The 144,179-nt window shown below is 30.4% G+C and overlaps 11 protein-coding genes across 28 annotated transcripts; 6 read left to right on the plus strand and 5 right to left on the minus strand.

Annotated features, from left to right (window-relative positions):
- The first annotated feature begins 3,170 nt into the window (after window positions 1-3,170).
- On the plus strand, window positions 3,171-9,520 carry LOC105205312 (MATH and LRR domain-containing protein PFE0570w). Of its 3 annotated transcripts, none has more exons than XR_005575772.1 (7): window positions 3,171-3,565; window positions 3,886-5,596; window positions 5,706-6,670; window positions 6,974-7,087; window positions 7,401-7,548; window positions 7,750-7,943; window positions 9,037-9,520. XR_005575772.1 is itself a non-coding variant. In XM_011174662.3 (6 exons), exons 2-6 carry the CDS (start codon window positions 3,898-3,900, stop codon window positions 7,818-7,820), a joined length of 2,997 nt encoding a protein of 998 aa, XP_011172964.2. In that variant the 5' UTR covers window positions 3,171-3,565; window positions 3,886-3,897; the 3' UTR covers window positions 7,821-8,620. The 3 variants fall into 3 exon arrangements, 1 of the variants encoding a protein (XP_011172964.2); XR_005575771.1 differs by lacking the exon at window positions 9,037-9,520 and adding an exon at window positions 8,329-8,618; XM_011174662.3 differs by lacking the exon at window positions 9,037-9,520 and having other exon boundaries at window positions 7,750-8,620.
- LOC105205327 (insulin-degrading enzyme) lies at window positions 9,373-20,800 on the minus strand. 4 transcript variants are annotated; one of them, XM_039454605.1, is made up of 14 exons: window positions 20,673-20,800; window positions 17,018-17,217; window positions 16,141-16,641; window positions 15,846-16,048; window positions 15,233-15,484; window positions 14,716-15,105; window positions 14,328-14,437; window positions 13,779-13,923; window positions 12,680-12,790; window positions 12,485-12,605; window positions 12,118-12,324; window positions 11,528-11,820; window positions 11,139-11,348; window positions 9,373-10,952 (listed from the first exon to the last, which is right to left on the minus strand). In XM_039454605.1, exons 1-14 carry the CDS (start codon window positions 20,741-20,743, stop codon window positions 10,719-10,721), a joined length of 3,048 nt encoding a protein of 1,015 aa, XP_039310539.1. In that variant the 5' UTR covers window positions 20,744-20,800; the 3' UTR covers window positions 9,373-10,718. The 4 variants fall into 4 exon arrangements, with proteins under 4 accessions (XP_039310539.1, XP_039310541.1, XP_039310540.1 ...); XM_039454607.1 differs by lacking the exon at window positions 20,673-20,800 and adding an exon at window positions 20,062-20,397; XM_039454606.1 differs by lacking the exon at window positions 20,673-20,800 and adding an exon at window positions 19,805-20,055.
- A 1,530-nt stretch (window positions 20,801-22,330) lies between these two features.
- Window positions 22,331-55,115, plus strand: LOC105205328 (GTPase-activating protein skywalker). Of its 5 annotated transcripts, XM_026134626.2 has the most exons (12): window positions 22,332-23,008; window positions 42,039-42,508; window positions 42,851-43,039; window positions 44,377-44,501; window positions 45,086-45,232; window positions 46,155-46,289; window positions 46,717-46,935; window positions 48,707-48,736; window positions 51,492-51,578; window positions 53,650-53,808; window positions 54,137-54,366; window positions 54,592-55,115. In XM_026134626.2, the coding sequence occupies exons 2-12, from the start codon at window positions 42,142-42,144 to the stop codon at window positions 54,731-54,733; spliced, it is 1,830 nt and encodes a 609-aa protein (XP_025990411.1). In that variant the 5' UTR covers window positions 22,332-23,008; window positions 42,039-42,141; the 3' UTR covers window positions 54,734-55,115. The 5 variants fall into 5 exon arrangements, with proteins under 5 accessions (XP_039310546.1, XP_025990411.1, XP_039310545.1 ...); XM_039454612.1 differs by lacking the exon at window positions 42,851-43,039 and having other exon boundaries at window positions 22,331-23,008; XM_039454611.1 differs by lacking the exon at window positions 48,707-48,736.
- On the minus strand, window positions 54,455-92,308 carry LOC105205313. Of its 4 annotated transcripts, none has more exons than XM_026134624.2 (16): window positions 92,105-92,306; window positions 81,109-81,289; window positions 80,080-80,193; window positions 78,950-79,423; window positions 73,441-77,713; window positions 72,621-72,690; window positions 72,421-72,492; window positions 68,766-68,958; window positions 67,901-68,017; window positions 67,201-67,377; window positions 66,746-66,913; window positions 66,371-66,463; window positions 65,078-65,120; window positions 63,872-63,984; window positions 63,331-63,461; window positions 54,455-54,729 (listed from the first exon to the last, which is right to left on the minus strand). In XM_026134624.2, exons 2-16 carry the CDS (start codon window positions 81,244-81,246, stop codon window positions 54,696-54,698), a joined length of 6,210 nt encoding a protein of 2,069 aa, XP_025990409.1. In that variant the 5' UTR covers window positions 81,247-81,289; window positions 92,105-92,306; the 3' UTR covers window positions 54,455-54,695. The 4 variants fall into 4 exon arrangements, with proteins under 4 accessions (XP_025990409.1, XP_039310543.1, XP_025990410.1 ...); XM_039454609.1 differs by having other exon boundaries at window positions 81,109-81,305; XM_026134625.2 differs by lacking the exon at window positions 54,455-54,729 and adding an exon at window positions 61,413-61,792.
- Window positions 92,309-93,069: 761 nt separating this feature from the next.
- LOC105205314 (signal recognition particle receptor subunit alpha homolog) lies at window positions 93,070-98,087 on the plus strand. 2 transcript variants are annotated; one of them, XM_011174664.2, is made up of 8 exons: window positions 93,070-93,315; window positions 94,005-94,374; window positions 94,793-94,834; window positions 95,000-95,141; window positions 95,351-95,489; window positions 95,866-96,398; window positions 96,775-97,189; window positions 97,596-98,087. In XM_011174664.2, exons 1-8 carry the CDS (start codon window positions 93,199-93,201, stop codon window positions 97,719-97,721), a joined length of 1,884 nt encoding a protein of 627 aa, XP_011172966.1. In that variant the 5' UTR covers window positions 93,070-93,198; the 3' UTR covers window positions 97,722-98,087. The 2 variants fall into 2 exon arrangements, with proteins under 2 accessions (XP_011172966.1, XP_039310559.1); XM_039454625.1 differs by lacking the exon at window positions 94,793-94,834.
- A 361-nt stretch (window positions 98,088-98,448) lies between these two features.
- Window positions 98,449-100,777, plus strand: LOC105205316. Its single transcript, XM_011174666.3, has 3 exons — window positions 98,449-98,598; window positions 99,144-99,315; window positions 100,584-100,777. The coding sequence occupies exons 2-3, from the start codon at window positions 99,153-99,155 to the stop codon at window positions 100,661-100,663; spliced, it is 243 nt and encodes an 80-aa protein (XP_011172968.1). The 5' UTR covers window positions 98,449-98,598; window positions 99,144-99,152; the 3' UTR covers window positions 100,664-100,777.
- Window positions 100,778-100,796: 19 nt separating this feature from the next.
- LOC105205315 (bromodomain adjacent to zinc finger domain protein 1A) lies at window positions 100,797-114,142 on the minus strand. Of its 3 annotated transcripts, none has more exons than XM_026134583.2 (14): window positions 113,475-114,142; window positions 110,800-110,938; window positions 110,495-110,709; window positions 110,003-110,213; window positions 109,685-109,914; window positions 108,924-109,597; window positions 108,267-108,743; window positions 107,235-107,728; window positions 105,671-106,447; window positions 105,369-105,586; window positions 105,111-105,289; window positions 104,826-104,939; window positions 103,339-103,690; window positions 100,797-102,762 (listed from the first exon to the last, which is right to left on the minus strand). In XM_026134583.2, exons 1-14 carry the CDS (start codon window positions 113,585-113,587, stop codon window positions 102,588-102,590), a joined length of 4,368 nt encoding a protein of 1,455 aa, XP_025990368.1. In that variant the 5' UTR covers window positions 113,588-114,142; the 3' UTR covers window positions 100,797-102,587. The 3 variants fall into 3 exon arrangements, with proteins under 3 accessions (XP_025990368.1, XP_011172967.1, XP_025990369.1); XM_011174665.3 differs by having other exon boundaries at window positions 100,797-102,774; window positions 113,475-114,141; XM_026134584.2 differs by lacking the exon at window positions 104,826-104,939 and having other exon boundaries at window positions 100,797-102,774; window positions 113,475-114,141.
- Window positions 114,143-115,136: 994 nt separating this feature from the next.
- Window positions 115,137-120,173, plus strand: LOC105205317 (nucleolar protein 56). The gene is made up of 3 exons (XM_011174667.2): window positions 115,137-115,328; window positions 115,770-116,338; window positions 117,386-120,173. Exons 1-3 carry the CDS (start codon window positions 115,326-115,328, stop codon window positions 118,284-118,286), a joined length of 1,473 nt encoding a protein of 490 aa, XP_011172969.1. The 5' UTR covers window positions 115,137-115,325; the 3' UTR covers window positions 118,287-120,173.
- A 3,993-nt stretch (window positions 120,174-124,166) lies between these two features.
- Window positions 124,167-135,710, minus strand: LOC105205319 (telomere length regulation protein TEL2 homolog). Its single transcript, XM_011174668.3, has 8 exons — window positions 135,670-135,710; window positions 130,629-130,708; window positions 130,411-130,532; window positions 129,629-130,005; window positions 128,463-128,673; window positions 127,822-128,347; window positions 127,557-127,703; window positions 124,167-127,214 (listed from the first exon to the last, which is right to left on the minus strand). The coding sequence occupies exons 1-8, from the start codon at window positions 135,708-135,710 to the stop codon at window positions 124,390-124,392; spliced, it is 4,329 nt and encodes a 1,442-aa protein (XP_011172970.1). The 3' UTR covers window positions 124,167-124,389.
- An 832-nt stretch (window positions 135,711-136,542) lies between these two features.
- Window positions 136,543-142,126, plus strand: LOC105205321 (rho GTPase-activating protein 19). Of its 3 annotated transcripts, none has more exons than XM_011174670.3 (7): window positions 136,543-136,772; window positions 137,039-137,208; window positions 137,283-137,492; window positions 138,436-138,812; window positions 138,882-139,241; window positions 139,353-140,102; window positions 140,217-142,126. In XM_011174670.3, exons 1-7 carry the CDS (start codon window positions 136,558-136,560, stop codon window positions 140,946-140,948), a joined length of 2,814 nt encoding a protein of 937 aa, XP_011172972.2. In that variant the 5' UTR covers window positions 136,543-136,557; the 3' UTR covers window positions 140,949-142,126. The 3 variants fall into 3 exon arrangements, with proteins under 3 accessions (XP_011172972.2, XP_011172974.2, XP_039310561.1); XM_011174672.3 differs by having other exon boundaries at window positions 137,042-137,208; XM_039454627.1 differs by lacking the exon at window positions 139,353-140,102.
- LOC105205320 (U6 snRNA-associated Sm-like protein LSm1) lies at window positions 142,093-143,585 on the minus strand. Its single transcript, XM_011174669.3, has 3 exons — window positions 143,273-143,585; window positions 142,533-142,717; window positions 142,093-142,436 (listed from the first exon to the last, which is right to left on the minus strand). Exons 1-3 carry the CDS (start codon window positions 143,328-143,330, stop codon window positions 142,263-142,265), a joined length of 417 nt encoding a protein of 138 aa, XP_011172971.1. The 5' UTR covers window positions 143,331-143,585; the 3' UTR covers window positions 142,093-142,262.
- Between the last annotated feature and the right edge of the window lie 594 nt (window positions 143,586-144,179).

Below are 144,179 nucleotides of genomic sequence, written 5' to 3' on the forward strand. Positions count from 1 at the left end.
GAATTTCAGCTTCAATTTTCAGAGCTCGAACTTGACTGATGCACTCGCAGCCTAGACTCAGTTACCTGTTAAAGATAGAACTCTTTCAGCTACAAAGATGCGCAGAAATTACGGTCAGAACTAGGGGCTGACTGATAAGTCTCCTTTTTCAGCATCATGATAAAGGTGTCTGTGAATATCAGTTGCAAGTGTGAAGAAATTCGGAAAGCGAATTAAGAGTGAACTTTTGACCTGATATAACCTGGGTCTTTCACTGGCATTAACTATGATGAGCTAATATACGAGGATGACGAAAAATTTTACTCAGAGCTTTCCTTTCAGTTCAAAGTTCATTGCATCATATATCTTTCTGTGAACTATATTTACTGAAGATGTTAGAAATTCGGAAAACAATTTTTACTCAAAGAATTTGGTTGTGTCTTTAGTGCTGCTTTATCGATGAACAGTATGACCAAAGATCAATCGGGAAGATGACGAATCCTCGCCTCAAGTGGTGACTGATATAAGTCTTTCGTCAGAAGACTAAATCATAAAGGTATATATCTTCTGTGGGCTATCAAGCTGTGAAATTCGGAAAAAAAAACATTTGACTGAAATAACTCTTTCGACTTTCACTTTAGCGATTGAATCCACTATGATAAAAGTTAGAACTCTTCTCGGGCATATCAGCACGACGGAAGAATTCACCTGCTATGGTATTTGATATCTTTCCTTTCGGTTCGGAAATTTCCATTCAAATAATGATAAAAGGTATATATATCTTTCTGTGGTAAAGATATTGAAGAAGTGAAGCCAATTTTAAAATCAGACTTTATTATTCACTATCTTTCTTCTTTTCACTTTGCTTGACAGATCACTATGATAAAAGTTCTTCTCGGGCATCAGTACAGACAAATTCTGCTTCCTTACTCGTGTTTCGAGGAGGTGACTGATCTTTTTCAGTTCAGAAATTCCATTCATCATATTAAAGGTCTTCATATCTTCTGTGAACTGTCGGGAAGCCAATTTTATATTCCTCTTTCGTCTTGACGGTTTACCGCGGATCAGAACTCTTCTCGGGGTACAGAAGACCATTGAACTGTTCTCTGAAAATTTTCCTCAAAGCCCCTAGAACTTTGTTTGTTCTCAAGTAAAATTTCGAAATTTGACTGATATATGTCTTTCCTTTTTCAGTTCAGAAATTCGATACATCATTATAAAAGGTATGTATCTTCTGTGGGCTATCGGAACACACAGATATTGAAGAAATTCGGAAAAAAACCAATTTTACTCAAAAATTTCGATCTATGACTGATATAACTCTTTCGTCGTTCACTTTAGCGATTCGATCCATTATGATTAAAGTTAGAACTCTTCTCTGGGCTATCAGAACACAGAGATATTGGAGATATTCTCACAAAAAAATTTTCCTCAAAATTTTCGAACTTTGACTGATATAAGTCTTTCCTTTTTCAGTTCAGGGATTCGATACATCATGATAAAAGATATATCTATTCTTAGAGGTATCAAAACACAGAGATATTGAAGAAATTCGGAAAAAAACCAATTTTACTCCAAAATTTCTAACTTTGACTGATATAATTCTTTCGTCTTTCACTTTAGCGATTGGATCCACTATGATAAAAGTTAGAACTCTTCTCGGGCATATCAAAACACAGAGATATTGGAGAAATTCTCACAAAAATTTTACTCAAAAATTTCGAAATTTGACTGATATATGTCTTTCCTTTTTCAGTTCAGAAATTCGATACATCATTATAAAAGGTATGTATCTTCTGTGGGCTATCAGAACACACAGATATTGAAGAAATTCGGAAAAAAACCAATTTTACTCAAAAATTTCGAACTTTGACTGATATAACTCTTTCGTCCTTCACTTTAGCGATTGGATCCACTATGACAAAAGTTAGAAATCTTCTCGGGCATATCAGAACACAGAGATATTAGAGAAATTCGCACAAAAATTTTATTCAAAAATTTCGAAATTTGACTGATATAAGTCTTTCCTTTTTCAGTTCAGAAATTCGAAACATCATGATAAAAGGTAAATATCTTCTGTGGGCTATCAGAACACAGAGATATTGAAGAAATTCGGAAAAAAACCAATTTTACTCAAAAATTTCGAACTTTGACTGATATAACTCTTTCGTCTTTCACTTTAGCGATTGGATCCACTATGATAAAAGTTAGAACTCTTCTCGGGGATATCAGAACAGAGAGATATTGGAGAAATTCGCAAAAAAAATTTTACTCAAAAATTTCGAAATTTGACTGATATAAGTCTTTCCTTTTTCAGTTCAGCGATTCGATACATCATGATAAATGTTATATCTCTTCTGTTGGCTATCAGAGCACAGAGATATTGGAGAAATTCCCAAAAAAAGCAATTTTACTAAAAAATTTCAAACTTTGATATAACTCTTTCGTCTTTTACTTTAGCGATTTGATCCATTATGATAAAAGTTAGAAATCTTCTCGGGGTTATCAGAACACAGAGATATTGGAGAAATTCGCAAAAAAAATTTTACTCAAAAATTTCGAAATTTGCCTGATATAAGTCTTTCCTTTTTCAGTTCGGCGATTCAATACATCATGATAAAAGTTATATCTCTTAAAAAATTTAATTTTTTCAAAAACATAATTTGAAGACATTTAAATAATAAAGAATTATGCAAAAATAAAAAGATGGTATATTTATTCGTGGAAAGACATTTATTTCTTCTTCATCATATGATGCGATGTTAATTACAATTATTTTTTAAGTACTGCGTAAAATGAATGTTTCTTTATTAAAGGACCAAATTCTCTCTGTTACTATTAAACATCTTTTTTAAGTTAAAATATGATTGTGCAAAATATGGTCATATACGTATTGATATGTATTAATATCAATGTTAATGTAAATAATTCAGACTATAATAAATAAAAAATTACACGAAAGTAGACGTAATTAATCATTTGTGCACATTCTCGACCCCTGTTCTGGATGCAACATACGCGATACGCAACAGATTTTATTTGCAGCAAAATTGTTGTTAGCACGGATAACAACCTACATCCATTTCTCGAGAGTTGGATGTGGGTTGTTGTCCGTGCTAACATCCACACTGTTTTTAACTGCGGGTTGCAAAATGGATGTGACACGTAGTTCCCATTCTGACCAGAATAGATGTGCGTCACTAGTGTACGGGAGTTTCGAAGCGTTATAGAAAAAAGGCCGCCGTGGCCGCCACGCTCTCAGGTTCCTCTCTGGCGCTACCACAGTATATTAAACAGTATATTACACAGTATATTAAACAGTATATTACAGATATACTGTGGCGCTACTCAAGTACTCGTAGAGCTCTAGCTAGCTACCATCATAGAAATTGTTGGAGCAATACCAGGCAATACGCATAACGTTTTCTTTAATCCTATCGTTACTCATGTGGAATGCAGATTTTCTCGTTAAAGGAGTTCTTATTTTTGTGTGCACTTCAATTGTATGGAAATTCAATAAAACTCGAGACAAATTATTGCAGACAGAATAACCGACCGTGAAGTGGTTATCGGGAAATGTTTTGAGGTTAGCAAATCTATCGTTCTTTAATTTTTCGAAAAAAAAAATCAGTCTGATATTAAGAGCTATAATCAGTTTATTTTTCATGGAATATCTAGGGTACGCTGCAGCATTTCTTATTCGATGTTGTCATATGTTTCATTATTACTGCTAACTGTGTTTTGATTCCGCCTGCTTGCAGTCGGCGTGAATTTTTCGCAGTATCAAGCGACGATTTTATCTCTTTCATGTGTTACTAACAAAAAACACTCAGTGGCAACAAATTATCTTCGAATTAATTAAAAAATCTATATGCTCTAATATTTGTTTTTTTTTTATGGTTTTAGATGTAAATTAAAATGACGCACGCTACGTGTTCCCACGAAGTCATTACATGGAAGATCGTAAATAATTCTGTCACAAGTAGAATAATCAACAACTCCCTAATACATAAATTTAGCCCATCGCAAAAAATACGAAGAAGGACAAAAGCGCTCAACGCCGAAATAAAAAAACAATACAGTGGTGTGAGGGAGTACAAACGCTACGTGGATCTGAAGACTAAAGTCCTGAGAAACTGGACAGATGACACTGACACTAGTGATAGTAACAGTGATGTTGACTACGACATTATATATAGCTCGCCATCGAAACAGACCAATTATGTGCGCAAAAATTTTGAAAAGCTTCAAATTTTTGACAGCGAAGAAGACTGCAAAGAAGTGAGCATCAGACATAAAAAGAGGAGCAAACAAAAAATTGTAAAAAATGATAATAACGTATCATTTAACTTGCGTAAACGAAGACGCTCGAGTATCTTGGATAATGAAGGAAACATTTTGGAGGATAATAATCATTGTTTTGAGACTCAATCTAATGAGCAAGCTCTTTCTTTATCTGATTCTCAAAATTGTATGCCATCTACTGTAATAAAATCTAGAAATAAATACACAAGGCGGAAACACAGAAACTCTGATGCAACGGACAATGAATTAAGTTCAAAAGATAATGCGATAGTCAATAAAACAAAACGTGTAAAGAGAAAAAAAATATGGAATGACAAAGATCATATTGCGACAATAAAGGATACTGATACTGAGTCAAATACTGAATTTAATTCACATTTAGACCATCAGTCGTCTCCATCTCAGTCAACTAATGTAGACAATAGTAATGAATTAAATACCCATGTTAATTCGGAAGATAGCAAACGCAATAAGTTAACAGCAGTAATTAACGAAAATTCGATAAACGCAAAGAATCATGACAATATGCTTGTGAGTCGCAAACCAGTATTGTTAAAGAATGTTAGAAGGAACTTGATACCTGCATTAGAGAAAGCTAATTCTATGAATAATGATAAAGATGTTAAAACAGATAAAAATGTCGAAGAAAAATTGAATTATGATCAGTTATATCCAGCTATCCCAATTGATCAACATAGTACACCATTAAATAAAACACAAACTGAGAAGAAAGATTCATTACCGGATACTTTGTCATTGGATCAGCAAAAAGATTCTGGAATTGATGAAGACTTGGAAGATAAATTTGTCAATATCAAAAATTCTAATAACAGTCTAATGAAACAGAATATGAAAAAAAACATGGAAAAAACACCTTCCTCTCAACGACGAAAAAAGATTGACAAAGTAATTGAAACAGCAGAAAATTGTGAGGAGAATGTAAAGGACACACATTCAAAATTTAACAATGACATTTTAGAAAAACAAATTAGTAAAGAACAGGAGTCTTCTAGAGAAGAAAACATAAAAAAATCTCTCCAATTAAGTCAAATTGATATGACTATAGAGACTAATCAAAAAGATAAGGAAGACAAACACCTTGTAAAGATGACAGATTCAGATGATATTCAAAAGCAGCAGTTGCTATCTCCTAAACAAGATTATACAAAAGATGTTCATTCAGAGTCTTATGATCATATTCAAGAGAAAGAAGATAATAGAGAAATAGATAAGCCTGCTGAAGAAGAAGAAATATCTCGCGAATTAGACAAGGTCAATAAGGATATAGAGGATTCTTCACTTTATTACAAAGGTAAGACGAGTTTTCTAAAACGAGACAGTTTATGCGATCAAAAACAATAATTTTCTCCTAAGAATTGTAAAAAAATGTGCAAATTTCAATTCTTACAATAATATTTCAGAAGAACGAGATAGCGAAGAAGAAAAGGGGTCTTCTGGAAAAGAAATGACGACTTCCCATCAATTAAATCAGATTAGCAATGCCACAGAGATTTGTTCAACAAATTATGAAAATCAAAAGCATTCTGTGAAATCGCAAAATTTATGCGATAGTAAAAAGCAACAACTATCTCCTAAAGAAAATCATATAAAAGATGTATGTCTGAATGAAGAAAAGGAAGAAAAGTGTTCCCTTCAATTAAATCAGGTTGATAAGAATACAAATATACATTTAATAAGTCAAGAAAATAAAACTTGCGTGGAAGCGGAGACTACCCATAATACACAAAAACAACATCTCTTACCTAAAGTTACATGTACTGAAATTCTTAACAAAAGATATAAGATAATAGACAAGAAAGCTATCGAAGGTGTTGAGAAAATTGATAATGTTAATAACAATATAGACGCTGCTGAATGTACTCCAAAAAAGAATACATTAACACATTGTCCGAATGTCATCAATAATCAGCAAGAAACAGTAATGTTTGAGGAGGAAAATGATATAGCATTAACATTGGAAACAGATAATGAAGAAGATAATGTAAACTATATGTCGCCTCAAGCTAGAAAACGACTTCAGCAGCAAGCGAAATTGAATTTAGTTGTAAATACTGATTCCAGTGAAAGCGATGACGAACATATAATCACTAAAAACTCGCGAGAACAAATTTACACTTCGGATACGAGCCATTGCAACGAAGATGAGTTGAATGATGAAATTAATGAAGCTTCTAAACAAATGGAAACTGATGTTTTAGGCAATGAAGATATTTGTGAGGACATTTGCAAAGAGGCTACGTCAGTTCCTGCAGAAGTAGTAAAACAGGATTCAACAAATATAAAAAAAGGAATAGAAAAGAAAGCGGTGTCAACCGAAAGTTCAAGCACACAGCTTAATATCTCTAGTCAGTATAGACCACGCAATGTAAGTATGTAATGTAACTTTAAGTAATAATAGAATTATATTTATTATCTCAAAATGTATGTTTTAATAAAATAAAATTGTATAAATTTTTTCCCTTTTCTTTCTATTAATTGAATATATCTTTAGACATATAACGAGATAGAATATATTTTGAAATTAATTCATTTAGAACAACTAAAAAATGAAAAATGAAAAAATTAAAGCAATAAAAAAATAAATTTTGTATTAATGTTCATAAATATGAATGCAATTTTCAATGTACGATATTCAGAGAAATATAATTAGCCTATTATTACATTTTAGTTACAACAACTAATTGAAGATGAAGAATTACTTGTAGAAACGATGCCGGCAAGTTTTACATTGGTCGATCTTTCCGAGGACGAAGACGCTTTTATTTTAAATATTCCAAGCAAGGTATATTTTTTTATTTATTTATTTTTTTTTTTTTTATAAATCCTTTATTTTTTCAGAAATGAGACTGCACTATTTCTCTTAGAGAAATGGTATGACAAGTACTTTTGTGCAAGCTGTTAACTTTAATATTAATTATCTATTGATAAATAAATTTAAATAACTGATTCAAACAATTGAACGCGTATAATTATGCAATAGATATAAATTCATTTTTCAAAACGGAGACGTTAACTTAAAATAAAAAAAAATAAAAACAGCTTAAAATAAAAATATTTTTTTATATAAATCAAAGTTAATTCTTAAATTATTCTAGGCAATACAATGCAACTTGCAAGGTCAAATGACAATAACAGAGAAATCAATAAAATTTAATAAAAGTAAATACAGAATCGTTTGCAGAGAAGCGGGTACTACATCTTGCATTTTTGCTACTGGTAACAACCGGAAACCTTATAAATTAGGTATGTAAGTTCTTTTTTAAATAGAAATATTATATTTCACATATTTAATTCTAAAATCAAAGTTAATAAACTTCCTAAATAGAAACAATAAAATAATGAATTATTTTCCAAAACATTTTTTAAACATATTTATATACTTTTCTATTTATATATCTTTTATTCAGACAATTTTTCTGTAATTGATTTTATTTTATTTTCCAGTAAACATTAAAAATATCGGTACTATTACTCTACGAGAAAAATTACAAGATTCAGAAAAACCTGATGTATGAATTCTTATAGTATTATTTCTTCTGAATTGATTAAAATCAATAAAAAAGATTAAAGAACCGACAAATGGATAAAGTAAATGAAAGTCTCAAAGCATAAAAAGTGAAAACGAAAAGCAAATTCAGGTAAATCAATTATTATTACAATGTATTAAATTAAAAAGAAAGATGACAAAAGGCTATAGAAAACAACGGCCATCAAATTGAAGCTAATTTTAAATATGAACAAATTTGCTCCCATTTTAAGCTAAAAATACGATAATACTTTTCTTTCAATTTCATTATTAAACGATATATAAATATCATTATATGTAATAAAGTAATTATTCGGATCTTATACAATCAATCAAAAGTTTATTTTATATTTTTCCTTTTTTGTAAACTAAGGAAAATTAATAATTTCCTTAGTTAGATAATTAAGGAAAACTAAGGATAATTAATAATAAGAAAACGGAAGTTGCATGAATCTCTTTATCAATCTAATATAATTGCGTAAATAATATTCTTTCAGAAGTTGAATATCTTGCGATAAAGAGAACGATAAAAAAAAATATTTTTTTTTAATGTTTATGTTCAATATTCAAATACTTTACTTATTGTTAATATTAATAGCAATAACCCAAAATAAAGTCCCAATGGAATACATTCTTATGTTTAATTTACCAAATGTATACATCTATATATATATGTTGAATTAGTAATATAATATTTAGTGTAATATCATTTATAATAATTAGTATGTATTAGCTGTTATTTGTAAGAAAGATGAATATGAAAGATGTAAATATATAAAATTTATTTACTTATCACTATGGTATTATTTGGCCTATTATCTATATATTGTTTTTTTATAATTCATGAAGTGTGTGTGTATATATATATATATATATATATATATATATGCATACACAGAATACCAAAATATTTTACAATAATTTTACAAATAATTCTAATTATTTGGAAACAAAAAGTGTGTAATTAAAGGGGCTTTTATTTTACTTATAATTCTTGGCGAATATATTTAAAAGGATACGATAAATTATGGTTATAATTAATCGTATCCTTTTAAATATATTCGCCAAGAATTATAAGTAAAATAAAAGCCCCTTTAATTACACACTTTTTGTTTCCAAAGTTAGTTATTCATGAATTCGAATTACGGATGCCTTCGAAATCGTAATTTATACTTCACGAACTTATTTTACAAAATATTTTTCAGATGTATCTAAAATGTCTATTATACAAAAATATGGAAAATCGGATTTTTGAAGAAAAAAATACAATTCAAGAGATGCATATTATATTTGCAGTGTAGGCAGTTTTACATTAAATTATTGTTCAATATATAGATTAATATAAAAAAGAATTTTGTAAATTTAAAAATAATTTTCAATGATAAATGTTGCACTCTCATATATTAGAATTTGAAAATGTAGTTATTTTTAATTAATTTTATTTCTTTTAATTTAAAAAAATGTTTAAAATAATTATTTTCGAAAATGATTTAAAATATGAAATACATTAATAGAGGAAGGAAAGAGATAGTAGAATACCATTTTGCTTTTTTAAATAACTCTGTAAATATTAACGCGACACAATTCTTATCAACCACCAGTTTGTTAGTCATAGAGTTCTACCAATCACTTTATAAGTAGAAGTTTATCAAGTATATAGAATGAACATAATATACAATTTGTTGAAGAGGAAAAAAAGGATACAAAAAATGAGATAAGTGTTATGGAATATTAACAACTATAAAAGGCGTTTTTAATTATAAAAAAAGCAAATTAATAATTCTCATATATTTTACATATTAATAAGTTCACAAAACAAAGTTTTGTGAACGTTTTGTAAAATATATTTTTTACTTGAAAAAAATTTGTTGCTTAAAAAAATAACTTTTTTAAATAATGTCTACTAAATATTATGCAATGTCCATTATAAGATAGTAAAATCGCAAGAACGGTCTTGCGCTTGTAATGTAAATGGCTCATAACCATCTCTCACTACATGTAACTTTATAACTTATAACTTTTATATGCCAAATTCACACACATGCATACATTAAATTCAATTACATTATTTGAAAGCCACATTCAAGGTCTTCAAGTTAGACTAAAGTTAAAAAATTAATATCTAACATACTTCTTAAAATTACGTAGAAAGTATACACTTGTAAAAATCGCTGCTACCTGCAAAACTGAAATTCAACTTATATAAAAACGCAATGAACACTAATGACTGCTAACCACCCTACAATGTTTAAATAGACTGTAACGAAATAATTTTAACAATTATTCTTAGAATTCAATGTGAATTATATGAGAATTATACATTTTTTCGACTTATTTTAGTCCACTATAGCTGCATATGATCATTTGGTTATTTCTTATTGAAACACCCTGTATACATCGTGACTAAAAATTCTCGTTTATTTATCAATTACGCAAATTTGCAAAATTTTGATAACATAATAAAAATTCAATTATGGTTCATAGTAATATAAGCTTTTTTCTCAATAATGAACTGTATAAGTATCTATGTCACGATGTATAAATTTAATACATGTTGGATTTCTCAAATATTAATTTACGTTAATTGATTATTTTCTATAAATAATAAATGTAAAACACGTTATTATTTTCTAATGTTACTAATTATAAATAAATGTATTCATTTAATTCATTCTATTTCATCTTATTATTCATTTTATAATTTAAAAAAGTGTATAAGCATTTATAGTATCATGTTTCATTTAAACACACTGCATAGTGCTAAATTTTGCAAATATTAATTATGCTAATAATTTATTAGTTTCTACAAAATAGTTTGTTAAAATTTTCCTCAAATTATGCATATGAACAAATTTATTCACATAATTTACTATTAGTTTATTTTTTTTTATAACTTAGATGAGCGTATACCCTTTCTGGGAAAATATGTTTCGAATGGTTTTATTAGAGGATATAGAGGTTGACTATTTTTAAATGATATGATATCGTCGATTTTCTTAACTTCTTCACTGGTTGATAAATCGGTGATTTCCCCATTTGTGATATCGACTGAATTACTTTCCTCTGCCGTGGATATCACATGTATCGACAATTTATGTCGAGTTTTACTATGTACATTTTCCTAAAGAAATATAGATATATTATTTATTTTTTTCCAAGCATCACACAAAATCGTTTTTTTTTTTTTCAAAATTATATATCACGCAGAAAAGTTATTGTATATTATTTATGTATTTTTTCATAATAAAATATTTTTCTTTCGATTCATGAACGATATATATTCTATAAAGAAACATAAAGTAATTACCTTAAAAAAATTAAGTAATTGCTCCCGTGTTATCGACCTTAAGTAAGCCACTTCAATATTTACTCGATTGAAGTTATATTGTTGATTGACAATTTCATTCCAATAGAATGTGCAACGAGCACTCAACGTTTTCGGTTTCTCCAAACGTAATGTAGCCAGGGCTTTCTTATGTTCCTCAAATTGTTCTTCTGGCATGGTAGATATGTAATCCTAAAATATAATAATGAATGTAAGTTTTAATAAAAGCAGTATAGTCTCGTATCACATAGTAAATCGAATGATATAATCATATGACAATGTTACAATATGTACAATCGTATAATAAATTTAAAACGAAAACATTTTTATTATTCAAGATATTAATATATCATATAAGCTCTTCTACTTACCAACATGGAATCTATAAATAAATCGATCCGCTTTTCCACATATTGCGGATGTTTGTCGCTCTGTACTAGTACTCGCAAGCCTTGCGCTCCGTTCATTCTACGTACATTGCTAGCTACTATATAACCTAATTGCTCCTTCGTTCTTAAAATATTGAAGCAGGGTTCTGCAATAATTTGTCCTAAGAGCTCTACGAGCATATTCGATTCCGTTGATTGTAAACCTGTTGGATGGTACACCATTGTACAAGAACTTTTATGTAATTGATTTTCCGTTTCAAACACATAATGGCAACCTACAAGAATACGAACCATTACATATTGCATTTTGGATCATATAAACTTAAGTCATATAAGACTTAATCCAATTTTTGAAATCAAACTTTTTTTTTGGATAAAATGCTACACAAATTAAAGTAGTTATAAATTTTTTTTTTGCCGTAATGATCCTAGTGTCGATAAAATTTTAGAAGACAGAAACAATAAAATTCTTCATGTTAAAACTACATCCTTAATATAAATAAATTGAATTTCTTAAAGTATATTAATTTTTTTCAATGATCATAAATGAGACTTAATCGTGCCATACTTACCATCGTCTAGTTGAATTTCCCGATATAATACTAGTTGCTTTTGTAACAAAGGTATTAGATGAGGCACTCCACTTGTCAATTTAAACTCAATTAGTTTAACTGTATCTTTAGCTTCCGCTTCAGTTATGTTACCATGTATTAGGCACTCCACATGCACATTGCCAAGTAACTCTGGTATAAACCGCTGAAGTCTATCAACACTTAGATCTATATGAAAATTTTAATTATAGTATGGTTATTAATGAATGATATATATGATTGTGCTAAAAATTTTTAAGAAAAAAATATTTCTTTAAAAAAAATTATTAAGATATTTTTAATAAGGAAAAAAATATTTTTTAATATAAAAAATATGAGTTCTACATACGAGCAGTAGATTCCAACAATTCTTCCTTAAGCCAAACTTGTTCTGTTAATAAAACTAATAGATAATAGACTGCATGTTTATAAGGCTGTTCAGCAGTGAAATTTTTTAAGTTCCTGATATGCTGTAAATCATTTCTACATAAATATACTGCTTAACTTTAAAAAAATGTTTGCTTATTACATTCACTGTACATACGTTTTCTTTTAAAATTTCAAATCTTTTTGGATCAACCTTAAAATTGATCATTCGATCCATGATTTTTTCCAACAGCACGCGTTGTTTATGATCGTAACCGCCTATAACAAGCTAAAAAAATGATTAATCTTTTTTGTGAATTATGTATACTCATTTATAGAACATTTAATAAACATTATTATAAATAGAATTAAACAAATTTTTAAATCAAAAATAAATAAAATAAAATTTTTGAATAAACAAATATTTTATGAAATAGCATTCGTTTTAAACATTATTGATATTAATAAAAAATTAATAATTTATTAATGGCAAAAAAACTATTTAAATAATATAAAATATTTTATTGTTACTGTTTTATATATGTATATTTGTTGCTATAATAATCACTACCAGAACCACATACATCAACATATATCAAATGGAATATGATGACACCACATCCAATTTACTAAAAAGTAGAGTAACTCCGATATATACACTGCACCGATCGAAAATTTATTTTATCAAGTTATATTTAAAGAAAATAAACTGTACCAATAAAAACTTTATACTATTACTATAAAAAAATTAGAGATATGAAATATTTATTTTCTTATATTTGGAAAAAAACTTCAAAAAATCCTTGTATTTTTTATGTATATCACAAGTGGTAAGATTTATGACTATTCATGAGTGGGACAATCAAATTAGGATAGAGAATATAAACGTTAAACACTTATATTTTCATGTACTCCATCCTTTACTATCTCTCTACATTTATGTATCATGAAATAAACCTTGTACATTTCCTACAAAGAAAGTAATTATTTTACGTAAATTGTAATACATCGCTACGCCATTCATAACATTGACAAATTGATTCGACTCAATGGTTTGGTTTAATATTAAGAGCAAAAAAACTAAAACATCACAATACTAATATAACGTAAAGACACATAACAGAGTAGTTGCAAGCAAGTTATCTCTACTCCTATTTTTTCTGAATTTAGAATTGCGGCATAAATACCAGAAGTTACCCTAATCCATAATGATTAAATTTTTTATTTTGATTTTCAGTTATGAAGAACAGACTAGAGAGAAACATACATATACTTACTGTTATTCCATACTTAGAATTATCAAGTTCCCATTCTAAACCAGCTAAAGCAGCAGAATATGCATATTCATTAAAAGAATCACGAAAGAGCTGAACAAACATGTGAGTCAAATTGCAGCTAAGTGGATCCATATAGGCAAGCGGACTGTAAATTAAAAACAAAACAAACCTGTAGATAATGAGAAAATGCATTTTCTTTTTATTACAAAAAAAATTATAGCACTATTTGAATTCATTAGCATAAAGAAACATCTTTAACAGAAATATTTTTAAATAACAATATTTGGAAGTAAATAATACAAATTCAATTTTGGTTAATTTCTTTAACGATAACGTTTACAAAGATAATCATTTTATTATTCTAATTTTATTCAGCACGTATATCTACTATTTTCATCATACTATCCATCTCAACGATCTAAATTATTTCTTTATTGCAATTTGTACAAATTACCAGAATATCTCAATATTTTATCACGTAAAATATTTCAATATTATATACTATTGTTAGGATAACAATGATCTTTTACAATTATACTTGCTACATACCTGACGAAATCGAAGACCATGTTCACTTTTGGTACGAGAAATTCATCGTCTTTTTTATACCAAAGTCTTACAAATGGTGTATCTTCCGAAATAATAGGAAATTTTTCTACCTGTAAAATTTCAGCTCTTAATATATGTAGACATGAAAATAAAAAATGAGATCAAAAGGGCAATTCCGTATGCAAAAACAAACCAAAAGTGTAAACAAAAGTCTTGCATCATATCTTTCTTATCCATACCACGATCGTATCGTTTTGTCTTATATAAATTAATTTTTAAACATCGATGTATATTTTGTATGTGGTTTACGTTTCATAAAGATTTTGCTTTGAATATCATAAAATGGTGCTTAAAGATTAATATTGCAAAAAATGATTATTTTAATTACTTTAGTGTGTGGTTTGATATCAAACATAGCGGGTATAAATTCATTCTTTTGAGGTAATTTGAGATCCCCATTAAAACCGACATTATTCCACATGTTCATCGTTTCCTCGGATATTTTCTCTTTCTTATATTTGGTGCCGTACCAACTTTCAGTTTCATTCGCTATATTTTCGTACGCTTTTGCGGCTACATGAATCCTGACATTTTGCGGTGTCAAGTATTTCATTATATACTTGATCAAGTCTGGCCGCCACTCAGTGAAAATACGTTCCGCGCACAAAACATGGTTCATGGGATATTTTCGCAGCGCTTGAACCGTAGACTTCACGTAATTATGAGGCAAACACTTTTCCTTAAAACGAAAGTTTATATCCGCGATATCTCTATATTCCTGAAAATATAAAATTGTGTTATTTCATATATGTTATACAATAATAAAGTACAGAAAGTCCAGAAAATTACAAGACTACAATTTTCTGAGTATTCTACATAAGATTATATTATATTTCATTAATTACCTCGTAGATCCATTCGATCGGGTCGTTCGAGTTAAGCATATTGATATACTGAAACATCAAATGAACAATATCCTCAATATGCTTAATACCTTCTTCAGTTAGATCCACAACAACATTGAAAAAGCTGAAGCCTTTGGCATCACTGGGACGTTTTCCAGATGCCAGGGAGTTACACCAACCCCTGGCTTTTAAAGCAGATAATAATGAGCCTTCTCCTTCATGTCCAAGTAAATGAGAAACGTAATCCACAGGCTACATTAAAAATGTAATAAATATATAAGCATCAAATTAAATATTATATAATGAATGCAATTAATGTAATTAAAATGTAACATTAATAATCCCAATTAGAGCTAAAATTTATAAGAATATTCTTATAATTTTTTGTAATATGTATAAAAAATTTTAAGATACTGCATATAATTATATATATATATATATATATATATTTATATATATATATATTTATATATATATATATATATATATATATATATATATAAAATATTTAATGTGTTAAATTTAATACACGCATATATTATACTTATATTGAAAAAGAATTAATATAATATTCATGTAAAGTGTCAAAGCCAAAAAAAGTATATCATATTACCGAAGACTGATAATGCTGCTGCATGTCAGGTAAAGGAAACGAAATGTCTAAATTTCGTGTATCCTTTATCGGAACAATGTACCATATATTACGAAAATGTTCATCTTTAAATGGATGTTCAGGCCATGCTGGAACTTCAACTTCTTTGTTTCGTACCTCACAAAAGAGTGGTACTACCATCGTTTCAAGTTCATTCAAACTCTCTAAACAGAAAATTTACTCGTTGATGTAACATATAATAAAAGCTTTTTAAATGTTCTTATCATAAACAGGATCTTATAAATTATCCTCGTACCTTTGCCAAGAACACACAGTGTCATAATATTCGCAGAATAATATTTTTCATGAAACTCTAATAGCCTATTTCTAACATTAATACCCTTTTGTTTCGGTATTATGTCTAACGTTTCTCTATTGCCTGTACCAAATTTCGAAAACGAATGATCTGGGCTTGCAGATGATTTATCAAGCTGATCAAATCGCCAAGTATCATTAGCTAAATTTTTCTCATGTTCCAAGTTTATGGCATTCAACTCCAGCTCAGTCAATGTCTCCGTGAAAAGAGGCGCTAAGAAAAACTGCGCAAAACGGTCTAAAGCACCTCCTAATTTCTCTGGTGTTATATCGAAGTAATAGGTGGTGTGATCTGTATGTGTTTCTGCATTGCTTGCACCACCATTCTGTGACAGATACATGTTGTAATCATTCTGCTGAGGATATTTCTCCGTCCCTAAGAATAACATATGTTCGCAAAAGTGCGCTAATCCAGGGAGATCATCTGGATCACACATATAACCTGCAATTTATTTCATCTTGAATTAAATAAGCCTTAAGATAGATAATTTGACAATCATTCATCAACACACATTAATAATATTGATTAGCTATATCATTATAAAATATCATTAAATTTATCCAGGAGAAAATGTTAACAATATTACAGAGCGATTCAGAAGAGAAGAATAAATTAAAACATTGAATTCATAAAATACAAAATTATTAAGTAAAAATCACAAAGACCCAAAGATTAACACATAAAAATATGTTAAATATATTAGAAGTTATTTATCTTTTGTTATCTATATTTTTTATAATTTCTAATGTACATACAAAATGATTTTATATGAAGATTCTTATAAGAATTGTTAGAAATAGTGAAATAATATAATTACCAGTATTAACGTCCATTGCAACAGCACTCTTGTCAGTTTTTGGATCGCTTATCAAAAGAACTTTCATTTTATTAGTAAGTAGTAAACCCCTGTACAATCGGTCGTCATTTTGTGACTTTACTATATGATCGTATCGCTTTTCCACATGTTTATCAACATTAAATTGAGACATTGAAACCATGGCTTCAGAAATTTTATTTCTACACATGAAAAGAATACAAATAACTTTTAGGAATAAATTGACATGAATTTGTTAATCTATTATATTTATACATTAATAGTGTTCAACAATTTTATAACTAAAACAACTTTTCAAAAAAATTCTTTGTATAATAATCTTCCAAAAAGTTTTTTAGTAACAAAATTTAATAAAGTATAAATATTGAACATTAAATATATTAACTATCTATAAATATAACATACAATATTGTATAAGTATAAACTAATGCTCTATGCATTAATTTGTATTTATTATGAGATTCATTTACTTTTCAGTTTACTAATTTGTCAAGACAAAATATTCTCTTTATTCAAATCAAGTTTTCATTCAATCTCTTTTTATGCTAATAGCGCAAGCGCAAAATAACATGTAAATGATTTATCTTTTATTCATTTCCTCATTTCAATATGGTCATATGATAAATACAGAGTAGAAAAATGAAACATGAAAGTGAAACAAAAAACATTAGACAAAAAATGTTCATAAAAATTTTTTACAGCATTGTTTAATATTGTAAACATATATGTATATATAAATATAACATATATATATATATATATATAACATATATATATATATATATATATATATAAAATATTGAGCACGGGTTGTATTTCTTTTTTACATAAGAAATATAACCTGTGCATAATATCTATAAGATCTTCAAAGAAAAAGCATTCAATATTGCAAGACAATAATACATTATATTAAAAAAAAATTTTTTTTTTTTAAATAAATATTACATAGTAAAACTTGTATAACAAAAACTAATTCGTCTCTGAGATATAAACATTTAAATATTTTTGTGTAAGTTAGTATGACAAAAAGAATTCAAATTTTGGAGAATTCCCTCAAATCCCTAACACTCTGTTTGCATATCACACAGAAACCAATAAGTCAGTCATAAACTAACATACAAAATTATTCTCAGAAATAGTTAAATTTTCCATCTATATTTATTATGGTTTTTTTCTCAATATGATATACACTATATATCATATACCAAATGCTTTTTCTTAACATTCAGTATAATACATGTAAATAAATATTGTTTGTCAATAATATCAATTTTACAAAAGTTAATAATATTATACATTTTTCTAAAATTTAATTTGCTATATAACTCATATGTTCAATTGTCAGTTATTGAAATATTACATGGATGCATTTTGATATTTCCTGAAGAAAAAAATTCCATATGAATCAAAATGAATCCACAGTAAGAAGAATGTCACATAGCTTTGGAGCACACTCTGCACATTACATTTAAAAATAAATAAAAGTAAATGTTAACTAAATGGTCCATTAAAGTATAAATGTCATTGATGATTAACTAACTCCAGAATATATTAAAATCAATTTAGCTCTAATAATTTCTGTCTCTTTTTTTCTTTTATTTCTCCTGTGATGGAACAAATTCTAATTGCAGCGATTATGACAACTCATACAAACAAAAAACTCTTGTGGATCCTGCAAGTGATATAAGAAAAAGAAAGAAAAGTAAAATCATACATAGCCCTATTTGGAATTCAAGTTACCATTCTCAAACTCATAAAGGAAAAGCCAAAAGTATGTAACTCACAAATTTTGGAAAATTCAATATTAAGATATACAGTTTGATATACAGTTGTACAAGTAATATATAACATTCAGGTGCCGATAGATCACAAGATTGAAGTTACAAAATCTCTTAATCCAGAATAATTACACATGTGTGTACTAGGGTGGGCCAAAAAAATCGACTATTTTTTTTTTCTCTTTATACTCTGAAAACTTGGTTGGTAGAGACCTCAAAAACATTCTCTCTAAGTATGAGCTCTTAATTTTAATAGGAAAGTCCTCCACCTCTCAGTTTTCTATTTTTTTTCTTATTATGAGGAAGAAAAATATATATCTCGGTATCTACTATTTGAAAAAAAATATTTCGTCTCATATTTTCGTAGGAAATTGAATTCTCTACAAAAAAGATCTCTTACAATGTTTTCGTATACCTCACCGTTCAGAAGTTATTAAAGGTTAAAATTTGATCATTTTAAGGTAGATTTCTTTTTTTTTATGAATTTTATAACTCCTTAACAAAAAATCATTATGATACACGCAACTCATGGTTTTGTCGGAAATTCACTGCTCTACAATAATGGTTTCTTATGATTAGTCGATTAAATTAACTGTTCAAAAGATATTCACCGTCAAACTTCAATGCACACTATTTTTAACAGTTTTTGATTAATAATTCAAACAATTTCAATTTAATTCATGAGTTTCGGGGAAATGTTTACGAATTTCAGTTTCTCTGAACATGAAAATGTTTTAAACCTTTTTTCTAGTTTTTTTTATAAACAGTATATATTGAAGAAAAAAGAGATTACCAGTTATTCTTGAATAATAAAGAAAAAAATCTTGTAGCTCTTTGACCTATTTGGATCTAAATGTTGTATATTACTTTTAAGACATCAAATTTCTATGTCTTATCAAACTTTCTAAAACCTGTGAGATACACACCTGGATTGCAGGATAGCGTATGGTTACGCGGTCGATAATCAACTATTAAGTGAGTATATTCTTACTCGCAGTTACAAGTCTCCGTGAAGGAGTTCTCGTCACTTTGATAAAACGACGTCATCGTGAAAAACTTGACGACAAAACTTCGCGTGGAACGATACGACACGGGCAAATTTACCGTTTCGCTTTTTTCTTTCTCGTTGTTATCAAACCTCGACACGCACTCTGTGGTATGAGATACGTGTGCGGAGCACGCGCTCTCTCACAAGCACGATACCATCATAACAAGGCAATTAACAATGAGAAGATTGTGTATTTGTACCTCGTAGCAAAGAGAAAAAAAGAAGCCACTGATAAAGGACGAGTCACTCAGTGCCGTTGAGGTTAGATCCAACGACGCGTCAATGGATCTCGAACGAGATCTCTATGGCCCCGGATTTCAGACTTCTAAGAACTCGAACGAGATCTCGTGGCAATTATCTTGGTGTCGCTGCAAAATCACTAGTGATCGCTAAGTCAGCTCGAGTCAATTACGTTAAGCCACGCAGATTTAACGATCGACATGCGTTCACGGAGCAATGACGCGGCAAGTGAAAACTCAATATATTATTATACGGCAAATGGTGTAGTGACCAACCAGGAATCAGTCTTAGCTTCACATGGAGTCTCAGTTTAATGAGCTTTCTACAATAAGCCTCAATCGGTGTCGTAAGCCGTAAGAATTGATCAATCACAGTCGAATATTCTCTCCACATTCGACTGTGATTGGTCAATTCTTACGGCTTACGACTTATGATACCGTCTAATAGCTTGTAGGAAGCTCATAACTGGAGGCAATGTTCCTGTCAGGTGCACGTAGATATCAGCAAGCATGCGGACGGTACACAGCAAGTAGCGTACATACACTCGAGTTTGCAAAGAAACGTTAGGTACCTGAAAAGCAGACGAGACTGTACGGCGGATATGAGTAGCACGCGGGATTTTAATGCGCACGTGGCGAACATCGGATAGCGAATTATGCAAGACGCAAGGTTGGATCGTTGAAATGAAGAAATCCGACTGCACGCGTCGATTGTATCGACGAGAGGCGGCAAACCAACGAGGTTTGAAGTTAGCCGCGCAAAACTTACAAGGATTCTAATCAATTCGTAAAAAAAACCTTGACAAAATTAACTTTGATTTCGGTTTAACTTGATTTCACAGCATCGAAATTTTTCAGAGATGTCGCAGAAATATTTCAACTTAAACAAATGAAACATTTCGTAAAGGTAGTAGAATATATCTGTAATATATTTTTTTAAATGTTTCTGGGATAGCAAAAAATTTGCAACTTTTGTACTTGAAATCTTTTCAAAAATTCCTAAAAAATTACTGAAAAAAATCTGAAATCTTTCTGAAATATTGCTAATTGTAATCTCCAGAATATAAATTTAAATATTATATATATCCGATGTACTTCAAAACACCTTTGAGAAACAATATTTAAATTTATTATATTCCAAAAATTACGATCAACAATGTTTCGATTAACTAAATTTTTTAATTAAAATCGGGAAGGGCCTATAGACGGTCATAGCAAAATATTGATGAAATAATTATAAGGAGTAACAAGTGTTTTTCTTTCAGGACGTTCTTTGCAATATTTGAATGCTTATCCACTATTTTACTCGCTTTTGCAATTAAATGCTAAATATCTTCAGAAGAAATTAAGTTATTTACTACTCTGGTTATTAAATGTATCACATTCGATATAGAACGCTGTGATTTAAAATTTTAATTACCTTATTACGTGGCACGTAATGAAGTAATTAAAAATTTTAATTACAACGTTCCAGATTGGCTGGATTGTTATTTGAAATATGATCATGTTTCCTCTGACTTATATCTGATTAAACAAAATATCAAATAACATTGTTATTAAAGCGCCCGGTCAGGAACGTGTTTTAAAATACACGGGTATGTGTGACACGTGTATTTATTATTTATACTTTAAGCCTATGTTCACGATACTAGAAATCGGTCCGATATTTCAGATAGAGAGCGAATTGACCAATCGCATTTGAACAATTTGGTCAATAAAACAATTAATACAATTGATTAATTATAATACAATTAGTAAATTTTCTCTCTGTCTGACAATGAGATTACGAACTAGCATTATGGATAAAAGGCCCAAGGATTGCCAATCCTTAAGCTTAGTTTATGCAAGCTGTAACTGTAAGAAATTGGCCAATTACAGTCGATTATTCTTTTATAAATCGATTATGATTGGTCAATTTCTTGCGGTTACGGCTTGCATAAACCTGGCTTTAAAAGATTTAGAATTTAACCAATCAGAACAAAACAAATCAAAATTAAAATTATCTGATTGGTAGAACTACAATTTTCAATTCTTCAATCTCCAATGCGTAATCCTATACTGACTTTATGCACACCTAATATACGTCAATATGCTTTACGCATAATATAATATTTATATTGTGATTTTGACGCGCGCGCAGTTTGTCTATCGATCTCACGTTATGATACCGCGTTAGTACGATCACGCGCCGCGAGGCGCGACCGTCGGTGCGGCCGCAGCCATCTGCGCGCAGTGGCCCTTGTACGCGCGTGATGCGCGGACGTATACGCGTCGCGATTATAGCGTGCGAGAGAGAGAAAGAGAGAGAGAGAGAGAGAGATCGAGCTGCTGCGTCGTCGGTCGCTGTGATCGCTGGTTTCCGCGGCAGTGCGGTGTGTACGCGCGAAACGACTTGCGATTTCGACGGAGATCCGGAGAGGGATCGCGGGGGCACGCGTTAAACGTGCATCGCGGGATCACGCGCAAAGTAAACACAAGCACGCACGCACGTAGGCGCGCGCGCGCGCGCGTGAACGAACGAAGGGACGAGCGAGCGAATGAACGAGCGATCAGGCCAGACAGGCAGGCAGGCAGGCAGGCAGGCGGACGTAACGTACAAAGCAGCATCTCGCGATTGAGTGTAATAGTAAGTCGTCGGTCGATCTGCTGTCCACGACGATCGAATCGTCCGGGGGCGACAGGCGGAGTGAAGACTCCGCGTACGCACGCAGGCTACCACGCGAAGTGAGAAACGTGCCGATCGGCCAAGCGCGACGACGTTCGGGACGTTGACAGCGGCAACTCGCACTCGGGTGGGCGCACCGCCGCCGTCCGCGCCGGTGGCTCGTCCGCACCGTTCCTCGCTTGCATGCCACGCTCCGACGCTCCGATCGGGGCTCCCTGCTGGCGTTTCGTCGTGCTGCTCGAGGTAGGCACCGGCTATTCGCCAAGACGTATCTCGCCCAGACCGGCGGCAGGTTATCCGCCGCCGCGGTGGGACCGATTATTTGACGCCAGGGTGTTTAACGCGTTACCGAATTCTCGTGAGCATTCTGCACCGTTTCGCGTTTACAGTGCAACGTACGCGCGTCTGAACGCGTTTGGTCACAGAGATACGCGGGAGAAAGCGAATGCGGAAGGGGCGCGCTCGCATTCGCACTAAAATACGACGTATATCGTAATTTGTAGCACTGAATACGATATATGAGAGGGAGAAACAAAATTAGTTCACCGGGGTCGATCGCCTGATTCCGGCTCAGTTGCACTTTTCGTACTCGGCGCTTCCGACCGAAGCGGGGCTTGGATCGTTCCGGCAACGATTAATGACGTAATGATCCTGCCAGGTGCATCACCAGTTATGCGTGTTGTTCACGAAAATTAATTGCGCTACTTTATCGCGCAAAACGATCCGCGTTTCCTCCTGAGCCGAAAATGCTATTAAAGTGATAAAAAGTAGTTTTTATATCTCCAGCTACACTTTCTACACCAATGACCTTTTTTTCTGCAAACATGCTCTTGGCGTCAAAATGATCGGGATACTTTTTCAGTAAATATCGCAGCATATTTGATGTGTAACAAAATTTCTTTCTCGGGGCAGATCAAATATTGCTGTTGGATATTGAGTGAATTTTGCGAGAGTTACTGAGCTCAACGTTAAAAAAAGAAGTGTTTAATTTTAAAATATGAAAATGTTTCATGTCTCTTTTTTTTTACTTAAAAATGTTCTAGTTTTATACGGTGTTTAAATTTAAAATATTAAAACATTAAAAACTATTTGAATATTGCAACTTTAAACGTTTTAAATATAAACATCGTTTAAACTTAAACCTTCTTTAATATTAAAAAAACGTAGACAAAAATAAAACATTTTACTGTCTTAAAATTAAATAGTTTTTTTTTTTTTTTGAGCGAAAGAAACGAGAAATGTGTGATCTATTTTTTTTTTAGTATTATTATATTTATTATATTAACACTTTTATCTTATTATTACTTGTTACACTTATACATTTTTCTTGTAAAGGCCACATCATCTTTTCCGTTGTACTTTTTCTCTTCAGAAGGAGGGGGGAGAAGGGGAGTTAATTACGAATCACAACTTAAAAATTACAAAAGTGAACGTATTTACTGAAATATTAATAATTTTATTGCTGAGTACCTAGTGAATTTGCTCACTTTTGTCATTTTCATCAAGTTGTATGACCCCCTGACTTTTCACTTTGCAAAAAAAGCGAGTATTCAAATAACAGAGAGTTTAAAAAGAATTCAGGCTTATGTCATTAATTCAAAATTTATTTTTAGATGCAAAAAGGAACTTTTCAGAAAAAGAATTCTTTTCGCATCGCAAAATAAACTCTGAATTGACATAAGTCTAAATTCCTTTTGAATCTGCATGCTATCTGGGTACGCATGTGTTTTGTCTTCAGCAAGAGTGCTCAGATGCTCTCGAGCTATACTTTTTTTTATTTTCAGTACTTGCGAGTATGCGAGGTGTCCTAGCGAGTAATCGTTCAATTTTATTTTTCGAAGAATTGAGGAAGATGTATTGTACATATGAACAGAACGTTAATTCAAACCAGGTTCTATTTTGTCGTACAGATCACACTTTCGGGTATCTAAAATCACTGGAACCGGGAGAGCTAATCTGTCTGTTCCGGAATCGCCCCTTAATCTCCCAACTCTTATCGTAACGAAACATGCACGGAACTAAAATGTCATCGCTCGCTCTCCGTCTCTCATGCTTGCCCTCTCGCTTCACGCATGGCCACGCGGTCACGTGGCAAACGCATAGTGGGAGAGCGACGCAAGAGGAGACTTCCACTTGACAGGGGAACAGCTGTTTTAGAATAAAGGGGAAAAAGTGGGGGGAGCGATTCAGGATAGAGGTTCTACCGTAATATCGAAAATTAAATTTCGAAATTAGGACATCGTAATTCTCATTAAGCCCAACACATTCACGTCACGTACAATTGTCAATTAACACCGGCTTAATACTAAATTTTGCATACGCACATTCAAAAGATGTCGGCATGTGTGGTCGGTTTTAAAATTGTTCGAGTAGTTTGTACCGTCGATAATTCTCGAAATCTTGCACGCGTGATAGAATTTGTTTCGTACACACAGAAAAATATTAATGCTACAATTAAGAAAAGCGATTACTTAATTATTTTTTTTCTTTTAATGATTATCGTTAATGAAGAGCATTTTTTTGACAATACCCTTAAAATATACTCGTCACAAATTTTAGAAAAACTTATATTATTATTTTTATTTTTATTATTATTATTTATTTAAAAAAAAAGAATTTCTACTTTTGCGTACACACAGAAAATTAAGTTAATTAAAACAATTACTCAATTTACTTATTTTAAATAACAGTTATCTTTAACAAAGAATATTTTCTTGATAATAGTTTTAAAATGTACTTATAAATTTTAGAAAAACTCAGATACTGGAAAATTGGTGTTAAATTTTATATATATAATATATTGCACATTTCAAACGGAATCCATTCAAACTTTTGCATTAATTTAATACAAGATAAATATGTTACAAAATAATATAATTATTATGTAAGAAATTAATTTCAAAAATGTAACACTTCACATTTGAAAATAGAGTATGGAAACACGTTTCTTCAATAAAATTAACATTTTTATTTTGTGTTAACATGCACATTTTATTCATTTATCTTGGATTTTATGTTGTAAAACTATATTATTTTTATGTAATTTGTTTATTCACTCATAAGTGTGTTCTTTTAAATTACTAAAAGAAATTTTAAATATCAATTTAACACAAAAGGTGCAAATAACATAATCACATTATATTAAATTAATACTTTAATATATTAAAAATTTAACATAAAAATTTTAACAATCCGGTTTTAACATAAATACAAAACGTTGTCTATCGCGTATTTAAAAGAATTTATATTCTTTTGAAGAACATTTTAAAATTTTAACGACGAAAAGTCGTTGTAATAAGCAAATCGAATTTTTGTTTAAAATAAAACAACTCAATATTCTTGATTGAAGTATTAAATTATTAGTACTGAGAATATATTTTGAATAAATTTGATGCTTGTGATGAACTCAGTACTTGAATAAGAAATTTTTAGATATATAAACGTATTAAATATATAAAATAAGTAATATTTAATTAATTCAAGTAATTTACAGTGTTTACTTTTCTTTATGAAAAACATTTGTCGGTTTGTTCTTTGTAATTGAATTTGCTGTCGTCCATCTTCCTCGTTTTCTCTCTAACGTTTAGCTATGAATCTATTTTTTAAGAGCGAAATGTATAGTACGGCTGCGTAGAATATGTCTCGTTTCAACGTCGAAAGAGTGCCGCGCGCAGCATACGACAGAGATACGACAAAAACTACATCTTACCACCTTGAAATCACGTAACGAAGATTTCTCGGAGATCGGAAGATTCGATACGAAAGCATTATTTCACTTATGTGATGACTCCCAGCACGGTGGCCGAGTCAATGTCGTTAAATCACGATGATTACGGCATTGGTCTTTATTGCTCGGAAGTAGGCAGTTTTCGTTTCAGGGACTTTCGTTTATAGGTACAACGAGACGGAGAGGAACGATACTAGGGCTGTTGCTCTAACGTTAACGAGTCGTTTCACGCTCTTGACGTTTGGTAATGGCCATTTAGCACTTTCATGTACCGGATGTAAAAGAAATCACGCGTCACAGTTTCCGCACGTGAATTTTTTTCTTTCGCTTTTACGTATTCGTTCGTCAAACCAGATGGGAGGTTTAGGACAGAGGTTTATAATAAAAATGCATGTTGCATTAACGGTCACACTATTAAACGCTTTTAAATTTTCTTTTGATGAGAAAGAAATTCGGAAAAAACTAAACACGAAGCTCCAACAGTAAAATATTTAGCTTATAATTAAAGCAAAGCTAACTAAAATTTAACAAATAACCCAAATAATTGACGATGCCTAAACGGTCATAGTTATATCTCAATGCTGAAATAATATTTCTTAATTTACATACAATTTCTAATTCTCTTGAACTGTGTGTCGTTTCTTTTGCTTTCAAATACAGTTCTTAAATTGAACTAAAACTAATATCACAAAATTAAATTGCAAATTAATTTAATATTACCGATGTCAACAGGCATCTCTACAATCTCCCCATATTCCAAAAAAATTGTATGTATAGTTTATTACTTCAAGCTTTACAATCGCCAAGAAGGCACTTGGTTTACAAAAAGTTCTTAACCATTCATCCATCCACACTTCCTATCCCTGAATCCTACTCCATCTTAAAACTAATATTAATATCTACTCCAAAATATTACAAATTTCTTTATTATTTACATATTATATATTTTATACATTTCAATTTTACTTAAACCCTAATGACTGACCTCCGACTAGTTTTGTGCCGCCTTAATCTAATCCTTATCATATTACATTATCTTTTTACAAAATTACTTAACTTAACCTATTTACTTTTTTTTACATTTTTTTTCTACCTTTTCTCCTTTCTGTTCACCTCTCCTCTTCCAATTCCTTTCTTTTCCCCTCCTTCTTCTTATTCATTTTTTTTTCTGTTAAAAAAAAATTGTAAAGAACTAGCAAATAATTTATGATTTGGGAATACAAATACATCATAAATTATTGAGATGGAATCGAAAATACTGACTTTATTCGTGGAACAAAAATAATATTCATAAATTCATAAATATTACATTAATGTATGTGCCGAGTATTTATTTACTGTGCTTTAAATCAAATATAATTGATACTTATCGCTTCCAACAAGACACGACTCTAAACACTGTTATAGAAAAACAAGAAAATGATTATTGCATGTTAAACATTTATGAAAAGATCGATTTTGTTCAAGTATCTAAATATTTAGCTGGATATAGATTTGAAACATAATTTTATTAGTCCATCAAAATAATTGTGATGAATGTTCAAGCATGATAAGCAATGCTGCAAAAAATTTTGACATTCTAATAATTTAGTTTGAGAGTCCTACATAATTATTTTGATGATTTAACAAAATTATTTTCAGATCTGTATCCATCTAAAGTTTTAGATTACATTAGCAAAATCAATCTTTCTGTGTTTATAAATTTATTTTGCTGCCATAATCACCGATTGTAATCCAATTACGAATTCAACGATCCAATTCTGGATTCAAAGTTGAGTAATAACTAGTTAAAAAATAAAAAGTTAAATAATAAAGTTTAAAAGGTTTATAATTTTTAACTTAATTTAATTAATTTTAAATGATTTTTTACTTAAACTTTAATCTCTAGTTTAATCTCACTAGTTTAATCTAAACTATTATTTTTAAAACACACAAACTTTATTAACTTTTTTTATAATTTAAAAGTGTATCCATGTAATAAAATGTTATAAGCAGGGTTGGCAGGAAAAGTCCAGTAAGGGCAAAAAACCATTGTAAATTCCGGATTTTACCGTCCCAGACTTTATCCCATAAACTGGCAAATTGGAATAAACTGGCAAGAACTAAAAAAGTGACTATTAAATAAAATATATTTATATGCAAAAGAAATATTTTTGCTGTAATTTTATAATGAATCTTATATATATATATATAATCTTATAAGTATATATTAATGAATTTTATATAAACCAATAAAATAAACCAATAAAATCTTTCTAAATTAATATATATAATTAAATGCCAAATAGTATTATATGTAATAGTAAATAATAGTAGTAATTAATAGTAATAATAATAATAGTAAAAATAATTAAATAGTAAAATTTTATGTTTATCAATGTTTACCAATCATTAACGTCTTTGCGTTCGCCATTTAACATTTTATAAGAAAAAACTAATTTATTTGTTACGTCAATTCCTAATCTATTACGAATTTTGTTTTGGATGAAACTTAGGTTGGAGAATACTCTCTCTATTGACGCTGAACTTGCTGGACAATTATGTAAATGCATGACAAAATTAACAAAATCTTCGGGCAAATTATATTTAAAATAAAAAAAATTATATTAAATTATATTTAAATTATATTTAATTATATTTAATTGTATGAAATTATATTTATTATTATTTTTGCCAGTTTTTTCCGGAAAATACCATTTTTTCCCGGAAAATACCGAGTTTTTGCCACTGGCATGGACTTTATCAAAAAAATGTGGAATTTTGCCAACCCTGGTTATAAGAGAAAAAAATATATTGTCATAAAAAACGATATTTCTTTGTTATTTTATATAAACTTAATTTACAAATAAAATATTAAATTTGTTTAATGATCCATATTATAATTGTTTAGAATAATCTAAATTAAAAATGCAAATTTCTAATTTAATATAAATAATGCTTTTCAAAATTAACTTTTAGTTTAAGTTAATTTAATCTCAAAGTAACTTTTAACTGGTTAGTTTTTTCATGTACATACATTAATTTTATAAGCCATTAATTTTAACTTAGTTAAAAAAATATATATATTAACTTACCCAACCCTGTCTGGATCTCACTTTACCTTTGTCCGTTCGGATCAACCTTGCATTTTATCGCAAGGTAAAAAATGTCATTGAACGTTTTGTGCTGTCTCCTTAACAATCCAAAGCGCGCCGAAGAAATGGGAATTTTATTCCGTTATTGGTGCTCGGGTTGCATGAAGCTGCGTTATTCGCGACGCGGATTAGCTGGCCGATCTCACAGCCGGTCTCGTGTATAACCACGTGTGTCGATGGTTATCCAGAGCGCGAAAGACCGCGACTTCGCGCAAGGACATCTCACGACATGCGGTTCGCCGGGTCTTTCCGTTCTTTGCAAGCGTGAAGCTATTGAACCATGCAAATTAACTATGTAAATGTAAACGAAAACGATACGTATCTCAGACGCTGCTTCAGGGAAATTGTTCGCTGAGTACAGACGCACCAGGCACTGTTAATGTACGTAGTCGTACGTGCGTCTGCAAGATGGATTAATTATTGGTGCATTGAGAAAATAAAGTTAACTTGACTAAATTTGTAACTCGATTAAATTTTTTCAGTTCAAGTATTTATATATTTTGACTTAAATGTTGCACATAATATATTTGAATTTTTGTTTATATATTTAACTTAACTACATAAATACTTGAACTGAATAAATTCAATCAAGTTGAAAAATTTAATCAAGTTTTTTTCTCAGTGTAGTGTAACACCGAGGAAAGGTCTATTCTATTTGTTATATTATCCACGTATGCACGATTATATCATCCGTAATTTTTTTTAATCCTTTAGCGATGCGAATAACTTCGAAGTATATATATCTACGTATACACCTACACACGACGAAGCTACAAATGCCACGAATTCGCACGCAATCGGATATATTCGGAGCACGTGCTTCCCATCTAAATGTTCGCGCATCATGTGACGGCTGATTGTTCAAGAGATATTATTATTTTCAGTTATTATATTTAGTGTATATAAATTCATAAACAATAATAATATAATAAATATATAATATTTATTGTTGTTCATTAATTTATTTCAAAAGAACTGGAAAATACAATACTTATTATTACCATAATTTGACATATTTTGTTATTATTCAGGGCTGGGTATATTTGAAATACAATTTGTATTTTTTATTTTGAAGAGTTTATCTATTTTGTATTTAAAATACCAAAAATCCTTGACAACAAATAAATTTTTCTTGTATGACACAACGATGCCAATTTGGAACGGAAACAAATCAGTTAATTTGCTCCGGTTCTCTTAACACATCAATAATTTTGCCTTTATTAGTCAATATAAAAATCTTGATTAAATTGTGATTTTTTCCTATAAAATTCAATTACAACTAATAAGTATTTTTTAATTGTCTTCTATTCAGCTGACTAAAAATCAGCTCAAAATTTCCGCACAATGTTGTAGCATTTAGCTTGAGGAAGTTTAACATTATATATTATCGTAATTAAAAAAAAAGTATTTTGTATTTCAAATACTTTAATTATGTATTTTTCCCAGCCCTGTTGTTATTATTATTATTATTATTATTCAACAAACATTGATATGTCAAATTGCAGAGTATGAACCTTCAGCTGTTTTGATGTAGCGTTTAAATCATTAGTTTAAATAGCCAACAATCATAATGCGCGAACATTTAGGCAGGAAGCACGCGTCGTGAATGTGTCCCGATATACGTGTAACTTTACGCGTTTATGTTATCCTTTATTTTTACCTTAAATTCTAACATCCGAATATATCTAATACTTCGACCAAACTCCGATTAACTTAATAGACAATTGATTTACCAGATAATATTTATATAACTTTGTTTAGCTTAGAAAAATCAATTTCAATAGAATTGATTTTTATGCAATTATTAATTTTTTATTGCTCAACACACGGAGAGAAAGATTAAATTATTGACGGCGTTATTATGTATTTAAATATTCCTGCTAGGAGCAATTCTGTTGAATTAATTGCCAATTAAATTAATCGGAGCTTGCTCGAAATCATCCTCGTCGGATTTCCGCACAGTTCACGTGTGTCGTTTTATTTCAAAGTGTCAAGTTCCTCCAGTGTCTCTCCGACCTCCGGCTCAACGCGAGCGCTCCATAATAAATATTATTAATCTTCTTGAGGGGAGTTAAATGCGTACGACACTTCGTTAACTGAGCAGGGGAGGGGGGAGGGGGCGGCCTAGCGTCGCCGTTGATGAATTATTCAGCGTGCACAAATCCTCGAGAAGTAGAATGATGATCCTCACGGAATTGTCGGACCTCCAAGGCCGAACGCCGAGACGACGAGACGCGCCGTGCGCGCCGTTTGGCACTTGCGAATTTTCTCGAGCGGCCGAATCCTCGACCGCTTGGATTTCGCGCACTGAAATTACACGGCATTGCGTAATCGCGCGCGATCGCGCGCCGCCGCTGCGTTGCACGTTACTGCTCGTTGTTTATTGCTCACTTCACCCGCCGCGCTCATCCGTGATGTATATAGTCGCGAGTGATGCTGCGAGACACCGCCTAGAAGTGCGCCTTTTATCTCGGGGGGATTTTTACAGCTATTTATAGAGAACATTAAACCTCACCGACGACCTTGATCTTGGGATACCATTGTGCGAAATGGAATTCTGAGTCAGCTGCATTTTAAATTAAGCGTGGGTGGCTGCTCGTTTCGGAAACGTGTCACTTTGTGATGACGTAATTTTTACCTCACTTAAAATTCATTTCTTTTCAGTATTTTCTACGTGAAATTTAGTATGTAGGTACATGAAAACGTACATGGATTGCTGAGTAATTAGGTCAAGTTATTGTTGCGTTATGTTAGGCTTAGCTTTTGAAGTTTGTTTCATATACAGGGAGAAAGGACGACATAGTATACCTTGCTATAATATTTCGAAGTATTTTATAAATATCTCAGCAATTTCCGTTTAATGCAAATTTAGTTTAAGTTTCCATAATATTCGTATAGTATATGGTCGCTCCGAAACTAATGCCTCCTACTTATTTATTTACACGGAAACTACAACAGATACAAAGAGCACAATAACTATTTAATAGAGCACATTCTCAGTTACACTGTGGTGACATAGTTATTATCTTTGGCTATGCATTTTCGCCAATGACGAACAAAAGCTTGCATGCCACGCTCGTAAGAATCTGCAGCGGAGGTGACCTAATGTTTCACAGCTGCTAGAACGACGTCGTTACGTCTAGGAAAATGTCCATCTTTTATCGGCCCAAACAAAAGTTAGAAGTTCTAGACTGTCCTACCACATCCGCCGTCTGGATTTGACGGATTTTTACGAGCGTGGAATGCTCTTAACTGTTCACCATTGATACAAATTCATTGGCATAGCTAAGATTGGTAACCAGTGTTCATCGTTGTCTATTTAAAATTATCTAGACGATCATCTAGATAAAGATAGTTTTATCATATTTTTATCTAGATTATTACAAGTATATCACTTTCATCTTTATCTTAAATAAAAGAAGTGTTTTTTTCAAATTATCTAAGATAATATGGATAATAAGGATGAAATACTGTTTTTATAGACTCAACCTCCAAATTATCATTTACCTTAACGAGAGAATTTTTCAAAGTGATAACGAGGTTGCATTTTGAAATTTACTGCCGGTACAGAAAATCTACAGCATATGCAACGTAAACTACAGATTTTTAATGACTGTATATTGGGACGCAGCCTAGATATTGCACAGATCAATAATATCGCGATATAAAAACTGTTCCAAATCTATAAATCCGAAAACTTTTATAAGGAATTTCGTCAATCATATAATGTGAATTATATGTATATTCCATTTTTTAACTTTGATTTTTATTTGCATATTGATTCGCAAAGAGGAATATTTTTTGTTAGATTAAATTATTTTTGAAGAACTTTAATTCTTAAGAAATATAATATTGAGAAATAAAAATACGAATATGTCGTTTTTATATTTTAAATTGTTTTGCTCAATAGCAATATTATCTAAAAATTGATGTAAATAGAATATGTAATTTTACCTTTATCTTATCTTATATAAATTAAAAGAAAATCTTCTTTATCTTGTCTAAGATACGTTTACATGTAATTTATCTTATCTTTATCTAAATAATTTTAAGTTATATAAGCGCAACATTGGTGGCGACTTCTAAAAATAGTGTTTTCGTAGCTAAACACGTATTCTATTAAATAGTATTATTGTGTTCTTTGTAACTGTTGTAGTTTCCATGTAAATAAATAGGAGGCATTAGTTTCGGAGCGACCTATATAACTTGAAGATCAAAGTCATTGTTAAAACAAGCGTGCATGTGCGTGTGCGTACGCGCACGCGTGTATGTATATGTGTGTTTGTAAGCTCTGTAAATGTATATAATTAACTGTATGTTTAGAATATTTTTATTATTCATTTATATTTATATTTTTTTATTTTTAATATCGCTTAAAAGAATATCGCAAAACAGTTGATTTATACTTTTTTTAAAAAATACAAATTATTTGAATACATTAAATGAAATACGTATTAACACACGAATTTTTATTCAAATAAGTTTATAATAAATTTGTTTAAAAAAAAGTTTAAATTATAATTATTTTACGAAATTCTTCTCAGCGATGTACAACATTTCCCTTGTACAATTCGTTTGTGTGTGTGAGGTGTTTATAAGATTGAACAAAAGGTCGTAGCAACCCATGTATTTAAATAAATTTATATACATATATCTAAACAATTATTTGAATTTCATTTTAGAAACACTACGATTTTTTGTTATATGTATTACATATAACAATAATATAAATTAATTGTATTATTGTTATTGTTACGTACAAGGAAAGCAAGGAACGTTTTCATCTGATATTTACCATTTTTTTCTGCAAAGTTTACATATTGTTAACACACAGTTTCCGTATTGTCAACTTTACTTTTAATCACTTTTCCTCTCACATTGCTCTCTTCACTGCTTTACGTTTCCTGGACACGCGCAGAATGGCAAATGCCGCACACACGATCAATTTGGAGCGATTAGAAATACGAAATGACGGGACACAAATCATCAATTTTATCGTTTTTCCGAGGAACGTGATGTTTCAGGGTCTTGCATGTTTTTCTTTGCAAAATTTGGTCGAGAATGTAAGCACCGGGGGGGAAACGCTCAGCAAATAGGCACCCCGTTTCACTTTGCGTATTCGACAATGCAATGCGTGCGCGTTTGCCTTTGCCTCCGCCTTTGATGCAATGTATTTATACTATCAAGTGGTTCGGAGCGCTCGGGTCTTGCAATAATATTTATCTACGGCTGCAACTGCAAGCCCGCTCATTCTATATATACGGGATGTCCTAAAATCGCTATTCTCTTTCAACCACAAGTTATTTAACAACGGCGTTAATTTTAGAGAGGATATTTAACCTAATTTACTATCTCCATCATATTTCCAACACCTGTACGATTTTTAAATAGGACGAGAGAAATAAAGAATGAAAAAGAGTATAAAAACATAATAAATTGATAAAAGATCGGAGTAATAACAGAAGAGGCGATAAAAATCTGAATACACTAAAAAGTGCTTTGAACCGCTCGGTATCTGGTGTCACACATGTACGAGTAAAAGTTTTCACTTTTGTGTATCTACGATAGCATCAAATATTAATACCTGAAATATCTCCAATCTGTATTATTAAATCGCTTGTGTCGTCACATATGGGTATTGTATTGAAAGAATTGAGAAAAGATCGCAAGATTTACTCCGTGAAGTCTCTTTGTGGAGGCCACATTATACGCGCGCATCTCACGAGGTGCACATGGTAGGTTGATAAGCGCTGAACGCATGTTGCTGGCCGAGAGATAACACGCGCTTTTTATTAATAACCGTTAAGCATACCGAGATTACATAGCAGCTCGTGCTCTCGCATCTGGTCGAGCTATTTTATTATTAGCAACAGCTCCCTTACCGTTAATTATATGTCATATTATGCATTCATTGTCTCCTCTTAGGCCATTCGCGTGTCTGACAACAGGTCATTGCCTGAAGTTTTTTTTTTACGAGCCAGATGACGCATTTTTATTCAGCGCGAAACAATTACGAACTTCGTAATTTTATTCGTGCACGGCCGTTCGCATACTTTTGAAAACAAATACGTGGTACATCTTACAATTAAATTATTAAATTTCTTGAACCCCGTTTTCAGACTTTGTCTAAACTTCGATTAACCTAATTGGCGATTAATTTTAACTGAGACTGTGTGCAAACAATATGCAAACTTCGCAGAAGAAATGAGTAAAATTATGGAAAACTTTCTAAATAAAGCTACTTGCTTTTTAAGGAATACAGTCGACACTTTTGATACAAATGGACACAAATGGACACACGCTTTCTATTTAATTCAAACTCAATCGACACTCTTCGACTCTACTTGAGAGAAGTGTATTTTTAATCGATCGAACAATATTAGATTATTATTTTATTATTATACATATTTATTTTTATTTATTTATTTATATCCAGCTTCCTACTTACGGAAAAAATAACACTAGCGGAGCTGATATGGTGTAGCGGTATAGCAATTTGTCTTATAATTTGCAGTGATTTGCACTACTTGCTCAAAAAATCATTATTACTATATCTCAAATTTTTATTTCTTGTTTGCATCCAACACTCCAAAAATGTTTCTTTTTCGTGTCTTTTACGTCTGTGCGCAACTTTGTACAGTTTTATATGCCTACAATAAAAATGATTTAACAGAAGAATAATTTTTTAAAATAAATGTTATAAGGTTATGTAATAAAAGTTATTAACTTGACTAAATTTTTCAACTCGATATAATTTTTTTAGTTCAACTGTTTACGTATTTAACTCAAATACATAAAATACTCGAACCTCCGTTTATACATTTAACTTAATTACTACCTATATTTAATTTAAATACGTTTGAACTGAAGAAATTCAATCAAGTTGAAACATTTAGTTAATAACTTTTTTCGTGGTGTAGAAGTGCTGCTTTAAACAATACTACTGATTGAATTATAATTACCATTAGGTTTGATTGAAAATGTTCTTGATGATTTTTTGCACATTATGACGTTTATATCTGCTTTTGCTCAATTCCATTTAATGTGCAGCACGGAGCAGCACAGGTAGCACTAAAACCGCTATAAATATTCCTACATCATAACTCAAAATTACTCTCTGACTGTTTGACAGGAGTATGTACGTATGATATATATTCATACGAAGAAGGTAAAACACAAGGTTAAAAATTGAATGATACGTAAGACCTATACGATATTAAATTAATCGATCAAAATATAAATATAAATGTTCTCTCAATATTTCAACGAACAATCACAATAAGACGATTATGAAGATGGCTTGATGTCTACTATCAAATATATGTGATTTGTTTATATATAAGATGCAAATTAACAATATTAACGATATCCAAAATGAAGACATATTTCTTAAAGGTGTCATTAACATATCTTTTAATAGATACACTGTATAAAGACATCTTTATACAACGTATCTATAAGACCTCTTAATGACATCTTTAAAGTGTTTTATGTGCCGATTTGGACGTGTTGAGTTAACTTATTTGTTATCTTTTTCTAGTTCTAAGAATTAGAAAAGATAAATGAATAAATTAGAGTAAGATTAAAGTTAATTTATATTGGAAAAAATAGGTATAAGTCGTGTTCTTTTTTTTTAATATCTCAAACTTTTGTGTTTATGTGTAATAATAAAAAAATATTTTATCATTATGTAATAAAATATTTTTCAAAATATATCTATACTCTTGCAGTTAAATTTTTTTTCTAGGTTTGTAAAACTTTACAAGTAGTTTATAAAGAAATATGATTTCTGATATCTCAAATGATCTTTTAAAAAGTAAAGATAAATCTTAAAAATGATTTATGAGCAAAAAAGATTAAACTTATTTAAAAAATTAGTTAAAATAAATATCCATTTTATTATTGTAATTATTTTTACTTAATTTCCTCCAATATTCCAGTTTTCTTCTTAATAGAATTTTCAGTTTGTTGAGAGCTTCAAAACATTCATAAGAAATTAGCGATAATAAGAATATCTTTATATTTCCTTCGTCGTTGATCTGTTATTCGAACAAATGACTTAGATTGCTATCAAAGTAAACGTCAACTGAATTTTGTTTAACGACACAGTTACCAATATCGTGAAACGTTTATAATTCACAATTATTTTTGAAGAATGTTTTCATATTATTACATTGTAGATCTTCACAAGTAGGATAACACAAAGTAAATGATGAATTTAATTTTTTTTACATTTTTTTCTCAGACCACTTTCATAATTACTGGCACGTATAATGGGCGCACTGCGTCGTAAATCCCTTACCGCATGAATTTACATGCCATTCGAGGCGTATATTCGTAGCGCATCTGCTCTGCCTAAATATTCGCGCCTCTGCCTAAATATCCAACGATATTTTGATAACAATTAATTTCTTATAGCAATAACACAATATATATTTTTTATACAAGCGCATAAAATAAATTCTTTTTACAATGTTAATATTCTTACATTTTATTACATTACGTGAAATTAACACGAAGCATGTGTCCCAAATATAGTATGTCCCGGTATGCATGTAGATTCATGTGTCAAGGCATTCGCGCGCGTGACCCCATGTGTGCCACTTGTGGCGCGAAGGGTCCGAATCACTCGTGCGGTAAAGCAAAAAGAAAAAAAAAGGAGGGAGCACGTGGTATGCCGTATATGCGTATATATTCGCCGCACTTATTTACGTTGGCACCCTTACAACAAGAGAATTGATTTCGGTCGCGTGATGAGTTAGCCGGGCGAGCGAGCGAGCGATGACAACGTCAGGCAGGAGAGAAGGATCGTCGTTGCAATACGATAGCGACAGATGTGCATTGTAAGCGTTAAAACATTATCTCGGAGCTCGCGCGAATTTACGAGATTCAAGCGATGCCGCAATCACGTGCTTACTGCTTAACCGTGTTGCGGAGCGAGCGAGAAAAGGGTTGAACCGTGACACTACCTGTTGCCGTTCTAAAATAAAATTGTCCGTGTCTTTTAAGTAGCGACTTCTATCCAGTTCGAATTAATTTAATCGACGATTAGGGAATATTCTATTTAGTTTGAAGAATCATTAAACATTTTTTTATAAATTTTATAAATTTTTATAAAATTGTTGACTCTGAACTGAAAACATCTAAGGTATTGGCATTTTACATGTATGTTTATTACTATTTTTTAACTTTATAAAAATTTATATTAATTTTTAGTTATTAATATAAAACAAAGTTATTTATTAATGCTGCCTAATTTAAACAATCTTGTTTATATTATCCCAGAGGTTGTTGATCTTAAATTATCAATCCAAGGTTTATTTTGATTTACACAAATGTGGTTGTCAATGAAATTAGAATAAATCATTTATTGCAATGTTGAACAAAATGGCGATCAACTAAAAATGAACAAAATTTTGCAAAAGTTTTAAAATGTTTGCGAACTGTAAAAACATTTTTTAAAATATTAAAAAATCCTAGTTCCAACACAAGTATTGCAAATGTTTGCTTCAAGACAGAAGTCGAACGATCGGTAGTTTCTGAGAAAATTTCGAGATAAGCTTGAAAAACATGGATTTGAGGAAACGTGTATTTAAAATGTGAAATCGCGCATTATTTGCACCCATATGCCATGTTTTTCAAAACGTGAAAACAACGATAAGCTGTTCGAATTTCATTAAATCATTTTATGACTTATTCTTAATATAAAAGTTTAAAAAACTGATTTTTAAAAATCGATTGTTTTTTGCTTATCAACAAACTAGAATACTCCCTTACTTCAACCAGCAAAACTGCTCACAAATTTCTAATTATATATTTTTTTAATTTGCCGCAACTCTAACTTAATCTTTTTCCTCGGGCATCATAAAGTAATTATAGACATTATATTGGCTCGAATTTTCTTTGAATTGACAGAATTGAAAACTCTTACAAGAATAAATATCGTAAAACTCAACTTACATTTAAAATTAAAAAAATTTAATTACGATATATATATATATATATATATATATATAATTTTTATTTTTTATTTTTTATATATAAACTTGAGTTGAATCTGTATTTATTTTTGTGTGTACTTTAAATAAAAAAAGAGCTTTTAATTTTGTAAAGTCAGTTTGCAGAAAACTCGAATTTGTAATATTGGTAATTTTATCATTTTAACATCCCCTTAAATAACACAAAATTAATAATTTTGATATTACTGTTGCTCATATTAATGAAATGAAACATTACTCGAAAGATCAATCATTGATTAAGGAAATCAAATACACTGTAAGGCCGATATTCATAGTCATAAATAATTTCCAATATTTGATTGAAAGCGTAATTAATTACAAATCCATATTCTATTACGCTATTCTATGAAACTGTAATTACGCTTTCAATCAAAGATTGAAAATTATTTATGACTATAATGACTACTATAAATACTGGAAAGAATGTATGTATATTACTGTTCGTACACGCAAACGTATTTTACGTGTGAATTTTAGACAAAAGAAGCAATTAGAGTCATGATTAGTACAATTTGTTACGAGAAGGAAATAAAAAAAAAATGTAATTTATTAATAATCTGCAATGTAGACTAAAATTAGGTAATTTGATAATGTTTAAAGTATAATACAATTTTTCTTATCTTTTACAAAATTTAAAGAAATAGGATAAATATTTTGTTTCTTATGATAATGACATCGAATATATTTTTTGCCTCAGCTAGCAGCATTCTGTAAAGTATAACTTAACGACAGTTCGGTATCATTACAATGTCGTTCGTGGATATTATAACAAAAATGCTGCGTTGTAAGAGAATAGGCTTAACGATCTATTTTAATCTGTTAAAACCTAGAATCGCGATAATTTAGGCTTCTCTTAGAACGCGAATGGATCATTTATGATTCTTGTAATATTTTAATAGGTGAACGAAGAACGTCAAGATTTATAAAAAGTCGCAAAATTTCAAAGTGCAAATTTAAATTAACTTGAAAAGAAAGAACTATCTGATGAGTTAAAAATGACAGACGTGGTTTTAAGTGTTAAGTCTCTACGCGTTTTTGTTTTAAATCCTTGTAACTCGAGTCCTAATCAAAAATCTTAAATCGCATTTGATATTTAGAAATAAAAGAATTACATTTACCGAAAATATAATCAACGACAAGATAGGATATCCGGAAAAAAATATGTAAAGGTTAAAAGTGATAAGAAAGTAAGAGAACCCTATCATTTGTTGATAATATTTAACAAATAAATAATTTTGTTTTTCTTTTTTTTAATAAAATAATTTAATCATTATTTGAATGATTTATAATAAAAATTCGAAGATAGTACAAACTTTTATCTCAAAATTTTTATTGAATTACATAAAAAAGAGAAAAAAAATTTTACACACATTTTTACTTCCTTTTATCCCTTACATAATTTATATTTAAGTAAGAATTATTTTAAATAAATTATTTAACTAAAAAAATAGGCGAAATTTATTGAATATTTATCAGTTAAATGGCAAAGATTTCTTTCTTATGTTTATCTCTACTTTATGTCTTATCTTTATATCTTTTTTCCAGACATTCCATTTCATCGTTGTTTAGATTTTCGGAAAAAGCAACTCTAAATTATAGTTTAAAAAATTATTATTAGGACCTGAGTTGCACAAGGATTTAAAACAGAAAATCATGCAGAGATATCATGGAATTTACTGGATTAAAAATGATTATGCGAATAATGAAATTCTTACTCTACGCACATATTATTTATATGAACATAAAATCTAAATGATAAATTTGGAATAGTGAAACAATACAGCAAAAATAATAGAAAATAAAATGAATACGAAACTTTAATTATATATTGTTATATATAAGTAAAATACTATGTACGTATATATACATTAAGCTTGATATCATTGTGAAAAATTATTGCACCAATTTAAAAAAAAAAAGCATTTTAAAGCTAAACAAGCGCCTATTTTAAAATATTTTTTTATTTATTTTTGTTGAATGATGTTATTTCATAAAGTTACAGTTCTTTGTAGTAAAAAAACACAAAACACTGAAAAATACCTAGTTTCCATTTTATATAATTTAAGAAAAAAATATTGTTGAACCAAAACTAAAAAATTTTTGAAATCTTTTTTCTTTAAAATGCTTTTTTTTAAGTTATCTATTTCAAGAGTTATCTATTTCAAGTTTCTTTAGAGAGATATTTAATTTTTCATAAGATGAGAGATTAGATTACATCTGTAACAAAATATTCATATCATAAGATGATACATCTGTAACAAAATATTATCAAATTTATCTTTTGTTGCTAATTGTAAGGTAAATTTAATAGTACTATTTGAAAATCCTATTTATCTGTTCCAAAAGTCTTCGAATTAACTCGCTTATACATTTGAATCTTCTTCATCTTTCAGATGAAAATTGAAACATCCCAAGACATGACGTAGACAGTGGCAGGTGCGTGAAAAATCGCCGCAACGGCCGCCATGAAGAATCTCGTGCCGTAGTTGTTAAGCGATGTTAGTGACTGCCTCCCCAATGGACAATTCGCCGAACACGCTGTCGGTGGTCGAGGAGGAGGCGACGAACGTCACCGACATCGACGACGCGTTTCCGCCCCATGTTGACACCAGCAATATTGTTATCCAGCCAGAATCGCCCACTAGCAAGAAACAGGCGCTAAAGACTTTCGCTGAGGTGAACACGTTGCTGCAAGCCGGCAGAAAGCGGGAGGCGAAGCTGATCATTCGGGAGAATGCCTGGCCACTTAACAACGGAATCAGAACGCAACTCTGGCCAGCGCTTTGCGATCAGCACGCGCTCGGCAAAAATATGCTCGATGGATTCTACTGGGACATGGTGAACCAAGTCTTTGGAACTACCGGTTAGTAAATGCATCCTGAATTTTTAACTTGTACGTTTACTTTATATTTTTCTGTCGGAGCATTTGTATGATTACTAATGAGTTATAGACGAAAATGAGAGTAGCGTGATTAAATTTATTTAACTGCTGCGCACGTTTGTGACGTTCTCAGCTTAGAAATGCTCATGTGAAAATATCATTAAATCCGAGTAATTTCTGCAAAAAAAAATGCAGAAGACGTAATCAAGGCGCGATTCAAGAAAGATAAAGCCGCAAGTGATAACTTCATTTTTCTCGGTACAATCCAATAAGAAAGTTATCTTGATTACATCCACGTAAAGTTTCGAAATGTTTTGTTTGCAGAATTGCCAGAAAAATCAATCATGTTACCGCCGTTCGTCGATAGTACGCATTGCCTATCTTACAATTTGACAAGAAAAGGCAGAAACGTGGCGGACAGAATCGTATCTGTACTGGGATATGCTTGTCCCGATATCACGTACAGCCCATCCCTTTATCCGTTAACTGCACTCCTCTTGCATTTTGTGCCAGGTAAATCAATGTTAAAAAAAAATCAACATTAAATTAACAATAATTTAATAATAACTTGACACAAACATTATTTTTTGTTAAAAATATATTCCATCTTATATTCAAAATAATGAAAAAAAAATTACAGATTCAAGGCCGGACCACAGCTTCTTGCATAGCTGCATAACAATGTGCATAAGAGAATTGATGGGTCCATTAGCACATGCATAAGGAAATGGACCAATCAATTTCATTATCCATATAGTTGTGCAACTGTGCAAAAGTCTGTGCTCCGGTCTTTATGCATTATGTTATGTAATTTGTCAATATATTAATTATTATATTCATTTACAACACCTATTTTTGCTCGTTGTTAACCCTTGTTTTAGTTTAATGAAAAATTACAGATTGTTTTATATTGCATTTAAAAGTAATACAAAAATTAAGCGGTGATTTTTTTGTCTGGATCATAAAATTTTTTTTTAATAGGAACGTTTTTTGATGGACTTGTAAAATAATAATAAAAATTTGAAATTTTTTATATATGCACTTTAGATATTCAACATGATTTATGTAAAATTTTATTGCGATTGCTCAGTTATTTTATAAACAAAAGTTATTTATTATATACCGAATAATTAAGCTTAGATAAAATTGTAATAAGCTTGTAATAAAATTTTGCATAAATTATCTTGAATACTTATATAAAAAATTCGAGATTTTTCTCATTTTTAAATTTTAATATTATAACAATAAAAAATAATAAAATAAATAAATTATAAAAAAATATAGTGTTTAATAAAAGTAGAATGTTATAAAGCAATTTTCATGTAGTTTATTTGAAGTATACGTATTATCACATTTTTAAAATAAATGTAAAACATCCTTAAATAAAATATTGTTGTAATAAGATCGAGTCAAAATTGACATTTGCATTAAAAAAAAAAGTATATTTAACAAGGCGAGCTGCATATATAAAATCAATAAAAATTTAATGTCTACACACATTCAACTTGATTTTACAATTTTTATTTTTCTCAAAAAATAAATCTTGAACGGAATGAAAAATGTTATTTTAAATTTTCAATTTATTCTGCAGTAATAATTGAAAAATTATTAGTTTTATTAATATTAATTATTTATAAAATTTGTGAATAATTATAGTAATAATTAGTTTTTGTATTTATATAATTTATAGTGTTATTTTCATTTAATAATTATTTGTGAATTAGATTTGTAAATTTTATATTTGTTAATTCAATATGTTAATGCCTAAAGAAAGCATATTTACGATAAGATTTTTATTTGATACTCTAATAAACTGCTACTTATGTTATTTTGGGAATGTTATTTTTCAGAGGAGGAATGTTACCACTGTATGGCTACTTTGGTAGCTGCCAAAGAGAAAATGTTTATCACGCAAACCAAACTCCTTTATGAAGTTACGTGGAAAACAGTAGAACAAATCACTAAGAAACATGTTGTAAGTAATAAATTCCTACCTTTTAGATTTCAGACAATTATATTTGTCTTCACTTGAATGATTTATTTCTATTTTCCTTTGTAATCATCTTAAATATTATTTAAACTTTAAATATAAAACAAATAAATATAACATAAAGTGATAAGAATGAATATTTTCTGTTTATATATGTTTACTGTTCGGATATGATACCCTATTTATCGTACAAAATAATCACGATTCTAGAATTAAAAACTGACAAAAATTGCAATGTTTAATATTTTGGACTATACGACATTTTATGCAAGATATCCTGTATTTTTCATTGCCTCACTACCTTATCTCATGGTAGAATAAACTTCTTTATCTATGTATCTATCTCTTTTTCAATTGATATTACTCCAGATCGATATATATATATATATATATATATATATATATATATATATATATATATATATATATATCACTAAAATGGTATAAAAGAGATATAAACTTTAAAGTATAAAATTATTTTCAATCAAAAATTTACAAACAATAGATTTCTAGTAACATAAATATATAAATAATAAATAGTATTTATTTTTCAATTTCACGATTTTCAGAAATCAGCTGCTGTACATTTAGCGAGGCATTGCTCCGGTTCAAGGGCAGAAAGAATCTACATGGACTGGATCTGGTGGATTCTTCAACTTCTTCCATTTCAACATCTAGTCAGGGTTATGGACTGTTTTCTTCACGAAGGCATTAAGGTAAGTTTACATGTTTATTAAATATAATTGCTAATTCTATCAGCATCTTTTATAAATTGTATTCACTTACGATATGGTGTTTACTTATAATTAAAAATTTGAGCCTTAAATTTAAACAATTTGTATAATTAGGACATAATTGATCAAATTGTTTAAACAATTTATAATATTTAAAAGTTTGACCTCTTAGATATCGAAAGTTCGAGTGAAAATAATATTTTTTACATACCAAACTTTAGTTAAAATTTAAAGTTAAAATTAATCTACATTAGTAAAATAAACAATAAAGAGATAGAATTGGTATGCCATGCTTCCGTACACATAAAATTATGGGTTGATAAAGTGAAGTAAATGTATATTTTCGTGTTCTTTATTTTACGATAAGCAGTTGTACGAACTGTTCGGCTATAAATACCTAATTTACATCCTAAATGCTTATACAAAGATCACAAAACAATTTAAACTTCGAGAAAGTTTGAACTTATGTTAGTATCACTCGATTACTATAAATTCTGAATTCAAACTAGTTTGAACCGTACGCTAACCAGAAAATTCCGAACTTAACTTTTGACTCTGCTGTGCATTCAAAGAACCAGTCGGGAAACAGCACGTGAAACCGCCCATCTATCGCACATATGAGAGTGCGAGAAAAATTGGCATTTACCCAACCGACAGATAAAGATCAACCGCATGTTATGTGTACTGTGCAATGCACTTATATTCTAGGAATAGGACAAATGTTAAATTTGATGTTTGAGTCGATGCCAACAGAAAGTTGTTTTGCGAGCATTTTTGAGCATTAGCTATATCATCCTAAAATTGTTCTTTTTAGACATATGTGCGATTTATTAAAGTATTATGCTTTCATAATTATTATTATAAAATTTTATTATTATAAAAGTAAATAATTCTTCTTTTGCAGGTCTTTTATCGGGTCGCTATGGCTATAGTTTTATTATTTTATAAGCACTCTTCGCCTCAAAATTCCGAATGGATGAAAGAGATTTCGAAGAATGGTATAGATGCTGCTTTGTCGAAGTTCTGCAGACAAATGCCAGTGAGTAATAGAATCTAAAATAAATTGTGCTATCGCAAAATAATTATCAACTATTATAAAAACTAAAGGAATTTTACTGAAATGATATAATCTATTATGTAATATAAAAAATAAATTTTGAAAAGTACAAGAAAACTAATATATTAAATAGCAAAAGAAAAATAAAATGTTACATTTGCTTTTAAATAAAAGTAGTTTAAACATAAAATAAAATAAAAAAATATATATGTATACATAGATAAATACATCAATAAATACTTATGTAAACATGTATAGATAAATATATAAATACATATATATTTTACCTAGGAGTAAATTTATAAATCGTAAGCAAAATTTTTGTATATCTTTTTTGCTTGATTATGTGATTTTACGAAGCTTCAAGTTTGGAGAATGCTGTAAAAAATAACTCATCTTCATCTTATAGGTGACACCCGCTAAATTTCTGCGCACTGCTTTTGGGATACGCGGACTCAGCTCAGCATATATATCACGGGTATTTCTACGCACTGAAATGGCTCTTAAGAGCAAGAGCGTTCTGTCAGGATCCCGATCCTTGGCCAGATCACGCTCGACAGACAATCTACCCACCAGCCAGTCTCAAGTCAACATTCAGATGATGTCACATACACTCACAATACGAGAAGTACGTTGTTCATCTATCTCTTCCTTTTTGTTAACTCAATTCCACATTTATCGGAATCTATTGATAAAAAATTTGCTGACGTTGACGTATCTATCAATCACAATACGTGAAAGCATTTGTAGCTTGATGAATATTTATAAGCTAAAGATTAAAATTATAGTTTGACAGGCAGGATAGTAATGATAAATACATCCAATCACTTTCGTTAAATAGAAAAATATATTAAAAATCGATAATTTTTAAATAATTAATTTTTAGCATGTTTTTATATGATCTAATATCGTATTTCTATATTTTTATAATTTTAATTATATTGTATGGTTGTACTTAAAAAAACGCAGAGTAGATCATTATTGTAATTGTTTAACTTTTAAATTTTTTAATGTATTTATTATAATTCCTAAATATTAAAATTTATTAAAGAAGTATTGATGTTATTTTTAAAGTGTGTGTCGTTAAATTTCTTCTGAATTCTGTTTGAAATTTTATCATTAAATTATTTATACAATATTATAAATTGAAGAGCTTTTTTTAAACAAATTTAAAAAGAATATTGTATAAACATTTAATCCACGTATTTATCTAATTTATTTTTAATGGAATGAATATATCAACATTGAATAGTAAATTTAAATAGGACATGTTAAATCTAAACTATTTTCTACATAAATTTCGCCAAAAGCAAAACTCTTGTGAATCCGAAATTTGCTCGCATAATCGTAATTTTAATTGACAGAATTTTTACAGGCACAAATATGAAGTATTTATATTATAGTTTTATATAGTATGCAGTATTTTATTATTTAAGCATATGTAACTATCCCCTTTTACTTCCTTAAAACGAAGGAGACAATTTAAATTATTAAATATCACTTGTTATAATTTGTCTTTTTCAATTTGAGGAATGAAATGAGTTGCTTATGCTGGGAAATATTTTATATAATTTCTTTTTGTAATGAGAATTGAAACCAATATAATTTCGTTGAGTTCGATTTTCGATGTTACAGATATGCGAGAAAAGACCTTATGCCGATTATCGCGTTTCATTTACACACGGATAAACGTAAGGATCATTATTGCATGCCTACGATATCCAAATCTTAACTCGATGAAATTTCAGAATGCTCAATAAATCGTGATGCAATCAGAAAGACAGCAATTTCTCGTGGGAAAAAAAACGAAAGATATTCGATAAATACCTTTTATCAAATTTTATTTTTATTTCGATTACGTTGTTTCCGAGAAAAAGACAAAACAAATTGAGAGCATAAAAAGAGAATGAGAGAGTAACATATATATATATATATATATATATATATATATATATATATAAAATTAATAAAAATTAATAATCTTAATTTCATAAAAGATGAGATACAATGATTGCAAATGTAATGATATATGTAATGATATCCTGGCATTGAAAATTTGATACCTCTTTAATTAATTGTCATAAAAAATTCCAGTGTTTGATATATATATATATATATATACATATATATATATCTATCAATGTACGTTAGTCTAATAGATGCACTTTTATGTTCAAAGCAATTTCTCTTGAAAACTACACAATCTACAAAGTTTGTTCTTTTAAATATTTTTTTCTTTTTACGAAAAATTGTTTTTCTAAGATCGGTTGTATTGCAATTTACTGAATATCCTGTAAAATGGTTTCAATCTCCGCTTTGTACAGCCCAGCGTGTTAAAGTAGTCTCTTATAGGGTTTGGCGAACCTTTTGAATCTCTCAATGATTCCATTTGTTTTCAGAAAGAATGTGAAGACACGTACAAAGACAGGGTATCGTATAATTATCTTTTTGGGAAATGTGTTGTCAATTTCATGTGCTCTGCCCACCTTTACCTTTATTTCCTCCCCCTTTTTATATTTTCTAAGACATATCATTTATATTACACTCATACTCTACACATACTCATCGCCATACATTTGTCGTGCCAGCTTTGTTGCTGTTACTTATCCATCCGCAGACTCCTTTAATACATCTTCCACTATCAACGCGGCAGTAACCAATACTCTCGTCAGCAATGTCTACTGCAACGCATAATGTGAAATTTTCGCTGGCTTTTTCAGTGTGGCTCCGCGTGTATCAATGCGGATTGCAATCATGACTTATAGCAGCTCACACACAAGATTGATTAAAAAAAAAAAATTAATCTAGCAACTTTTATAATCCAAACATTGAATTATAATTTCTCAGATATGACTGTCTTATTCCATCCGTCGCGTTATTCTTTCTTCTTCCTTCTCTTAACAAGAGGGATTTTTGCAGCCTTTTTGCAGCCGTATTAGATTATAAATTAGAAATGAAAAACATAAATCTTTTTCTTGTGCTGTATGTCGAAATAAATCAATTTTTTTGCATGCGACCATTTCGCATTCAAAAATTTAAATTATTAACAATGTATTAGAGAAACTTTGTTTAATTATGCCTTATTGAGAAAAAATATTCATATGAGTCCTACACATTCAGCAAGAATGTATTTTATAATAATAGATTGAAACTTGTCTATTCTTTAATTCAATTTATAAATTTATCATAGCTATGTGAAAAAGACTAATATGTTTGGATACATACAAGAAAAAAATTTTATAGTTTTTATTTTTAACATTATAGATCAATACAGCTGCATTAAGTGATCAGAAATCTTAAAAAAGGAAAACCATTAATTTTTTCGAAGCTTTAGTTTGCAATTTATAGGCGTGGAGTTTCTTAATAAATTCACGAGTATTGCTTGTATTTTATAATCAAGAAAATTGGAATCTAAACCATGAAAGTATAATACAAATATGTAAACACAAAATCTCATCTCAATTAAATGACATAAATCGAGCTTTGCTTGGCGAGCGTTTAGTATTATTTTCGTTCCATTCAGTGTTATAAACTCATATCTCTGTTTTCTTGAATGTGGCTCTATGGTATTGATTCAGATATTATACCAAGTTTTGAGAGATGCTTTTCTTAGATAAAATTTTATTCATCATTTATCATCATGTTTGTTCCTCAAAAAAGTTTGTTTCCGAAATCGCGTTCTACGTTCTATGTTTTTCTGTATTTTAAAATCTTTATACTACAAGAATTTACAAGAATTCTATCGGTATGATACACAACAGAAACAAAAACAGATATCAAAATCACATTTTTTAGTTAATCCTCCAGCAGTTTTTACTTTTTGATTAAAATTTAATATAAAGCTTAGTTTCCAAGATACATAATATCTAAAATTGTGAAACACATAATTTTTTTCAAATTATATTTTTTATATATTTATTTTTAGAAAAATTGGTCTTCGAAGCTTACCTCATGGTTAAAAAATTATTCGGTCATTTTGCCTTTACGTCCTAATATCGAGGGCATCTCTTTTATCACATTGGAAATCAATATCGTGTCTATTTTATCTGCCAACATCTTAAAGAGGCTACCATTTCAAAATATTTGAAGCAAAATACACGTTATTACATTACAGTGTAATGTGCAAACAAATTAAATAGTTAAACGTTTAAAATACAACTTACTATTTATTATTATTATGTAATAATATAGTAACTAGATTTTAATATAAAATGTTAATATAAGATGTACTTTATTAAATTATAGAGAATTTAAAATGATGTACATTTATATATTTTGAATATCTTTATAATTAAATTTTAAAAAATTAAATCTTTTACAACTATTTTATATATAATTATATATAATATATTTAATAACTATATTTGCCAATAATTTATAAATACATATTAAGAATTTATATTTGTTATTTGCTAGTATCGTTATTAGATAGTGAACTAAATTAAATAGAAGAGAAAAATATAAACGAACAATTTGCAGTGAGAAAACGTTGAATAAGAAGATAAATGAACACTTATTGTAGATTTTGTGATATAATGCTCTTTGATCATAAAAATAATTCTGTTTTATTAGACGATCATAATTCTTAGCATTTCCGAAAGATTTTGCACCAAAAATGTTATGCCCTAAAAATTTGTATCAACTGTGTAAGAATGGATATTGTAACAATTGATTGAAGATTTACAATTTTCTATTAATTCGCGTATCAAAAAGAATCAGTCTTCGGCACATATCATACATGTAAAGTTTTATTGAATATAAGTTGTAGCATGCAAAAAAACCTAATTTATTTTGATGTATAGTGCAAGGAAAATATTACACGATTTTTTTTCTTCCAATATCTTTCTGATATCGTCATGACTGTAGTGAAAAATCATCAGGGTCGTATGCTAAATCCTAAAATGTCTGTAGTGATCAATATTAAATTTATTCTATGCAGCAATCTCAGCAGTGTCAGGTAAACGTAGTAATATTTTATACCCTGCATTTTCTTTTACGTAACTTTATGTTACGAAAAAAGAGTATCCAATCTCCATGGAATATTTGTGCAGTGGGTACATGCAAAGTTCGCATTGGTACCATTAGTGCTCAGCACTGTACATCGATGTAACTGATGTGTTTGTGCTGTCTTGTGTTGTGCTGCCTTCACTGGAATGACTGGATTAAATGGTACCGGGTGTGTAGGGCGCACACAGTCCTGGACCACGCGCCTTATCAATGGGCGTTTATCCCATACAAAATATATGCTCTCAGATCCTAGACGTACCTGATGTAAGTACTCATGGCCGTCCTCTCATCGACTGAATTAAGATTCAGAAAGCTCCATCAAGTAGTCATAGGTCTTTACTCTGTGGCATGTTTATATTATCGTTGGTGTATATACAATCGCCTAAAAATATGTACAAAGCTCGGCAGTAGGATCTGATGGTTTTTTCGAACTTGTTATAATAGCAAAATCTAAAGTAATAAATAATATACAAGAATACTCTTTCAACATTCTCATTTATTTATAATGTTAATTCTAATAATATCTGTAAATAAGTATCTATATATCTAACAATTCCTAGTCTTTCATAAAAATTTTTCCGTTACTCTATTCAATAAATATTATGTATAGCATATTGATATGTGTTTTTGATTTAATTCTAAAATATGTCGTAAATAAAATACTTAGAAGTGTTAAAACAAAACCTCAAAATGTTGTTTAATTGAAAAATAATATATTGCAGCAAATTCAAGAATTAAATCAAATTTAAATAAAATAAAGAAAAATTTGTATAAAAACTAGAATATGTTAGATATACAAGTACTCGTTTATTGAATGTTATTACTAGAACTTATTATAAATAAAATGAGTGAAAATACTAAATTATTCTTTTTTATTATTTTATTCATTTACTTTAAATCTTATCGTTTTTTACAACAAACTCGAAAAAATTAAATTTTACTACCGAATTCTGTATGTATACAGAACGTTTTAAAGTAAAATCGAAATATGTTGTATGATTGTAGAGAGATTATGTAATCCTTAGAATTATTTTGAGATAGGATGAGTGATCAGAGATTTACTTTGCTCTAAGGAACCTCGAGTTGAAACTATGACTTGAAATATCGTTCCAAATGTGTGGATTCAGTTGAAAATAAATAAAATAATTGTGTGTGTGTGTGCGTGCGTGCGTGCGTGTGTGTGTGTGTGTGTGCGCGTGCGTGCGTGCGTGTATAAAATGTTAAATATTTTCTTGTTTTGGAGGAAGAAAGAGTCAGAGAAAAATTTTTTAAGAAAAATATAAAACTTGCAGCTGAAAAAAATACATTTATCACCGCTAGCGCAAGAACCCATGTTGACGTCTCGATAACATTCATTTGTATTTTTATCTCTAACCGATTGATGCTACCCTGACTGTTGCATGACGAATGATATTATGCACTGATTTGCAAAAGATACGGATATTTACTCTCGCCAGCATACCAGCGTTGTTCCTTCGTGTTTTGTTGATATCTCACATAAACGAGATAGAAACACATTTTGTTGTTTGAATTGTTTCTTTATGAAGAAAATGTTTGCGATATTATAAATAGGAAATATTCTAATTATTTTGCTCTATGTTTTTTTTATACAGATATACATATATGTGTGTATGTAAATGTAAATGATTATAAGAGAGTAATATTTCATTATGTTAGAATAATTTATAAATTAATACATTGCTATTATACTAATTATAAACAATTTATGTATAAAAAAATAAGGAGGTGATAAATACGTTATTTCAGTGAAAATAGAAATGAATTCTTTTTGCAACATAATTGATGTATCTATTATATCTATTATATTCAATTACATTACACATATGTTTATATCACAATTATATTTTTTATTATTAATATTATATTATCTAGAAAATAAAGAATGGCCAACAAAAAATCTCGATATTCTTTTGCTTCATTATGGAAAAATGCAGTAAATGTAACAAAGAACAGTAAAATGAGATGAATGATAAAAAAATACTTTCACGACTAAAAGTGTCTTTAATAAAGATATCAGTTAATTTTTTATGGAAAATGTTTTTCATGCAAAAATGCATCAAAAAATGGTAAATTTTTGTCACAAAAAAAATAAAAATCTCCATTTTTTACTAACATATCAATTATTGTATTTTTCTATAAAATAATTTATATGTATATATATAATCATTTAAATTTAATTTATCAATAAAGCATGTCTTATCGTGATTTAGTTTGCTCCTCTTAAATTATTAGTGAGCCATTAGAAACTGTTTGCACAATTATAAAACAACATTTTTTACGTTCAATTAATTAGTTGAATTTGTTTATTTGCCAGTTGTTTACTTTATGGTCATGGCTACCAATGAGAATCACGATGTACCAGCCTATCTTGCTGTACACAACCGAAGAACATGGATGTTCCTTGACGACGTTCTATGTGCGAGTTGAGCAACACGAACCGACCCTCCTAATGATAAAAACTTGTAATAACGAGGTGTGTACCTGTTAATAAACATTCATCTTTTTAATGAATAGCTAATAAAATTTATATATGACATTATTTTACATTAGACATGTAAATGTACTACATTTTTTGCTCGTTTTCAAAAATTCTATTAATATTTTTTATAAACGTTAAAAATTATATAAAATAATTTTATAAATAATTTCTATAAAATATGAAACTTCAATAGGCTTATTCAAAGAAGGATATCGATTCATTTTTCAAACCTAATCTCTTTGGATATTTTATTTAAAATCTGGTGAAAATATGTATATTTTATTTTGTGACTTTATTTTATAATTTATACGGTGCTTTTCAGGTATTTGGAGCTTATTGTTCTACCAGATGGTGTGAACGTAATTTGAAGGATGATAAGGGTCAAAGACAAGCATACTTTGGTACCGGTGAGACATTCCTATTCAGTTTGTATCCTGAACGAGCCAAGTATCCTTGGGTAGGCATGGATTCATCGCACAATGACTCTAGAGTACATCATTCAGCCGAACTATTTATGGCCGCTGATTCGAAGATGATAACAATCGGTGGCGGGTAAGTTTTATAAATCAGCGCTAGGAAGTTTTAAGAATACCTAGTGCACAACCTGCGAAGAATATGAGAAAGCCTTGATAGCTGTCCGTTTCGAATCAAATAGTAATATATTTTGTACAAAAAGATTTATATTTATTATAAGTATAATAAGTATCTATTATAAGTCAACACAGTAACCTATAATAACTCGATAGAAATTGCAATTGATCTACTACTTGATTTTAGGGACGGCCAAGCGATCTGGATGGACGAGAATATAAGATTCGGTAAGACGGATCGGTGCTCGACCTTTAACAATCCACCCCTCTGCGCCAGTGGTGACTTCGAGATTAGAGTACTGGAGGTGTATGGCTTCGCCGGTGCCTGAGGGAAAAAACAGCGGTGTATTAATTTGTTTTCCCTACTGCCATTTAACGACTCTCTTTCTACATATACGTACTAAACACTGTGTTATATGTCATGAATGTGTCTCCACGTATCGTTCTCTTTAGTAAACGCGTATACAAAGAACATACAATGTGAGATTTGCCTAAACGTTATATAAAAGGACAAAAATATTCTATTTGTGATTATATATCGAGATATTTTGCGTCTCTTTACATATTTAATTTCTGGAAATCATTTAACATTTTTCCGTGATAAACTTAGATCTTATTAGATCTAAACTAGTAAAATATTTATCCTATGTAACATCTGGACAAGAAATATTGCTATTTATTAAAGATATATATATATATATATATTTTTTTTTTTTTTTTTAATACTGAATCGATTCTAATCGAATTTCTTTGTTCGAATTTGAATTAAATTAAGTCGATAAAATTTTATTTGAATGAATTTAAATCGAATCGAATCGTCAAAATAAATCTTGTAATTAACATAATTATTGTTGAGTAGAATTTTTATATAGATTATAAGAAATTTTTCTATGTAAGAAAAATAATATTGTTTATATAATACAAAATCATTTTAAATATAAATTTTATAAAATTGTCAATATATATGATTTATATTCAAACATCTTAAATTCGAAATTTTCGAAAAATTCTGATTCGATTCGTATTCAAATAGAGTACATATTTATTGTTTTATAAAAAAGAAAGTACGATTACACAATAAGTTCAGTAAAATAGATAATAGTTAAGTAAAACAATAATTTATAGGTAATTTATAATGAATCAGTTGAGAAATCCTAAACTATACATTAAAATAAAATTAACATATCAAATATATATTATGCCTATCATACGAATAATTATTATAAAGTCAAATAAAATATTTTTGCCCTTTTTAAACTATGCATCAAGGTACACTCTGCAAAGTAACAGTTCTTTACAATAATTATTGCCAATTGCGCATCTGCCAATTAATTAGTGGCAATAATTAAAGAATAAGTCATCGATTCACATATGACTTAAAAATACATTATAATGATGACTTTTTAGAGCAATTATGCATCAATGATATAACTCAAACATTGTTGGTTATAAATAATCTAGTAATAACTTATAGATTCATAAAACTTGTGTCTTGTGAGTCTGTAGGTATGAAACAATTGAAGCTATGTTTCAAGATGGATAGCTTGTTATTACTGTCGACAGTGTCGTTGTAAAGTATTTAGAAGGCAATATTTCAGTAGCTTTTGGATACTTGTTAATCTATACGATAAATAAAAAGATGCGTTTATATTGATAAAATATTGCCCTTCTAAACATACCTGGCATATCGAGAGATGTATCCGTGATTGCTTACACAGTAGTAGTATTGCTTATATGAATATATCGAGACGGAAAAAGAAAGACTAGACTTTTGGCGTTTTCTCTGCCATTTGAGATTATTCTTTTTTGTCGTCTCTTTCATTTAGCACGCAATCAACATTCTTTTAATTTTGCATGTATATCTCGACGACTTGACGATGGGTGACTCAAATTTTATTTTTAAATAGCTTAAATAAATGTCAATCATACCATATCGAAATCCGTTCTATTTCATGCTTATTCATTTTTCTAATCACATCAATATGTGATTACTGATTTTTCAAATTACATCAATATTGAATTAAAATAATACTATATTGTTTGAGAATGTGCTCAAACAAACAATATGTAGCGCGAGTAGAAAAACATACTTTTAAAACAATCTTTTTTAATTCTTACAGATAAACTCAATTTATTTTCATTCATCGATAATAGCTGTTTAATTTTTTCCATTTTAAAATAGAATGACATTTATTGCGAGCCATTGATACTCTGCTGTTAAAATTATTCAGTGTTCATACGTTGCACATAATACTTGACCAATAATATTTTTTACGAATTTGCAATCTTACTAGTTCTAAAGTTTGCCCGTCGTCGAGATAGTAAACGAAACGAAATACGTATTAATCCTTAAAAATATAGCTATGCTGTTATTGCGAACCGAGCTTCGACAATAAGCTACATTGAAGGCCATATATATATATATACATACATACATACATATATATATAGTCGCGATGCGAAATTTCGTGATTTTTCGTATGTACATATATAGAGCACGCTGATTCGTTTAAGCGAATACTTAATATTCATTGAATTAGGAATTATTGTTATATATGTATATATAACATAGTGTATGTGTTTTATTTATATATGTGTATATATAAACGTGTATATATATATGTAAAACACATATATTGTGTGTGTATGCGCTTGTGTACATACGTATATAAGTATACATACATTTATGTGCATGTGTGTACCGTCTAGCAGATCGTTTCACTGCGCTTGTCGTTAATTTCGTTATTGATGTTCGTGTACACACACATCTATTATAACGATTATTTATCTCTTACTGTTGTTATCTGTAGCTTAAACGAAGTTGTTAAAAACGGAAGAATCCATGTTTTGTTTATAAAATTACAAATACACACACACACACACACACACACATTGTCAGCTGCGCGTATATGTATATGTAGATTGAATACAGGACCATAAGTATGTTAAATTATGTTAAAAATTATGCGGAATGAAGTGAAATGTGCTGAAAACAACACGAGAGATAACTATTTATGTAAGAACCGACAAATGTTTTGTATGTAAAACCGGGAATGTTTATTAGTTCTTTAACGTTGAATATAACATTATAATACATTGCAGGAAAAGAGCGACATTTTTTGTGAAATGAATTTTCCAGTTCAATCCTAGATTGACTTTACGTTAATGTAAATAAGACAAAAATTTGTATGTAGGATTGTTGAATACAATCTCTAAAAATATATAATTATTTAAGTATTTCAACAATCTAATGATCTCTCCAATTGCAGAATTATAAATCCGCAATCTATTAATTTTCAATTCGAATTAATTGAAATACCATGCTCTTCTCTTTGAAATAATTCATATTCATAAAATTGTACATTTGTGTTACAATTATTAATTCTCACTATATATTAATGTTTTCCATCAAATTTTCTAAAGATAATTCGCATTGAAAAGTATTAACCCTTAACTCGAAAAGTTACTTTTGTTTTTGATTTACATTTTTCATCAAGAGTATACACACAGAGTATACAATCTCTTGAATAGTGGTTTATCATTTTGTAATTGCTCAATGTTTGCACGGTTTGCACCAACAAATTTATAATAGTTGCATAATTAGGGTCCTGCCAAATCTAATTGTGAAAGTATTATAAATGTGTCATACGAGTACACACAAAAATATATACATCATTATAAGTTTGATTTGTATAAATCAAGATATTATAAATAAGTTAGTATATTTATTCGAAAATATACTTTAGAAAATAATTTATGTTGTATAAAATATATTTATTTTACGTTAATAAAAATATTTTTTATATTAGCATATAAAAAATATATTAGCTTGTATAGAAATATATCTTACATAAAAATATTATTTATAAAGTATTATTCAATAGAAATTATTTTTTTATATATATATATGAAACTCAATTTTATTATATATATATATATATATATATATATATATATATATATATATATATACATAACAATAATATATTTTCCTATACAACATTTATTATTGTTCTACATATCTAATAGCTAAATCTTTAAAAGACGTTATTAATGTTAAGTGCACTACTTCGTGACTGTCAACTGTTTATTTATTACAACAGATAGGATCAAAGGTTTGTTCAAGTTGCATGCTCCAACGTATTTCCACTCACTTCAACGCATTCTAGTACATTTGGAACAAACGTATTGGAGTTGGAGCGCGTTGGAGTATATGACGTATTGGAGCATGCAATGTAAACAAATCTCATGTTTACGTTACAAATGCTCCGAAGCATTCTTCGACTGATCAATTAGTAAAATTCTTTATTCCGATTAATCAATTAAATGCTTCGAAGCATTTATAGCATCAAATTGACGGCACCTTTACACACATGTGTAACATTAAAGAATCAGTTTAGCGTAAAAATTAATATGAAAAAAATCCAAAGGCAATCGGGTTAAGGGTTAATCGAAAAAACATTTAACAAATTCCCTATTACACGCCCTACATATATGACCATAAAAATTTTATGTAACAAATCCTTTGTATATAATAAAGTATATGTATTATATTAAATCAAATTATTTAAAATGCAGTGTAATATCTTCCACTTTCTGAAAATAAACCGTTTCTAAAGCCTTGTGTCTACAATGTTAGAAAACGATCCCGAGATCTTAGACAGAGAAAAAATTAACTAATCGCACCAATCAGTTTGCCAAATTGTTCAAATGCGATTGGTAAATTTTTTTCTGTTCGAGATCTCTATTAATTGATCTAGCATCGTGGATATAAGGCTTAAAACGTATGTACAATAATAGCGAAAAAAATAGTAAATTCTAATAGAAATAATAAAAAGAATAGGTTTAATATTATTCACAATGTCAATTGTGGATTAAATATTAATGTATGTATGCGTTTTTTTGGAATTTCCTGTATAATTTTTCCTTAAAAAAATTATTTTTTAATTAAATAGGCCTCTGTGTGTATTAAATTTTTTTTAACAATATTTCCATCGTAATGATACAGTGTCAACTTGATTTATAATTTAATTTCAATGGATTGCTAAACAAGCAAGATAATAAAATTAGAATAAGAAATAAGTTCAAATTGTTTTATAGAACTGCGTTTAATAGATTTTTATAAATCAAAAGACTGCTCAAATAATGTGGCATAAAATATATATAAAATAAATTAATTTATATAATATTTTAATCAAAACCTATATCTACAAATATGACGGTACATCCCATGTAAATCGATGTTAATCGTGTGTAGCATGTGTGCGTGTTCGTGTACATGTACGTGCGCGCGGGTGTAAATTTTTCTATGAATAAAATATAAGTGATCACCAGTCTCTCAAATAACAATTAATGAATCATCGAAATACTATATACAGTTTGTGAAGTAAAAAATATCTAATAAAAGTGCTGCTTAGTAAATAATAAAAATTATATTCTGTATGTTTCATATATATAATAATTTTCATTGTACGCGGTGTATCATTTACTTTTTTAATCAGTAATTGAGATTAACTTTTTATATAAAAGACTAATATTGACATACAAGGTGATTCTTAATAGTTGTACCCACTTTTTACTATAGAAGCATTTTTAATTTCTAATATGTTAGAAATACATATCCGCCGGTAAATCATGCTCCTATAGTAAAAAGTGGATACAATTAGTATCCACAAAAAGTAGACACATTAAGAATCACCCTGTATACTGAAATATTTATTCTAAAAATTCATGACAAAATTTTTATTGTCTAATCTAAATTTAAATTCTCACATTGAAATGCAACTTTTATTTTCTCCAATTATAATCGATTTACAAATATTTTGTGTTATTGTCAAATATAAAAATTATTTAAATGATTTTGTGTTTAAGAGTTCTAAATGTTATATAAATATTATACAATTAAAATATTTTTTTTATCTATATTTCTTTAGGAAAAAGATCCTAATATCTTAATATCTAATTAAAGCAAACTGCTAAAGAAAAAAATTTTAATATTAGAATAATAAAAAAGTACACAGGATTGTAAGTTTATTATTTATTTTAGTTACATTAACAAGATAACACTTTTCAGAAATGTTATACAGTAATTACTTTTTATGTATTTTGTAGCAATTTGTAAAATTATAATAATTATTATAATCTTACAGGTGTAAGTATCTTAAAGTTTATCTAGCAATTCAATTAACCTAATTTCTTACTTGATTATATTTTTCCAATTACGAAAAAGTGCAAATCTATTTTCTACATATATAAGCCCTCCTTTATCTTTCTATACATATATATACTACTGTGTCCAAAAAGTAAGGTGACATTGCATTTATTTCGAAAATTCTTTATTTATTCTTGCAAATCAATTTCGTCCCCTTCAAAGTAATCCCCCCCTGATATAATACACTTATTCCAACGGATTTTCCAATCTTCGAAACAGTTGTAATAATCGATTTCAGGAATGGCCTTTAGCTCCTTCTTCGCAGCGAAACAGTGTCCCCGGAGCGGCCGCTTGAGTTTGCTGAATAGCCAGAAGTCGCATGGAGCCAAATCAGGTGAATACGGTGGTTGTGGAACGATATTAGTCGAGTTTTTGGTTAAAAAATCACGAATCACCGTTTCGAGTCGATAGAAGAGATTCAAGCCGCTGCGAAGAAGGAGCTAAAGGCCATTCCTGAAATCGATTATTACAACTGTTTCGAAGATTGGAAAATCCGTTGGAATAAGTGTATTATATCAGGGGGGGGATTACTTTGAAGGGGACGAAATTGATTTGCAAGAATAAATAAAGAATTTTCGAAATAAATGCAATGTCACCTTACTTTTTGGACACAGTAGTATATATATATATATATATATATATATATATATATATATATATATATATATAATCTTCAATTTATTTTAAACTGAAATTATTTTCCTTTCCTTTGTTTGCATCATTGGTAAGACTGCGATCTAAAAAATTGTCTAGAAATCGTCAAAATATTAAAAAAGCAATCAACAAAAAAAACATTATTAAAATAGTGAATATGTATCTTATTATGTCAATTAATATGTATCTCTAGATATATATTGGCTTTTACACACTTTGCTTGTATGTACAGTCTTATTTTTACAATACAAATCCTATTATGTACAAGAATTGGAATTTTATCTCAATGTATTAAATTTAAAATATTTTCATTAAATATTTTTGTAACTATCTATAATAATTTCGTAATTTTTAAATCTAATTAAATTTATGAACAGTTTATACTCATTTATAACAACTAAGTTTCTTTTACATACTGAAGTGCTTCAAACGTAAAACAATAAGTTATACCAATCAGTTGAGTGATGTACTTCATTTAATGCACACATTAAACTATCGATCTTTCTATGACAGCGTAAAAAACCTGTAATATAATAATCATTATGTAAATAATTACATATAATACAATGAGAATATAATATAATGAAAAGTACACAATTTATTACAAGTAACAAGTGTAAGTAGCAGTTTTTTTCTAATTTCCTTTTTTATTACTTTTTATTAAATGTAATATATTGGGAAATATAAGTAATCTATTGTCAATCACAAAAGCTATATTTATATACATAATATTGTTATTATATACATATTTATACCCTAGTATGTATCATGTATTATGCCCATAATTATTTTTATTATATTTCGTACAAATATAATTGACAATATTGTGGGCAATAATGATACAGTAACATAAATAGTTATGTGTAGCAACATAAATATAAATTTAGATTTCATCAATATATATTATAGATCGAAATCTAAATTTAAATAAAATAGAAGCCTAAAATAACTTAAACTAAAAAAGTAAATAATAAAATCTATATCTAATTTTATCCTTATCAGGGATCCTGACCGAAACCGAAACCAATAACCGGATGATAACTGTTATTTTAGTCCGACCGAAACCAAAACCGAAATATTGTGCAGGCTAATCGACCGTAACCGTAACCTGACCGAAAATATTTTCCCGGTTTTTTCGGTCAGATTTTTTAAAATGCTATTAAAGATCATACTGAAGACTAGGTAAAAAAGGAGAAAAAGCGCGTGCTATGTACACCTCTCTCTCTAGGAGATAAGAATAAGAGAAAAAGATACACGATATCTATATTTTATCTTTTTTTTATTTATTCTATCTTTTTTTAAAATAATTTTAATGCTCCATAGATATGCAGTTGATTTTAAAGATTAATTTTCCTTTAATTTGTGAGCATAAAATGAATACAAAACAATAAGATCTTTGTAATGTTAAAATTAAATTTTTAAAGCTAAAATTATTTTTCAATTTTTCCGGCTCTTTTAGAGCATCGAAAAAATTTAACAATTTTAATTAAACTTTTAAGACCGTAGATATTTACTTCTAGGTTTTCAATAAATAGCGACATTACAGGGTGTTTACGGAGGATTACTTATTTTTTTGCTTTTATTATGATAATTTGATTAAGATTATGTTATTTTATAGAGAAAAACTATCATTAATAGCAGTAAAAAAACGACCATTAGCTGCAACTTTCTGAGATTGTTGAAGTAAAACAAAAACAAAAAAAAAGATTTTGAAATACCCGGAAACTTCCAATAATTTTTAAACATTTTTATATTAAAGTACTGTTTACCATAAAGAGGAATTTTTTATATGATATTTATACTTGTATTACTTTTATACATTATCATTTTTATACGTTATTAAATTTTACAATAAGTAATTGTACATCTGTAATCGTAACCATAACCGAAAAAGACCGAAATCAAAACGGTGACGATAACCGCACCGTTATCAGTAACAAGATCGAAACCGAAAATTAGATATAATCTCTGATCGTAACCGCACCGACATTTTATTTCGGGCAGAATCCCCGTTATCAATGATGATTATGTACTCTAGAAGTAAATTTAAATCATATGTACTTTGTGCGTGTTAAGGCGCTTCCACCCTTTGTAGGATCCATCATTCGATCCCAGTTAGTATGCCCAACAACAAATCCGACAGCACGCATTTTTTCCTGCTCTTTACGCTCTTCTAGATCAGCCCAACGTACCTGCAAAAAAAAAATAAGCGTGTAGTCTTTCTTTCAAGTTCTATGCTTATTAAAAGATAATATTTAAAGCTTCTACCTCTTATACTTTTCTAATTATATTAGACTCATATTAGAAACAAAAAATATATCATTACCTATTTCACGAGTCTTATTCCTTTAACTTCAAAAATTTATATCTTTATAAATAAATAATAAAATTGTATCAATTTCTTCAATTTTTTTAATAGATATTAACAAAAATTTAATTTATATTTTGTTACGAATGTGTACAAACGTTGGGAAAAATACAGTAAAAATAAATTTTATTGATATGTTCAACAAGATAAAATTTTCTTTAAACTGGAAAAAAGCTATTATTTAAGATTATTTTAAGACGGTTAAACACAGTTTTAACATTATGTAGTACATACTCGTTTTTTGCCAGAAGTATCTTCCATGTTGTAGTAATCGGGAACTTGTAGGAAATCTTCCATAGTTTGAGGTTTTGCTTCGGTTTTCCTCTTTGCCAAACCGTCCAGTCGATCTTCATTATTGCATTACAAAAAGAATTAAATAATAACTAGTTATAGAAAATTAATAAAATAGTCAATACAAATCTACAAGCACAGACGTCCCTGCAACAATACAATTATATTCTAATTTTTTTCCAATTGAATTCCTTTTATATTCCTTATACATTTTTTATATTTTTCATTTTTAGTCAATCTTTCTTCAATGGTCAAACGTGAACTCACTTTTAAACCGATATTCAGTAGTCATAAATAATTTTCAATCTTTAAAAACATAATTAATTACAGATACATTTATTCTTATGTATCAATCAAAAATTAAAAATTATTTACCAACCTTAGGCTGCTACGATTGTTACGACAATCTTTCTGATTAGGTTCTAACATTTCATGTATGGTATGACAAATTTTCCAAACATATAGAAAGAAGTTCTTAAGAGGATGTTAATTTTACCGAGCGAATTGACCGATTAATGTGTACGTGCAATATTGTTAGAGTAGTAAATATCAACATATTTCTACAAACTACCGATAATGCATGTGCATAAATTTTCAAAGTTATTTTTTATGCTAAAGCGCCTAGCTAATTTCTAAGAATACAGTGTATTATCTTTCATGTTATCTTGACTTGAAATTATGCTTGTTTTATATGTGCAAAACTTACGTAAAGCAAATATAAGTATATGTGTGTTCATAAGTCAATGTCAATGTTGATAACAAAATTATAATTTTTCAATGGTTTTTCGTTTTTCATATAAAACTGTTGCCTTCCAATGTATTATTGTCTATACTTTAAATGTGAAAAAAGATTTATAATTCTATGTAATCAACAAAAAAATTAGGACTTGGTATAAAAAATATCGTATTTAATTGGTAAAATAGATCTGTTACCATCATCTTAAAATAAACTTAAAATAAGATTCGACTATGAATATCGACTTCATGTTATTCATCAACATTTGCGTTGCAGACTCGTATTAACCTTAATTTTATTTAAAGAGAAATAGAGTATAGTTTCTACAGATAATTCACGTTAAATTTTAAAAATGTGCACAGAATATAAACGCATACTGATCTGTCAATATAGATTAATATAAATTAACTAACCAAGTTTATCTTCGGCCTCCATTTTCTCCCATTTACTAACACCCTAAAAATAAGAATACACATAAAAAATCATAAATTAAAATCACAAAATAATGTATAAAAAAAGCTTTTCTTAAGGAGGAAAGGTCATGTAACGGGTCAAAAAAGTCAAAATTTCTTTTTTGCATAATTTAATATTTTAACTCATCAATAATATGTCTCTTGAGTTTTAAAATTTGAAGAGCAACTACAGATGGTTTCATTGCCGATCATCAAGCAAGTAAAATGTCAAACGTACAATGCGTCCCGCTCCGCTGACCGTTCAGGCTCCGAATACAACTAAAACGTTTCTTTGTGTATCTTATAGAAACGTTATACTCTATAGTGTACACATGGTTTCAATTCAACACTATTATAACATTTAACCCCTAAATATTTCAATGGCGACTTTGAAACAATCAAAATCGCCGCTTTTCTTGTTGTTAGTTTTTTTAATGAAAACTACAGCTTCATTTTACAAATATATAAACAATATGAATATTGTTATTGGCCAATAGTGTAAAATATTTGCTGATCAATATGACAGTTACAAAGGCAGAAGTTCAAGCAACACTAAAAAGTCACGATCCGTTTGTCGAGAACAAAATGCGGCCTTACAACATTTTTTGAAGAAACAGAAGGTTTACTTCATGAACGTACAATAGCAGATCAGCTATAAATATCCAAAAATTATTGGTTATCTGTATCCAAAACCTTAAATGCGTTTTTCTCAAAATAACAATTTTCGAGTGTCATATAACTCAAAAAATTGTGGAATATAACTCAAAAAATTTTCAAACTACGAAATACTGCTTGCGTATACATGTTCTTTAATATCTTCTTCACAGTGTAAACTTTTACATAAATATTTTTGCAATAAACAATTGTTTTTTAACACTATTTGATTTAAAAAATGCATTATTCTTTTGTCAATTTTCCAATTTATTCCAATATCAATTTTCCAATTTAGCATTTTTTAATTTTAAAATAAGTTTATACCGAGCTTATACTCATTGACTAAAATTTCTATTTTAATTTCAAATAAAAGCAGCAAACTTTACACTCTACGGCGCAAAACACTTTTTCTTGAATGATTGAACACACTGTCTTTGTAACTCTAATATTTAAAGATATAATAAAATTTTTCAAATTTTTAATTAAGTAATTAAATGTATTAAAAGTTTCAAAAAGATTGATTCAATTTACGATTACTGACTCTTGCTGTTAGATTTTAGCTGTTTACATGACCTTCCCACCTTAAGAACATTTAATTACAATTGTATCCTGAGTATCTTCCTGGCTATCTTGACTATCTTCAGTTTGCATGGCAGATCTCTCCTGCGTCTCTTCACTATCCTCCATATCAACCTTCAATAAACAAATGTCAATTACAAATACCATTTATGATGTACGCACTATGACGAAAGATCATAGCACACATTGCATATCGATTTTGATAATTTGTATCAAAATTTATAAATCATGCCAAAACATAATATATAAATTGTCAATTTATGAAAAAGGCTCAAATACTAATAATAAATCTATCTTTTTATCTCTTTGTTGCAATATATAGACATTTCCTCTTTCTAAGAAAAATACATAAAATTACTTCTTTTATTACTTGCTAAAAAAAATAAATAAAATTACCTCTTCTATTGCCTGCTCTTGCAACATCGAATTTACATCTAACTTTTGATGATAACTAGGCGTTGGTTCGAAATAATCTATAATCCGATTAACTTCATCCTCGGTGCGATTATGAATATTTCTCTTCAAGCAAATCTGCAGATCCATTTCCATCTCGCATACGTATACCTTTACACATAGAATACATTATTAACAAAAACTGAATTAATATTAAATTTGTAATATATCCCGCGAATAGTAATAAGATTGAAATATTAACAGCGTTTTTCAAAAAATTATTTGTATTAATTCTTCCTAGAATATATACTTTTATTTTGGAGTTTTTATTGATGCATGCAACTTTACAATATTTATCGTTGTTATAAAAAAATTTATTCTAAATGGAAAAGTTCAAAACAGGATATTCACAATAGTTTCAGAAAATCATGTCTAATATTATTTCATAAATAACTTACTTTAAAACCTTTTGTTTTTGCGAAACTCCACATCTCTTCATAATCCGAAATCTTTTCATTAATGCAGTCTAATATAATAAAATTGAAGAATCCATCTGTTATATTTTTCTTAAAAGCTTTAACGAGAGATGTTACGTAACTCTGCTCCATAGCCTCTTCATATTCGTATACCATTTCCTATTATACATAATATCTATGACAATATGCACATATATTTAAATAATATATAAAAATATTTTTCAAAAAAATACTTTACACTAAAATCATACTTCAATTCTTTATTGATTAATACCAACAATTGCATTTAATGATTACAAATTTTTCAATAACAAAAAATTCTAAATTTTTTTTCAACGTAAATTAGTAATTTTATTTAAAATAAAGTTAAAAAAAGACAATATGTATGTATATGTATGTGTGTGTAAAATATGGAATATCAATTTCCAATAAAATCGAAAATAAAAACTAAAAGAAAGTGAAGTATTTATAAGTGTTTTTTATAAAATTGGAATCTTTAAAATTAAGAAGTATCATTTGTATCAGTTTTAATTTTCAGTACATAAATTATAAAAAATTATTAATAATAAAGACTCGTTTAAATATTAAAAAGTATTACTGCAAATTTGATAATACTTATTATATTATTTCTAAATAAAAGTAGATATCAAAGCTTTTCATGTTACAAGTATAAGTGTTGTACCTTAACTGTGACTTTCTTTCCATTATCATCCTTAGTTTCTAATTCTTTTTCAACAAGGAAGTAATCATCTAAACTCAATATTCTTGGCGCAGAACCACCTTGTTCGACTTCTTTGTCCTACACAATAAAATATATTATAACTATTGTAATAAATTAAATATATCTTCATACAAAATATGCATGATGTAATTGAACCAAGTTAAAAAATTAAAGGTTAAATAATAAAGTTAAAATATTAACTAATTAATTTTATAATAAAACGTTAACTAATTAATGTTTAATTAATTTAGTTAATTTTTAATGAATTAATTTTTAACGTCTATTATTTAAATACATATTTTAATTTATTAACTTCCTTTCTTAATTGTAAGTTATAAAAATTTATGTATGTATATATATATATATATATATATATATATATTTATTTATTTATTTATAAAAATAAATCTTTTTTTATTTTATATAAATTTTATTTACAAATAAAATATTAAATTTATTTAATAATTTATATTTTAATTTTGTTATTTAAAGTAAACTAATTTTTAAAAATTATAACATTTTAATTTAGTAAAAATAATACTTTTCAAAAGTAACTTATAAGTTAATTTAAATTTTACGTAACTTTTAACTGAAATAAGTTTATGTTTATGCAACTGTTAATGTAATCAAATTAATTTTATAAGTCTTGAACGTAATTAAATTTACAAAAATATTAATTTACTCAGCTCTGTTTACAATTAAAATATATAAAATATAATATGTATCATTCTCAGAATAAAAATATATTAATACTTATATTTCATACACAAAAAATAATTTGCTAATAATCATTAATAATTGTAATAATTTTAATTTACTAATATACCTTGATAAGTTTAGCTACAAAAGATTTGCCGCTACCAGGTGGTCCTCTAAGAATAATAGCTATTTTTGGTGGTCTGTTCTGGCGACCCGGTGGACACAATAGATCATCAACCATCGTATAATTTGGCATTTTTGCCAATTCCATGGTCTTTGTAGTTGATTCCGCAACATTTTTCTTTGTATCAGGAGAAACGCTGTAAACAAAGATTTGTTTTAATAAAATCAAATAACGTGGCCATACACTTATAAATAATTACATTGTAGCAGATTGATCAACAATAATCGCTTTTTTGTTTTCGTTATTTGTAAATAAAAGAACAAAATTATTCTCTGATCAATCTTGCATAAAAGAACAATTATCTCTGTAATAAGCGCAGAACAAGAAAAAATGCAAATATATTTTTGTATTGTAGACATTTTTCTCATTACGCAATTGCATATACAAGTATAACAATTCGAAAGAAATATTTCGCAAAAAATCGCAAAACTCTTCATAAAATATTCATAATTGTACAATTAGTTTTAAAAGATGTGTATCCAAAAATATATCGAACGTAAATCGTACGTAAAAGATTGTCCCACATAAATAGATCGATACTATACGTAAAATGATATACTGTATATCATATTGTTAAATATGAGTTATAAAATTTCAGTGTAAATATCATTAATCGAAAAAAATTCGATTTGTATATGAGAATTTTATAGTAAGTATATCAATACTGTGAGTAAAAATTACGAATATCTTACAGTAAATAAGTAAAGTAAGAAATATTCGTTATGTAATAAAATAGTATATCATAGTATGAACATCTTAATAAGATGCAATATGTATGTGTGTGTGATAAAAACTTCCTGTATCATTGATATATTATAAAAAACTATAGTCAGAGATTAGATATCTATTTTAAGTAGTAAAATGATATCAATATTTTCTCTTTATTTCTAAAGAGTAAAGATAAAAAATTTTCAAGTACATTGTGAATTGATTTCTATCGATCAGTACCGATCAATATCGAACAGTACTGTAAACAATTCATTAAACATAAAAATAATATGTAATAAAATTCCATGGAAAAAAATTTTCATGGAAAGATAAAAATTTGTGGTGATTAGATCGATATTAAAATTATAACTCCTTTATAGTACGGAATAAAATTTTTAAAAATTATGGAGAATAAAATGGCATATCACGTATATTATTATGAGAACAGTAACAAAAATTTAGCATAAATATTTGTGTAAAGTAAATTTATTTTTACAGAAGCATTCCTTGTAGCCTTGTCCAAAGAAGAAGACTTTTATACACATAGAAAAGCATTAAACTATATTTTATATATAGTATTTATTTAAAAAGGATACTATGTGAAAATTATGAAAAATAACTTGTAAACTGCTGATTATAACATAGTATTTCATAGCTATGCAATTAATATATTAATTGAATTCTGATATAACACAGATATAAACACAATTTAAACTGATATATATATATATATATATATATATATATATATATATATATATTATGTCAGTGTTGAATATATTATAAATATAAAGATTTTATTGATATTCCGATATCTTCAAAAAATTACACAAAATAATTATTATCAGTTATTCAAGTTTGGATATTAATTTCAATATAGTATAAAATATCATAGAACATAAAATAATAATTTATAAATCTTCTAATATAATAAAAATTATATAATAAATCTCTTTCTTAAACTTCGATGAACATATCATAAATCATGTTGCAGCAAATGCACAAATGCATATGCGCAATATTTACATAATAAAACGTTATTAATAAAAGCCAACAAGTTTCGCCATTGTCGATACATAATCGAAAAAATTTACTAAAACACCTTGATAATTTTTAGTTTTGAAATAATTGTAAATGTACAAATAAATAAAAATATATTAATATACAAATAAAAATAACACCATTAATAACTGGTGAAATATAATAAAGGTCCCATAAAAAATTAAAATTTGAGATTTATGGAAAATAATTTTTGTTTTCTGTGTAAATAATTTCTCTGGCATAGAATTAAATTTTATATAGATAGGACTAATTTTTCTGTTATATAATAATAGATAATATATAACAAATATACATTGTCCTATATAAAATTTATTAATTTTCGTCTGGTGTAAAAAAAATTATATAAATATTTTTTTCAAACTCCAATAAATATACAAATTGTGTTGCAGCAAATGCACAAAATGCACATGCGCAATATTTATTATACCCGTAAATTTTTTCTATAACATGTCACTTTTTTTTATTATGTTGATATATTTTACATTATTATTTTTTCTCTTGTTTCCTATAATAGAAACTATAATAACTATAGTAACTTAATATTTTATATTTCGGAAAGGTATTTGCGGACTTTCTTTTTTAAGGAAGGGAAAGGATTTCGATCAAATCTAAATGTAACACAGTTAAAGACATTTATGCATCATGCTAAAAATAAATGAATATTGACTAACACGTTAGTTATCGTATATTATAAAATCCTAAACTATATTTTTACTAATTGATTCTTTACTTAATAATCTGTTAAATTTGTTTTTTAATTTAATACATATCAAATGTAAATATTAAACTGCCAGTTGCAGTTGTGAATCATGATGCATCTAGTCATGAATATCTAAAGATAAATGTAGCTGAACTTAGGACATTAACCTGGAATCCAAGAATTATTGGTAAAATTCCAGCAAAAAAATGTCTTAAAAAGTAACGTTAAAAACTTTATTATATTTTATAAATTTTCTAGCACGATACCAGATTTGTATATTCCTTGTATATTAATTCTTGATTAGTAATCTAAATTCATCCGTAATAATTGATATATGTATTAATACTTATATATATTTTGCACATAAAATTTTTTATCAAAAATATCCCTTCTTATAAAAATATACAAGGTGCGCTATCTCAATCTGATCGATAGAAGTATTGAATAACTTAGAGAATTTTCAACAGATTTCACAAAATCGTATTTTTTATTAAATTTGATTCATTACAATTTATTTTAATTAGTTTCCAAAAACAACATCGATCAAATGTCCGCCTTTATTACTGAAACAAAAACGAGCTCTTTTTTCGGCACGTCCTGGGAACGTGTGGTGTCAAAAGAAGGTGATATTGACTGGCCACCAAGATCGCCGGATTTAACTGCACCGGACTTCTTCTTGTGGAGATTCTTGAAGAGTAAAGACTATAGATAAGCTTAAAAACAACATTCGAGCCAAAATCGCAGCGATATCGCCTGAGACGCTGGTAAATGTGATGGAAAATGCCAAAAAAAGAGCTCGTTTTTGTTTCAGTAATAAAGACGGACATTTGATCGATGTTGTTTCTGGAAACTAATTAAAATAAATTGTAATGAATTAAATTTAATAAAAAAATACAACTTTGTAAAATCTGTTGAAAATTCTCCAAGTTATTCAATACTTCCATCAACCAGATTGAGATGGTACACCCTGTATATTTACTGGAATTATTATATTTTTGCTATTTTTATTACATTTTTAAGAATTAAATTCTCTGTTTGATATGCTTCAAGTTAATGTCCTTTTTTCTCAAAGTATTTGTTAAATGTAGACTAAAAATTCTGCAGACTCAAAAAATGATGTTAACATACCTTGTCTCTTGTAGTTTTGTATCTACGATGTTTTTATTTGAATTCTCCTGCCAGTTAACATTTCCTTTCAATCTAAAGAAAATGCCATATATATTCAGAATATATATCCCACAAACTTCGTTTTATATAACATCATTATATATATAACATCATTAACTATTTTTACATTACAAAAAGTAAAATAAAATATTTTACAATACCTATCATTGTCATTGTCTTTATTCATTTCTCTATGGGAATTATCACGTATATCTTGAATAATTTCTATATCTGAAAAATAATAGGTACAATAAAACATACAAAAAATATACTCAGTATAAGTTATTTGACTAAATACTTCAATGATATTTATGATTTACAGACAATACGACACAGTGCAATTAAATCAATGTTTCAAACTTTCTACAAGCGTATTGTATATCTTTATTATAGTTGTAAATAATGTTTTTTTATCAATTATAATTAACAAAATAAACTAAATAAATTTTGGTTCAATATTTTAAAAACACATTATATATTGCAATAAATCTTCAATAGTTCTTCCATTTTTATAACTAAAAAATACACGAAAAGATTTAAACATAAAGAGATAAGTAAATTTATCACAGTTTAAAATTGTTGAGACACAAAATTAAATCAAAGAAAATTAAAATGTATGAATTTATCAATTCGCTATTTAGATTCTTTTTCACGTTTACAATTTAATGAGAAAAATTAAAGCTGTATATTACAGTCAACACGTGTTTATCATGAAAGAAAAGAAGACTGTAAAATCAATATTAAGTATAATATTAAGTATAATAAACAATATTAAGAATAAAATTATTCCAGTATTGTCAAATGATTAAATTAATATTAGTTAATAATTAACTTTTATATACATATAACTATCATGAATTAATTAATGAAATAGAAATAATAAAAATCTTTTATAATTTTTTTAAAACATCAGGTTATCTGGGATTCTATTGTTATTTGAAACAAAAATTGTTTCTGAAATAAAAATTCATGTTAAATTACCTTTGTGAATATTTTTATCATTTTGATACCGATCACTCTGGTCATTATCAATATTTCGTTCAAAAACTCGGGATTCTGAATCAGAATTATGTTCTCTCTCTTTACGATCATCGTTCTCTTTCTTCTCTCCATCGGCTGTCTTATCATTTGATTGCCAGTCATGTTCCTTTCGTTTATTATAATCCATCGATCTGCACGCGTCGTAATTCGTTGTGTAGTTTCTCATTTTTCCAGCATGTCCCTTCTTTTTCTCATAATTGCTCATCTTCTCAGTATATTCCTTCAGATTTTGTTCGTTCTCCACCCAATTTTTAAAATCTTTCTTCGACTGATGCTGCTGCTGCTGTTCACGATTCACTGTCGGTTTTAAATTCCCGTGACCATAATCAAAGCATTGGACTGATGACGTGTGTTGATCCATAATCGGAGGACGAGTCACGTGCCCATAATCAATCACCTTCGACGGTATGTAGTTATGCGATTCAACGAATTTCTTATCACCTTCACCGTGATTATAATTAAACTGCCTCTGCACGCGAAATTCTTGCTCACCCTTTGCTTGTTTCATGAATAAGTTAGAGGCAGATTCACCATATCGCGGCGCGCCCTTTGGTTCGAGCATAGCTCTTTCTGACTTCGATCTCTCATCGAATATATTTGGAACATTTCTGTCAACGTTATGTTTCTCTGCAACGGGTATCTGACCACTAGCGAACTTCCAATTATCGTTGGGTCCGCATCCCGGACGAGGTGCAGTCTCCGATTCCTTTGTATTAAGATCAGGCATGCGTCTAACGCATTCACTGGTGTTCTCTTTCCGCATGTCTACATCAAGATTTTTATCCGGACAATTTGTATTGAATTCATCACCAGGTTTTGGATTTTCATATCTGGCTCTCTTGGGAAGAATATGATCTTCAAACGGTTCTTGTCCAATAGGATTTCTACGCATGTAATCCCCGCGATTAAGCGAAGGATCGGTTTGAGGTGGAAAATTCGCATTAACCGAATCATTTATTGGTCCTTTTGCTTTGAAGTCCGACGATCCAAAAGATCCATTGTTAGAATCTCGAGAATCAAATCGATTCTCATTGAAATTCTTCGAATTATGTTGAAGCGGACCATCATTTGGATCGCGAGAACCAAGTGGGATAGATTCATTAAGACCACAGGAACCAGTCAGACTTTCATTGGATTTTCGAGAACCAAGAGTTCTTTCGTCAGAAAAGCCAAAAGATCCACTGCTTTCGAAAGGAGGTCTCTTATCAAACGGTGCTTCATTAGCCTTACCAAACTTGGGCCCCATAGCGAACGACGAGTCGGAAAGACGTTTACCAAAAAGCGAATCACTGGGCCCTCTAGGGCCATATGATCCATCGTTAGGTCCTCGTGGGCCGAATGGTCTTTCAGAGATTGTTCGAGATTGTTCTAAACGATCATTAATACCTCTAGGACCATATAATCCATCATTGGGTCCTCGTGGGCCAAATTGCATACTATGACCTCTGGGTCCAAATGGACCCAAATTTCGCAGGGAAAATGGTAAATCAGTTGGTCCTCTTGGTCCAAACTGTCGAATAGGTCCTCTCAGACCGAATCTTGCATTTATCGGCATTCGAGGACCAAATTGACCAAATGATTTATCTGTAGGGCCACGTGGGTCAAATTTCTCACTGTTTGGAAGTTCAGATAACTCATCTCGATCACCACATTGCTCTTCATTGGATCTTCTCGGACTGAATCGACTTTCACTAGGTACGTTAAGCCCAAATTGGCCATCTTTTGGACCTCGTGGACCTAATTGTACATTCATAGAACTTTGCGAGAATAGACTTGGCGGAGGAAATCTATGAGGACCTCTAGGACCAAACATTGGTCCTCGAGGGCCAAAAGGTGCACCAGGTTTAAATTCCATTCCCCTGGGACCAAAGCTACTATTACAACGCATACCAAATTGGTTATCTGTTGGTCCCTGTTTATCAAAATTTTTATTCAACTGTATATTTTGACTAGAATCTGAGATAGGACACAAATTGGGCAGTTCTGGTGGTGGTTCCATGTTCAAATCTTCTGGAGGTACATCATTTTCACCCATAAAAGGCAAACTTTCAGGTTGTTTAATATCGTTATCATTATTATTAGATTCATCAGTTTTTTCAACGATGTTACTTTGGATTTGATTATCATCATGTTTCTGGTCATCTTGTTGCAGAGAATTATCATTATCAGTAACTTTATTCTCTTCTCCATTATCATTTTTCGAACTAACAAAAACAACAGTATTATTTTGTTCAATAGAACTATTAGCCTCATTCGCTTCCTGTATCACTTCTGTATCTTTTGTATCTGCAATATTATCAGTTTGCAAAGATAAATGGGAATCAGCAGTTTCAATATTTTCAGGTTGTTTAACAACATCTTGAGATTGAATATTTATTGGTTCGGATTGATTGGGATGTGGTCTTATTTCCATATTCTTTCCTCGTTCATTGTAATCCGTGGGATTATGTTTAGCAAAGTTGTCTAGATGTCCTCTAAAGGGAAGTTCATCGCGGTTAAAAAGAGGACCTCGTGGCCCAAATGGTGAAGTGGAAATTTGTCCTGAATCGGAAGACGAATGTAATGGAAAACTTGATGGTCCGCTATTCCCCGCTGCACTACGATTTGGTGAATTCTTTTGAAAATCAAAGGAGCTTCTAAAAGGTGAGTCACCGGTGATTTTTTTAAAACTCTCGCTAAGAGAACCGATACTAGTAGACTTGTCAGAATCGACAAAACTAGGTCTAAATACGTCTCCCGCCGCCTTTCGCTTTTCCATAAGTTTCTTCAATTCTGGTGGTAGCTCTTTCGGCGGACTGAACGATGGATTTCTATTAAAACCCCGAGCATTAGTACCAAAACTGTCCCGTCTGTTGTCAGCTGAATCTTTTGGTTCGAAATAATTCGGATTACCTCTACCAAATCGATCGTTTTGGCGAAAGTTTTCGTTATTGGGCCCAAATCGATCATTACCAGAGAAGAAACGATCTTTAGGATCAAAACGATCAGTTCCAGGTACAAATTGATCACCACCTGGCGCAAATCGATCTGATCCAAATCGTTCATTGTTTGGAAATCGATCGTTTCCAAGTCCACTGCGATCTTTGTCCATCCCAGGCCGATCATTTCCAGGTCTAAAGCGATCGCCCTCCTGTCCAAACCATTCATTATTAAACCGATCAGACCCTGGACCAATACGATCGTTGTTTGATCCGAATCGATCACCTCCAATCGATCCAAATCGATTTTCCTTATTGAAGCGATTATTCCCTGGTCCCAAACGATCATTTGATGGCCCAAACCGGTCATTACCCTGATTAAAATTATTTTGAGAATTTAACTGATTATTCCCAAAATCACTGAAATTTTTATCGCCTTTTCTGAAATGTTGCGCGTCAATCTTATTAAAGGTATCAGCAGGAGGTCTAAACTGATCTTGTTCAGGCAAATTTGAATTCGTATTATCTCGTCCAAAACATTCCTGATCGCCTTTTCTGAAGTTTGGTGGTGGTCCGTCAAAATTGTGAGGTGGTCGTTCGTTTGGCATAAAACGTACATCTGTATTGGAAGAGTCAGTTGGACCAAACGGAGGACAATCTTTCATGTTCGCAGGAACCGGCGCATTCACATTTTGCAATTGCATGCGATTATTTGGTGGAAAATTTGGTGGAGGTTGCGAAAAATTTGGTAAATTCAGTTGTGGTTGTGAAAAATTTGACGGGACCATTTGGGGTGGCGGCCCAACATCAGGTGTTGAAAGCATCGGAGGCACTGTCGGTGCCATTCCGGGACCGTATCCCGGTGCTTCAATTCTAGGATTGTATGGCTGATTTCCCCATTGTTGTTGATCGGACCAATTTGGCACCGCAGGTCTAATCATGTTTACTTGCGTCGGAGTTTGCTGCATTCCCTGTGTTGGTTGAATGCTAGAGTTTGTAGTTGCCGGCAATGGTGGAGGCGGCGGCGGCGGCAGTATGGATGCAGAAATATTTTGCTTTCCTGTAAGACCCAAGGTTTTCCCAATACCCAACAGATTATTGATCAATCGCTGATTTTCGGTATTTGATAAGATGTTGAGTATTTTATCGTCTCCAGGTATATTCTTGTTTTTTTCGGCTTCTGCTTTTGCAGCAGCCTGTCTCTGTTGTTCGCGTTTTTTGCGCATCTGCTCGCGTCGTTCCAACAGCTTCTCACGCCATGTTGTCCATTTTGCTTCGTATTGTTTATACTGAGTCTGAAATACGAAGATACCAATTAAATTTCTATACAAAAATACAATTTTAATTACTTACATTAGTCTTACATGCTTTCAATTGTTTTAAAATTGATATCTATCATAAAAATGAGAATATCTAATAATTTTATTTCAATTAATAATTGCATTTCAAAAGGAATCTTTTTAATAGAATTGAAAGCATAGTAATATTAAAAAATATCGATTTTTTAATTTAACCCTTCGTGATGCAATCAGGATTTGAAGAATAAACAAATAAAAGTAGAGCATGTGCTATCAGTGACCCGGTTAGATTAGCAAAGTTGTTTTGTGTAAGTAAATCATGTTTTTTAATCTTTATTTCGTAAAATGTAAATAAACATTATGTTTATTATAACAAAATACAAGAATTCAGAACATATCTACATTTCAAATAAATCTCAAAAATGCTCTGCAGAAGAAATTCTGTCTTCTTTACGCAAGCGATCACAAAATTTTTTTGCAGTGAGGTTTTAGGCAATAAAAATGACGATGAGAAGATCGAAGATGAGCAAAACGACAAGAAACATGACGATTTAAGATTTAACCGAAACTTCTGATCTTTTGCCGTAAGCAATAAGATAAAATGTGAAAAAAACCTTTTAAGTAAGCTGTTTTATAATAGAACACTATTTACAAAAATCTTTTTTCAATTTTATATTACTTTTTTCTTATTTTCTATAAATCAAAATTACTAGTTTCCATGTTATCAAATAATTATATTTTTTTAAAGCAGAACACTATTTGTTTCTCGTAGCTAATAATCTTCAACTATTTGAAGCTGAAAAAAAATTTTTTATGCACGTAGAAAAAGTCATAAATTTTTCAACGCAACAACAAATTTTACCGAGTCTACCTCAAATTCGAATAAATAAAAAGAGTGAAAAACGTTTTTGATCATATCATTAAAATCAAATTTTTGAATGTTAAGTATACGAGAATATTTTTTAGACTTTTTAGGGCTAAAAAATCCTAAAAAACGTAAACTCCAATGACTTGGTTGAATCAGGAAAGCAGTGAAAAAGATTGTATCACAGAGGGTTAATTATATATCAGAAATCATTTGTGATAGACAGTTAAAATAAAATAAAAGTCGTTTAGTATCTTTACTTTTTCAACAAATAACGAAAATGTGTCTCCCAATGTTAATAAATAATTTTTTAATAATATCCATTTAATATTTCATAATAAACTATATATATTAATAATGATACTTACCTTATCTGGATGATTTGCATTTTGCTGCTTCCAGGCATTAAACTGTTCTTCCCACTGTTTGAACTGTGCATCAAATGTTTTCTCAGCTTCGGTCAAATCGTCATCTTCAAAGTTCAATTTTTTAGCACTATTGGAATCACTAGTTACATTACTACTAGACTTTTCAGCTGTGACATTCTCCCTATTCTCGCCGATTTCGGGTGGTAAGGGTGGTTGGCTCGTAGTAGGTAATGGTGGATTCGCAGGATAATTTGTCACGTTCGCTTGCGACACTGTCTTATTAGCAGATTCCTTTGTGGGAAATAATGGCAGATTGTTTTGATGAGGGGGTGGTACGTTAAACTGATATGTAGTGGGGGGTAAGGGAGGCCGCGTTTCTTCTTTGGGAAGAGGCGGTAATTGCGCATTTGATGGTGTTTGCATCTGACCCGTCAAGTTCATATCTTGAGCTGATAAATGCTTCATTTCCTGATACTGAAAAGAATTCCCCATTAATAAACATTAATAAGTTAAAACTATTAATGTTTCTATGACTATCAAATATTTTCTTTATACATTAATTTAAAAATTTTTACATTACTGAAATCATTAAAAAAGTAATTTAAAAAAAGAATTAGATTTAATAAATAGATAATTAAAGTGATATGTTTCTCTTTGTTGTTTTATAATTTTACATTTAAAAATAGAAGACTTTTAAAATGTTTTGTAGAACACATTATTTTCGTTTATATTATATTTATATTCTATTAATATATTGATTAAAATAATTTAATCTTTGAAAATTAAAATTATATATAAAGATAAACAATATTTTTTACAATACAAATAATCCTAATATTTTTTTAATTATAAATTTTTAATAAAATAATAATTCTTTACATTATTCAATAAGAATTCAAAATAAGTTTAAAAACTATGTTCTTAAAAAGAATTATTACTTGTTATGGTATATACATTTCAGTGATAATATAATCATATAATTATTTTGTACAAAATAAAATAAACTACTAATGTGTTAATAATAATAAAATTGTTAAATTTCTCTTTCAAAAATTTGATTAATTACATTATATAATTATATTTATGTAAGTAAATTATACCTTGATATACTTTTAATTTTTATATTATACCTTATCACCATATTGTGTATGCCATTGTTGATATTGCTGTTGCCATTGTTGCCATTGAGTCCAGCCTTGCTGTTGTACAACTGCCCATTGCTCCGGTGTATACCCAGTAGGCGCCTAATAAAAAAACACATATTTGTACAATAAATATTAACAATATACTAATATTAAGAGATGTTTATTATTTTTATATATAATTAATTTATTAAATACTTAGTATTAATTTTATTCAATCAAACTAGCCATCATTGCTTATTCTCCTCATCTAAAAGTTTTTCTCAATTTCTTCTAAAGGCACTTAAATTATTAATATTAAAACAAAGATAACAAATTTATTGTTGACATATAATAAAATAAACCTTGTGTATAAATGTCTAATTGTAAGTTGTTAATAAATTATAATACATAAACATTATAATATATACAGAGTTTAAAGTGTTACAAGTTACTATCCCTGAAATTATGTGTTATAACAAAAAAACGTTTCAGATCAAGTTTGATAATCTAAAAAAAAAATAATGATAAAATTAACTTTTAGAAAATTAAATTTTCAAGATCGTACAATCGCTATTTATTTAAATAAAATCAAGATTTTTATACGTGATTCTTTATTTAGTTATTCTGCATATAAAAGTGTTAAGGTAGAATTATTAAATCAATAGCTTATACTTAAATCAATAGAAATATTTTATACTTCATTTTGACATACATATGTCGACGAAATATAAAATATCTTGTAAACTATTCATTTTTTGCAACTGTACTTTAATACTTTCATATATAAAATAATGAGATAAATCAATTGGTATAAAGAAAATACATAGTTGCTTGAAGCTTAGTTTTAGGAATAATGTAACGCTTTAAATGTTCCATCCTGTATAGATATTTTTTCTATAATATTGTATGTATTATATTTAATATTTTACTAATGTGTATATCATATAATACATTAACTCATTAATAACTAGGTCGTAAAGTTACTGTGCAACGCTTTATACAATAAAAACTGTTCTTGTTTAAAATCATACTTACTGGTTGATTATAATATTGCATATAGCTTTGCATCAAGGTCATAGGATCCGCGCTTGTTGCTGGTGCGTAGCCAATTGGTGGCTGCGGCATTGGGGTCGTAACACCAGCTGACAACTGCCATTGGTTCCAATTTTGCATTTTGAAAATCTTCTAACAGACTAGCAAGCAGCTTGCTAATTCACTGTAAAAGCCGTAGTCTGTTCTAGGTAAAATTATCTTGTATTTAAAAGAAACTTATATAGCTTATTCATCGCAGCTACAAGCATATACATTTCATCATCTTTGTTTAACTTATTCTAGTACTTTCCAACTATTCGAATTCTTTATACAATTAAGATAGACAAATATAACATAAATATTAAATAAATCGTTTAAATTATATCAAATATATAATTCATTGATTGTAATATCAAAAAACATGATGGTGTCTTAACGCTGATCAATTTTGCAGCGTATGTCTTTTTTTAAGTTATAAATTAGTATAAACGTATTTTTCTGAAAATAAAATAGATATAATTATTGCGTAACATATTGCTTAAAATTCAATATAAAACCTGAGAGAGATATATATATGTTACATATAATGCATGAGATATGCAGTTGTATCGTAGCTGATGCAGTTTGAAAAATTGTCAGAATAAAATTTTTGCACTTCTCGTCATATAAATATCACATTTAAATAAATGATGTATGGAAATTTATAAGCGAGAGAAAACTTATAACTATTACATTATGCAATATTCTTAATAAATACTTTCTTTGGTTGTTTATGTCAGAAGTGTAATCTGACAAATAAAATCTGTCGTAATAAAAAATTCTCACTTAATACGTTCAGTGTATTTTTAAAAAAATCATGTAGTAAAGAAACGCAGAGTGAAGAATACGCTTTAAACTTTCTTGCACGTGGAAATCTGGCAATGTGCAATTTGCATCTGAAACAACCGATGCAGCAAATCAACAAACATCATATGTTAACACACTTTTCACAGTAAGACATTTGATAAATTTTCATGCATATTAATGAATAACGGCTTTAAAAACCAGTTTTTGGATTACGTCATATATATTCAATTTTGTCGTTCAATATTTTCAATTTTCCACACACAATCAAATGTACAAAGTGCTCAGCTAAACAAATCTTAGAAATGTATTCTGTTTATTGCAATAATAAAAAATATATGAGCAAGGTTTTGCTATTGCATTCTTTTAAAGAACCGCAGTTAATAATAAAAAATTACAATATCCAAATAATTACAATATCCACACACATCGTAAAATATAAACAAAGAGATACAAAATAGATACCAAATAACAATACTAATAGTAATTTAGTGCGCTCTTAATACCGAAAACATAACACTAGAAGCATTAATATTTCCATTTCTTGTTATTTGTTATCATAAAACTGTTTAATATCTAATCGTTTATACTTTACTATAGCAGAGTCAACTAATATTTGCATTTGAAAATTTATTCGGGTATTGTAACGTTTCTGCTAATGGTAACTTTCGATGCTAAAACTCGAAAAAAATGCATTTGCAAACTCATGTTTAAAGAATATTTTTTCCATTATCATAATTAATGAAATAGTAGTTCGTATGGAAATCTATCAGGTACTCTGCATATACGATCAGCCAACGATAGCTTCGTACTAAAATAGATTCTCCCATTTAAAAAAAGTATCAGATAGAATCACCAATAAAAAGACAAGTGCCTCATCCACTCTGTTGTCTATATATATATATATATATATATATATATATATAATGTAGAAATCAGATTCTCCTTAAAATATTGTATATATTTTCGTAATAAAATTATAAGATTACGTCATAAATACGTATCATAAATATGTAGCAATATAAAAAGTAAAAATAAAAATTAAATTCTAGAATATCACAAGGTATAACATAACTTCATGTATATGTCATATAATTTGAATACATACATATATATTTACATACATATATATTTAAAATGTCTGTGTCAAGCTGGATATTTAGCTTTTCATCTTTAGTGACACACGGTATAAAATTTTAAACGCTTTTGAACTGCGCAACACGAGAAAAAAATACAGGTTGTATTAAATATACATGTAACAAAACTAAAGATTTGAGATACAAAATACAAGCAAATATAAATTGCGTATAAGGAAGCAAAGAAAAAAAAAGAAAAAATAACTAGAAATGTAGAGAGTAGAATAAAATTCTTCGATTAATTGTATGTAAATTTTTAAAAAATAATAAATAAATTTGAATAAATAAATTTGTTTAAATAGCGATTAAATGTGTTACTTATTAAGTATCAATGTGTTAATTCCAAATTAAATACAGTTTAGACAGATAGAATGGGATTAAAATCAATATAATATCTACTGTTTTATCCATACAGAAAACAGATGAGATTAAAATCGATTAAGAATACTACGATTTTTATTATTACGCTTTCGTGATAATCGATAGAGATCTTTTAAAGAACGATATATTCACATTAATTTTCTATCGATTTTAATCGTTTCTTATCATATTTTTTTATCAGGAAGACTCATAATCCGTTCTCACTGTTTTTATCAGTTTTAATACAATGCATATTCTAATAAGAAGTAGAAATGTGCTCTAGTGGAAAACTTAAAATACTTGTAAAACAAAAATTCTGATTTTTGTCATTATTTCTCAATAAATTTCTAATAAAGCACAATTTTATTTCTTATTAGAATAACTTAACTGAACTTCTTGCAAAGTTCAGCCTTTCTCTTTTTCTCTCGAACTGAAAAAGAAAAAAAAAAGATGAACCAAACAAGAAGTTCAGCTTGGCAGATCTAAATAAAGCGTATATTTTTGTATACTTACAGAAATGTGTGTGTGTGTGTGTGTGTGTGTGTGTGTGTGTGTGCGCGCGCGCGCGCGTGTGTGTGTGTGTCAACACGAAATAAAATACATGCGCGTACTATCTCGACGTTACAAATTTTTTTCGAAAGCAGCATGATCAATCGAATAGAAGTTTACTCCATTGACATATAGTATTGGACTGAGTGTTCAGCGACATTGCTTTGAACTTTTATATGCCGAGACCTAAAAAGAAAAGGATAGAACAATATAGAATTTCGTCTCTCTTTCTATCATTGCCCTATTGATCAAAGAACGAGACTAAGGCTAACCCCCTTTTTTTAGCCCTCGAAAATGAACTCGGTATTTGATTTAATCGATAGAGTTTTTCACGCTGATTCCGAATATATAAGTCTCTAATTGATGCCAGACACCGTTACAGAAAAAAATGTGCACCAAAGAGTGGTCAGAAAATCGATTGTTTTCAATGTAATCGCCCGCAGAGCAATCGATTGTCGATTGTTTTTCTATTTGTTTTGTCAAAACAAAGTTTCTGAATACGTATTCGAAAACGCTACTATAATAGAGGCGCTATCTCACAAAATCTCAATTTTTTGGAGCCCATTTTCCTTAGCATGCCAAATTTCTATAGGTCCTCTAGTTTGCCCTCTTATTTTCGCTCTCGAAAGTGAACTTCGTGTTTGGATGAATTGATAGAGTTTTTCACGCTGATTCCGAATATGTAGGTCTCTAGTTGATGCGATTTGCCGTTCTAGAGAAAATGGACCCAACAAGTTCAGATACGGAATTGAAACTTTGATGCACATTTTCTCCAGAACGGTGCATGGCATCAACTAGAAATTTATATATTCAGAATCAGCGTGAAAAATTCTATCGATTAAACCAAACACCGAGTTCATTTTCAAGAGCTAAAAAAGGGGCTAACTGCCTATACAGGGTGTACACATTCTTGCATGCATAACCATATACATAAAAAAATTGATTGGTCAATTAACATATGCATAAGGAAATGGACCAAACAATTTTCTTATGCATATGATTATGCAGCTATGCAAAAGTGTGTGCTTCCCGCTTTATTCAATGTAGTCGCTACTTCTTACTCATCGTTCCTTTTCTTTCTACGTCTGCACAAAAAGTTTTGGTCTCGTACTCCGTCCAGTACTATACAGAGTAATCCAGAAAATCTGCCTCATGGGTTGATAGAGCAAGTGAAACTGAGAAGAAAAGTCCTTTACCATTTTTCAAAATTCGCAATAATTACAGAGAAAAAAATTAATAAAGTCGGCAAATGAGCACATACTTTCCCTACCCACCGCACTTGGGAATCACCTGTCTTTTGGTTAATAACTTATACTTAATCATTATTTGGGGATTATGGAGATCACTGATTATATGACTCTAAAGTCAAAAATTTAATATTCAAAATGGCAGATAAAATTATCAAAATCGACCGAATTCGCTTGAAACTTGTTATATAGGCTTTTTCAAAGTCTCTAATTATGAATCCGATGTCAAAAATACAAAATTCAAAATGACAGATTAATACGACAAACGTAATTTTCAAAATTGCCCGGATTTGCTTAAAAATTCCGTCCGTCATGTTTATAAATTCGCTATTTTAAATTTTGTATTTTTGCCATCGGATTCGTAATCAGCATCCTCCAAAACGCCCGAATAACAAGTTGCAAGCAAATTCGGTTGATTTTAAAAACTCCATCCGTCATATTGCGCCGTTTTGAACTTTGTATTTTTCACATCGGATTTATATTCAGCGATCCCAAAAACCTCCAGGTAATAAGTTTCAGAAGATTACGTTCATTAGAAAGAAAGGTGCAACAAAGAGTAACCTGACTCGAATTGTACTCAAAACCCACTGCAGTAAAAAACACTATTGGATATTAAGGACAGGAATTTGATTCTACGCATAATGGCGAAATATTAGATATTACCCACACAACACAAACCTCTTACACAAACGGACGTCCATAAAACGTTCAAAGGATGTCCGTTCGTTAAGATGTCCTTAGGATAAAATAGTGTATAGATAAGAATAGGAATAAAAATTTTAAAATCAATTTCCTCAATAAATACTATAGATAGTGTAGATAAATAATAAAGTTATGTTGCGTACGACACATTTATGTCTTTTATATCTTATTATTTTCTTTTATATCGTATTATTACGTTTAATGTTCATTAAAGAAACTGATTCTAAAATTCTGTAATTTCTATTTCACATTTCTCCATCGCACGCAGAGCTTTAGAATTTTAGAACCAATTTTCTTAGTGAACATTGTAAATAAATAATAAGTTATGTTATTTCTTATGTACGATACATTTATCTTACATCTTATTGGTATAAATTTTTGCGTTACACGTATGTGTATTTAATGATTATTTAAAAAAACAAATCTAATTTTTATTTCTAATCTAATCTATTCCTAATCTAATATTTCTCCGTTGTACGCAAAGCTCGAGTGTAAAGGTGTAAAGCACACGTATTGATTTCCTGTCGCATTAACTCCTATGGATACAAGATGTCAAATACTGATTTTCCGTTCCCTAGGACTATCACAGCGCTGTAAATATCATTTCATCTCTATTAAATATTTAACAAGGATAAGGGAGGAAGCGATGTGATCGTTAAAGCAAATACAACCTGAATATTATAATCTTTCTCGCTACAAATTATCTCTATAGACAATTTGTTGCGACGAGATTTTGTAAATTTTGCAACAAATTTTTCCTTTACGAAAATGTCGAAAAGTGTTATTTAAAGCGCGCTTTTCACTTTTTAAAATATCTTGATAGAATTAAACTACAAATAAACTACAAATTTAAATTTTTATTTTAGATTTTAGCTTGAAATTAATCTTTCAATAATAACAATAATTTCAATAATACTATAAAAATACTAGTCAATATCTCTTAATTTACCTGCATGATAAATATTGCAATGTAACAATGATATTTTTTAGAAGATTATAATTTAATTTAAATTCTTAATTAAACTTTCATTTTTATAATAACAAGATACTGATATGTAAACACATAACTAGAGGTAAGTCTCGGCTAGAACTGAATCCTAGTGCTTAATCCTCTATACACGTTGTTTTTGGTACCTTTTCTACACACGATGGATTCGTATTTAGATTTATTTTTTTATTATTTTTACAAATATATAAAAAAAATTCTTTAGTAACTTACATATACTCTAACCCCTTTACAGTATATATAGCATATGTGCACAGAAAAAAGACGTGCCATCAATATAAAATGTAGCATATATACACATCTAAAAATAAAACCTGTTTTATGATTTACATAAAATTTGATATCCTATGATTTTAGAGATCGTTGAATCCAAATATAATATTAGAATTTTAAAATTCAAAATAGCGAATTTAATATAACGGACCAAAATTTGAAAAAATAAATACTCCAAAATTGTTGATGTCGCTGAATCAAATTATATCAAAATTTTTGTTAATCAAAAGCAAAGAATAATTGAATTTTCATAAAAATGATTATCCTAAGGTTTTCCAGATCGCTTTTATAAAAATCCAATTATTCTTTGTCATTTCAATTAACAAAAATTCTGATATAATTTGATTCAGCAATATCAACAATTTTAAAGTATTCATTTTTATAAAAATACAATTATTTTTTCAAAAGTTCGATCCGCCATAAGAAATCCGCAATTTTTAATTTTAATACCATATTCAAATTCAACGACCTCAATACTAAAATCGTGACGCAAATCTAAAAAAAACTTTTTTCACACAGTGGTTTTTTTCATATGAAAATCTCTTCATTTCCGCCACACTGCGAATGGCTTTGCCATTCTAAAAAGTATTCGTATGGTTCTTAGTTTTTCAAGAAAACAAATGCGCACAATATGAATCATCCCACTGTGTGTACGGAGGGTTAATATTTCATGTTTACATTTTTTACATGATATATGTAATTTATACATTTTCAAGTCCATGAAACTGCGCGCCGAATAAATTTCCGATCTTAAAACACAGTTCTAAACTGAATGAGTAATATCACAAACATGAAATTTATGATCGTGTATCTCTTTCATAGAGGTAACAGCGTTTCAACGCTGAAGCTTCATAATGGTAAAATTATATAACATTAAAAATCAGATAGATGATATCTACTGACAATTATTTGTTTCCACATTTTTGTTAAAAAAATATCAAAACGGGGAAGTTGTGTACACAGTAAGAATTATGACCAGTATTCATAATCTGATCTTATATTCAAAATTTTGTACTCAAGACCGCTTTAAATACGATCTTGAAACACTGTAGTCCTTTCATTAGGCCCAGCGCACAATGAAAGATATTAGAAATAGACCCAGCAAACACCAACTAACAGATATATAACTGTTAGTTGTAATTTTCCACTAAATAATATAACTCTTAAACAATATAACATTCTTATTATTAACAGTTACATTGTTGAATGGAAAATTACAACTAACAGTTATATAATTTCTTGTTAGTTTTTTGCTGAGGAAATTAGAATCTTAGAATCAGTTCCCTCAAGGAATACTATAGATAAATGTTATGTTGCATCTTGTATCACATTATGTCTTTTACATATTATTCGTATCTGTTGTTATACATTTAATGTTTATTCAAATCCAATTCCATAACAAAATCTAATTCCTAATATTTCATATTTAATATTCCTTCATTTGAAGAGGACCTTCAATGGATTCTTCCCGATTTACTATAGGTGTAATAAGCTTTGAACCGTAAAAAATTGTCCAATAATAATCGATTATTCTTCTCTTATTCGATTATGATTGGTCAATTTCTTACGGCTTAAGACTTAGTATCTATTATAAACCGAAACTTAAGACTACTCATGACCAAATTTAAAACGATCTTGGTTACAAGATCGAATTATAGAATCTTAGGTGTTTATAGTCCGATTTTATATTCATATCTTAGACTGGTATTAATAATCGAGTCTTATAAACTTCGTGTACACGGCCCGATTTATGCCGAAGTTATAACATCGATGTTATAAAACTGACTAATCATAAATATTTCTCTGAAGAATGAAATGAGTATGATTTATCAGTTTTATAACATCGATATTATAACTTCGGCATAAATTGGGTCGTGTAAACGTAGTAATATTTAAAACCACTTAAATATTATCTTAAGATATCAATCGCAATTATATTGGCATCTCAAGACATTACTTAAGATGGCCTTGAAGATTAAATTATGAATATCGTAGCATAAAGGTTGATTTATAATAGCCGTAAAAGTTGGAAGATAGCAAACCTATACTACCGTTTATAATGACTGGCAATAATCTGCTGTTTTCGGCCGTAACTGAAAAGTTGACTTAACTTTATCTTTTCGGCCTACAGCCTACGGAAAGGAAGTCAAATTCGTAAGGTGGCGGTAGATAAGCGCGGAAATACTAGTAAAGTTTAATTATTTTGTCTTTCCACACACTGCAATTTCGAATAAATCCATATTTTCTGTGCAATTTAAATTTATATTAAAATTTTTAGGGTAGGTGTTATCGCGATCATACTGGCTATTATAAACTGTCCCTTTACAGATTACGATAACGGCTTTATGGCTACGGCCACCGGATTAGGGTAAGGGCATTTATAAACCAACCTTAAGAATCACAGCACACAAAAAACTTAGACCTTGTAGGGGGATTCTGTAACTCCTTTAGCGACAATTCGGTATCGTTACAGCGTCGTTATGCAGATATTATACATGGTAGAAAAACTGCGCAACGATACGTAACGATATCCCTAGTTAGTCGTTAGTAAGCTTTTTACAATAAGCTATTAGTCGATATCATAAATTATAAGCCATAAAAATTGACCAATCACAGTCAAATGTAAAAAAAATATTCGACTGTGATTGATCAATTCTTATGGCTTATAACTTGTGATACCGACTAATAGCTTATTGTAGAAAGCCTATAAGAGTTACAGAATACGGCCCGACACACAATATAATAGCGTTTTCGACTGTAGTGGATTCTAATCCGGTTCATAGTGGATTAATGACGTCACATGCTCTATTTTAAATTCTTATTAGATGATTCCAACATATGGCGTCATTAATCTGACTCGGGTTGGATTAAAACCCACTACACACTCGAAAACGCTATAAGATACTAGGAATAGGAATTAAAATTTCAGAATCGGTTTCCTCAATGCGCAAGGCTTTGAGCGGTAAAGCCCATTCTACAACAAGCTATTTTTCGGTGTCATAAATCGTAATCCGTAAGAATTGACCAATCACAGTTGAATGTGAAAAAAATATTCAACTGTGATTGATCAATTCTTATGGCTTACAACTTATGACACTGACTAATAGCTTATTGTAGAAAACTCACTATGTGTGCTTGACTGTGATTTTACTGTTAACATTTTTTGTGTGCCTTGGCCTTAAGACTAATTTGATCAATAGTCTTCATTATTCAACCAACAAAACGGCTTTGTATCTCGAAATTGTATATATTTAACATAATCTCGAATATAAAATCAGACTATGAATGCCAGTTTATAAAACCAGTATAACATTATTGATTTCAGATTTGGATGTACCAGTGACACAGCAAATAATAATTCTTATTGAATCGCAAACAAAAACATCAATCATCAGTACTTTTTCTCATGTACAGTGCGTCAAAACCTGATAGCAAATATAACAGATATAACATTCCAGTGCTATGAGGATTGCTATACACAAAGATATCTAAAGGTGGCTTCAACCACTTTCTGGTTAACTTAATCAGTGATTAATTTAACTTGCAAAGTTAGCCTAAATGCATAAAATTGGCAATTGTATGATTTGTTGTACCTCTAAATTCTAAAAAACTAATTCTTTCCATAAGTTAAAAGATTAAAAATCAATTATTCTATTCATATTGATGAAATAGTACAAGTTGCTTGGTAAATTATCAATTGAGTTAATCAAAATTATCTTAAGAGTAAATTTGACCAAATTTTGATTGAGGAAAATACAATTCAAGATTACAGAAAGACAGAACTAAGAGCCACTTTAATCAACTTCCATTAACTTTAATTCAATTAATTCAATCAACAGAGTTGCCAACATAAAGAAGAAAACAATTTATTATTAAATTAAGATGCAAAATTTTCTTCCTTTCCCTTTATATTTGATTGAATAAATCAAAGCATCTGATATATCTGTAGTTTCAACACAGATAAAATTATTAATTTTTTTCTTATAATGAATACGAGCTGTTGGTAATATTATCAAGTTAGAATCACATTTACCCATTTTTGTTAAGCTAACCAACTGATTAGTCTATTGGAATTGATCAATCTCATTGTCTATTATATAAAATAACCGGTTGGTTAGCCCATTAGAATTGACTAATATCATTTGTTATTTTACATAATAAGCAATGAATAAAGATTGATAAAAGAGGCCCTTAATGGTCGATTAAAGCTAAGCGGCGTCAATTGAAGTGGCCCTAATGTTTGTTTTTCTCATCACTAGGATAATATATTTGAATCTCATCTCTCTCTTTCCCATTCGATTGATTGTCTACATCTTGATCAATGTTTTCCTTTAAATCTTTCTGAATTTTAATGATTTAAAAAAAAATCACTTTTTGCAACGTTGAACGTGCGTAACTTTTGATAAAATCATAATTTTTCGGAAATGAACGATCAAATTATAAATCCACTCAATCATCCCCCAAGTCATCCTGATTAATCGCAATTTGATCGAGACTATCCTAAACAGAAGAAACGTAACACAAGCACCTTGACCAACAAAGTATCCAATGTGCTATGTGGCATAAAAAAAAAATACATCATGGGTATTTTGTCGGTCAAAGAGTTTACGTTCCCTGTCGAGCAACTTCGTGTATGGTGTAGTCTTCAAGGTGCACCAACGCAAAGAAACGCGAGTGACTCAAATTTGCTCTCAAGCCTCATCGAGGTTATACAAATCGTAAATTTGGTTTCGATTCCCGACCGGGAAGAAACGACTCCGAGACGATCGCCATGCGCGAAATGCACGGGGCATAGCGCCGCCATGAACGGGACGATTTCGCGATCGTCCGCTCGCGTGTTCTGCTTCGTGCGAGAGAATAATAGAATGTATCGCGTTACTCACGACTGATCCAAAACAGGCCCTCGTTAACGACCGTGAACGCGGCACCGTGCACACAAATTCCGCGCTGGAGCGAATGGAAGAATTCACGCGACGAACATCGCGAATGATCACGAACGCATTGCACTATATGCAACTGTATGCAACCATACGCTGCATCGACGCATCGACTGCTCAGGAATATCGCTCTGAACTTAGCGATCAATCGACTGGCAATTTTCACGACGGTGTCGCCAAGTCAAATTATAGAGCGTTTAAATTCCCCACCCGAGTTCTCCACATGTATCATTTTACCCTATTATTTACTCAATTTACTGAATGACGATAGTTTTTCAATTCATCAATAGATCAATTGCATCACGCGCAGATGCAATTTGCTTTGTTAAAACTGCATTTACTTATAATTAGAGTCCTATATAAAGAGAGAAGCGACATTGATGTCCGAAGCTCTGATTGGTAATCTGATTGATACTTGATTGGCTAAGCGAGCAGCCATATTGTGACCACAGCTATTTGCAGAATGATACGAATGGTGTTTGATGACGTTGGCGGTCCCAAAATGGCGGTGGAGGACTCAATTGGATACTGAAGGTTGTAGTGGGGGTTCGATGTCGCTTCTCTCTTTATATAGGACTCTACTTATAATGCGGTTGATCAATCGATGAATTAAAAAAACTTGGGCGGGAAATTTGAACGCACTTCAGAGAGTTGGGCCGAACATCCGCATGAATTTAGCAGATAATTAAACAATTTTTTTATGGCCGATATTTATAATTGGTTCCCTCTACTAGACTGTCTTAAGTACCGTTTTAAGATATCATCAACCAATTTTAAAATCATATTAGCGCTTAAAATATTACCAGAGAGAAGACTTCTCTTTAATTGTTGGCTAATTTCACACGAGTGCCTCAGAAATGTGGCTCGAAGTGTTGGCGACACTGATGTTTAATGACTGCGCTCTGACGTGTAAGCGAGCCGCTGACCGCTCCGGCAGTAGGTTAGGTCGAAAGTTGTCGTCAGTGTCGTGCGGCCGTGTCCGGGAGGCAGGCTCTCTTTTTCTTTCTCTTTCTCTCGTGTTCAAAGCATCGTGCACGATCATGCTCGATCTTTTCACGATATTCAGCAAGGGCGGCATAGTGCTGTGGTGCTTTCAGAGTACATCTCAGATTTTTGCGCCCAGTGTCAATGCCCTGATAAGAAGCGTCATATTACAGGTGAGTTGAGAAAATGTACCATTTGACAGGCAACGTCTGGTGACCCGACCTTTGACCCCAAATCGCACGACGCATTTTCCTTACATTAAATTCACGCTCTGACCACGCTCGAATCTTCAATAATAATCCCGTTTACTTTTAAAGTACCGCAACTTCACAGGTATTCATCCTCACGTCTTCAAACTTGAAACTCCAATTTTTTTTTATAAATAATAGTATAATATAAGAAAAAGGAATATATTAAGCTTTGCTCCGTTTCAAAATGTATACATGCTTTTTGAATTTGTAAACAAATTGTATGTACATAATGACGAGAACGAGGTTGTGAGGTTAAATGCACCATATGGAGTTGTCAAAACTCTTGCCTCATTGAAGATTCTAGTCTGCAAAATAAAATTAGGTTAAAAGATGAAATATTATAAAAAACAAATTTTCCACGTTTTATTTTTCTCTAAACAGTTTACTTTGGTAACGGTTCTTTATCTGAAAAATTAAATGTCAATACCAGTCTTTGCCAACATTGGGTATATACTTTTATGTAAAATATCAAAAGTAAACCAAATTAAATTGTAGAATTAAATATTATGTAAAATAAATTTCCTTTTCTTTTGGTTTTCTTCATAATATGTCAATAGAATGCTCTATGATATTTAAAATAATAAAGTTTTTTAAAAAAACTAATTTTTTAGGAACGTACGGGAAATCACAGTTTTGAGCATGACTCCCTGCGACTACAGTATAAACTCGATAATGAGTTTGAGCTGGTATTTGTGGTGGCGTATCAAAAGATACTGCAGTTATCTTATGTGGATAAGTTCCTGAATGACATTCATCTAGAGTTTAGGGATCGTTTCAAGAACGATCTTGAGAACTCAAGCTGGTTTACCAACTTTGAATTTGAGCATGCTTATCATGTGGTGCTAGAGCGAGCTGAACACTGGTCACGCTCACAGGCTAAGATACCGAAGCAAATGCGCACTTTCGATGAGAGTCAAAAATCTAAAAAGACTGTCGCTAGTATGATTGAGAGGAAAGATGATAAAGATGATAAAAAACAAGGTGTAGTCACAGAACTAACAGTAAAATAATTACTAACAGTAACATTACCTTGTAATGCAATAACAGTGTAAATAGCTTTATTGGAGAAATTTTTAATTTTAAAATTTAAATTTAAAAAAAAGGATTAAAAAAAGAGCGAATATTATTTGTAGTCATTCATAATATTTAGGTTTGCTGTATAGAAGAAAATTCAGAAATTACGAAAATAAGATTTATGAGTTAGCAATGTCCTCAGAAAAAAAGAAGTGTAGTATAGTATAGTAGGAATATAGGAATATTGCATGCTTGTTTTATTTTCATGGTATGAAACAGTAAGCAAATTTATGTAACATTTAATTATAAGCTATTCTTATTCAATAATTTTCTTTCAATCTGGGTAACATGCTAAAACAAAGGGGATTTTCTTCTTTGCTTTTAGGTAAAAAGAAGAAAGCGAATAACTGTAATGGGGATTATCCTAGTAAGTAGCATTTACTAAATCCTTGCATGCTAATGCATTATTGCATATTATGCATAATATTGTATGAAATAATAAAATTAACGAGCATAACTTTATTTTGCTAAAATTTTGTTTGAAATTTTTTAATATGCTTGGTATTAAATTAAATGTGTCTTAATACCACAGCAAAAATTCAAGATGTTCCAAAACAGGAATTACCGAAACAGCAAGTGCAACATAACGGGCAACTTGATGAGGAAACATTGATCGCCAATCGCATGAAGCTCGCTCAAAAAATGGCAGGGCAAAAGAAAAAAGCTGACAAACAGTAAGCATATATCCTCTTTTTAATTTAATAAAGAAAATCTTTCAGATTAAGCAATTAAAAAATATTAATTAAACTAACTTGATTAAATATTTAATGTAAGTCATGTTAGTTTAATTTATTTTCCTAAAATAAATTTTCTGTTGACAATATATATGTAACAATGCAAATTTAAAAAATAATAAGAACAATAACAAGAAATATTATATCAGGAAAAGTCCAAAACCTGAGAAAGCTGGTAAGAAACCGCGCATCTGGGAACTGGGTGGCACAACCAAGGATCTTGCTACGCTAGAGCGAACTAAAGATAAGCCCGAAGAGAATGATGAATATGTGGCAGCCAATACAACTGTAATATATTTTTTCTTTTGCATTTTCTTTTAATCAAATTCATTAAAAAATTTGCTGCCTAATTTCTGTTTTCATCAAAGTCTTGTGAATTTTTTTCATTATTTCTCCAGTTATCAATTTTCCAACTAATAATTAAATCTTTTATTTTTTTATTTTTGGGACATTAAATTTAAAAAAAAGTAATATAAAAGTAAATATAAAATGAGTTAATTCTTATTATAAAAGATCAAAAAATATAATTGGAATAAAATGGAAGAAAAAATATATAAAAGAGAAAGAATACATTGAACCAACTGATTCTCAGCTGATGAAATTAAGATTTATTTATATTTTTATTATTTATATTACTTATTTATATTTTCATTATTTTCTGTAGCTAGTTGGACAAATGAAAGGTAGTATACGCGACCTTGAAGTGAACAGCGAATCTGAAGACAGTTCTGATCAGGAAGAGATAGAGCAATCCAAACAGCAAGTGCAAAAAAAAACAAGTATGTTCTCTATGTTCAAGAGTCTGGTCGGCAGCAAATCTCTAAAGCAGGATGACATGTTGCCGGTTTTGGAGAAGCTGAAGGATCATTTAATCACTAAGAATGTCGCCGCGGATATCGCGCAGAAGTTATGCGATTCTGTCGGCACTAAGCTGGAGGGAAAGATACTTGGCACTTTCGACAGCGTGGCAAACACCGTAAAGACCACCTTAACAGACGCTCTGGTACAAATACTGTCACCCAAGAGAAGAATCGATATTCTACGAGACGCTTTAGAAGCGAAGAAGAGTAGCAAGCCTTATGTGATGACTTTCTGCGGCGTTAATGGGGTCGGCAAGTCAACAAATCTGGCAAAAATCTGTTTCTGGTTAATAGAAAATAATTTTCGCGTGTTGATAGCCGCATGTGATACATTCCGGTAAATGAAAATATTATCACAAACATGTCTATTGAAATATCTCTTTTATATATTTTTTTTTTTCTTCAAATATGAACACCCTTTTTTGTTACTTCAGAAGGAATTTTAAACTTACTGATGTTTTTATTAGATATTTTTTGATTAGCTTTATAGCAAAGATTCTGAATTTTTTATACAATTAAAGCCTCAAAAAAATAAGAAGGGCAAAAGGCTATTTTATGCTAATAACAAAAGTTTTATAAACACATTAATATTTAATTTTTTTAAGACTTTCTAATGTGCCTCATCTTATACAATATAAATTCTAACAAGTTAATATATACTTGAACAATCGATAACTTATAATAATAATAATAATAATAATTTTATGATTCAGAGCTGGTGCTGTTGAACAATTGAGAACGCACATGCGACATTTGAACGCTCTACATCCACCAGAGAAACACGGAAATCAATCGATGGTGCAACTGTATGAGAAGGGTTACGGTAAGGATGCCGCGGGCATCGCCATGGAAGCAATACGCTTCGCGAAGGATTCCAGGATTGATGTTGTCCTGGTCGACACTGCCGGTAGAATGCAGGATAATGAACCGCTAATGCGAGCTCTGGCAAAGCTGATTAAAGTAAACGAGCCAGACTTAGTATTATTTGTTGGAGAAGCTCTTGTTGGCAATGAGGCTGTAGATCAGCTGGTGAAATTCAATCAGGCTTTGGCTGACTACAGTCAATCCGCCAATCCTCATATTATCGATGGTATTGTGTTGACAAAATTTGATACAATTGACGATAAGGTAAGATGAACTATTCCCTAGAATGAAAAATGACAAATATTTTCATAACTTTTTTTTTAGAGCTTTTTTATCATGACAGTTTTATTTACCAATTTTACAATACTCTGTATAAATATTATTTATGTTAAGATGATATTCTCGTTTTCAATATTATTTTTATATTTTTTCCTTTAGGACTTTTTTGAAAAAAATTTCTCTCTCTCTCTTATATCTCTCTTTTAAGATTCAAATTATTGAAAAATGTCAAATTGATTTTTTTTTAAAGCCCACATACGAGAATACCTCCTTAAAATATAAAATAAATATAAAATATTGTATTTTACATACTATATAACATCACATATGTATAGTACATGTATTTATTATATTTATTAATTTTTTATATACTTATGATTTTTATTTGCAGGTTGGAGCAGCTATCACAATGACATATATTACTGGTCAACCTATTGTTTTCGTTGGAACCGGCCAAACTTATACTGATCTGAAATCATTGAATGCTAAAGCGGTGGTACATGCATTGATGAAGTGAAAAATATTACGAGCAATAATATTATGTTTACAAGTATCCTACCTGTAACATATATAGATTTTATTCGAGCTTTGTTATACATTGATATTATAGTCGGAGTTTTTATATTCGGGACTGAGTTAAATTGTTAAACGAAATCGAAATGAGACTAAAGGAAAAATTAATAGACTAACTCGGGCCTGATAAGTAAATATAAAAACTCGACTGTACAAAATTTTGCGAAGACGAATCGTGCTGTTGTTACGAAAACAAAAAAATCTGATACTAGGGAAAGGAAAAAAGACTGCGCTCTCAATTGGCGATGTGTTAAATTACTTCAAACGATTGTATTTGTCAAATAAAGTTGGATATTTCACAGTTTAAAAATAGTTTTCATTTCATAAAACAGTCAGGAATTTGATATTTTTTTTCACCCAGAAAAAATGTTTCTTTTTATATTAAAAATCTGAAATTATATGATTTATTGAATGCCCTGCGCATAATAAAAAGGTATTAGGTATTAGGAATAAAAGAATTAAAATTATAGAATTATTTTTCTCAATAAACATTATAGATAAATAAGTTATGTTGTACCTTATACGGCATATTTATATTTTGCGTTTTTTATATTTTATTTGTATCCAGTGTGCGTTAATGTTTAATGTTTATTGAGAAAATAACATAAAACAACCAATAGAATTCGTGTTCTTTGTATGAAATTTTTCAAAAAAAGAACAGACCTAATACTTCCCCCGTTGAAAATTTGTCTTGCTCTCCTCCTCTCCTGCTCTCCTCCAGATATTTGCATTCAGCGCAAGCGCTTACATCGTTTTGAGAAAGAAATCTCTTATATAATTCACAAAATTGCGTTACCGTCATATACTATAAATCCGAAATAGTAAGTAATTTAAAATTGTTGTTAAATATGTATTTAGACAAATACTAAATCTACAAATAATATTTTCATTTTATAATTGTAATTGGTGCTAAGCGAGGTTAAATTGTCATATATACGTCATTTTTTTTCTTTGAGGATCAATTGATATAAATCGTACTATTTCACAGTTATTCTGTTTGTACTGTTTATACTAACAAGGTGAATTGTGTGCAATCTTTTTATGTTTGATTTAAACTTATAACAAGAAAAATTTTTGCGTAATTTTTATAGGTTAGGTTTACGGCTGATGGTGTACTTGACACCTTGCAATCTCACAGAGATCTTTTATATAAGGGATGATCATGTGATTCCATATGAAATTTTTTACTTTTCACACATGTGTTATCTTTTTTTCTATTAATGCAATACTAACAAACTTTTTAAATATTGTATTGACAGAAGAAAGATTATACATAAAATCCCCAGGATCTGTTGATATATTACTATTATACCATTTACATTATCAGGTGTGAAAGGACTAATTCCAATTAATGCATTTGTTACAGACGACCAACATGTCGCAAGGCACACATCGACCTATGAAGTATCCATATACTTTTACTGCAAAGATTGCTCAGTTTCCATATAAATATTACTATCAACAGAGTTGGATGTTTAAATATTTGCTATTTGGCACAATCCTAGCGCTACCCATATTTTATAAAATTCAAAAATTATGTGAGTCTTACAGTTCGTTTTGATCTATCAGACTTATTTTGATTTCTGTCAATGCAGATTAATTTTGATCTTGGTCAGTAAATTTGGTTATATTACATTAATTTAGTGTATACTAAAAACTGCTATACATGGAGTTAGCAAAATTAAATGTAATAAAAGCAGATAAATATTTTAAACAATTAAATATTCAATAATGCTATTGTCACATTATTTTATTTAACAAAATAAATGTGTATTATTTCATTGTCAAAGTTGATCATATGCAATTCTATTTAGATACCTCTTTTTTGTAGCACATTTTTTATGTAGCAGTCTTTAATATGCAGTAAGTCAGTGTAATGCAGGTGACTAAATTTACCATTATTTTTTATTTATTTATATATATATATATGATGTAGCTAGGAGGGGGAAAAAAGAGGGGATGATAGAACATCAATTTGATTTTTTAAATAACTCAATAAATATTAACGCGACACAATTCTTATCAAATCAACACCAGTTTGTTAATCATAGAGTTCTACCCATCTTCCTATAGGTAGAAGTACATTGGGTATATAAAATTAATGTAATTTACAATTTGTTGAAGAGATTTGTGAGATAGAAGGGGATCATGGAATATTAATAATCATAAAAGGCATTTTTAATTATAAAAAATCATAAATTGGTGATCTTTTGAGATCTTACACATTAAAAAGTGTCACAAACCAAGATTTTATAAATATTGTTTTATTTGAAAAATTTTTTTAAAATTTCTTTGCTAATAAGCATTATGCAATGTCCGCCATGAAACTGTAAAGTTACAAGAGCAACTTTAATATAATTCTCATAATGCAAATTGTTCACGACCATCTCACGGCTCTTCTCACTACATAACTTTATATGCCGAATTCATACACACATTAAATTTAATTATATTATTTGAAAGCTACATTGAAGACCTTCAAGCTAGACTAAAATTAAAAAAAAAATCAATATCTAACATACTTCTCAAAATTACATAGAGTATATACCTGTAGAAATCATTGCTACTTGTAAAATTAAATTCAACTTTTATAAAAACGCAATAAACATTAATAACCAATAGCCTACAATGTCTAAATAGACTGTAACAAAGTAATGTTAACGATTGCTCTTAGAATTCAATGCAAATTATACGAGATATCACGGTATCTCACTATCCCACACGTATCTTACGTCCTCCGTCTTTATATAAGTATATATAGTAAATTTTATATGTATATAAAATTATCTGCTACCTCTGTTTTCAGCGTATGCACCTGAGAACGTTGCGAAGTGGGACAAGATCCATCGAGAAACGTTCCATGGCACTCCAGGAGGCCATCATTAAAGTAAAAATGTAATTAGTTACACAGTAAAAACAAATATATGTGAGAGAAAAAGAACTTGTAATCTTTTCTCTGGCCAATTAAAAGAAATAAATATTTAATCACATATGAAATAATTTCTAGAGAAGAAAATTGTTTATGAAAAAAATCTATTTCAAAATTTGTTATCAAAATGATTAATATAAAATATACATGACTAAAAAAGACGTTTCTTTTATGATTTTCACGTAATATAATCGACGTACTTCGTGTAGCTGTCATATTAATTTTACCTAAAATCGAAAAATATTAAAAAATAAACTAAATACGCAAAAATAATAAGTACTATTGACAAAATAGAAATTTACACGTGGGAATTACAGAACAATCGAAATAACACTTGTCAGTTGATAACAGTCACAGAACACGCAGTACAAAAGTATCCAATTTTATTGTCTGGATCTACAAACGTAAATTTTTATGAACAACGCTTTTATAACTTATGTAGTTTTTTTTCTTTTTTTTGAAAGCCGTGCTCGTATTCTATTATTAAAGCTCGCGTAGACGATCTCGAGAAAAGTAAAATTTATGGTGTAATTTATCACTTATACAATTATCCTTAATATAATTACGGCAATGAGTATATATAGCTTGCCGTTTTACGTGAATAATATTAAAATAATAAATAATTGATCGATGCGAGAATATATCGAGCATCTTCTCTTGTTTACATCTATAAAAAAAAATTAGTGCTATTCTTGTACTGATTGAAGCAAATGGACCTAATTGGCTGTGCATGAAAGTATTCTGTTTCAAACTCTATACGTAAATCGATTAAAGTAATCGTTACACGGAAACAACTATTTCGAAATCGATATGTAACTCGGTTGAAGTAATCATTAGATTTAAACAAATAATTCCGTATTCATTATTTGATTCATGATAATTTGGAAAATCAATATTCTGTAGTCGAATACATTCATTTCAGCTAAAATGATGTGTAGTTGTTTTATGTCATTTCATAGATACTAAATTTTTACATTTGATATCACGGATCGGATACCGTTTTTCCAAAGGAACACTCTTTACCTTAGTTTCTGTATGATTTTAAAAACGACGTCAATTGATCGATATTTATCTGTGAGAAGTTGAATACACTTGTTTCGATAGAAGCAGTATTTTAATTACAAGTCGACACTGTGTAATACTATGATTGTGTTCAATTGCTGGAAAGCACTCTTAATCAGTTAAATTGTACAATTTTTATTTCATGCAACTCTTTTAACAGCTAAGAAAATAACTCGTTTTTTCAATACGAAGTGAACGTATGATTACAGATTGTTTTTTTTTCAGAATATTATGAATAATAATACTGAATTATTTGTTTTGATATAATGATTACTTTAAAACGAGTTACATATCGATTTCAAAATCAGTTGTTTCCATCTACCTACTTGAATACATTTGCATATTGAGTTGAAACCGAATATTTTCACCCACAGTCCTACTGTATGTGTCGTTTTAAAAATGTTCTATGTGTCAGTAATACATCTAAAAGTATAAGTGCGGCTATGTATATGCAATTTTCTGTAAATAATACTGTGTACGTCTTTATTACAAGAAGCCTCGAAGAAGTCGACTGTAGACAGAAATTTTTTTCATATTATTTTTGCAACAGCGAATTCTGCAGAATTCTCGTTGTACTATTCCATATGAATTGTCAGTATAATTTTATATTACTCTGTCGAAAGAATCGAAAGAAAAAGTAGATAATTTATACAAATATCTTGAACTACATACACAATCTTTCGACCGCTCAACAATCGGTATACAAGTCCATATATGCTGAATTCAAAATATATAAAATATGAGCGGCTCTAGATTTGAATTTTTCATGTGAGTATGCATCGTATTGAAATATATATGTGTATATGTCTAATCTTTATTCTATCTTCGCTTGTGCGCCTCGCGCTCGTCCTCGCTTTCCGACGTGTCGTTTTCATCAATAATGTCCAATCGTGGCCTCTTAATCTTGCTGTCCTCTTGGAAAAGTGTATCATCGAAATTGAAGCCTAACTCCTTGCACCGTTTTTCGATGTACTTGCGTAACCGCATACCTGCACTGTACACGTAACTATTTTTAACGAGACGTAGCCTTGCTTCTTATACGCGCATTTCCAAACTGGTTCGGAGGCAAAAGATTATTTACATCAACAGTGAAGCCTCTTACTTGTACCAAAAGTTACGGACGAATTACAAATTTTGTGAAAAGGCATAGGAAAAGTCTAATTCTTCCATTAAGCAATCATAAAATAGTTAATTACATTTAATTACATTTAATTATCTATAACGAGTAGATTAGTTTTTCGTATAATGATGCTATTCTACCAATTACTATAAGCTCTAAATATGTTTGTTATATTTTGTTACGTTTCTCGTATTTTATTAATCTAATCCGAATGACATTTAACATTAACAATTAACCTCAAGTTAGTATATAAATAATACAAATGATAATAAAGGTGTCAATTTATCTTTTGTTATTAGTAATAATTAGTATTAATTAAAAGCAATGTGACACAATTAATAATAATAATAATAACAATAATATGAAATACATAAATTAATATTTAATCAATATTGTAATCTCTGGCATCCGAACGTGCGTGAAATAGATAACGATAATGTTGATACTTACTTGTACACCGAACTATGTTCCTTGTTGTACAATCCACAGTTATCAAAGACCAATTGGCAATCGCTAAAAAACTTATCTACCGTCTCGTAGTCGCCATTACCAAGTTTGTGTTTGATAGTTCCGAAATCCATTGGATTAGAGATAATATCGTGATAATCTGGAACCTCGTCTTTTGTAACGGGCGACAAAAACGGCCAGGAATCTCTGTGATGCCTGATGTCGTTCAATAATTCTTGCAATTTAGTTGCAGAACCTCTAATCGAATTTTTGTCTTCTTCATGTTCGATTTCGGCGGCTCTCTTTGTTGCACGCCTCGTTTGTCTGGGTTCGGTGTCATCCGACGCGCTGCTATCTGTACATTAAAAATGTTCCTATTAGCATATCGCATTTTGTTACATTAATTCAGAATTAAGGTCTTAGCAGAATGGCTGCCTTGTAATTTCAAGACAATATCTATTATTACATGATGCTGCGCACTTTTGTAATATGTATAAAAGTAAAATTAGTAAACTTTACTTATTAATACCTTTTTATTATACAGTAAGTTATCACAAGCAAAACGTCTCTTTAGTTTAAGATTTGAGATAATTATTGTGTTAGAGACGAAGATTTAAGTCATAAAACGTTGTCTTAAGAATATAAGTCAGTTATATACTGCTAAGAGTCCAACTTATTAATTACTTATTAATTATTTGAAGTCTATACTAAAAACTGAAGTTTTATCGATGTGATGTAGTCATGTGATATGGACATGAGTTAGCAATAACTTACGAAGTTTATCACTATGATGATAAGATGTATCAAGCATTAATATAGGACGTTTTATTGTGGACAGGGATGTTAAACTCTGTCTACAATAATTATAAACTGGAACTTAAGTCCCAGTTTACTTAGAAGACAAGAATTATATGCGAATGTGTGCAGATTCGCACGCGTGCATGTATCGTGGCATATTTTATTTCAAATTTAATCAAAAGTATTCAATTTTATATATTTTACTATGAAAATAATATTATTTTATAGGAAATGATTTATATATTTCAATAAAAAAGTCGACATAATTATTCTACATTTATAATTAAAATAATTATTTATCCATCAGATTTATTATATTTATTATATTAATATATTCATTATAATAACTTATATAGCTTTTTAGTCCAGATATACACTAATAAAAAAAAAAAAAAATATTCTTCCAAAACACAAGTGACAATGCAGAACAATATTTAATGAAATAATTAGAAATAAAAAGTAAGAAAGAATGTCGACAGATTTATAATAAATAATTTAGTATTTAGTTAGGTTTATATATGCTCAAAATAAAGATGATAAATTGTTTAAGCATGATGAACAGACCTCATACTCTTTTTAATGTGCGGCGCTTTCCAAAAAGAAAAAAAAAAAGAAAAATGATTGGCCATAGAGAGATGCTACACACATATACATGTATACACACACTAAAACAAAAGAGATACAATACAGACCGTCCCAGTCTGTAGATTCTGTAGTGAGGAGGCTCTTGGCAAAGCCATGGATGCGAGAGCGTGCTGCTGCTGCGCACAGCCTCTCCTTGTCTCTTTCCTTTTCACGCCCCCTCACTATCAACATAATTTTAACCTAAGAAACTTATAATATTCTTATAACAACTTGTCTATACCTCTAAGTTCAACCTCCGTTAAACACGCGCATTTTTTTCGGGTTACAACGAAAAAATAACGACCTTAAGACATTTTTGTTCGCATATTCTTCCGTCATTATTTCTCCATTACCTTTTGTTGTGCTCCTTCTTTTAGCCTTGCATTTGGTACACGACCATCTCCTTCCTCTAGGAGACCTCGACAACGGCGGGTCCACACATTCCAAGTGATAACGATTTGAACACGTGTCGCAAACGATCAACTTTCCACCGCTTTTACACGTTGCACACAAGTTCTCTAGTCGTATGTTTCTAAAGTAATAAAAAAAATTAAATATTAACAGTAATAATTAATTAAAATAAATTTCAATGCTATGAAAAGATAACCTACATATCTTCTTCGCTTTCCTCGTCGTCTTCATCGTCTTCTTGCTCGCCCTCGTCGTCGCTGTGTACTACACGTTTCGCGCGATTCTGTCGCGTCTCTTTGGTCAATATCGGCTCATCCTCGATCTCATCTTCAAATCTTTTCCGCTTTTGTGTTTTTTCTTTGGGCTTTATCTCCGGCGGTCTGCATGCTGTACAAAACCAATCTCCCGGTGGTACAGCCTGTGTATAACAAATAACAAAGAAATAATAATAATTCAATCGGTTACTATTGTAAAAGCGTCAGTATAATAAATTATTAATTACAGTAAGTTTCGGTTTTAGACAATAGAGATGATGACCCCTGTTGCATCCATCGCAAAGCAACATGTTCTCTGCGTCCCTACGCCTTCGGCATATACGACACTGAGCATTTAAAGCACTTCTGTGCCATGCAACGCTATTGTGCAAGGTACTTAAGTGAATGAACAACTGGGACCAATTTGTAGATGCTATTAATGATTGTTCCCATCTCTCTCGTGCCTCCTCGCCTGACCATTTCTTATCCTTTTGATCAGGTCCCAATGGTCTTTGTAAGTACCTTTGTTCTATAGCGTGAGACAACTGCAAAATAGAGCAAGCTAGTTGTTTGATGGTTGCCTGCTGCTTTTGATCAAGCACCATCTCATCGTCACCGGGTAAACCTAAGTACATTCCTGGATCTTTGTAAGTCTTTATGCTAATACTTCCAACTTCTGAGTCTGGGGTACCGGGTCTACTGTGTTTAGACTCGTTCTTTATCTTGTCTATTAGAGCATTAGGAGGTGTATCTATGTCTACCTCGTTACCAGCACACATCAATTTGTCGCACTGTTTATCGTAACTTCTCTGATTGATCGCGTTCCTCCAGGCAGTGCGATCAGTGATCTTAAGCCATCCCAGACAACCTGAATTGATCTTGTCTTCAAAGTCCAAAATATGATCTCTCAAAGTCAATTCCATTACATCGTCGACCAACATGTCAGAAGGAAAATTCAAGTTCGCGTTTTCATATTTATTTTTCTTAGCCGCCTTATTATTTTGCGCTTTATTGGAGTCTGAAAACTATATACAAATATCTATTTACTTTTCGTTCTTTAATCATGTATAAGTATCAGAGAACGGAAAGTTTTCAAAAGTAACTCGTTATCGTTACTCGTTACATAAGTAGTAAGGATTCGTTACTTTGTCGTTACTTTTTTAATTTTAAAATAAAATTAGATTATGTTTTAAAATTTTCATATAATTCTAAACCTACAGTTCATAAAATAAATAAAACTACAAAAATTATATAGGATTTTCTGAATAGGATTCATATAGAATTTGTTTAATAAACTACATACATTTTTTATCAATATTTTAAATAGGAAGTTAAATAATTACGTCACAAAGATTTGACTTTTGTCTGAAGGTTTTACTTAATTTGTAATGTAATGTAAAAATTAAACCATCAAAATGTTTTACTTTATATAGTATTACATTTTTATCGGTATTAATTTACTATTTACTTTTAACAAAAGTTGACATCTGTAAAGTTTGTTTTTATGATAATACAATTCTGTAATGGTTTATTTTTGGGAACTATTCTTCAAAACGATCTTAAATATAATATAATACAACAAACTATAAATATTGATTGAATAATAAACACTAAAAATTATATTATAAATTAAAAAGTAACAATAAAAGTAACTATTAAATTCGTTACCGTTACTAAAAGAATGTAACTACGTTACCGTTACAGTTACAAAAAATAAAAATTAACGCCGTTACAAGTAACTCGTTACTTCCAATCTCTGATAAGTATATAGCAGGAAACGTACTTTAATAAACTATACAAAAATATACTTACAACTTCAGGATTTAATTTGTGTTTAGGACATTCATCGATAACAAGAAGCAAATTGTCCATCTCTTGTAAAAGATTATTTCTAAGCTCACTCTCCCTGACACCTCTTGTGCTTAAGCTATTTATTAGTGCTTGAATGTCCTCTCTATTTCCATAAAAGCTCCACGTTATCAGTGATCTCTTGCAATGAACAGGACAATCTTTGTCTCCTGTACACAGTACCAAATTTCTTTTAATGTTGGTAAGATCCTGTTTAAATTCCTTTCGAGAGTTTGTTTCTTTCCGTGGCGATTTAACACCATTTTTATCCGACAGTAGAAGCTTCTTGGGTGATTTCTTCAATTTTTTGAAATTATTTTCTTTGTCACTAAACTCATCTTCAAATTTATTTTTTATATATGCATATGTTGCTTCCTTGTCTTGCAACTCTGGATGATGTGGAGTACCCTCAGGAAGACAGTCTCCAGGCCAACGTTCATCGTTTTCGACAAATAATCCTACAACAAAAAAAATATTGAGTTACAGAGATTAAAAAAATGAATATCATAAAATTTAATTCTTTTTTAAATTACTTTCTTAAATTATTATTAATTATTGCACTAGATTTAATATCATACTTTCACAATTATAATAATTACAGTATATAATCAAATAAATACAATAATTATAATCACTTGAGAATATTTTATTTAAGCATTATTATGCACATATATATTTTAATTTCTAAAGTTGTGAAGCCTATATAAATAAATTATAATATATAAGAATACATAAAATATAAAAGAATAAAAAATTTAAACACTGACTAGCTTGTCAACCTTATTAAAAATATTTTTCTTAAAACATGTTTGAATAAAAAGACAAAAAATGAAAAGATGAAATAATACAAATTAAATATTAACTTGTTTTTAAATTTATAATGTATATTTTTAAATCCAAAGCAATATTGGATTGCAACTAAAGTTAATAGAAAGATATTAAGTCTTTCATTCTTGATTTTGAATATTTTATGAAAACAAAAATATAGAAACGTACCTGGTATAGATATAAATCTCCAATATCTTCGATGAGCTCTATCTGCACCTAAATAAATCATCATCTTGTCGTCTCTTGACGCTTGCTGCAGTTCTTTCAGTTTATTTTCATATTCTTCTTTTTTCTTTTCTTCTTCATAATTACCACGCGTAATCTTTTTCGGTTTTGGCTCATCTTCTTCAAGCTTTCCTTCTTTCTCACGTTCTCGCATCTTTTCTTTCTCTTCCTTTTCCTTCTTTTGTTCAGCAAGCAGGAACAATTTTAATTCTCTTTTTGCTTGGTGCAATTTATCATATCGCTCCTCGATTGCATCGCGTATCGATGCGAACGCAAGTAACTGATTGATCAGACATGTAACGATCTTAATTTTGTCATCTAAATCAAGCTCGCAGACATTTCGATGGCCCAACAACCGCAAAAGGTAGGCTTCATGTAATCTCAAACGAAGCGCTGGTTCATCAAAATTTGTATAGCCACCTATAACAGGCAATATTTTTTATATAGAAAATATATTAACCCATTCCTTCCAATCTGTTTATAAGCATCTTCCCAATTTTTTCCTCCATTTGTATTTAACATTTTAAAAAATATTTCTTTAAAATCTTCATTAAAAAATCAAGAAAAAAAGTAAAGAACTAAATAATGAATTACACATACCCTTTTGAGAATATCGCCATTTCGAAGCGGCTTCGCTTATACGTCCTCCAGAGCTTAATAAATGTTGCCTCAAAATCTCACTCAAAGTTACATGATCCAATGTAAGTTCTGATAATTTACAACCCTGATAAGTTGGGCACCATCTAGAAGCTAGCGTAGCGAGTTTAATTGTTTTTGCCATTGACGATGCGTCTTCATAAGCACTGGTATCGTCTAACAAAGTAGGCGCCTGCGCATCAATTTCATTATCCTCTCCTGCTTGATATTTAAATATGTTTGACAATAATAGTTGTAGAAGATCACTCCAAGGACCGGATGCTTCTTTGGTCAATAACGCCTTCTCCACCAATTCCAAATTAAAACCACCCGGAAAGTAGACGGGCACCTCAAGTTCTTCATTGAAAAATTCAAGAAATTCCGTTATCAAGGCAAAATCTCCAAACTTTTCATTTGGTATGTTACACTTAATAACGGTAGGTTCAGGAATGGGACTGAGATCTTCACACTCAAGATCTTCTCTCGGTTTGTTCCATTGTTTCATATATGCAGCTAAAGCCGCTAATTTTTGTCTCTTTTCTTTTTTACGCTCGCTTTTTAGCGCCCTCTCCTCTTTACGTTTTGCTTTCTCTTCCAAAGCTTTCGCTTTAAGTTCCTCTTTGAATTTACCGTTCATTCTATTAACAAGATATATTTCAAACATTAAAAAGATTATATTATATTATAGATATCTCTTGATGGAGCCTTAATAAATTAACTTTTACCTTGGTTTCCGATATTTCTTCACCACACCAGTATCATTTACTTTTTTCAGAGGATCCGCTGCTTTATCGGGTGTTTTCTGTTTCGACACATTCGAGATGAGAAATTTATCCATTGATTCTTGTTTTTGTTTGACGGACTTTTTTATGCGCACCGTAAAATCTGGGAGTGTTCCAGCGAATATGGTATCAAAACGTATTTTGTTAATCGCGTACTTTTCTAGAACACTTTCCTATAATAAAACAAGAAATAACATTACACAAGAGTGTAAAAATACCTTTTGAATATTCAAAAATTTGTATTAACAATTCTGTATTAACCTTGACAACCCATATACCGCTACTATTTTGTTCACAGAGTTGACGGAGAAATATTTTATTACGGTCTCTGCTGTAATGTTGTTTTCGCCTTCTGACCTGAGACGCTTCTACTATCATAATCTGACTGACGTCAGAATCTCCAGAATCTAATTGTTCCACCTCGTAGCGAAATAATTTCGCTGGTGGATGATAGTAATGTTCTTGTAGACTTCTAAAAAATAGCGGCACAGAATAGAATAAACTTAATAACAAATTCAATAAGCTACTGAAATTTCAATAATTTAAAATAACATTTAATCTCTTTTCACATAAAAAGTGCTTAATTATTTCAACATCTTATAACCTATAAAAAGATTTCTAGACATAAAAAATATCAAAAAATTCTTAATTATGTGGATGAATTTTTATCCACAGTAGTATTAAGATAAGAAAAATATAAGTAGCATTCTGGAGATACCAGAATTCAATTACTCATTACCAAAACTCATTTACCTGCTGTTTTCGTTCATAAACGTTTTAATTTGTTGTTCTGTAGGTATGATGACTTGAAGAACATGGCAGTTACACCAAGCGTCTTCAGTAAAGCTAGCCTCTACCATTTCTCCTACAAAATAACGATCTCTCGCAAACTGATAAACGTCTTCAATCATCTCATTGAAAGAAGACCTATTTGTTTTACTAGCGAGATATAGTATAGGAATTCGCAGCTAAAAAAATATGAAATTATGTTTTATAAAAATATACATGTTAATATTAATACAATTAACATTAATAAATTACATAAAATTATACTATACCTCCATTGGAAATTCTTTCAAGCTTCTCTTTGCATTTTCTTCACATTGTAAAGCTTCTTCGAATGTCATGTTAGTTTTACCTGTGATACTGCACGACCATATAAGAGAATTGCATAAAATAATTCGCTCGCAAAATTCACTGTAATAGAAAATATGTTTATTATAATATAAGTTTTATAAAATATGTAAGTATACAATTTTTATATGCATATTTGTTTAAAATTAATTTAACCTATTAAAACTTTGAAACGCAAGTGTAAACTTTAAAGGCACAAATAAAATTTAATTATTAAATTTACTTATAAATTAAAGAATAAATCAATAATAAAATAATATTTATAAATTAAATTAATATTAATAAATTTATATGCACGCGTACATATATACATTAATGTTATGACTTTTGACATAATATTGTATGGACTTGTATGAATTATTTTTACTTCTTTATTTTATTTTATTTGCGTTCTTAATTTGTATTCGTCTTTAAAATTTTTGTTTTTGTTAATTAATTTAGTTTTAATTTAATTTTGTTATGTTAATTTCTACTTGTATTATTATCTCAATGCTGAGAAAAATTTAATAACGTCAAAATATTCTTCATATTCAATTAAATTATATTTAATTTGTCAAACATAAACTTTTATTAATCTAGTCGTTTTTTTCACTTTTTACTGTTCAATTATTTGTGCATTGCCACATTTTCAAAAGAAAAAAAAAAAAGGAATTTCATGCAAAAAGAGCATACAATTTTCATGTATTTGGCTTCCATTTATAACCATTTTTACCAATGCAGATTAACTTTAATCTCGGTTTAACTTACTCCTTATCTTTTTTTAGGTTTTAAAAATTAGAACTAGAAACAAAATAAAAATTAGAAAAAAATAAAAGGTTAAATTGCGAGACTAAAGTTTATCTACATTGGTAGAAATGGACAATGAGGTGACTTTAACTAAATTCCAATTAAGGGTGTATTACTTCTATTTTTAAGATAACAAAAAGATTAGAAAAAAATTATAGATTCTTCTGCATTGCATTAAAAAGTAAAAAAAATGTAACAACGATTTTCTAACTGGATTAAAAATTATTTCAATAAGAAACATGTTTTTACCTATGCTGTAATAGAAACCTAGTAGTTTTAAAAGCTTGAAAAGAAATAATTGTTTTTCATATTTTTTCAGAGATTTTCTTGGTTGTAGGTGAATTATATTGCAATAAATTTTATTTTCCTTAAAAAAAGAACCACAAGAAAATCTATGAAAAAATTAAAAAGTTCTAGTTCTTCTTGATTTTTTAAAACTGTAAAACTTATACCCATTTCCACCAATGTAGATTAACTTTGATCTCAGTTTAACTTATCCTTATCTTTTTCCAATTCTTAGAACTAAAGAAAGATAAAGAGTAAGTTAAACTGAGATCAAAGTTAATCTGCGTTGGAAATAGGCATTACACAATATAAAGTCCAAAATCAGAATATAAGATTTGTTAGACATTTGTTATGGAAATTTTTGCAAAAAACATCTTACATCCAATTTTTGACTATGTATTCTCTAGGAACATATAATAAAAAGAAAAACATTGAAAATATGATTAAAAAATTTGAATTTTTTTTTCTTTATAAATTCTTTAGGTACTCAAGATATTTATGCTAAGTTTCATTATAATGTCGAGTTTAGTTGTTCTGTAAATATTTAATGTAGAACTTTTTCAATGTTTTCAAGTATTGTTCAAAAACTATTGTTGCACTCAGATTTTATTTTCTTCAAGTTAGATTCACAGCACATTCACATCCAAGATTTTTCAACAAGAGTATTATAAAAATGAATAATGATAGCAATTGAAGGAAATTTTGTTGTTAAATATAAATATAAATATAAATATAAATATTGGTATTATTGACTAGAGTTTCATATGTATGTACATACATCATTTATCTCTATATGATAAATATAAACAATGGTTGCATTCAGCAGAAAAAGCAACTTTGCAACTGTTATAAGATTCTTTAATATGACTGGTTTTTCCCTTGGTTCCTGTCGAATCTAAATGTATAAACCAATAACATTAAAGAATCTTACATCAATTACAAAGCTGCTTTTTCTGCTAAATGCAATCATTGACACATTTCCAATTTGTTATTTTTTTTTTTTTTTTTAGAAACTATAGGGATGACAAATCGGCGACCACAATTTGTCGAGTAACTTTATTATGACGCGGACATTACCAGTCTTTCGTTACTTGCGCCACGTGAGAGAAAAGATTAAATCGGGAACGGCAAGTTCGATCAGGAATGTTTGCTGTATGCAATTCTGCTAATCGAGTTGATTGTCGATTATATTAATCCTTCATTTACGTGGAATATGCGAATAAATTTTCCATAAATTTCATGCCGAAGTTTCGAGACACAGGCCGCGATATTAACCTTACAGCAAGATCATATCAGGTTTTATGCTATTTTGCAAACGGGTAACTGACGCATTATTCGCGCGGTAAACAATCAGTCGCGCATTAAAATTAAGTTGAATTTAGTTAAAAATAATTAATAATAATAATGTCGATCCCCTTCCGCGATCATCGCGGGCGACGATCTCTCGGATGGAAATCCGAGTCAGAGCGCGGGACCGCTCGTCCACCGTCATGTTTTCGTATCCGCGTGTCCCCCTTGCGAGACTCACTTGTAGTTCTTGAATATCTCGTTCGTAACCTCGCAGTGGTACACCTCGTCGTCGTCTCTGAAATCCGAGGAGACGTGGAGCCGTTGGAACGGCTGTTTGCGTAGCAGCGGCATTTCGACGTAGACGGCAACCGCGACCGCGACGATCCACTTTTCCTTCTTTCTTTTCCTCTTCTCCTCCTCCTCCTGCTCCTCCTCTTCCTTCGCCTTCCCGCCGCGAAGATCGGCGTCGCGGACGCTGGCACGGACGACGTACGTCGCTCTCCTTCTCGCTCGCTGACTCTCTCACGCGCGACGCACGCCAAGTGGTACGGGCCGACGGACGGACGTATATGTACGCGCGGCGCTCGATCGCACCACCAGCACCCTGAACTCCTCGACGTCAGGCCGCGGACCTCGTCAACACCGATCGTCGACTACGATCCGGTATCGCGTAACGTAACCGTGCGGCGAGTCTCCCGGCACGCCGTGGTAATCTCATAACAAAGATAACGCGGCGATCTCCCGCGCGCGCGACGACGTCCCGCACCGCCCCGACACTACGAACACGGGTCAACGCGTACGTACGCGCCTTCGCACACCTGGCCGTCGTCCGCCGGAAGCCAACGGCGAGCAGCGTAGAATAGAATGTACTACGACGTCGGACGTACGCCGTTGCGTGCGACCGTCGACGTTGCCAACTTGACGTTTCGCGCGCTGATCGGTACCGCGCCAATGCACAAAGAGGGTGAGGGGAAGACAGGCGCGCGCACACGGTGCCTTCTTGAACGCAACTTCTATTCAGTGGTTTTGATTGGCGATTATCTTTTACTTTTCTTTTTTCTCTGAAAACATGTAAAGAAAACGAGGGAAGGTGCAAGAGGTTTAGCTGAAAATAAGTAAATTTGCGAACTCACGCGATCCCGCCTTTTCACGATTCGATTTCGAATCGAGGAAGCAACCGAGCCAATCCGAATCGACCGAAGCGAGCGTTGTCAGATAAACCCTTTTGGGGGATAAATTTCGCATAGGCTGCGTTCAGATTCCCAACCAGGGTGCACCCAGACATCATTCTATCCTTGTTTAACATTTGGTAAACAACAAAGATAAAACGATATCATGGTGCACCCAGGTGAGGAATCTGAACGCAGCCATAGAAGTCCAATATATAAATGCTTTCCATTTACCCTATAAGTGCGTAATATTACTTAATATTAAAAATTTAATTAATACAAAGTGATTATTAATGGTTGGAACAACTATTTACCATGACTTCACTTTATATAAATTACATAGAGTACAGTCGGTAAGTCATCTCTTATGGTAAATAGTTGTTCCAACCATTAATAATCACCCTGTATAGTATTAAATAATATTAAATAATATTTCTGAAATGTAATAATGTAAATATGTTTTTTTATTAAAGGGAAACGAAGTTAAGTAAAAACGACAAATGCGATTGGTCAATTCCGATAGACTAATCAGCGATTAAGTTAATCGGCGTTGGTGCAAGTGGCCCTTAATGAACCTATTACTGACGTGACAAACAAGTCTCACTCGCATGAAACCACAACAAATTGACCAATCACAGTCGAATGTGACAAGAATACTCGACTGTGATTGGTCGATTTCTTAAAGCTCAAGTTTAAAGTTTTACTGTGCACATTGTGGAAGAGTCCATTAGAAATGCGTCTTACGAATCAGGAAGCGCTGTAGCTGTTGCATCTTTTACTCCAAATCCATTCACATCCGCCAACAGCACGCGCATGTATGGATCACGCGACGCACATGGTCGAGCTTTACCACGATTTCGCGTGTGCCAGAACGGAGCAAGACGTAGAATAAGAAATAAGAAGTACAGGAATCTTTCAAGATGGTAAGCGCAAGCGTGACAATTTCCGAATTATTTTGACCCGTAATTCCTGATTTTCTCTAATGTCCCGCCAACTGATGCGACGTGTCAATACCCGATTTTCGCAATTAATTTAGTTTGTACGCGATTAGTGTCTTTAGATTTGAAGTTAAAATATTTTTCAAACCACAAGCTCTTTTTATACATTTTGAATACATAATTATCGTATGGGACAATTATATATTATTTACGAAACTTTATGTTAACCTCCAATCAGGGCAGTTTGCATAGTAGACGCGATATTTGGAAATAATACAATAATTGAATTTATAAGCATAGCTAATGAGACGTAGAGATTAAAGCAAATTTTAAAGACATTTATAGCCTATATTAAAATAAAAAGATAATCGCAATATTTTTGCTATAGAATATTGTCTTATTGTAATTAAATTGCTTATTTTACAGTCGAAGCTTTTTATCCTGTTTGAACATGCCGCTGGCTACGCCGTATTCCGTGTTAAAGAGTTCGAAGAGATCGGAATGCTATTACCTCAAGTGGAACAATCTGTAACAGATCTGGCACGCTTCCATAACATTGTAACTCTTGTTGGATTTTCTCCCTTCAAGACAGCAGTGTGCGCTTTGAAAAACATCAATAGCATTGTCGAGGGAACAGTGTCAGAAGACTTGAAGCTCTTTCTAGATTCCTGTTTCGGTGGGTTCTCCAAACAGGATGTTGTTCTTGGCGTTGCGGAACCTAAGCTTGGTATCAAAATCACTGAAGAATTGGGTATAAAATGCGACCATATCAATGCTGTTCCTGAAATCTTGAGGGGAATAAGGCTCCATTTTGACAAACTGGTGAAAGGCTTTACTCCCCAAAACACCAAGGCTGCACAAGTGGGTCTTGGACACAGTTATTCAAGAGGGCAAGTTCAATTCAATGTGCACCGAGTGGACAATATGATCATTCAGGGTATAGCCTTATTAGATCAACTGGACAAGGATATCAACACGTTCAGCATGCGTATGAAGTATGTATAGTATGTTCCTTGAAAATATAATTGAAATAAAATAGAAGGATATATATCCTAGATGCAATGTGGTCAATTTGCAACAGAATAACTATTCCTATCATAGCAACCATCCACCAGAGTTTAGATGCCACTAGCAGTCACTGGTGGAGAGAATGGTTGTTTTGATAGGGACAGTTGTTTGGCCACTGCAAATTGGCTACATTGTCTAGAACTCTAGACAAGGCTTTAACTTTGCAAATGAAAAACAAAAAGACATAAGTAAGTCCTACTTATTCTATTTTTGTAAAGTTCCTTACTTTTCTCTTATTTAACATTTAAGTTTTACTAAAAAGTAATATAAAATAGTGTCACAATTAAAATTATTATTATTTTCAAAAATGCAGTATTCATAATTAATTCTTATATTTAAGATTGTCTTAAGTATGATCTTAAAATGTCATCAACCAATCACAGAGCCATATTAACATCTTAAAACATTACTTGAAATAAAAGATTATAAATATCAGCTTATATTTTGAAAACAGCTCCACTGATTGATTTGCAATTTTGCATATTTTTTCTGTATCTTAAAAACTAATGCTAAAAGTAGGATATTTTTTATGGTGCTTAGTTTTTTAGTCGCAAATAAAAAAAATTATAGCAAAAAACTGCTATGTTGACTTTGATGATTTTGTTCAATTGCAATATTTGGAAAAACGGTAACGTTATGGCAAGCACTAAATTTATATTTTAACTTTATAAAATTTGTGTCATTTTGCTTTTAAATGAATCCTATGGGAGTACTTGTGGTCACCAGAAACGCTATTTTAAAAGAAAAATATGATTTAGGAAAGCTTGAATACCATTTTATATTATTTTTTAAATAAAATTTAAATATTGAATAGAAAACAATACGATCTTGACAATGAAATAAACATGACCTTTTTTTATCTCTTTTCGTTTTTTCACAAAAAATGTGTAAAGTTGAATCTCGTTTTGACCCATCTAAATATTCTATATGCCCTCCAAATTTGAGGATAACTTTGGTTTTTACTTCGATTTTAGGGAATGGTACAGTTATCACTTCCCTGAACTTGTAAAGATAGTTCCGGAGAGTTTGATGTACGCGAAAGTGACACAAGTAATAAAAGACAGGAAGGAAATGACGGATGAGAAAGAAGAGAAGTTAGTAGACATTGTTCAGGACGAGGTAAAAGCTAAGAACATTGTCAAAGCAGCCAAATCATCCATGGGAATAGACATAAGTCTAGATGATTTAAAAAATGTTGGAATCTTTGCTGCACGCGTTATCGCATTGGCAGAATATAGGAAAAGGATGTCCGAATATTTAACGACAAAAATGAAAGATGTAGCACCAAATCTAGCTACTTTGATCGGGGATCAAGTTGGCGCCAGATTAATAGCACATGCTGGATCGCTTACTAATTTAGCAAAAGCACCTGCGTCTACCGTTCAAATATTGGGAGCGGAAAAAGCTCTGTTCAGAGCGTTGAAAAGCAAAAAATCGAATACTCCAAAATACGGGCTCTTGTTCCACTCGACATTCATCGGTCGTGCTGGCACTAAAAATAAGGGTAGAATAGCGAGGTATCTCGCAAATAAATGTTCTATTGCTTCCAGAATCGATTGTTTCCAGGACGAACGAATGCATCGGATGCAGGTGTTTGGTGAAAAATTACGACAACAAGTAGAAGACAGACTGGTCTTCTACACAACTGGCAAGGAACCGAAGAAAAATTTAGATGTGATGAAAGAGGCAGTGGAAGAAACGGAACGCGTGTTGGCTGATCAGAAAAAAGCTGACGAAAAGAAAAAGAAACAGGGCAAGAAGAGAAAACGCGACTCGCTCGAAAATGGTCAAGAAAATGGACACATTGAAAATGGTGAAGTAGATACGTCATTGCAGAAAAAGAAAAAAAAGAAAAAATCGAAACACGATGATTGAAAAAAGAATCGTTTTTTATGTATGTTTTAAAAGGATAAAATATTCTTTATAAGGTACCTATATGAAAGGTGTCTGTAAGCTATAAGGTATCTTATAGCTTTATAAGCTAGTTCAGAGATATAAAATTTTTACTTCGCAATTAGTAATCATTTTTTTCTATATATTAACAAAAGTTATGTTTAAGTGTATTATTTAACATTGACACGTTCGGCATCTTCTACAAATTTATACATTACAAGTACAGACATTTACAATGTTTTCTACAATGATACAAGAATATATGAAGATACAAACAAAAATGTAAAAATTTTAATAAACAATTTACCTCGATATAACATTGTTTTCTTTGCATTGGGGAAGAAACATGTACATTTTCTGTATTGAAGGAAATCTTATACACATAATTCGGATTGCATACATCGAACTTAATTACTAAAGTCATGGACGACCAATTGTATAATTCATATTCTAAGAAAATAATAAAGTTAACAAACGTAAAACGGAAATTTTATTTAATATATATATGCTGCTTTCCCCATTTATATTTATTATATTCCCTATTTATATTTGACAGGAATAGGAAAAGAGGTAATTATAATAAAAATAAATGGAAACACACAATATTATGTGTTAACACCAGCACCAATTAGCATTTAATAACGATAAATTTGTAAAGTATAAATACCTAAACAAAAATTATACAATAAAATTATTGGTTCTAGCGAAGTCTCAGAGTCTCAAAAATCAACTAAGCCATTTAAATATCGGATTGTATATATAAATATAAGTAATCATCCTGCCACATAATCACATTGGAAAATTAATAATAGTTGATTGATCAAATATACATTTTATATGAACTCTTATATTTTATACATCACATTGGATTATATATATATTTTTTTATACGCGCGACTAATATTGATATGTATCGGTATATATAATCCATGAATTTCAAATATTACATAACAAGAGATTGATACAAAATATATTAAAGATTTCATTGCCATAAATGTTTGCTTGAATTTCAGTTTGTTCTTTTTTTGTAAGATAATGTTTTGTAAGATAAGAATTTAGAGAATTTGGTGTCAATTCAATTAATCTAAATATCATAAACAATATTATCGCGCGTAAATAACACAAGCATGAGATGTAAATTTTAAATGGATAATTTACGTTACGCAAAGTATTGCGGAATTCGCTAGTTGTAAGGAAACTTAATTTCAATAGGTGCGATCTCACGACTCGTGTTAACTTCGAGTTTTACAAAGGGTTTTATAACACTAAACTGTACACATGCACCCATGTAATAACGCTTAATAATCGGCTGATGATTCTCTATGCGTTGAATTGACTAAAAAACAACTTTTCTCTTTATATTTATTTGTACAATATATTTTCATATTTGAAAAATATATTTCCCTGCCTATGTTGTTAAACATCTTGCCGCATATAAAATGCTCAAATAATGGAAAATGTAAAGGGGTCACACTTTAACCTTTACACAATTCAGTCTCTGGTACTCGCGTGAAAGTTCCTCTCTATGATCTCTTTGAGTCAACTTTACAGAGCAAAACTGAATAATTGGATAACTACTCGACATGTTATCTTTTTCTATGATAATTACAGAGAATGGCTTCCATTACATCAATTGCTTCTGAGATTTGGAATCTCGTAATTACTACTACTACATTGTATACTTTTGTAGAAATTGATAATAAAAACCATTCTTATATAACATGTATATAATGTCTAGCTTTGCCACTAATTTCAGCTTGTAAATTTTCACTTATGTATTGCTATTAAAAATCCAAAAATAAATGCCAAGTATCTTCCTTCTTTTTCAACATATATACATACGATGCGTACAAAATAATTTAAAAAAAATTTTGTCATAAAAACTAAAATTTACTTTAGACAAGTAAAATATCTCAAAATATCATGCAGCAAAGATAAACTAAATTAAAAAAAAAAAAAAAAAAAAAAAGTGATGTGAATGTAAATATATGTATAACATAATAATGTGATATAGTAATTATTTGCTTAGAATTAATTACGATGTGATGATAATTCCATAAACATTTACGTCGAAGGATATGCATTATTTCATTGTTAGTAATATAATCAAATGCTAATAATGATCGTTCGCCGCTCAGTTTGCGATAATTGTATAATATCATGTAATAATAAAGATTATAACTTCTTTTAATCCATGTTAAAATTACGCAATCAGTGTCCTTAAACAATTTACATTGGATCATAATCGCGTATGCAACTGATGTTGAATCGAGCACGAAAGCTTTCTCACGTCGATTTTGTGCAGATTCAATTCAATTCAGTTCCTCATAATAAAAGAAACACTAAAAATATACGTTCCTATCTACATTCCTTTTCCTACGAAAGAGAATCAATAATCGTAATTTCTCTTATCGTAATAATCGTAAAAGGGAAGCACTTATTAATAATATCTATTAATGATTCATTTTCTCCTTGCGCAACTCCTATGCTGCCATCGTTTTATACATATACATTTTTAAGACTATCGCAATCCTTCATATAGTCTTCGTTCCGATATACTAGTACTAAAAATCTATAGTTCACATTACGTATACTATAGATTTTCAGTACTCGCAGTAAATTTCGGAACGTAACCATAGTCTATTAATTGTAAAAGCATCAACTTTCACCTATTGTGTCCATGTTCCAGACAATGTACACACATTGATGACAAGTAAACGTGACTAATTAGATTATGCTCTTTCGAGTTTTTCACAGTATGTATATTTTTATGATACATTTTATCTATAAGGCATAATCCCAATTCTCTTCCAAGATTAATATACATTATGTATAAAATACACACGGCAATAATTTCTGCCAAATTTGTTCCCGCATAATACACAAGTAGTATGACGCACATTACAGAAATTCCACGCATTTTTTTTATGAGTTATACAGGAATGCTGTTTGTCACCGCCTTTACATTAATTAGAGGAGAAGAGGGTAATATGGCACCCATTTTCATTTTATTGAATCATTTTGTTTATAATTAATATTTTCTATTGAAACTTGAACGATTACATTCGTCAAAATGTTGTTTGACAGATTCTAGGCTCAAAATAATGAGATATTTATTATTTAGGACGTGATTTATAAAAATCTAATGCTCTGCATAATCGGTGGCAGAAAAAAAGTGGTTGTAATATGGCTATCTATAAGAATAATTTAAAAAAGTTAGTTTAGTTTAAAAGAAACACAGTATCTTGTTACAAAATTATGTATTTTTAATTTTCCATTGTTTAGAATTTTTCTAATATAGAATTTTCTTGCGTTCAGTAACTTTAAAAATACCATTAGAAATTTAGTTAGAAATGTCATTTTATCCCTGTTTAACATTAAACAACAAGCATAAAATAATGTTTTTAATGTTTCTAAACACCGCTCTCTAGAATGACGATCGATTTATTGAAGAAATATTTCAATATAAAAATTTTGCTTAAAAAGCCATATTAATAAAATTCCATGTTATTGTTTTAACTTTGTATAACTCAAAATGTGTATAGCTGAATAAAAAGGTAAATAATAAAAAAAACACTCAAGTGTATGTATATTCGTGTGATAATACACTCAAGTTTAAGAATAATGAGAAAGTAATTAAAGGTTAAAGGTGAACCTTGAAAAAGTTTAGAAGTGCTCAAAAGTAAAAATGCCTTATAACAATTGTCACTTATTATGTATTGTCATATTAATATCACTAAAAAACGGCAGGCTACTAAATGAATAACTCCATAAGCAATTGTTAGAATACGTCATCTAATAACGGAGATAATAGGGGTATATTGTCGACAGTAGCCATAATACCCTCTTCTCCTCTATTGGCTTAGACTATACATTGCAGGCTGTTTTGCAATAATTAGGAAAAATGATTGATTTCTTCATATGTTAGTTATTATTGTACATATTATTTGCATTTATGCATTATTTTTTTGCTGCATATTATATATAAATACCAATGATTAAGAATTTGTATCGGCGTATATCAGGATATTTCTCATATAAATAAAAATTACAAAATATCGGCAAATGCTTCAATTTATCTTTTCGAATTATCTTCTGAACACACGTCTTTGACATACATGTCTCGTAAAACACGTTATGCCTATAGCTGAACGCCAATAAAAAATATTTCGATATATATAATCGTTGAACCCTGTGTAAATTGGAGCCCAGGCGGAAAATGTATAATTTATCATCGTCAATTGAATCAATCGAAATACATAGTAGTAAAATGAGTTTCTGCGTGAAGCTTATATTTCCTTGCATATTGTGCCTTGAGACTTTATGTTCTAGACTGAAGAGTCGACAATCCTTTATTGAAATGCAGGAAAGAACGTTGCATTAGGTTGCTGCTGCTGATTCTGTGGTAGAGATTGCACCGGCGACATGTATCCCATTCCTGCTGCTATAGGTATACATAATTTTATCCTTACTTATTCGCACATTTTCACGTGCAAGTCAAATAAAACGTCGTTCAGACTAGAGGATGTTTATTCAAATTTTATAAAAGAATTCCCTGAAAATTTTCGAATTTTCCAGGAATTTTATTCAAAATTTTCGATTTTAAAGAATTTTTAAATGCAGTTTGGAAATAAATTTATTCTATTATATGTACTTTTTAATATTTAATCATATAAATATAAAAACCACTTCAATTTTGAATATTAAATTTAATAAAGTATTTAAAAAAAAATAATATAAATTAAATCGCATATGCTATTCGCAATATGAATTTAGGTCAATGTATATTATGAAACTATGAATTAAACGATTAATATTAAGTTATTAGTTATAACGTACAATATGTGTGTGTGTGTGTGTGTGTGTGTGTGTGCGTGTGTGTGTAGGCCATTTATTACCCGATTGTCATTTTGCATTATTGAGAAAAAAATCATCAAAGTAACAATTTTGCTTAAAAAAAAAGAGAATTTTAAATTGAAACTTAAATTTAAAATTCTAAAAATTTTCCTGAGCATATAATAAAATCCCATGAAAATTCACAATTTTCAAGAGTAAAAAAAATCGGAAAACTAAATTTTCTCGATAGTAAACAACCTGTAGATTATAACATTAAGTTTAGAGATAATTTAAAACTTCACAAATTATTAAGTTTTATCGAATGCTGCGTTATCTCAATCGTTCAAAAAATGATCATTTTATTTGTTACAGAATTTAATATAGAAAAATGATTCTTACATCAATCAAATAGACTGTTAAGAAATTACTTACGTCCTATCTTAATCTGATGCTGCGGGCTATTACTAGCCAATTGGTTCATCGTCGGTGCTGGGCCACTTTGTTTCGCTTTACTACCCATTATGTTATCGAGATCAATATTCAATCCCGAACCAGCCCAGGTCGAACCGACTTGCGTAGAAGGTGTCATATTATTAGATGTTTGATTCCTAGTATTGATGGACGTAGGCGGTAGAAGATTCGCAACGGGTGACAATCCGATCGATCCTAAATACGATCACTAATTTTAGTTCGTAACATACATTATAATTATTATCTCGTATCTGTATATACAAATTTTCTCACGTGTTCAACACAAATTTATACTTAAAAACAATTTTAATATTCAATCTTAATTTATAGCAATTAAAAATAAATTTTGCTATGATACTACAATCCTACTTAATTCAAAGATTTAAATAAAATAAAATAATGTGTACTTTACAAAATACTATAAAAACATCGTTGTACAAATTTTATGTTTTATCAAGTCATATAAATATGCGTCAAACATTTCATTCATTAAAAACATTTAATTTTATAAAAAATTAATGTTAACATATGAGGATTAATTAAAAATTACACTAATAACAAAGCTTTTTTTATATTTAAATTACATATATAATATAGTTCATAATTTGTACCTCTCGCACATACAAAAATTAATTCTAAAAACAAAATATAGTCTAAATGGAATTGTACATACATAATATTCATATAAATGATGATAATATTGTAAAAATGGCACAAGTTCTTTCTAATAATAAATGTTCTATTCTAGTGTTCTAACAATAATTAACTCTCAATTAATCTATACATCATTAAAAGTGGAGCTTATGATCAAATAAATAAAAGAGAGCACTTTCGCGTTTAAGGCTCTGCAATTTGCATCATGTTCGCCATTAACGACGTTCTGCGACAACACAAGCCATTCTTTTATTTCCATTAAAGGCTCAGACAATTCGTTGATGATAGCATCCTTTGGCACTGCAATTAGTACAGATCCGATATTTTCTGTAACGGCTAATCGCACTGTCGCCTCATAGTGATTCCTCACTGTCCACATAAGCTCCAATATCTCTTTGCCCATCTTCGATGCCAGCGGACAATTTTGCGCCGCCAACATTATGGCGGACAACGTTTTCAAATAACGTAGCAGCAAAATATTTTCCTGATCTTGGTAAGTGTTCAAGTTACTAAGCTTAAGGATATCACGATGGCCAAAACCATGCAGAAGCGGATAAAAAAATGAAGAAACTACATTTCCAAAATAATTAATATGTAACTTGGGAGATTTGGAATGATGCGCAAATCGTCTCGTACGAGACTCAATTCTTTTATCGACGATCTCTTGCCAATTTGTAGATTGATTTTCCGACGCTTTCAGATCAATGTCGAAGTCTTCGTCATACCATTCTTGTTGTCTTTTATTCTCTTGCGTATCGATGAAAAGTGATATACGGCTCGGAATTCGTTTCTTCTTGATTACAGTATCTACGGTAGTATCGGCGCTATCTGTGTCGCCGACATCAATTTTTGATAATTGCCTGGCGGACTCGGCCAATATATCTAAGAACAGCAAGCGATGGCTCAATGAGTACTTCCCCATGTCCTCGTAAAATTCTTTGCAGAGAAACTCTGCGCATTCCTTCGGGCGCACAGTTACAATCGCCACGCAACATTTGAAAATGACACGTTCAAAATTCTCCACATAAGAATGCTGCCTTAACGTGACGAGAAGTTGCAGGAGTTCTATCGCAAAAGACACATCATCGTTCGGTAACTGCGTCAATATTAGTTCTTCGCAGACTAGCAGAGATTCGGAGAAAACATCGGGATTGGAAAAAGTACGTTCATCCGTTAAATTATCGACCAAATCTCGTAGATACGTCGGGCGTATCTTACTGGATGGTTTACTGTCGCTCATATCGTAAGGAACCAAATCATCGTCACTGTCTAGATCCGAATCGTCATCGTAATCCAGCTTCGCCTGTTGTTTCGTTTCATTCTTCTTCGTTAGATTATCTCTTATCTCGCTATTTTCTGAAACGTGTATATTTGCTTCAATTTTTTCGCTCGACAGATTTTCAATACTGGGTAAGATGTCACAATCAACACCCAATTCGTAGATTTTCCTGCTACTCACAGAATCAAAAACAATATTTCCGGCTATTAAGTCGCCACTTCGCTCGTATTGTTCTTGTATATTTACAGTCATTTCAAGCGTATTTAGATCCTTTAAAGATTGAAGCAATTCCAATACTGGTGCAGGCATGCTATCGTATTCGAATTTTAATTTCGGTGCGTTATCGGTGTTACACAAAGAATTTATACAAATCTCGGCGACCATCATACCCATCGCTCTCAAAGTTATATTTGTACACTCGAGATGGACGGATACTCCAGAAAGCAAGAGTTTCTGACACTGGTCCTTTTCAGCACTACTTAAAAGATCTTTACAAGTTTTTACAGACAGGACAATCAGCTTTGTAATGTATTTGTGCTGTTCCGCAGATACATGATTCAAAATACTTTTATCCCTCCAAATTTCCAAAAGCTTGATCAGTAATTCTGATAAAATGTTATCTTTGTTCGAAAAAGATGACAGATAGGAAATTAAATTTATAATTAGCTTTTCGTCCTCGTAATAACGCATTAAAGGAATTTTGGTCGTTAAAATGTACCTCCAATTCGAGTCCGTTAATAAATTGCCGAAAATGGGACGCACACCGAGTTCAGAATCGCAACGTTTTAAGAACAAAACGGCTATGTGCTCAATGGCGGTCGAATCCAATCCGCGAAATATATCTTCGACTAGACGTCGCTCGTTCCTTTTATTTTCGAGGCACCACTCTTCAAAAATATCAACAAAACACATGAAATCGCATGGCTTCAAGCTAACTACAATCTTGCTGATTAAAAATGAGAGTACAGATATTTTTGATTTAATGCCATATTTGCATAACTCATTGATAAACGATATCGCGCAAGATATGTGAAAACAGAGGAGCTTCACATAAACTTGCGGCGTATAAGATTTCGGCGTGGTGAACTGCAGTTTATTTGATACGCGACTGGGTAGAGAGATTAAAATTTGTGTCGCACTTCGCCAAATCTGATCGAGTTCCTCCTCCTGCATATGAGATCGCTCTTCGTCCCTACACACGTTCAATATCCCCGAAAATATCTCCTCGCTCTTTAACAGATTGTTTAATAACATTGAAATAACGTGAGTTTTCTTCTCATTTTTAGACTCATTTAATGCGGTAGTTAAAGCTCTTAAGGCTTCTACTAACATAAAAACGGTTGCACCATCAACGATCATCAACTTTTCGATCGTAGGATCCAGGCCGTCTTCATTTAGCGGCCAATCATGATCGAATTTATCGATTATCTCTTCCAAAATTCTTCCGTACAATATGGCATCCACTCTCATGTCGAGATCAAGACCACTGTACTTTTGCGGAGTAACAGGCCCCGGTAAAAATCTGACGTAGTTCGTAACGGACGATCTTATTTTCTCCAAATCAGCGTGACTTTTAATGTCGCGCATGGTGCACAATACTTCCAATAATTGATTGGCGGCATTATTGGAGAGATTCTCGATCGACACGATGCTCTCTTCGTATTTACAGGCTGCAAGGAAAGACTATCTTGGGGGAATTACATTAGCTTCAAATTCCGGGGATATGTACTTCACGTACGAATTTCTTTCGCGGAAACGCATGCAATAATAATTTAAAATTCTTCTTTCTTATCAAATGGTTAATGTAATATGATTAATAATTAAAATAGTTCAAAAATCTTATTTAATCTCATAATTTTTGTAATATATTACTTATCATGCATCATGTTACATAAATATCGTGTATGCACACGTTAGAAATAATTTATAGTTACAAAAAAATATTATTAATAAAAGTTTTACTAATCGTCTAATTAAAGAAATCAATCAAATTATGTTTCCTGAGTACTCACCTGCGTAATTTACGGTACTAGTAGGTGTATTGTTCATTCCTATAAAAATGTTCGAATTGTTAGAGCTATTTATTCGTCCATCGGATAACCTCATGGCTGGGGCATTCAAACCATCCAAGTCCGACAAGAGATCCGTATTTGACGTCACTAAAAAAAAATTATTTTCAAAATTATTTTCATTAATAAGTAAAAAAGTCAGAATAAAAAATCTATTATTTTACTAAAAAAATATACAATTATTTCTAAATAATGTATGATCCTCTACCTGTATTATTATTTGTGACTTGATTATTAAGATCTGGTAACGACAAGGAATCAAATAAATCATTAGATGTCTTTTGAGTAACGGGAGTTCCAGTAGTTGCTGTTGTGCTTGCGGTTTGCATTGCATTATACATCATGTTACTATTATTCATATTATTCGCTATCGGATTATTTACAGTTGGTATTGTTACACCCATCAAATTGATTTGCGATTGTGGCTGACTTGGAGGATTAGATATAACGACATTGTTAAAGGCAGATGTGAAATCGGCAAATTCATCGCTGTCTTTCGTCTTAACAGGATTCGTCGCGGGATTATTAAAGGCGCTAGTAAAATCGCCAAAATCCGCATTTGCATTTTGCGGTTGAGCAAATGACTGAGTATTTGCTCGTGGATTGAAATCATCATCGTCTAGTCTACTATTGTCGCTTTGCGATTCAAAAATGTCATTTAATATATCATTTTTGGTCTTTTGTTGATTCTTCGGCGATGATAAACTATTATTTTTTTGTACCAGTGTACTATTCTACAAAAACACAAAATACATTCTAATTAATCTTATTATATCTATACGTAATTATATATTGTATATTAAATACAAAAAATTTAATGACAAAATCAAACTTATTCTTTAAACTTACATTAGATTGCTCTTTTCCATAATTTGCTGCCGCTCCGAGATCTACTTTTTTGATAGTTCTCATTGTTCGTGCCGGAGATGCATTTGTAGAAGATACTGATGTTTGAGCAGATTTACCAACTTGACTTATATTGTCTAACGTATCTCTATATTCTCTTCCACCTTTCTTTGGACTAGTATCATTGTCCGAGTCTTCTCTTTCGCCATCGTCGCTGTAGAGAACGTAAAAAATTACAAAGAATAAACAAAGTAACATCAAAAAAATACACTATTTTATTAATAAGAAGTTGGCTCATCATATTTTTAATATAGATTTTATCCTTGTTGAAATAAAATCATACAATGCTTAAATAATCATTAGTGTAATATTATATCATTCTTTTAACCAAATATATTTCAAAAGATATTGGAGGAAATTTATTTTTTATTTTGCTCTTCAAACCTACTCACAATGATTCAATAAAATTTAAATCAAGTAGTTACGCTAACCAAGAAAAAATGATGAAGTTTTAGAGAGCAAAGGATAATTTTGGAAGATAGAGTGAAAAGAAAAATTTTCTCTTCCACCATGTAAGCAATTAAAGGATGTTCTAAAGAAAATAGTACAATATTTCATTGAAAAATATTGTATCCTATTCAAGCAATGTATAACTTTATTCCAACAAAGATAAAATCTATTATTTTGCTCAGTAATTGCGAAAAATATAGCTCTTTTATTGCAATCATTGCATCCAACGTTGGAATAACAAAGAATAACTTATGTAAAATATATAGAATCACACATAATAATGTCCGCTGAAGAAAACTATAAAAGTCGAAACGTTTGATAATTTTCGAAATTGTTATCAAACTTGAAAAAATGATCAAAAGATTATTTCGTAAATAAAGAAAATTATTACACGCTAAAAATTTATTTTAATCTGCTCGATCGTTAATTTTTTATTCATTACGTTTGTAAATAAAGCAAGTTTAACATAGTTATTTATTAAGGATAGAATCTGTATTAAAAAAAAGACTAGTCTCTTATTAATAAAACAAGCAGTATTTCCTAGGTGATTACATTATTTTATTTATATCCTGTACACAAAAAAATGCATTCGAGTTAGCATGCCTTTCTAAATGCATTCACATATGATAATGAAAAAAACAAATGTAGTAGATATATACCTGTTATTTGCATCCTCAAATCCTTTTCCGCGACTGTCCCAGTCGTTATACGTTTCTGCGCCGGATTTGTTCCATTTAGGATTATCCATCCATCTGTCACCACCTCCAAATCTCATTCCCATCGCTTCGCTCGATAAGCCAACGTATTTATCCTTATTTTTCTTGGCTTTTTTCCTTTCCTCCCTAAGTTTGTCATCGTCTTGAATAAAATCGATTAATTCCCTAACTTTATGTCTAATGTTAATTCCTTGATCTTTTCCAAATTCATCAATAAAGGTGTAATTTTCCAAAGACCTGAGGTCATAGATGTGTTCGCGTGACGATGTAACGACCCGTTCCGAGCCATTACGAACTAAGTAATTAAGGAGGAGCAATGACTGTAAAAAAAAAAAATGAAGATTAATGCAATAATCTCACAAAGTATGGCTGGAAAATAAAATTTATTCGTATTATCCATGGTCATCTTCTTTACTACTTTATAATACGATACTTTTATAATACGATTCCGCTTTCGGTATCTTCCACGTAATAAAATTTATTATCTTTATTGCCTTTACTTTTCATTTTTTAAATAATGTATTGTCACTAATTTAACTGATGATGACTAATAAGTCGAAATGTTCCGCAGACAATTCATAATATAACATATAGACATAAATAATTAATTTGTCATATCAAAAAAGATTTTTTCATACTTATTTATGGACTTAAAAGTTGATTTACGCTTTATTATTCTTGAATGTGCGATGTAATATAATTGCAAGAAAAACGCGATCGCGTACCTTGTACGTTCGTCGCCAATTTCGTTTATTCTCTTGCAACATCCTCTTCCAGAGCATGGACATTACCTCTGGAAATTGCTCGTACGTGAATGTGGCCTGAGCCAGTTCTTGCATCATTGCACCTTAAAAAGTAAAGCATTCCGTATAATTAATTTACGGGTTTTCCACATGGTAAGGTACACAGTAAAGCTATTGTCGGGAACGTATATAGATCGTACCTGTGGGACCCCATGCGTCGTCATTGGTTGCCTCCCGAACTTTGGCCTCCGTTTCCGTATAATTCATCACGACATTAGTCCTGCAAAGTATATTATTTTATTGTAATATAAATTTTCGCACGTGCAAATCTATGACGTATGCAAAAACTGTAAATCGTGAATAATCCGTTATTAAATTGAGCGTATAACAACGTGTTGCACCCGTCGAACCGCCAATTACTCGGCGTGATAATTATTTCCGCAAAAAACTGCTGATAAAATCGTGTAATACCCATCGCAAGTATGTGTAGATCACGTACATACACGAACAAACGATTCTGTTTATATCCTCGCTCACAGATCACTTTAACAGCTGGATCACGCAAACGTGAAAGGGTTACTTACAATGATGATCTTCCTATTATTAACGTTATACTATTTATGAGAAATAATTAAGTATAGCAGCAATCTCTCTCTCTCTCTCTTTCTCTTTCTCTCCCTTTTTGCCTTAATTTGATCTGCAAACACATTAGCGTACGTGCAAAACGCATTCATGCGACAAAAGCGCATAGAGCCATGAATTATTACGTAAATGATCGCAGTTTAAAGCCATTATGTAGGTTTCCGAGGTATATCACGCGGCTTATTGTGTCGGATAATCCAAGATTAATTTATCAGGATTATTAGTTCGCGTAACTCGCAAACTTAATTAATTCAGTAAGATTAATTCGCTGCGGATCGAGTTAGCGATGCGTCATCGCCAAACATCGTTTTCGACGAGCAAGATTAAGCACGAGATTGTGAAAAACGTCTGTATTAATCATATTTATCGATCAAATGCAATTTAATACAGATGTTAAAATGTTATCTTGTTAATCTTTCAACTCTCCCCCCCCCCAAAAAAAAGATACTAAAACTCTAGTTAGAGTAAAGATATATAACTTATTGAATGAACAAATTAATAATTATTAAGTTAGTTCGCATCTTGGCTTAAGATAATATTTTTTGTAACAAATTCTTTAGTTTGTCAGAATAGAGGGATTCGCAACACATTTTTACTTTATATAGAAGTTTTATATTTTATACATAATAAAACAAGCTTAGTTCGTGTTAGGGATTACATGAAAACAATACTGTACTTTGAAAGTGAGCTTTAATGTAAAAGAGTAGTGTATCTAAAAATTTTCCATGCGTAATTTCAAGATACTTTTAAATTGGCTTTACGGAATTGCAAGAGAGTTTTTACACAATTAAAATGCGCACAAAAATAAAAAGAGCAAAAGCGATGGTAATAAAAAAATTTTTTCGAACATACTCGTATTAATATATATTAAAAAGTTAAAAAACTTTTTGTCATCAACATGAAATTGATTTTTGCGTGCGTACTTTAACTGTGTAAAAAAACTAAACATTTTCGTAAAGACAATTCGAAGATAATTTAAAATAAAAAAATGTCGATAATATGCTATAGGAGTCTTTTAACAATCTTATAACTAATTACTTTTTTCGCAATAAATTTTTTACTACAATTTTTTTTAATGCTTGTAGTATCATTATTAAATTTGACGATCAAATTTGAGATATTATTTCTGGTTTCAATTTACGGTTGCGTTTTAAGTCGAATAATCATATCGGCACGCAGTTGTAGAATTGAAAAATATATTTAATTTATATGAAAATAATTAAACACCAAAATCCGTTTCAACCGAGAAATGGCACTTCCTCTTATCCACTGTTATTATTTTGTTTCTGTATTGTGTTAACTAATAAATTTCATTTGTATTGTTTACATAAAAAAATCCCTGTAAAAAAACACAAAACAACGTAAATAATACGTAAATAAGTTATGACGTAATCTTGAAAATTACAGTACAATCCTGCAGAATATAAATGTAAAATTTCATTAAAAAAGAATAAAAAATTGTCATTAGTTTATTTAAAAAAATTATTGTTAATATATCTATTCAAGTAATTATTAAAGTGATCATTAAAATAATCGGTTAAACTGCAAAAACTACGTACATCTAAATAACAAACTTAACAACTCGTCTTTATCTTTAAAAGTATCGGCAACAATTAGTAAAGTCGATACATGAAGTAAGAAAGAGTATACGAATCGAAGACTTTCGTAATTCTAAACAAGTATCCAGGCGCGACCGATAAGAATCAGAATGTCATATCGTGCAAATAAACTTCTTTAGTGCGTCCCGCATGCCTGAGGCATTAAAAGAGCTCACCGATCACAAGTACGATTGAGTAAGAGATTGCAAAAAATGCTTGCTGGTTTAATACTTTTTAAATTTCTCTCCAAAAGATGATTACATCAAGGTAGGGCATTCATGCGTAAAATATAATCTACAATGAGGGAAAAAATATCGTAAAACAAGAAAAAGTTTACTGAACACAAAAAGATTATTTACTCAATGGATTAGTTACTTGCAATTAAGTTAAAAATTTCTTAGTTGAAATATTTATGTGAACAAAATAAAGAAATAATTTTTAATCAAGCATTTTTTTCCATAGTTCTAGAAAATATTTTTTTCACTGTTAGATTATTTTTATATCCAAGATAATCATATTTTTTTAATCTAAGAGAGTAATTTAATAAAAAATAGTATTATTAACTTATTTGTAAAACCATTATTTAAATGTAAAACAATGTAATACAAAATTATATACGACTAAGATGTCCACTTAAAAGTAAATATTTTACTCAAACAAAACAAATGCTTACATAAAAAAATATATAAATTAAGAAAACGTATTTTTTTTCATTTAAACAAATTTTTCAGTGTACATTACGCGTATGCAATGTAAATTATGAAAGCTATGTCTTATGTATCATCTATGTAAACAATCACCTATGAATTCATAAACGATTTAGATTTTATATCAAAAATAATGAAAATTATATTCTATTTTTTAAATATTTTTATCATTACAGCCTTGGCCAAAAATATTAGACACATTATATACTTTTTATATTTTTAACTAAGAAGGATTTAAACAGAAATTAAAATGTGAATTATCCTTTATTTTAAGAATCCTTTAAACTTATGTATAAAACCAGTAATAAATGTTAAATAATCAGGATTGGGTACTTGTTAAAAAGTTAATAACTTTTAACTTAAATTAGTTAATTTTAAATCATTTAATTTTTATTTCTAAAACATTAATTTTAATTTATTAACTTTTTTCCTAAGTTAAAAATTTATCTATGTAAAAAAATTATAAAAGAAAAAAAACATTTCCACATGAAAACAATATTTCTTTGTTATATCATATAAACTTAACTTACAAATAAAATACTAAATATAATCTATATTATAATGGTTTTGAGTAATCCAACTTTAAAAATTTACAAATTTCTAATTTAATATGAATGCTTTCCAATTAATTTTTAAGTTAATTTTATCTTTACGTAACTTTTAATTAATTTTTATCTTCACGTAATTTTTCACGTATTGAATTAGTTTTATAAGTCATTAACTTTAACATAATTTATTTAAAAAATATACACGAACTCATTTAGTCTTGAAAATAATACAGATAAAAGAATTATAGATAAACGAGAAAAATATAAGCCTAACAATTTTGGTCAAGGTTGCATAATTTTATTTTATCAATACTAAAGTCAGACATATTAACATTCTTATAACTATAATCACTTCTTTTGTATTGTACTATTCAATTTACAAACTACATTGCCTCTATTGTCTACATGAAAAAAATGCACATAACGTAAACATGTATAAATGTGTAAATAAGTCATTTTGACGTCATCAGTTTGTTTCACCTCCTATCAGAATCGTGCCATAAATTTTGAAGCTGAAGATGAAGTAAACTAAAACTAAGCCACTGAATTAAGAATTCTGCTTTCAACTTTTGATGTTACAAACAAAATTTGGCAACAATGTGTAAGCTAGGATTCTGAAATGGCAACTTAAAAAAAAAAACAATTCTTCCTATCCTTCTCCACACATTAACTCTTCAAATCTACCCTAGTAAAAATTTTATTCAGAATTTTTCATATATTTTTCAGAATTTTTGTAATAATTTTATAAATAATTTTATAACTTTCTCAGATTTTTTATACAAATCAGAGCATTTTTTAGAAATACTCAGAAAGTTTACGTCTTTTCTCAGAATGTTTCAATCAATTATAAAAAATCCTAAGAATTCTAAAATTTTGTTCTATAATTTCTGACAAAAATGTTATAAAATCTAAAAAAGTTAAAAGCATATTTTAGAAACTATGAAATGAGAAATCTCAAAATATTTTAAAATTTATATGTACAATAAATTTTAAGAAATAATATAAATTTTCTGAATATCTTTGAAAAATGTTCCAATTCATATAAAAATTATGAGAAAAATTTTCACCAGAATAACGAGCCACTGTGTAATCTTCGATTCCAATTAAGAGCGAATGTACGGAAATAACAACTTGTAAATAATTTGAAAAGCGCAAGAGGGAAAGGAGCCTCCCAAAAAACGATGGTCAAGAGGAAGTTTCGAAACCGCGGGAAGCGCTGACAAAACAAATACGCGCGCACCTGAGGAAGGTGGGCGCGGACAGAAGGGAAGGCGGGAGGGAAAGGGGAGGCCCGCGCCATCCGTCATTAATCCACACGATTGTTTTCGCATCGTTTATCGCACACACCGCACACTCGAATCTCAAGGTCGCGCCATAAAATTATCCCCGCGCCGTTCCAGTTTTACAAGTCTCTCCCTCTCTCCCCCGCCTCTTTCTCGCTCTCATGCTGCGACGAGAGACGTACCGAAAGCGGCCGCATCCTGTCGCGCGACGTAATCGGCGAACGAGGATCTTCGACCGTCATCCGTTCTCTCACGCGATCGACGGTCGCGTGACACGTTCACGAGTTCTAAGGAGCATGTACAATTTTTTCCAATGTCTTACACAATTACACGCGAGAGAGCGAGGAGGATGGGGGAGGGGCAAGAAGGAAGGCAATTTGGAGACGCGCCGACGAAAGAAATGCGCTCGGGGAAAACGCAAGGCAAGGTTAGAGAGACAGGCATCCCTCGGGATCGGACTTACGCCTTGTCCATCAGCTCCCGCACTTTCCACATGTTCATCATGTTTGCGTTGTCACTGCGTGACGCCTCCCTCGCGTACGATCCTCACACACGACGCGCGTTGCTCTCTCTCGATGGGATCGCTATCGGCGGCGCACGCTCTCTAAACGTTCCACCAGATGTTTCCCGGAGCATCTGATACCCACGACGGCCGAGCGGAACGTCACCAGGCGGTAGCCATGTTATCCCTTCCACGTTTGCACGCACCTCGCCGCGGTCACAGGTGTCTCCCGTGATCGTGCTACGGCGAGTAGTTTTGCTGTTACGCCATAAACGTTAGCCGTGGTTAGCCGTCAGTGCTGCCAATTTTTGCCAAATTTATATTTTTTATTTTATGAACCGGTTTTACCATTTTCGATTAGCTTAATTGACCAATTATATTTGAGAATAGCCAGATGTTGAGCCCTCTGTCCACGATACTGGAAATCGATCTGTGATCTCGGACAAAGAGAGAATTAACCAATCGCATTAATTAGTTGACCGAATTATTCAAATGCGATTGGTCAATTTTTTCTGTTCGAAATCTCGAAGGCAAAAAAAGGATGATCGTACTCTTTTGCTTTTCTTGTCCACTTTCTACAAATTATAATTTATGTAAAAATTAATGCAAATGTATTTGAAATATTTATAAAATACTTTAAATTAACAATAGGTTTGTTCGCGTTGCTTGACAAATTTTTGCGCTTGAAAGATAAATATATATTTGGGCGTAGGAGAGAGAAACAACGAAGATGCTGAATGCAAGCGAAACGAACAAACCTCTTTTGTTTTTTTTTTTGAACGCCTTGCAGGACTTCACGAAATTCCCCAGAAAAGCATTCTCAAATGATTCCTCTTGCATTATGTGACCATGGGGCGTATGGTATCACTGCCGTTTGCCGGATTCAAGATTCAACATGTAGCAGCGCATTTAAATTGCCAGTTCTATCAAACATCAACGATGGTAGATTTTAACGATGGAGTGGACGGGAAGCTGGTCTTTAGAATGCGAAAGGTCAATCCCGAGCAATTTCACACGCTCGTAAAAATGCACCTGTCCTTTGAACTGGATCTTAACACGGAAGAGTAAGTGATAACCCGTTACACGACTGTTCCTCGCACAATCGGCGTACCGTTGACACCCTGTTCCGACAAACTACAAGATCTGATACTTTGCTATGTTCGTCTTGTGTCATTGATGATTTTATTCATAAAACTCGATCATTGGTTTATTAGTTATAAATGATAATCTATAAACTATTCTCTGCTACAAAAAAATTTTTGTTATCAAATAGGTGTAATAAAATTAGACAATGTGTATACTGATAACATCTTGATTGATCTTTCTTCAGTAGCGATGGTACTACCGAAAAGGCAAGATTGAAGAAATGGGGTCTTCTAAGCTTTACCAAGAAATCGAAATCTTCGGTTAATCTAGAAAAGGGTACGGAAAGTGTTATGTTATCTGAGAACGGTATAAATCACTTGACACAACTGATAGATTATCTGTCTAAGGAACAAAGTAAGTAAATACATTAAGATAATGGGAAATTCCAGAACTGAGTTATATAGTTGTCTTTTTTTCTCTTTCTGCAGATATCATACAAGAAGGAATATTTCGACGTACTGGCAAGTTAACGAGACAGCAGGACTTGAAAACAGCTATGTCGCAAGGTGTATTTTTGGATCTCGATGATGGTAGATTTAGCGTACACGATTGTGCCTCTGTGTTAAAAGGGTTCCTGGCAGAACTGTCTGAACCGCTGCTGACTGACCTGCATTATCCTGCTCATTGCCAGATTGCAGGTAATTAAAGAAAAGCATATACAGAGGTATCCCTCTATCAGGGTTGGACATTTACATATAAAATATAAATAATCTATATTATAGATGTACGTATATAAGTATAAATTGTCTTGTGTGTTATCTATACACTATGTAAACTGTCTTATGTTATCTAAGTAAACAGTATTTTATCATGGAAGATTCAGATTTTATCAGAAATGAAAATTATATTCTATTTTTTATATATTTTTAATATTACATATTTTTATTTTATCATTAACTGAAGTCAGATGTATTGACAATCTTACAACGTAATTGCTTTTTTCTATATTCAATTTACAATAATTTACTTTGTATTGTCTATATGAAACAATTTATGTAAATATAACTTTAGCAATCCAGAAATAATTCATATGGGCGTAATCTTGAAATTCACAATTCCACTCTGTTTTTTCTTGATGACTACTTTGACTTACGAATTTTCAGACTTACACTTGGCATGCTGTTAACTAAATGTGAACTAGTAATTTATATTGAAGTACTTGTTAATCTGATTTAAATTAAATAATAATTTTATAATTAATTATCTATATTATAACTTATTATTTATATCATAATTAATTATCTATATTAAGAGAGGTTTTTAAGAGAAAATATTGTTTTTGTTAATCACGTGCTGAAATTAATCTGTATTTAAGGTAATTATTAATTTTATAATAGCAAATATATTAAGAATTATAATCTTTAAAAATTTTGTCTTAAAAATCTATAATCTCTTTTAGTAATAAAACAATCATTTTGTATGAAATGTTTTATTTATATGATATATTAATACTATTCGGTTTACGTTCAATTTGATTTATGACCAGAATATGACCCTGTCATAAGTAGAGGGATATCTGTAGTTTTACTTGCGTTCTCTATGTATATCATATTCGTCATGGCTGTTATAAATTATTTACAGAATTGTGCAGCCTAGATGCAAAGACAAACGATACGAGATTACTGAGCTCTTTACAGTTGCTGTTACTGCTTTTGCCACCTCCTAACAGAATTCTACTGAAAGCTATTCTTACCTTGTTGAATAAGACTGCGAGTTATGAGCACAGTAACAAAATGAACAGCGATACGTTAGCCACTCTCTTCACACCGCACTTGTTATGCCCACGAAAACTGTCACCTGAAGCCTTGCACATCAACTCTCAGAATTTGTCGTGTCTAGTCGCATTTATGATTAGGAAAGGTACAGAATTATTCGAGATTCCACCGAAATTGGCTACGGATATAAGAGCATACTGGGTGGAACAAGAAAGAAAATTGCTGAGCCCTCAGAAGACTGATGTAAGTATCAAATTAGAAAGACTTCTGCTTTATCTTCGCGCAGTACAATTAAAAACCTTATGATTGCAGCTGAACGAGTCGGTACCTGACGCAACTAGTACAGCCCACACTGTGTTCAGTTTTGTCGATCGTAAATTAACAGCGAAGGCTAATTCCACGCAGGACACGCAGGCGGCCTTGGCGCAGTTATACGCTCATATACAAGCCATGCCGGAATCTGCCAAAAAGCGGCGCCTCGTAAAACAGTTTAATAAGGAGAATGGACAAGGTACACCTAGGCATGTAAAGAACTGCAAGACCAAGAGTATTGGGGATTCCATCAAGAAACATATCTTTCAAAAGAAAATCTTGGGCCACAAAAAATTCATTGATATTAATATTGGATGCAATATCACTAGATCGAGCAGCGAAGAAAATATATTGTCGATGGTTAGTTTTTTCATTATATTCTTATTTTTCTGTGAAATATTTTGTCTGTTCATTATTTGTTTGTATCTAACAATAGCACGTTTATCTATTTTCTTTGCATGTACGGTATAGAAACTAGAAGACTCGTTCCTTCCGGCAAGAGGGGTTCTTAGCAAATCAAACGACGAACTTAGCACGGAAAACTGTGATACTACTAGTAACGATCTTTTACATGCAAAACACACAAGTAGTATAGATAGCATTAAGAATGAGACTTTGACAAATTGTAAAATGAAGAAGAAACCATCGATCAATGAATCTACAAACATGAGACAAGAATTAGATGGAAGTAGTACGCAGCACGATACAAAAAAGGGTTCGATCGAGCTCAGTTTAAGTACAAGTTTTCAAGAAATTAACGTAATAACTAACGAGGATAGTCAATCTGACACTAGCAAATTAACGCGACCACTCAGCGAGCCACCTGACTTAGAAATGTATTCTACTCATAGTCTAACTCACTGTGACAATTTAACGAATGACGGTAAATTGATGCGACGAAACTCGGAATCTATCCTCCCATCTGTTGCAACACTAAATGTACAAAACTCTTCTTTAAAAACTTTTACCTCAAATGTAAAATCATCCGAGGCCCCTTTGAATGTTGAATTGCATGCTGAAAATGCATGTACATTTAATTTACAATCTCCAAGGGTAAAAAACAGATTTAGAAATGTGTACGCTGTTCATACGTCGACGCCATCGAGTTTATTACGACGAAGCCTGGCAACTAACGATTATATCTTGACTCCTATTACTAACAATGACCGAAGCATGAGTCCAATTACGCAAAGCGCGACAAAAATGACGAAAGCTATGCAGGTGCGTAAATTTAAAGCAATATATTTCTGCAAAATATAACTTAAAAAATATTAAATATGAAATTAAAATTATAATATAAAACTAAAAATGCAATTTCTTAATTGTTTGTAACAGGAAACTATGATGACTCCGCGGTCCAGGAAGCCAGTAATGATCGTTTCAACTTCGAACTTATGCAATCTCGTCACTGGCAACAACAGCTGTGATTTACGTGGATCAAATCTGGACATGGTTAGTGCAATAAATAATTGCGCTTCCATTTTAGAAGAATCCCAGACATACAACAGTATGGACAATGTGCAAACTCAAGAGAACACAAAAGATGTCGAAACTACAGAAAATAATGGATTAGATACGTTCAAGAAACACAGCTGTGTACAAACTATTGCAAACTGTTGTGCCTGTACGCAAAAAAGTTCGATGTCCATCACGAGCACATTTAGGGAGTATCTGTTGTCGCGAAGCGTCTTAACCGCCAGCCCCGTCGATCTCAGTTTTACGTCGCGGACGGGAGACTTCGAGCCATCGGAATCCGATTTGAACATATTGAATGACGATACGCTGTCTGATAGTCTATTATGCTGTCTGGACGGTAATCAACCAGAATCTGACACTTCCGGCATAGCATCCGGCAGTACAAACAGTGCGAATAATTCCACTGAGAAAACAGAGGAATCATCTTCTCCACGAAAACGAGGGACCAGCTTACAACGAAACGATTCAAAAAAATCAGCGAAAGAAAATGTGATCAAGAGCACAAGAAGCGACGAGTGCAAATATAAACGAGACGAATCAATATTAAATCCAGCAAAAATGCAAGATAGCTTTCAAGAAACATCGTTTTAGCTATCTATATAAAGTTATTTAGTTACTAGTATTAATATATCGTTAAGTATAAGTAGAATTCTTTACTTTATATACTTTAAGCAAAACTGCCACATTAATTTAAGTTGACCGGTATGAGTTTTTATACAGTATGTCTCACGTAATTGGGCAGAAATAGGATATCTTTAAAACGATTGGAGATAGACAAAAATTAAAAGCAAAATCAAGTGATTTTAATTGATTCACATTTCTGTGCTACCTTCATGCATTTTTGTGATAAGTGCATTACAAGTACGCTTTTTTTAAATGAAATCCCACATTTTTAAGTGCACTAATTTATACAATTTTTTCTCCTTTGCAAAAAACAGCTAGTTACTTTATAATTATTTTAACTGATTTCAAAGATACCTATTGGATGTTAGATATTACGATATTTTTTGCTTTCTAAGTTTTTTGTAAGAGGAAAAACAGTGTCGATAAGTACGTTTAAAATGTGGGGTTCTATGTAAAAAAAAAGAGCGCAACTGTATTTCGTAACTTGTGTATGAAAATGTATGAAAATAACAGAGAACTGTGAAGCATTTAAAATCATTTAAATTTTTTTCTGAATTTTTTTCTATCTCCAACTATTTTGAAAGATGAACAGAATTCCAGTTATATGAGATATCCTATATATAATTTCATCTCGAATTTATGACTGATTATTCAACAACTGGATTATTTATTCCATTTTATGTGGAAATTAAATTGTTACTAACTGTGCATATGATGCAAGATGTTTAAAAGAACTTTCATTTTTCTTTCATGACATATATAAACTTAATAAAGAGATGTTTCTAAAAGCTATGTATTACTATGAAATGCAACAACATATTTTTGTACTTCATTTTGTAATCGTTAAATTGCATAATACATAACAATACGCTTTGATATCAAGTGTAATTACTATCTCTATGTATCTCAAATAAATTTGCGATGCAGAGTTTTGAATATTTACAAGTAAAATCGAATATGAGAAATAATTTGCATAATACAACTTTTAATCGATGGTTATATAAGTTAAAAATTTTGAAAGATTATATTCAAGGTTAATCTGTATTAATCTATATCTATATACTAAATATGAAGCCGTGTAAATCCAACAATGTATTATCTTTTTATTTTTAAATACATATAATAATGATAGATTTTCAGATATATTCTGTAGTTTTTTAATTTACATTATAAACGATCGGGAAGTAATGTACTATTGTGAATCTCATGCAGCAGTTATATTTAATTAATGTAAGTTAATTGGATAAAATTCATACAAAAAGGAATAGATACACTTGTGTGTCAGTACATATCATCATGACTTAAATCCGGTATATATGCAAAGCCTCGCTCCTTCAGAGCTTTGTTTATTCGTTTTTTCTGCTCCTGCTTCGATTCTTGTTCTCGCCTCTGAGCATCCAAAATCTCATCCACTGTCACCTTTTTTAATGGCAACACCTTCTCCTTCTCTATGTCCTGTAACGTGGATGCATTTGTTAATTAAAATACTGCACAGAATTGTCAGTATTTATTAGAATTGTAAAATAGCTTTGTAACTTGTGAAATGCTTACTATTTCTCCTAAAAGTACTACATTTTCCCCTCTTACTATGAAAATACCTCTCGGGATATCACCATACTCTTGACCAACATGAATTCTTTCAATGGTACTCTGTAGTACTATGTTGGCAAATTGATCGACACTTTTAAGATAGCCAATTAACGTTCTGCCATCTCTCAATAAAACCATAAGTTTTTCTTGACAAAGAGTAAAATGTCATTTGATAATTGACCATATGATATTGATACACATTTAGAGGTAAGGGATAAAGACTTTATAAAAACTTCAAATTTTAAACTTTGTTTCGTCTTTGTACTTTACAGATCTTGCTCTTTGTAATTTAATAAGTTTTATTTTGTTAAAAGGAATAAAATTATTAATTTGTCCTATTCTACAGTGCATTTAAGTTTAACACTTTAAAGACACTTAGGTCACTTGCAATTCTACTTATTTTTTTTCTTTTCTTTGGAATATCTTTTTCGACTATAATTATTCATAATACTTATAACACAATTTTTGAAAATTAACAATGTATATATACATACTTTTCAAAAATATTAAAGGACATGCAAGACTCAAGAATTTTTACATATTTGCAAGCGATGAAAATTAAATGACCCATGGAATAATCCGGAAAAGAGGTGTCCGTTAAGTGTTAAGATCAAATGACGATTGGTAACAAAAATCAATGAAATACAGTAATAAGAATTTGCCGGCACACACATGTGAATTTATTTAAACATCATACATACTCTCGAGTTCTTCGAGCAGCGACGCTGTCCCTGGTGGCAATTCATTAGCCTCGTTCATTTCACCCGATCAAATGAAATTGACAATCGAATCAAGTTATACAAAATGCTTGCCACGGATCTTTCTGATATGTCAATAATTCTCTCTTGCTGATGGCTCAATAAAATCGCTCATGTATTTTAGAAAGAAATCTAAACACGAGCACGATGCACGACCACGATTACGATTTTTCGAGACGCCATCTCTACAACGTAGACATACATTACGATGCCAAAATACAGGTTAGACCTTGGAATGCACGTCACCCGCGACTGTTGGCACACCTGGCAAAGAGTGGACGTAGTGCGCGTACACGAGTTTCAAATCGTTCCTGTTCTAATCGCTTACACAAGACTGATTCGTCGTATTAACGATAATTACGCGAACGCAATGAGGACAAGGCGCGAATACCGAATTGTAGGGACAATGAACAGTAGATACGATAGATGCAAATTAACTCACCGCTCACCGATAGTCGCTTCGTCCAACTCCGTTTCGGCCGCAGCTCTCGTACGTTCGAGATTCAACATTCTCCTCACGACGATTCGTCTTGATTCACACGTGGCACGAACGTGCAAATCTTCGTTTTCGGTACTTTCTGGTACTCCTACTACTCACGCGCGTCGGAAACTCGAGGCAACGGAGAAGATGCGAAACACGATTGAACGCGATCCACACGATTTCGCACTACGCATCGTATCCGACACGACGACGACGACAGATATTGGAACAAACGCCCGACACTTCACGGCTCTCTTGAAACATTCATTCGCGTCAAAAACTCGTACAGGACGACGAGGATGCGAGTTAAAATGCGCAGCGACACGCCATGACTTTCGCTGTCCCGCTTAACCGGCCGACTCGATTGCT

The sequence above is a fragment of the Solenopsis invicta genome, chromosome 10, assembly GCF_016802725.1.
Source record: "Solenopsis invicta isolate M01_SB chromosome 10, UNIL_Sinv_3.0, whole genome shotgun sequence".
Taxonomy (NCBI): domain Eukaryota; kingdom Metazoa; phylum Arthropoda; class Insecta; order Hymenoptera; family Formicidae; genus Solenopsis; species Solenopsis invicta.

Coding starts and splice junctions, on each gene's coding strand:
- LOC105205321 (XM_011174670.3), top strand. CDS start 136,558: ATGGGGCGTATGGTATCACTGCCGTTTGCCGGATTCAAGATTCAACAT. Junction 136,773..137,038: donor CTGGATCTTAACACGGAAGA/GTAAGTGATAAC, acceptor ATCTTTCTTCAG/TAGCGATGGTACTACCGAAA. Junction 138,813..138,881: donor TGAGCCCTCAGAAGACTGAT/GTAAGTATCAAA, acceptor TTATGATTGCAG/CTGAACGAGTCGGTACCTGA.
- LOC105205328 (XM_026134626.2), top strand. CDS start 42,142: ATGTTAGTGACTGCCTCCCCAATGGACAATTCGCCGAACACGCTGTCG. Junction 46,290..46,716: donor AGTTCTGCAGACAAATGCCA/GTGAGTAATAGA, acceptor TTCATCTTATAG/GTGACACCCGCTAAATTTCT. Junction 51,579..53,649: donor AGATCCTAGACGTACCTGAT/GTAAGTACTCAT, acceptor TTTATTTGCCAG/TTGTTTACTTTATGGTCATG.
- LOC105205327 (XM_039454605.1), bottom strand. CDS start 20,743: ATGTTCGCCACGTGCGCATTAAAATCCCGCGTGCTACTCATATCCGCC. Junction 16,642..17,017: donor TGCAATGGACGTTAATACTG/GTAATTATATTA, acceptor AATAAATTGCAG/GTTATATGTGTGATCCAGAT. Junction 12,606..12,679: donor TTGAAATTTTAAAAGAAAAC/GTATGTACAGTG, acceptor AATGATTTACAG/CATATCAGGAACTTAAAAAA.
- LOC105205320 (XM_011174669.3), bottom strand. CDS start 143,330: ATGAACGAGGCTAATGAATTGCCACCAGGGACAGCGTCGCTGCTCGAA. Junction 142,718..143,272: donor GCTGCTCGAAGAACTCGAGA/GTATGTATGATG, acceptor CTCTTTGTCAAG/AAAAACTTATGGTTTTATTG. Junction 142,437..142,532: donor TAGTACTTTTAGGAGAAATA/GTAAGCATTTCA, acceptor TCCACGTTACAG/GACATAGAGAAGGAGAAGGT.
- LOC105205319 (XM_011174668.3), bottom strand. CDS start 135,710: ATGATGAACATGTGGAAAGTGCGGGAGCTGATGGACAAGGC. Junction 127,704..127,821: donor AGTCACAAATAATAATACAG/GTAGAGGATCAT, acceptor ATTTTTTTTTAG/TGACGTCAAATACGGATCTC. Junction 127,215..127,556: donor TAGTACCGTAAATTACGCAG/GTGAGTACTCAG, acceptor CTTTCCTTGCAG/CCTGTAAATACGAAGAGAGC.
- LOC105205317 (XM_011174667.2), top strand. Junction 116,339..117,385: donor ACGTTCAGCATGCGTATGAA/GTATGTATAGTA, acceptor CTTCGATTTTAG/GGAATGGTACAGTTATCACT.
- LOC105205313 (XM_026134624.2), bottom strand. CDS start 81,246: ATGCAAAATTGGAACCAATGGCAGTTGTCAGCTGGTGTTACGACCCCA. Junction 72,691..73,440: donor TGATAAAAATATTCACAAAG/GTAATTTAACAT, acceptor ATTATTTTTCAG/ATATAGAAATTATTCAAGAT. Junction 65,121..66,370: donor AAGATACTCAGGATACAATT/GTAATTAAATGT, acceptor TCTTATTTTTAG/GGTGTTAGTAAATGGGAGAA.
- LOC105205316 (XM_011174666.3), top strand. CDS start 99,153: ATGTCGCAAGGCACACATCGACCTATGAAGTATCCATATACTTTTACT. Junction 99,316..100,583: donor TTATAAAATTCAAAAATTAT/GTGAGTCTTACA, acceptor CTCTGTTTTCAG/CGTATGCACCTGAGAACGTT.
- LOC105205312 (XM_011174662.3), top strand. CDS start 3,898: ATGACGCACGCTACGTGTTCCCACGAAGTCATTACATGGAAGATCGTA. Junction 7,088..7,400: donor TTTTAAATATTCCAAGCAAG/GTATATTTTTTT, acceptor AAATTATTCTAG/GCAATACAATGCAACTTGCA. Junction 7,549..7,749: donor CCGGAAACCTTATAAATTAG/GTATGTAAGTTC, acceptor TTTATTTTCCAG/TAAACATTAAAAATATCGGT.
- LOC105205315 (XM_011174665.3), bottom strand. CDS start 113,587: ATGCCGCTGCTACGCAAACAGCCGTTCCAACGGCTCCACGTCTCCTCG. Junction 106,448..107,234: donor ACAAATTAAATCCTGAAGTT/GTAAGTATATTT, acceptor ATTTGTATATAG/TTTTCAGACTCCAATAAAGC. Junction 105,290..105,368: donor GAGGAAAGCGAAGAAGATAT/GTAGGTTATCTT, acceptor TTATTACTTTAG/AAACATACGACTAGAGAACT.
- LOC105205314 (XM_011174664.2), top strand. CDS start 93,199: ATGCTCGATCTTTTCACGATATTCAGCAAGGGCGGCATAGTGCTGTGG. Junction 93,316..94,004: donor TAAGAAGCGTCATATTACAG/GTGAGTTGAGAA, acceptor CTAATTTTTTAG/GAACGTACGGGAAATCACAG. Junction 95,142..95,350: donor AAGAAAAAAGCTGACAAACA/GTAAGCATATAT, acceptor ATATTATATCAG/GAAAAGTCCAAAACCTGAGA.